Source organism: Pungitius pungitius, chromosome 2 (assembly GCF_949316345.1).
Source record: "Pungitius pungitius chromosome 2, fPunPun2.1, whole genome shotgun sequence".
Taxonomy (NCBI): Eukaryota; Metazoa; Chordata; class Actinopteri; order Perciformes; family Gasterosteidae; genus Pungitius; species Pungitius pungitius.
In genome coordinates, this window is record NC_084901.1 from 18,244,186 (window position 1) to 18,365,358 (window position 121,173).

The 121,173-nt window shown below is 43.6% G+C and overlaps 15 protein-coding genes and 1 long non-coding RNA gene across 28 annotated transcripts in view; 10 read left to right on the plus strand and 6 right to left on the minus strand.

Annotated features, from left to right (window-relative positions):
• The window catches only part of mbnl3 (muscleblind-like splicing regulator 3), a 21,484-nt gene extending 14,149 nt beyond the window's left edge, over nucleotides 1–7,335 (plus strand). For 2 of the 5 annotated variants that reach the window (XM_037460129.2, XM_037460130.2), the window contains exon 8: nucleotides 1,736–7,335. In XM_037460129.2, the coding sequence (XP_037316026.2) occupies nucleotides 1,736–1,878 (143 nt within the window). In that variant the 3' untranslated portion in view covers nucleotides 1,879–7,335. Of the gene's footprint in view, nucleotides 1–1,019; nucleotides 1,115–1,735 lie in introns of all 5 variants that reach the window. The other 3 variants (XM_062560543.1, XM_062560544.1, XM_062560542.1) reach the window with 3 other exon arrangements.
• Nucleotides 7,336–8,213: 878 nt separating this feature from the next.
• rap2c (RAP2C, member of RAS oncogene family) lies at nucleotides 8,214–12,082 on the plus strand. Its single transcript, XM_037461901.2, has 3 exons — nucleotides 8,214–9,218; nucleotides 10,022–10,307; nucleotides 10,847–12,082. The coding sequence occupies exons 1-2, from the start codon at nucleotides 8,946–8,948 to the stop codon at nucleotides 10,298–10,300; spliced, it is 552 nt and encodes a 183-aa protein (XP_037317798.1). The 5' UTR covers nucleotides 8,214–8,945; the 3' UTR covers nucleotides 10,301–10,307; nucleotides 10,847–12,082.
• A 2,129-nt stretch (nucleotides 12,083–14,211) lies between these two features.
• On the plus strand, nucleotides 14,212–18,128 carry zgc:92907 (uncharacterized protein LOC436733 homolog). Its single transcript, XM_037461903.2, has 4 exons — nucleotides 14,212–14,563; nucleotides 14,767–14,929; nucleotides 15,122–15,260; nucleotides 15,347–18,128. Exons 1-4 carry the CDS (start codon nucleotides 14,483–14,485, stop codon nucleotides 15,453–15,455), a joined length of 492 nt encoding a protein of 163 aa, XP_037317800.1. The 5' UTR covers nucleotides 14,212–14,482; the 3' UTR covers nucleotides 15,456–18,128.
• Nucleotides 18,129–18,336: 208 nt separating this feature from the next.
• Nucleotides 18,337–28,113, plus strand: sesn4 (sestrin 4). The gene is made up of 9 exons (XM_037461900.2): nucleotides 18,337–18,560; nucleotides 24,145–24,342; nucleotides 24,518–24,700; nucleotides 24,788–25,033; nucleotides 25,482–25,596; nucleotides 25,788–25,912; nucleotides 26,253–26,419; nucleotides 26,509–26,653; nucleotides 26,753–28,113. The coding sequence occupies exons 1-9, from the start codon at nucleotides 18,495–18,497 to the stop codon at nucleotides 26,840–26,842; spliced, it is 1,335 nt and encodes a 444-aa protein (XP_037317797.1). The 5' UTR covers nucleotides 18,337–18,494; the 3' UTR covers nucleotides 26,843–28,113.
• A 3,364-nt stretch (nucleotides 28,114–31,477) lies between these two features.
• foxo4 (forkhead box O4) lies at nucleotides 31,478–36,648 on the minus strand. The gene is made up of 3 exons (XM_037461899.2): nucleotides 34,535–36,648; nucleotides 32,306–33,918; nucleotides 31,478–32,108 (listed from the first exon to the last, which is right to left on the minus strand). The coding sequence occupies exons 1-2, from the start codon at nucleotides 34,997–34,999 to the stop codon at nucleotides 32,338–32,340; spliced, it is 2,046 nt and encodes a 681-aa protein (XP_037317796.2). The 5' UTR covers nucleotides 35,000–36,648; the 3' UTR covers nucleotides 31,478–32,108; nucleotides 32,306–32,337.
• A 1,186-nt stretch (nucleotides 36,649–37,834) lies between these two features.
• ubl3b (ubiquitin-like 3b) lies at nucleotides 37,835–44,226 on the plus strand. Its single transcript, XM_037461911.2, has 6 exons — nucleotides 37,835–38,016; nucleotides 38,597–38,712; nucleotides 41,163–41,271; nucleotides 41,736–41,822; nucleotides 42,166–42,243; nucleotides 42,812–44,226. The coding sequence occupies exons 2-6, from the start codon at nucleotides 38,686–38,688 to the stop codon at nucleotides 42,862–42,864; spliced, it is 354 nt and encodes a 117-aa protein (XP_037317808.1). The 5' UTR covers nucleotides 37,835–38,016; nucleotides 38,597–38,685; the 3' UTR covers nucleotides 42,865–44,226.
• An 8,657-nt stretch (nucleotides 44,227–52,883) lies between these two features.
• LOC134107169 (uncharacterized) lies at nucleotides 52,884–53,990 on the plus strand. The gene is made up of 2 exons (XR_009942657.1): nucleotides 52,884–53,014; nucleotides 53,200–53,990. It is a non-coding gene; the product is annotated as an uncharacterized LOC134107169 (long non-coding RNA).
• Nucleotides 53,991–58,620: 4,630 nt separating this feature from the next.
• On the plus strand, nucleotides 58,621–62,542 carry prss23 (serine protease 23). Its single transcript, XM_037461134.2, has 2 exons — nucleotides 58,621–58,892; nucleotides 59,907–62,542. Exon 2 carries the CDS (start codon nucleotides 59,921–59,923, stop codon nucleotides 61,064–61,066), a length of 1,146 nt encoding a protein of 381 aa, XP_037317031.2. The 5' UTR covers nucleotides 58,621–58,892; nucleotides 59,907–59,920; the 3' UTR covers nucleotides 61,067–62,542.
• cfl1 (cofilin 1) lies at nucleotides 61,881–66,784 on the minus strand. The gene is made up of 4 exons (XM_037461136.2): nucleotides 66,631–66,784; nucleotides 63,320–63,630; nucleotides 63,153–63,229; nucleotides 61,881–62,817 (listed from the first exon to the last, which is right to left on the minus strand). The coding sequence occupies exons 1-4, from the start codon at nucleotides 66,631–66,633 to the stop codon at nucleotides 62,705–62,707; spliced, it is 504 nt and encodes a 167-aa protein (XP_037317033.1). The 5' UTR covers nucleotides 66,634–66,784; the 3' UTR covers nucleotides 61,881–62,704.
• Nucleotides 66,785–68,780: 1,996 nt separating this feature from the next.
• atl3 (atlastin 3) lies at nucleotides 68,781–76,930 on the minus strand. Its single transcript, XM_037461522.2, has 14 exons — nucleotides 76,793–76,930; nucleotides 75,392–75,614; nucleotides 73,653–73,787; nucleotides 73,287–73,391; nucleotides 73,160–73,210; nucleotides 72,635–72,691; nucleotides 72,455–72,547; nucleotides 72,217–72,355; nucleotides 71,999–72,126; nucleotides 71,861–71,917; nucleotides 71,695–71,766; nucleotides 71,396–71,587; nucleotides 70,982–71,221; nucleotides 68,781–70,576 (listed from the first exon to the last, which is right to left on the minus strand). Exons 2-14 carry the CDS (start codon nucleotides 75,593–75,595, stop codon nucleotides 70,514–70,516), a joined length of 1,536 nt encoding a protein of 511 aa, XP_037317419.1. The 5' UTR covers nucleotides 75,596–75,614; nucleotides 76,793–76,930; the 3' UTR covers nucleotides 68,781–70,513.
• A 255-nt stretch (nucleotides 76,931–77,185) lies between these two features.
• On the minus strand, nucleotides 77,186–81,815 carry si:ch211-145o7.3 (forkhead box protein N2). 2 transcript variants are annotated; one of them, XM_037462230.2, is made up of 5 exons: nucleotides 81,114–81,815; nucleotides 79,621–80,247; nucleotides 79,238–79,359; nucleotides 78,884–78,939; nucleotides 77,186–78,472 (listed from the first exon to the last, which is right to left on the minus strand). In XM_037462230.2, exons 2-5 carry the CDS (start codon nucleotides 80,206–80,208, stop codon nucleotides 78,120–78,122), a joined length of 1,119 nt encoding a protein of 372 aa, XP_037318127.2. In that variant the 5' UTR covers nucleotides 80,209–80,247; nucleotides 81,114–81,815; the 3' UTR covers nucleotides 77,186–78,119. The 2 variants fall into 2 exon arrangements, with proteins under 2 accessions (XP_037318127.2, XP_037318126.2); XM_037462229.2 differs by having other exon boundaries at nucleotides 79,621–80,250.
• A 126-nt stretch (nucleotides 81,816–81,941) lies between these two features.
• On the minus strand, nucleotides 81,942–86,919 carry yif1a (Yip1 interacting factor homolog A (S. cerevisiae)). 4 transcript variants are annotated; one of them, XM_037462234.2, is made up of 10 exons: nucleotides 86,901–86,919; nucleotides 86,583–86,678; nucleotides 86,135–86,185; nucleotides 85,392–85,630; nucleotides 84,662–84,766; nucleotides 83,965–84,043; nucleotides 83,822–83,879; nucleotides 83,567–83,722; nucleotides 83,344–83,437; nucleotides 81,942–82,648 (listed from the first exon to the last, which is right to left on the minus strand). In XM_037462234.2, exons 3-10 carry the CDS (start codon nucleotides 86,163–86,165, stop codon nucleotides 82,490–82,492), a joined length of 921 nt encoding a protein of 306 aa, XP_037318131.1. In that variant the 5' UTR covers nucleotides 86,166–86,185; nucleotides 86,583–86,678; nucleotides 86,901–86,919; the 3' UTR covers nucleotides 81,942–82,489. The 4 variants fall into 4 exon arrangements, with proteins under 4 accessions (XP_037318131.1, XP_037318129.1, XP_037318128.1 ...); XM_037462232.2 differs by having other exon boundaries at nucleotides 86,896–86,914; XM_037462231.2 differs by lacking the exon at nucleotides 86,901–86,919 and having other exon boundaries at nucleotides 86,583–86,713.
• Nucleotides 86,920–88,879: 1,960 nt separating this feature from the next.
• fosl1a (FOS like 1, AP-1 transcription factor subunit a) lies at nucleotides 88,880–92,764 on the plus strand. 5 transcript variants are annotated; one of them, XM_037461937.2, is made up of 5 exons: nucleotides 88,881–89,055; nucleotides 89,170–89,285; nucleotides 89,556–89,831; nucleotides 90,791–90,898; nucleotides 91,005–92,764. In XM_037461937.2, the coding sequence occupies exons 2-5, from the start codon at nucleotides 89,175–89,177 to the stop codon at nucleotides 91,572–91,574; spliced, it is 1,065 nt and encodes a 354-aa protein (XP_037317834.2). In that variant the 5' UTR covers nucleotides 88,881–89,055; nucleotides 89,170–89,174; the 3' UTR covers nucleotides 91,575–92,764. The 5 variants fall into 5 exon arrangements, with proteins under 5 accessions (XP_037317835.2, XP_037317834.2, XP_037317833.2 ...); XM_037461938.2 differs by having other exon boundaries at nucleotides 88,880–89,285; nucleotides 89,559–89,831; XM_037461936.2 differs by having other exon boundaries at nucleotides 88,881–89,285.
• A 5,735-nt stretch (nucleotides 92,765–98,499) lies between these two features.
• Nucleotides 98,500–100,051, minus strand: ccdc85b (coiled-coil domain containing 85B). The gene has a single exon (XM_037461941.2). The coding sequence runs from the start codon at nucleotides 99,206–99,208 to the stop codon at nucleotides 98,606–98,608; it is 603 nt and encodes a 200-aa protein (XP_037317838.1). The 5' UTR covers nucleotides 99,209–100,051; the 3' UTR covers nucleotides 98,500–98,605.
• A 1,619-nt stretch (nucleotides 100,052–101,670) lies between these two features.
• fibpa (fibroblast growth factor (acidic) intracellular binding protein a) lies at nucleotides 101,671–106,465 on the plus strand. The gene is made up of 11 exons (XM_037460848.2): nucleotides 101,671–102,401; nucleotides 102,524–102,608; nucleotides 103,178–103,376; nucleotides 103,593–103,719; nucleotides 104,047–104,147; nucleotides 104,350–104,483; nucleotides 104,982–105,090; nucleotides 105,219–105,282; nucleotides 105,371–105,457; nucleotides 105,562–105,659; nucleotides 106,192–106,465. The coding sequence occupies exons 2-11, from the start codon at nucleotides 102,524–102,526 to the stop codon at nucleotides 106,259–106,261; spliced, it is 1,074 nt and encodes a 357-aa protein (XP_037316745.1). The 5' UTR covers nucleotides 101,671–102,401; the 3' UTR covers nucleotides 106,262–106,465.
• A 1,264-nt stretch (nucleotides 106,466–107,729) lies between these two features.
• On the plus strand, nucleotides 107,730–116,497 carry efemp2a (EGF containing fibulin extracellular matrix protein 2a). The gene is made up of 11 exons (XM_037460846.2): nucleotides 107,730–107,856; nucleotides 111,286–111,502; nucleotides 112,092–112,140; nucleotides 112,217–112,402; nucleotides 112,897–113,019; nucleotides 113,161–113,277; nucleotides 114,011–114,130; nucleotides 114,211–114,330; nucleotides 114,509–114,635; nucleotides 115,094–115,289; nucleotides 115,539–116,497. The coding sequence occupies exons 2-11, from the start codon at nucleotides 111,401–111,403 to the stop codon at nucleotides 115,710–115,712; spliced, it is 1,314 nt and encodes a 437-aa protein (XP_037316743.1). The 5' UTR covers nucleotides 107,730–107,856; nucleotides 111,286–111,400; the 3' UTR covers nucleotides 115,713–116,497.
• Nucleotides 116,498–121,173: the final 4,676 nt, after the last annotated feature.

The following is a 121,173-nucleotide window of genomic DNA, read 5'->3' on the forward strand; positions in this document are numbered from 1 at the left end:
GTCTGTCCTATTGAGTCTCATTGAATCTGTCACACATACAGCGCTGTCCCACTCGTATCTGTGGACGTGATGCCACAGCGTACTGACGTAACGTGTTGTGATTAAACGCTATTGCTAATAATACCAAACCTGGCAGGAGCAAACCCTTACGTTTTTACCAGAAGGCAGTTTTACGTCATTCTGTACTCCCACTTCTGGTTTCTGTTTGTTTGGAAGTACCAAATATATTTCTGGTTTTCCAAGTAGTTTGTGTATTGAAACACACAGGTCCTCTGCAGGCTGAAATGACCCCCGCTGACGTTGTCATGGGTTACCAATACTCCAGACACATATGACGCACAGCAAATATCTGTTTTCAGGATTATTGTAGTGATGAAATGTAAACTGAGTTTTCCTTTAACATGTCCAAATATTTGATCTAGTTAGTCTTACCAGCTTGTTTTGTAGTAGGGATTAAAGATGATGGTAAAAAAAACAGTGTGAAATAGGGGGGGTGAAGACATTCGTCCTCTGTAGAGCAGATGTAAAGACTCCTGACAGCGTCTCCATGTCTTGCATCATAAATGGCAAAATAGTGAAGCAGCACCTTCACTATGGCCGGGTGATGGTCTGGCTTTTTTGCAGCCACTACGGATCATTTACTCCCTCCATACACATGCTCTGTCCATTTGAATACAATACATCAGATACTCCAGTCTGATTAGATTGTATCAGTGTGTATTTCCTTTTCTTTAACTACCATTTGTTAGTGGGAACAGTACATTTTTATTTTATTTTTCATAAGTGGTTTTGCTGATTAAAAAAAAAAGTGATTTCCTTTCTCTTCTTCTGTTTGCATGTGTCTTGATATTTGTTCATCCCGGCGATGTCGCTCGACTTGTGCCGTGACTTTTGATCCGACACATTTTGCCATGGTAACCATATCATCCCTGTCCTCCCTCCCCCTTCCCTCCCTCCCTCCCTCCTCCCCCGCCCACATCCTCGCCCTCTGTCTTTCGTCTGACTCGCCCGAATAAAAGTTCCCATGATGCACGGTGCCACCACCACCTCTGTCTCGTCGGCTTCGACCCCAGTCACCAATGTTCCTTTCGCTGAGTCCGCCGCCTCGAATCAGGTTTGCTCTTTTGTTTCAGCTCTTTTTGTTTTTAGCCCAGTAGGTCTGAGTCCCTTTCGTGGATCTCCTTTTATCAGGTTTAAGTGACACCTGCCTGTAGAGTCACATTTTATTAGATTCACATTTCATCTGTCTTCACTTTGCAGTCTGGTATGGTCTGAGCGGAATGTAAATGTTAAACTAGGCCGCTGTTCTCATCTACACGTCGATGTTTATCGCGTCTGTCTCGTCCTTCTATGTCATTTATGACCTTACAGTATTTATAATTACCCTTTAAATACAGTGTTACTTTGCCCCTGTATCACAGAGGTTGGGTGCATTGTACGGTAAATCAATCTACAAGTAGCAGCTCCTTGTGGGATATAAAAAATGTTTGTGTTGTTCACCACTAATCTGATTTCACTTAAACAGGGTTTTGAAATTAGTATTTAAAAGGTAATTTCGTACCTGGTGTAAATAAGTAATTGTTTCTTTTTAAACTGAAATATAATTGCTTTATATATTGGCTTTGTTCCAACAACCATAATAATGATGATTCAATAAACGTAAACCCTGGCTAACCTGTTAAAAGAAAACACTGAGCTTACCTCTATTCACCGCTCCTCCCTCTCTCTCTTCCAGTAGACCCCTCCGAGCTTCTGACTCCTGACCCGGTGGAGCTCCAGTGCGTTCCCATGGAAACCCATTTCTGTCCTGTCCCCAAACTGCTGGTGGCCGCGCCGGTGAACCTTAACCCAGTAAGCCTTTCCCGAAACCCCAGTTAGAGCCCCCCAAAACCCGTGCGCACCCAGCAGGGCGGTCATCTTTTCGGAAAGCAGCAAAAAATGTGCCTCGCCTGCAGCGCACGTCCAACGAGTGTGAAAAGGTTCTGAAACGCAGGAAAGCTGCGATGGTTCGCGCAATGCAAGCTTTAAAGAAGCCCCCCCATGCCCCCCCCCCCTGAAGCATTATTGACGTGCTCTGTTCGTACAGCCATACATGCCCACACCTTAAGAGAGAAGAAGACATAGTGCGCACACACGTGGGAGAAAACATGCCCTTCATGGGATGGAGCCATCTCGTGACCCGACACTTTTGACTCTTCGACGGTCAGAAACTCTGCTGACAAACTTATTCTGGAGATTGAGACCATTCGAGCTGCAAAAAAAAAACAAAAAAAAACGGACCCTGCCGCTGGTCTCCAGCCAGTGAAAGAGGGTTTTCACACCGCGTCACGTTCACGTCTCGGGATGGCTATAAATGGGACATTTGTGTTGTACCATGTGATGCTGTTTGTCCTCACCGTCTCATCTGGCGCCAACGAGTTGTTCATTTGTTTGTGCCTTTTTGATTTGTCTGTTCGGCTGCAGAGGAGACTTACTTTCACCAATGATTTTAAAACAGTGAAAGCATACTTTTTCTTTTCTTTTTTTCAATTAAAGGCGATAGCCGTTGTTGTATACATTTATCAAATAAGAAAATGTAGGAATTCCATTTGCCACATAATTTGAATTCCCCGGTTTCACTGTCCGTATCTGGTACTGACGGAATGATACGTGGAAATTGTGAATCCAACAAAATGAAAGAAATACAAACCGGTGGATTGATATAAAACAATCACTTGTGCTCTAGATGGGCCGAGCAGAGAGATTTCTAAGAATCCGGCTTTTCATTTTGGATTCAAAGTGCCACAAAACCGTTTGAATTTGAGTGAGGCAGCATCCTTAGTGTCTAATGACCAACAAGGAAGGTTTTGTTTGTCTGGTTTCCTCCGTGATTTGATGTCAAAACGTGGCGTTAAAGGATGACAATCTACAAGTAGCCCTCACGTCCTCGGCATCCACCACTAACCGAGACACCGTGTGTTCGTTCAAGTCACCTGAAGTCATAGAACAGACGAAATGATGTTTCAGAGAATCGGCACAAGATGGGAGCTGGATTTGTGTCCTGAAGTTGTGCCTGAAGTTTGCGTGTGCCAGCTGCTGGTTGGTATCTGCTAGGAGCTACCCCATGTAATGCAATATTTTAAAAAAATTTTTAAAAAAGGATACGTGTTCCTCTCAAACTCAGAGATGTATTTTAAAAAGGCCATTTGTTTGTGTAGTTCTCTCCCTTCGTGCGGCTGGAGCAGGTGGCACAAGATTTTGATGCGTTTTTTGATGGCTCTTCAGGGAGTAAGCTTAGAACTTGAAAATGTCCCGTCTGACTTTATAACGTCTCGTCTTTTCTACTGATGTGTCCTTTATATCGAACGTAGTAGGACCGTGAATATTGCATCCGCAGCTGTTATAACCAGAATTTAGTTATGGCGATTTATAAATAAATCACCTGTTGGATGTCTAATGTATTATAAAAAAAAGAAGAAGAAAAGAAAAAGTAAGACAAACCGGTTGGACTTTGGTTCTCGAATGACTGCGAGGAATCACGTATATCCAAATTCAAATGTGCCTCTTTTAAGTCTCCTCAAAACCACCACTGTCAATACACTGTAAGGACAGACTGAAAGGAAGAAGTGTCGCTCGGTTCGTCCCGTCTCTCTCTCCTCGTTTCTTCTCTTGTGGAGAGCTGTGCCGTCTCATTGTTTGTGTAGAGAAGTAGATCCGTGACCTGGGTGTGTTGAAAAAGAAGATGAATCACATATTTGGTTAGTTGCAAATGATGCAGAAATTACAGCATTTCCCACTGAACATTATTCATTTCAAATGATGTTATCGTGTCGTGAATGTATCTATCGCAAAAACTCTTCACATGCTCTTTTAAAAAACAGGCATGTTGAATTGTAATTCACTATATATAGACTATTTCTGAGGTCACATACAGTAGGTACCGTGCTGATAAGTGTGTTAAGACATTATTCAAGTATGCGTATTGTTATATAGATTTATATTTAATGTCAATGGATGGTGTGAGTACTTTAAAAATATCTTTCACTCTCTGAAAAGGAAGAGCAGAACAGTACTTTTCAAAGGACAGATTTCCTGATAATCAGTTGTTGTACCACCCCCCCCACTTCCCCTCCTTTTGAAGTACCCAAAATGCATCTATAAATAACGGTATAATCACGGAGCAAAATTGAGAAAATCAGCATGCAACCCTTTTGTTTAAGATGTATTTTTTTCTTTGCACAATGACCATCCAGTAGAGTCTGCTAGTCAGCGAGTATTTAATCCCACTCCGGCTTCCCACCCGTTAACATTGACAACTGTGTTGATGAGGCAGGGGCTCGGGCCGGAGGGAGGGGGGGGGGGGGGGGGGGGGGGTGGTGAGTGTGATCGACCTTGGCTCGGTGTGGGCGAGTGACCTCTGGGAGCCTTCGTGTCCGTGTTTTAAACATGACGCTTTGTACTGGGAGCCATTTCGTTTACCGTAAAGATTAGGAACGAACAAACCAGATAACACTACAACATGTGACCGTGTACTAAATGAATCTGACTGTCTCCTGGTTCAAGGTCCACATTTACTGCAGAGATGTGAGATTGACATAAATCATCTAACCGTCTAAAAGAAAGGAACAACTTACTTTAAATCTACGTGACGGATCGAGCGCTTGGAGCGTACATCTGTAAAGAAATTTACGTTATTTGCACCAAAAATTACTTCTCCTTTTAAGTTGTCTCTTTGTTATTGATTGTTATTGAGTCTTTTCTCCTCCTCGATGAAGTTGATGATTTGAATGTTCAGACAATTTAATTTGTCTTAATCTTACAGCTTTTAAAGACAAGCTTTGTCCAGCCAAGAACACCCCTCCATGCAGCCTTTGTCTCCTCCCTCCTTCACTTCATCATGCCTTCACTAACTAATGTCCAGCTGGAAAAAAAACAAACAGATACTTGATTAATAAACTGTGCCTCTTGAGGGCATTTGAATATTTAAATACATTATGACGGATGTATTGATGTACAAGCGTGTGGCACGAAAAAAAAAATGTTTTAACCCCATTTCCCTTTCTTCTTCTCTTGTACTTGATTTCCTTTAGGCCTCACTGTATTTCTCCCATACAGCCATGAATCATAACACTGGAATATGCAAAACGCTCTGATCATTGTGGCCAGTGACCAGATCCTTTAGCATGTGGACAGTTTAAGTCCTGAGCAAACTTCTTTTTGCCAGGGCACAAACAAAGGGCCTTATTTCTAGATCACTGTATAAAGATGTGATACTTGTGTATGAAAGTGACATGTAATATTGGTAAGTTAAGCTTTTTTTTAACTGACATAAAAAACAGCATGGAATTTAAAAAGAAACATAGTTTTTACATAGTTAATAGTTTGTGTAGACCAACAAGGAAAATATATAATGTGAACATAATTTGTATACAATGATGGAGTCATTGTTAATGGTAATGGTCACTGTTGCTGTGGCAACAAAATGACAACATGGCTACCTTTCTATTACCGTAATTGTGATTTTCCTTTTTTTCACATTAATTAAAACAACATACATCACTAACTTATTTAAAAAGGGAATGTCTAATTAGTTTGTCTTGTTAATGCGACGTGATTCAACATTTTTTATGAAAAACTCAAATCCTTGTAATACCGAATGGTCCTTGGGGGAGATCAGGGGTTTATTTTGTTTTGTTTAGTCGACCCTCAGTGTTTTTTGTCCTTGTACATTGAGTTTTTGTGAAATAAGAATGAACTTTGGCTTTTAAGGCCAACACCTATCTGTCAGGAAGGAAAAGAGACTTGTGGACTAATTGAAAGATCTTTTTCTTTAAAAATCAAACGAGTCAGCAGCCCCCGCCGGTCGCCTCTTTCCGACCGGACGGCCCTCGCTCGGTTTTCTCCGAATGGAGGCTGTGGCTTCACTATCGAGGTTTCTAATTTTCAGTTTTGGTCGAGGATGTGGTTCAGAAGTCTCTTTGTGCCCAGCTGTGCTGGGTGATGTTGATCCTTGCTGAGGTGTATACGAATGTGTGATGTTCACCTTGTTTGCACTTATGTACATAACTATGTCAAAATACTCAAAATTTATTTTGAATAAAATATAGATAAAAGAGTTGATTAAAAATCAAATCAATTTATTGTTAATGATACAAGTGTCTATCATTTATTTACAGCTTAAAAAGATTGCTCTGAAGGCTCGGCCCTTCTGTTTGTTTGCCAGAGCCCTGTTCTTTGCCAAGCATGACATTGCCTTGCTGTAAACCACAGAGAGTTTGCTTTAATAACGCTTCTTTTCAGTTGACCAACTGTAATATCTGACCCTGACATTGAACAAGAGAAAAGTTGATTAGAATAAGTGGTCAGTTTGGTTTCGTCCACCAGTACTAACCTTGTCCTCTCTTTCCAGAAATGCACCAAATTAAAGCGCAGAGTGTCTCCATGTGCGCGCTGAATAGAAGCCGGTTAGAGAAGTGAAGCAGGTGATCCGTTTTGACTACAGAGGGACACGTGTGAGAGATGTATTCACGGGATTAACTTTGCTTTCATCATTTTGTAAAATGGGTTTATTTTCTCCCTCAATGTCATTATCCAAAACAACAATAAATCAGAATTCTCCTCAGGATATTTGTCAAAATTGCAAAAAAAACTGGTTTTCTAACGTTATTCTTGCTGCAGCAGCTACATCCGTACGCAACTGTGTTATTGCAGATTTGGACACCTGCTATTGAAGCCAGCGATTTTGTTGCCATGGCACTTGTCCTGGTGGGGGATTGACTGAGTCATCCCGGCAAGTCGGTTCCTCTGACCCCACATGTGGAGTGGACTTAACGTACTGTGTATTTTCGGACACAAACAAGTGAATAAGATTGTGATTTTGTTTTTGAAAATGATTTAATGTCATTATTTAAAACAAATTAAGTTGTAATTGTGCCTTTATCATGCAAAATGTAGTTTTTATTTTACATTCTACATTAGTATTGACTTAAAAGAACACATGTATTGTGTGTAAAACAGATCCCTTTATTTAAAATTCTTTGTCGGGTTGGTGATTCTTTATTAAATTGGATTAAAGTGCAGACTGAATGGCAACCCATGGAAGATGAAGAGGGCCAAAGACTGTTCAGGACTAAGCCATATGTAATACTCTCTCTTGTCCCTCGTGGACAGACTTGAAAGTGACTGCTGTTTCTTAGTTGTCTGTTGTTTCACTCTGTTTTATGCTTGTGGTGCTTGTATGTGCTGCTGGCTTCATGCCAATTTGTTTTGCAGTGTACGGCTATTAGGAGTAAGTTATTGTGCCTATGATGAGTTCTGCTATTTCTGTTTGACCTTTAATAAAACACATGATCGTGATCCTCTTGTGGTGTGTTTTGTTCATTCTCTGTTACCTTTCGAAAGACATTTTACATTTATATCTTGAATTGTGAGCTTTTTCCTGTTCGTAACTTGATGGTATTTAAGTTTATGTTACAGTTGAAGTCATGAATGTCTTGACTTACAGTATATTAAAACATTGTATGAGGAATTGTAATTCCCATGACTCAATGCTTGCATTCAAGTGTATTGATGATTTCTTGCGAAAATTATCAATACTTACTTCTTCTACGGAGCTCCTGTCGTCGATGTGTATTGGAGACCATTGACTTTTAAAGGTTGCATACAAGAACAATTTGATTTCTGTCAAAAATCCATCTGGAAACATATTAGGCATAATGTGTTGAAAAGAAAGCATCAATAATATCAGTTCTACACAAATACACTAGTTGTTGTTTTTTCAGAAGAATTATGTCTCAACCTATTTTTATGTCAAAGGCAAAAATACAAACACAAAGGGAGAGGGCTGATTAATGGCCTATGGCATGTACCCAACTAGCCAAATCCATTTAGGGACATTGCAGGTCCATTGTATGTGTCACTACCACTATAATCAATCCTCCAATTTGTTTTAGGAGTAAGTTACTGTGCCTATGATGAGTTCTGTTATTTCTGTTTGACCTTTAATAAAACACATAATCTTGATCCTCTGTTTTGTTCATTATCGGTTACCTTTTGAAATGCATTTTTCATGTATGTCTTGAATTGTAAACAAATATGTTTGGAAATAAATGTATTTTTCGCCTGAAATCATATTAAACTACGTGAAGGGAATCATGTTTTGCTGCTTCAGTAAATCGTATGAGGTATTTAGGGCTCACTGCTGTTGAGAAGAAGCTTTTATTCTGAAAACATTCACACCGGAAACTTAGTTGTCGTTAGCGGAAGCCAGATCGTTAGCTTCAGGAAATCGGTTGGGGGAAAAAAGGCTTTCCTTTCTGCTGTCGAACCTCCACAGCACCGAGTCAAACGCACATTGGAGCAGCAACAGACTGTTACCAATGGACCCTCGGACTACGATATTGCATCTGCGGTGTGTCCGTGGATAGTGCGCCCGGGTTCCTAGGTGCCGGGCCGGAACCAGAACTAGGCCCGGACGGACGGACATAACCCGTGCTGCGTTTTGCGACACCGGCGGACTGGTGTGTGTGCGTGTTTGTGCAGGAACTGGCATGTTGTTTCTAAGGAACGTTTAGAGTGTTTTGTCGGGACTTGCTGCCTGTAGCGAGACAGCGAGTCTTTGAGTGAGTCCCCGGCACTTGTGGTTTTATCAGATTTGGATGTAACGTCTCGGGGCTTGAGCATGGGACAGCGCGAGACGGAATTTAGCAAAACGCGAGCTAGCGTCAAGGCGAGCTAACGCCAGAGTTAACGTCCAGGAACATCAACTTTTACTCGTTAACGAGCGAGGCAACGAACGAAAAAGCAACGAGTATAAGCGATACTCCTGGGTTTCTGTGAATGAAGAGGACCTATTTTATATCGCTAAACATTCGCCAGTTGGCTTTTTGAAGGGCCTGGTAGATGTTTCTGGGGCGAGTATAGCAGCGTAGCTAAGTCGTTAGCTGCTAAGTTAGCTTGCCGCACCAATGAAAGAATACAAAGTGGTCGTGCTGGGCAGCGGCGGTGTGGGCAAATCCGCGCTGACCGTCCAGTTTGTCACCGGCACCTTCATCGAGAAATACGACCCGACCATCGAGGACTTTTACCGAAAGGAGATCGAGGTGGACTCCTCGCCCTCCGTGTTGGAAATCCTCGACACGGCGGGGACGGAGCAGTTCGCCTCCATGAGAGATCTGTACATAAAGAACGGACAGGGGTTCATCTTGGTCTACAGCCTGGTCAACCAGCAGTCATTCCAGGTACCCGATGTCACCTCACACACACTCGCACCTTTTAAACCACACGCACTAACATGTTGCGAGGTCGGTGGTTAATCGCAGCAATTTAAACCTGTAACGAGGTGTGACTCATAATTGTCTAATTGCAGAGCCATGCAGCATTCAAACGTCGCTTCATTATTAAAATGAATACTCCATATCAAGCTACTCCGTTTATAGGCAGCTTTATTAGACATCACAACAACATGCAATTAAGGAGCTATTGTGTTAATAATTCCAAGTATCAAACTGCCGTAAACAAGCAAGCATATTAAAATTGTTCCTGGTTAGAATCTGCGATTTGTGTGGTATTAACGCAACTTTACTATTCAGCCAAAATGGGGTCAACCGATAAGTCAAAAGATTGAACTGCTGCAAACCACATAGTATATATGTTTTGTAAAGACTAATACTTGTTATGTAGGAGAGTTACATGGGAACATTTCACCAGAAGTGTCCTAGTCTATACCAGATACACATTTTATGTAACTTAATGCTGTTCTAATTCTCATTTTATACTGTTTGCAGGTCAAATATAATAATACAGTACCTGTGTATTTTCTATTAAATGGAAAAGATGTAATGCCAAAGATTACACTAACTATGGAGAGGATCATGTGGAATATTTATTAGTTGACTAAAATATTACTTTTAATGTTTCTCAATCATACAAAATTTTAATTCAGTGTCTGCATTTTGTGGTTTTCTGTCTTGGTGTATTGACAATTTGTCTTTTTTTTCCCCAATAAGAAAACACTTGTATCTTCTCCCTTTGCATCTTTCAGGACATCAGACCAATGCGAGACCAAATAGTTCGAGTGAAGCGGTTCGAGAAGGTGCCGTTGATCCTGGTTGGGAACAAAGTCGACCTGGAATCTGAGCGCGAGGTGGCCGGGTCAGATGGACGAGCTCTGGCTCAGGAGTGGGGCTGCCCTTTCATCGAAACTTCAGCAAAGAGCAAGACGATGGTGGACGAGCTGTTTGCTGAGATCGTCCGACAGATGAATTATTCCACACTGCCAGAGAAGCAGGAACAGTGCTGCACAGCCTGTGTGGTACAGTGAGAAAGAGGTACAAGCACTTGCATGGACATCCTCTTTTGTATGCTTGCATTCACATACAGGCTGACCCAAAGAGCTCAGGAGCACAGCACAGTTGGCGGTTCACTCATTTTCAAAATGTGATAAAATGTCCCCGTAACGAAGAATGGTTCACACACTGGGGAGAAATGTGACGAACAGATGACTGAGGCGATTCGGTGAAGTGGGAGGGAGAAGAGAGGTCCCTTTGGAAGTGAGAAAGAGGAGTGGGCAGTGCCGCTTCATGCAAATGTGTTTTCTTTGCTTGTTATTATAAAAGTATGTGGCTTGAAGAACACAGCTAAGCGCCGTATAGACTAACAGACAGCGCTGCAAACCTAGCCGGGGACGGAAAGTGTGACATCCTGAAAAAGAAATGATGTTCCAAAACAGGAAGTAAATTTTAGATTCTGTGAGAGGTGTTGCCACTTTTACACACACAGCTGCACACTGACAATGCCAGTTTTAACCATTTCAACATGTTTTATTAATAAGCATTTTTTTTGGCTTTTCTCTCCTTTTTATTTTTAGATTCATGATTTGTCTGGATCACCGCAAGGATTTTGATGAAACGTGGGACAAACTAATCAAAACTTACCGCAGCAGGTAGAGTTCCTGTTCAGTCTGGTTTCTGACCCAGCATCTGACAGGAAAGACGTCTGACCTATTTTTGATATCATAACTGTTAGAAGACGTTTCTGCTGCAACCTCAACGGCCTTTTCGATGCTCCAGGATTGAGTCAGACTGACGGACTTATAATGAGCGAGAACGGCCATTGGTGAATTTCAGTCTTTTGTTTTGTCTCATTTTAGCCGGATTGTATACCGGAAATAATAAGCAGGAGTGTTTGAGGTCCCAGCTTCTTTTTAAAGCTGCTTTAATCACTATTATATACTTTTACTTGTATTGTGTCTCAAGTTTGGAATCAGACAGTATTTCATCATAATGAAACTTTTTAATTTTAAGCATGCACACTTTGACCAGTTTGCTGCTGGTTTTATTTTGAGGAGGTGTCTATTGAAATTACTCAACCTGACACAAACAACAACAACCGCAGCAGCAGCATATGCAATGAGTTTTTTTAGCTTTAGAAAAATTAGATGGGATCTAGGTGTGGATTAAACCTATAAAATCAAGAATTTTCCCTTTTTAAATTATCAGTAACCTGAAGCAGCTAAACTCGTCTGAAAACGTGCATGCTCAAAATTGAAATGTTTGACCAAGTCAACTTGAAGTGATAAGAAAGAGCCATATTTTTGTTTTTAGCCTGAATTCATTCAAAGTCTCTATACGGCATGAATCACGTGGACGCAGGTCTTCCATTTTTCCCGAGGAGTTTGTGGGAGATGATTTTGGAACGCCCAAAGGAAGCTCACAGTGCAGATTTGTGTTTTACTACATGACGTTTTTGGCTTTAAATTCTGGAGACGCCGATTTCTTGTCATCAATGAACTCGCAGCAATGTGGATTGGTAAAGGTTCTGGCACAGTTAATCAGATTTAACTTTGTAATTTTATTTTTCTTATAGTAACATATTTATTAAAAACTAACGACATGGGTAGCCAGTTTTAAACTTTTAAACTACTAGTTTTTGCTTTTTGTGTCTTTTCAGGATATCTGGTACATTGTTTTGTTTCTGAAGCTGAGCATTTAACAGAGCCTTAAATATTTTCTGTTGCACCCAGGTCTCCTGTTTTGTTTTTCTTTTTTTCTTCTCAAAGATATAAACATCTGTCGTCATTTGGTAATAAACCTGCTGGTCTTTCTGCTTTTGTTATTGTGCACAGATGGAGGATTAGCTTTTAAAAATAAGTTACATTAATATACAATATGGAACTAATATTCAGTCTTAAAACTTTATGCCTTCTGTGCAGAGCATCCAATCTAATTTTTAGGGGAAGAGAAGTGCACCAGCTTCCTCCTTTGAACTAAAGCATCACAAGCCCATATCTATATTTAACTTTAATTGTTCCTCCTGCCCATCCCAAAAAAATCAAAACCAGTCCTTTTCGCAAAAAACGTAGTTTAACGATGGTTTGTCCAAAGTTTATGATCAATTTACAGAGTGTATGAATGAGAGGAACAGCTACAGTGAGCAATAACGTAAAAAAAAATGTTCAATGTAACATATTCTAATCGTTACAAGTTAATATTTTTCTGTCTCGCCCACAGTTCACACCACTTGCTTTGTATGAAAGATCATATATAGTTATCTTGTTTTCTTTGCTGGTAGAAAATGAAATATAGTTTAATTCACAGCATTACTATGTAGAACACTCAGACTTTATTGTGCTCTTTGTGTGAAGCTGCTGGTGCATCCTCCACCGAGCTGGCAGTAGCAGCGGGGTCACCACAGCTCTCCCAAGCGCCTTAAGGGAAGGGGGTTTGGAGGGGGGTGGGGGGGGTCTGATGTTGACTGGCGTCTACTGATTCCTGCTGGGCTCTTTTCTGCCCACGCAACAAGCGTTTCCAGTTGAAAGCACCACAGTGCCACCACTAAGGGAACAAGTGCCCGTGTGTGTCTGAAGGCGAGCGGCTTGTTCCTTCACTCTGTCCTTGTTCGGATCACAGGAAGTATGGAAGGCCGCAGGTGTCATGGAGATTCTCAACTAAATGTAAATTAAATGTTTGATTGTCTCACCTTCAACAGTTTTCATCCGTGATGATTGCGGTCCCTCCGTGTGCAAGTTTAACACAAGTTATTGCGCAATTTGGGAAGTGTGTGAGTCACATTAGTTACTTTACTTAAAATGGCCATGCCCCTGCAGCAGAATGGCATTTTTATCGTCATTATTATTTGTAACGAATCGTTTATTTTTATGATTTTATATTTTTTAGTGATCATGTGTGAGCAGATTGTCATGTTGAAAGTGAACGAGGTCGAACTTGTTGAGTGGGTTAACAGTGGCAGCTTTTCTTTAATAAAGCACACAGGGAAAGGGTGAAGACATAAAGTGTGCTGATATGCAGCAATACAATGTAAAATGTGCGTGAGATTAAAGCAAATCAAAACCAACAAAAAGAAGTTAAATCTCCAAGGGGCTTTTTTCTAATACGCAGTTAATTGAACACCAGATAACAATAACTTGCAGCCCTTTGGTTTTCAAGTGAAAGGAAACTCACAACCAACCAAAGTCAGCCACTTCATATTTGAGTTAGCCTGAAAATCTTGTGAACAGGTTCATGCGAGGCCGCTTATCACCGCAGGCGCATGAGGGGAAGATGGCAGCAGTGATGATGATGATGCTCCCTTGAGCCCAGCTGTCAGTGGCAAGTACAAACTTAACGCCACATGCTGCTCGGATTTGTCCGCTGTATTTTGCGGCTGCGTTTGCTTGTCGTAAGTTGACTTTGAGCAGTTATTAGCCGGCACTTTGACGTGACATTCGCCGTCTCAACTGACGTCGAGGAAATTGATCTGTGAGTAATGTTGGTGGACTTAATCCTGGATCAGTGCAGATTAGTACGGTCACCAGATGTGATTTTCTTTTCCCATGTTGGTCATCTCAAGCACTATGTCTACCAGCAGCTTTGTCTTTGGTCCAGTCTTCTCCTTTCCAAACAGAAACTTTAACGGGGAGATGTTTGTAGATACAGCATTTCAAACTTTGTACCTCCTCTCTTAACTCAACGTGGACAGAGGGTTCGGAATCATTGGTAGAAATGCCGTGAATCAGAATAATAATCAGCTTCTGGTTGTTTCAAAGTGGTCAGATCAAGTGTGACATTATTCTTGCTACAGAGCAGCTCAATTGACAACATCATCAAAGATATATTCATATATTCATTTTAGGATCTGCTGGTTGCAGAAAGGAATACTTGAGTATTACCTCATCGACTTAATACGTGGGCATATCAGGGGACATTTTAACATGTTTTAACTGCAAATAAGTGCTATCTCTATTTCATGCAAAGCTGTGCAGCTCACAGAACTCAAACTAGTATTTTTCCACTGAAGCGGTTACAGCTCCGGGCCTCGAGGGGGCGGCGTCACAGCGAACGGCCGCGCGTGTGCTTACACGGGCATGGCTGTGACGTCACATGCCCGATGCGGAAGTAGCAGTCGGTTCCGCGGCTGTGGGACGAGGGATGAGACGTGAGGAAAAAGCGACGAAGTACACACACACACACACACTGCCTGCAAAACCGTTTTTATTTGAGAAGTCATGAGGACGGTGTTCGTAACCGTCGGCACCACGAGCTTCGATGAGCTCATCAGAAGCATCACGTGTCCGCAGAACGTGCAGGTGAGTAAAGTCTGTAGAGCAAGCAGAGCAAAATGCACAACAATTTGCTTCTGAAATGTATGTACAAGCATGAATTAGCATATGCATCATATGCTCAAGTTAAGTACAATGACCTATCATAACAGTTATTGACATAACGTGAATGCCTTATTTTGTGAACTTTTAAAAAGCTTTATAATAAGTTATTTGTATTCTACTGGCAGGCTTTAAAGGCTCGAGGATATGAGCGGCTGGTTCTTCAGACTGGAAGAGGATCTATTATTCCAGCGGCTGACAGCTGTCCAGATGTCAGACTGGAGGCCTATCAATTTAAAGACTCTATAGCAGAAGACATCAAGCAGGCTGACCTCGTCATCAGCCATGCAGGTTAGTAAAATATAACACAAAACCTTGTTCCATAAGCTGAACTACTGTCTGACAGGTTCAGTTTGTTTAAAAAAAGACAATGTGTGCCTAATAAAAGGATCGGTGAGGACCGGTAGTTTCTAAGTTAATTTCCTGCCGAGAGGTCAAGTACGTCAACGGTGTCCAAACATGAAACACCTTTTTTGTCCTCAGGAGCAGGAAGCTGTTTGGAGGCGCTTGAAGCAGGTAAACCTCTGCTGGTGGTCGTCAATGACAAGCTGATGAACAACCACCAGCTGGAGATGGCCAGACAGCTGCACATGGACTCCCACTTGTTGTACTGCACCTGCAGGTATGTGCCAGTTTGTACGTGTGAAGTTTTTAAGTGAAACAAAAATAATAAGCCTATTTTTCTTTTTTTTATGTTTAATATTTCAGCACCCTGACAGAAACCCTGAGGACGATGGATCTCTCTGTTCTCCAGCCCTTCTTGCCCGGACAGCCCAAGAATTTTGCGAATTTCCTCGACAAAGCCCTCGGTATTTAGAGATACTTTCAATTTCTTTGTTGTTTATCTGTTAAGCTGATGCTTGATGGTTTTTTAGAATATTATGTCTTAATAGATCATGATATTTCTTCATTGTAAAATGTACAGCACATCTGACACTATTTTCGTATGCAACAATAATAATCTATTATTTCAAATCATGTGTCCTGTGAATTACTTGTATATTCTAGATTTAGTTTATATATATATATATATTATTGTTTTCCACCTCATCACAGAGAGGATGTTTGTACCTGTTCTTGCCTCTAAGGTGACACTACCAGCACATAAACCCCAACTTCTTCCAGTCCAAACTGGAAAGAACACATGCAGAGAGTTGGTAGCTTTTTGTTTGCTTTGTTTTTAGCCATTTTTAAGGGTGGTTGTTGAAGTTCTAGGTAGAATCTAACTTTATGTGCCATGACTACCTTTTTTTCCCTCTCAAGTCTACTCCCAATCTGTTGAAAAGCAGGAGCACCAAGCTTTAGTAAGTAGGCTGAATAAGAGGGTATTCAACGTCACAGCCTGCAGAAAATGGGTAAATATTGTATATACGTGACCATGTACATGATCACTGCTGATTCATCCTTTCTTCAGTCACAATTTCTTCACATAGGGAGGTTTTGTTCAACAGGAAATGATGGGTTAAAGACAGCATGTCTTGTTTGGCTTCTCAAAGTCTGTGATGAGTCAGAGCTGGAAACGTCTTTTGATGCACGTTCTACTACTGAGGCAGAATGTTTTGGCATCAGCTTTACTGACTGGATTTGTTGACCAGATTAAAATACCTGTTAATGCGGCTGGTAGAACAGGTTAACAGCCCGGTTGCTCCAGCATTTAATAATGATACAGTATGGTGTTAATTTACAGATTCCCTGAGATGACGATTGGATGTCAGGCAGCTTGATAAAGACTTGATAATAATACAATAATGTATCACATCCCTGTTGTACAAGGAAAAACAAAGTAGTGTACTTCCTTCTTAGGAAAGTCCCTTCTGTTTTGTTTCTTGGAGAATTCCGTTGCACCAAGTGAGGCATGGGCGGCTCTCAGAGTCCGGATACACCAGCCAGCTGAAACTTTGTATTTCAAAAGAGGCATGGCAGAACCACCTCACTGAAACGCCATTATGCTTGGATGTTGATTCTGAAAGGTCAGCATTATAATTTAAGTCTGACCAGGGTTGTGAAAAATTATTAAATTGGCTCAGGCACAATAATAAGAATTTGTAATCTCTTGGCAGTTTCTAGGATTCACATGATGTCAATATCTCTTTTGAATATTGTAGATCTAAAACAATAATTAACGACTATTTTTCATAATCAATTACACGTTTTCAGTTTCTCAAATGTGACGATTTAATTTTTAAAACTAATCCCCCACTGAGAAACAGTATTGCAGTTCTGCTTTTGGTGTTTTCCCCTTAATCAATTAGAACAGTGGCTAAGTGGTTTAGACTGGTTCTGCCTGCCGCTCCATATGATTCACATGATGTTTGTGCAAACTGCATGTTGATCTAATAGAAATGGACAATCGAGACCAGTGTCACTTGTTTTCCCCACAGCTTCTCTGTCCGCTTTATTTTTACTGGTTTGTTCTGTTTGGAACATTAGGGAAGTCAATATGAAGCTTTACACATTAATCAGTATAAGACTAAATATTGATCTCAACACAAACTGATCGACTAGATATGTTTTCATTTCCACTTTCATTTCCACAGTACAGAGCGTAACCTCAAAATAAAAGGAAATTTCTTAAGATTGAGGAACTACATTAAAATAAAGAAAAAAATAATGTACGCTTTTCTTCAGCCGCAGTTGGTAAGAAAAGTAAAAAAAAACACAGAAGAGAGTTCTCAGAGAGAACTATTTGATTTTGAACCAATTGAATGCCGAAATGTCTGATAGAGAACAAACATCCCATTCATTAAGACGAGACAAGACTCAATAAGTCCACACAAAAAGTAACTAATCGTGTCAAAGCAAGCAGGGATGTAGTGGTCAGCTGTGGACATCTCAGTTAATCAATGCTTGTTGTGTTTACTTCAGGACGCAAACATGAATGATACTTGTTGTCTTTGCCTTTGTGACCTTGTAAAATCTTGATGTATGACAGCAGGATGGTTGAGATTAAACCTTCCTATGTTAAACTAGCATCAGTCATCTAAGATTTATCATCAGTCATCTAAGATATGCTTTATTTACAATCAAGCACCGTGTAAGTTGTTGTGAAATTCTTTCTTTAATGTAAGATGGGTAAAAGTAGACCATATGCCATAACATTGCTATAACATAGTACAGTGTTTATTATGTGATACTGAAGGATATTTATTAAACCTAAAGTATAGAATTCATTGTGTTGTAGAGTTCTTAAGTGAAAGTAGCAGGGCTCACCCCCACCCTAAAACACAAACCCCCCCGAAAAGACCAACACACGTGTGACTTATGTGGTGAAGTCATGCCTTCAGATACAAACTGTGTCTGACCCAGCCAGCAGGATTACACGGATGATTTTACACTCCGTGATGCAGATTTCATGGCCTTTCTGGGTTCGACCACTTGTATCCTAATAATCAAAATGAACACAACTCTGCTTCGTGAGACCACATTTCCCCAAATGTAAAGGACAAGTATATTGTAGCAAAGAAAACTGACATTAAAAGGAGTAAATCTATTCTCTGAAGTTGTCAGTGTGCCCATATGTGGGTGTGTGAGGGGGGGGGGGGGTTCTTCGGCTCTGTTCGTGGTTGTTTGCAGATGTTCATTAGCATTTTGGAATATCACCCTCCGCGAGGCTCCGCCCACCCCGTGCTCCGATTGGTCCGCGCTGTTACCGGAGCTCCTCGGCTGCGCTGCGGGAAGGTTTTCCTCCGCTCTCTCCCGGTCTCAGTCTCCCGGCGAGAGGCGGACTGACTGCGGCCAGAGGCAGCCCTGCTCGCCCACACCCCCCCCCCCCCTTTTTTTTAGCTTAGCTTGGAGGGCAACCGAGAGAAGACGAAGAGCCGCATCCATGCAATAACTCACTTTTGTTTTTTGTAAAATGATCATCTGTAGGAGTAAAATGGAGTACCCCCTGAGAAGCCAGCGCCAGCGAGTCCATAAACAGGTAACGTTAGTGGGGTTAAAGCCGAGGGAGGACAAAGCTGTTAGACAGTGGTGGTAGTTTTAACAGTTAAAGCTAGCGGCTAGCTTGAGAACCGTTCATTCATTTGCTGAACGGATTAACGTCATTTTATGTCACAGAGCATGTCTCATTTGTCAGGTTTGCTGGCTTATTTCAGTTTTTTTTGTTGTTGTTGCTTTGAACGACACGTTTGGGCAGCTAACATCAGATGATGTAAAGATGTCCGTTTTCAGTTTTTCTTTTAAATCTCAGAACTTTTCAACTTGTCCAGCAGTAACGTTTCGTTCACTAACGTTACAGTGGCTGTAAGTTAGCTTGCACGCGACGCCGTACCTCAAACTTCTGACCCCGCGAGCTAACTCGGCCTAACGGTCGATCGCGCGATCATAGCTGCAGTTAAATCCCTTCTGTTAAAAAAAATGCCGTACGACTAGTTTTCATTCATTTTAATTCAGATCTCTGACACACTTTGTAGTTTCACCCCCCCCCCCCCTCCCCCGGCCGTTGAAATGTCACGTTAAAGCTCGCAGCGTTTCCTCCACGGTTCTTTAAACCGACGTTGGGGAAAGTAAACGTAACGTTACATTTAACGTGCTAATATGAAGAAAAATGAGCCGTTGGCTGTCAGTCGCGTGAACGCGTTCACTGTGATTTAAAGCCTCCCAACGCAACGGAGTCTCTCCCTTTGTTGGTTCTCCATTGATGATCTTAATGTTTGCGCTAAGAATCTGCATTTTTTTTTACCGGTGGTTATGCTCGACGTTCACGTCGGTCGTGTCAAACATCAACGTCAAAGTGCAGAAACGGTCGAGGGCTTTGCAGAATGAGGAGAAATCTGTAGGTGACGATGACATCATCTAAGGATTTGGGACGAAAAGTGTCTTGTCAGTTAGGTGGCTGTGAAGTAATGCAGTGCCATTTATTATCCGTGAATCTAATACGAAAATGCTTTTCATCCCAAAACGACACCTGCGGATTGCTTGTTCTTTCTTGCTCCAGGTTGCTTCAAATGTTGGCGACTTTTATTGTGCTGTTTTTTTTTCTTGCTCGCTGAACCGGACTGCCAATCAAAGTTGTTTTTCTCCACTGTCGCTGTTTTTCCCTTTTGCAACAGAAGGGGGGCGCTGTCTCGAGTGCAGTACCAAAAGACGTGTTTGCTGCAGATTAGAGTCCAAAAATGGAGCAAAACAGGGAGGAATGTTTGAGGCATTGGATTCAAAACCCTCTACCCTAGTTTCAACATTTGGGTTTCTTATAACTGTCTCTGTTTTGCTGTTCACATTCACGTGCACACATCACATATAGATAATATTTGATAACGTAATCGCCTTTAATCGGGACAAACATTCCGTATTTGAATTGAGATCTGTTTGTGCAAAGCCAAATAGCCCCGTGAGCATACAGCCGCACTACTTAAAGCACTTCCAATCTTCTGTGGAAATAAACAAGAATTTGGCAGGCATGTCAGCACCGCCCCATTTGAGCACCTGCCTTTTTGTTACGATAACCTGCACGTTCCAGGACTGGTCCCGGAATGAGACGGGTAATAAATATCCTGCTTATCAGTGGAGGTCCCTTTGTGTATGCATTGCCCCCCCTACACACCCCTGTTCTCCCCACCTGCCGTGTTCTTTGACAGGTTCCGTCACTCTACTGTGTGTGTGTGTGTGTGCATGGCTTTCTTTTATTCTTTCTTTTATTTATTTATTTTTTTCATCCTGCAGGACAGGGTTTTGTTTGTCTTGGATATGTTTTATGTGCTGTCCTGCCCAGCAGCTCGTTTCCTCCCCTCATCTCCTCCCCTCTCCAAACATCTTTGTGCTGCAGCTGGTTTGTTTTGCACTGCTGGCTGAGTTCATGTTGCAGGGCCAAAACCGGCCCTGGCTGCTTGTGTTTCTGGTGATTTGGGCAGCAGGGGGGCGGGTTTAATGCCACCAATGACCCAGGCGCATGATAAGGACGGACCCCTTCCAGGCTCAAACGGAATGCAGATTGAATGTCCTTCTCCCCCGCCCCCCCCCAGCCCATGAGCACCACGTCTCCTCTCACGCTGACACATTCACCATTGCTAGGCAGACTGCTGGCATTAAAGTTCTTCTTCCTTATGTGCAGTCTCAGTCATTTATTTTCCCTCACTGTTGTTTTGTTTGGTAGCCTGCTGTCAGTGTCTTTGTCTCCGTTTACCTTTCCTCCCCTCACTTACGTCATCCCTGTTTTTCATTTCATCCCTGCCTCTCGCTCCTCTCTGATCAATAAACCAATGACCTGGTAGGAAGGGATGGTTGTTTTCATTTTATCTCAAATCTTCATTTTTGAATTTCTACCTGCAGAAGGCCCTAAGATTTTTTTTTTTTTCCTATTTCATGCAGCCAAACCAAAGTTTGACGTCATCTTGCCATTCGAATACAGGAGTGCTCAAATATCAACACTACCATCCCACCCTCAACCCTTTATCGATAGGTAATAAGGGTCTATGGTGCTGTACGCAGGACGAATACCTTTGTGTGCACAAATCCTGCATCTCTCATGCTGTTTGCATTTATTGCGTAGTTGCTCAAATGTTGATGTGTGGCTTTCGCTTCATACATCAACCCGCACACACTTGTTAACTTTTTTTCTTTTTCGTGTGGGTGGACAATAAGGAGCATATCGCCTTGCACTGCTGTGTGCAGAGTTTGTGGCCTGTTTTCAGACACTAAAGCAGTGTGGATGGGTGACTGGACACCGGTTCAACAAAAGCTGTCCGTCTCAACCCTCCTAGTGTGTAAAAATCAGGATTCGATTGATCTAGGAAATGCTTTTTTTAATCATGTAGGATGCATCACTTGTGAGGGGATATTTGAAAAGGCCTGATTCCAGATGGAGCCGACCTCTTTCACAATGAGGGAAGTTTTAAAAATGTTCGCTGAACACTGTCACAACCTTACCGTGTATTGTTTTTAACTGCATGACTGGCATCATTTTAATTTTGCTTTCAGGGTAGCAGATGTCAGCAGACTGTATTGCAGTCAGAACTGTGTGGTGCATTTCCTGCTGTGCGACTGCTTCCATCAGCTGTAGTTCCTGTTTCACTTTGACTTTTGTAGAATTTGTCCAGACATGTTGACTAAATTTCACAAAACAAAAATTTCCCCTTTTGATTGCTTGATGTCTCCTGCGTCTGTAAGTGCTGTCACTTGTTTTACTGTCCTTGTCTCCGCTGTGGATTCGATAGAGAAGAAAGACCAAATTGAATGGTCGTTGCTGTGTTCTCAGGTTGTGCATCTGGGGACATTTCAGTGTTGGTCATCAGGCCGCGCGGCCCACTGAGTCCCAGTGTGGACAATGCAGTCTCTCACTCGGTCCCGTGTGGAGTGCGGGATCGCTCAATGAAACGCAAGTCATTTCGGCTTAAGCTGTTGCCAACGGTAACCTTTCACCGGATTCATTTACATGAAGAAATCATGTTTTTTTTGACGTTCTGAGCAACAACTGGAGCAGGTCAAAGAGTTATTGCATCGCCAGGTCGCGATGTTCCACTGCGATAGGGTTGTGTGCGGCGGTCTCGGTGGGATCTTCTATGTCTGGTTTTTCCTCAGCACATTTTTCATACGATGTCTGTCTTTGGGACATCTGCTACAGGTCTTAATCCGAGAGATGTATTTAGTTTTTTAGTTTTGAATGTCTGCTGCGCAATTTTTGATTTCATTTTGCAAATTACAAAAATATCAAACTGATATTGAAGAGCCTACATAGGCTGGTTGATTTCATTGGCACAGTGTTCGCTTTTTGTCACAAATGTAAGTACATAAATAATAAATAAAAAGTATAATACAAATAAAATCATGTACCCGATTCATCTTGGTCCCCGTTGGCCTTTCCTAATTCATTGATGTTTCAATCGTAGCTTATCCAATGGACTGTAAAGAGAAAGCTAAATGGTCTCCCTTCATAACTGCTCAGCGATTTGAACTTGAAGCTCGCTGTCTGCATTGTTGAGTAATCCCTGAAATGCTCGTTACTCTCCGTGACCCCCAACGGTGATGGAGCAGTAACCTAGATTCTGCAGCTCGGCATGATGGTGGGTAGCTCTTGGGTTTGCTGGGAGATACTTCCATGAATGTGCTCTTGAGGTCTTTGATTGGCAGGCACTTGTGTGCTCCACGGATCCTGCGGCCTATTTCTCATGTCTGTTGACAGACAACAGCGTCTCCGTCTCGTAGCCCACTAACTTCACTTTTTCTGCAGTTTTGTCTTTCTCTCTGTAACATGTGGTTCCTATTTGTGTTGAATAAATTATTGGAATTTAAACTAAATTACTTCTTTATTTAACCCGTGGTATGCCAACACGTCTTTCCAGTCCTGAGCGTATATAGGTCAATAGGCGGAGCCTCGAGCAGGATCAGAAGTAAAGCCTCGTCCACTACAGACAGAAGTGAAATACCACAAGGAGCTATCGGCCACATAAACATGGGGATGAGTGTCAGAGGGCTGTACGCAGTCCTCGATCGCTCCATCCATCCCAAATAATCCTAGACGGCCTTTTGTTTTAAAAGTCCTTGCCAACTTAGGCGTCGTTCAAATTTGCCCTCGATGCGCTCTGAGCACAAAGGTTTCACGTGCGGGGGGGCGGGGGGGGGGACTCACACCTAGAGCCCATCGTGTACCGGTGAGAGGGGAAATCAATGGCTGTGTGTATGAGGGCAGCTTCTACTCTCCACATGGCTCTGTTGCTCTTGGCCTCCAGTTGCACCAATGTTTGTATCTTCGGTCTCAGCCAACTCTACGCTGCCTCAGGTTCCCTCTTCAGGGCCTCTTAAGCCCAACATTTAGCTGCTTCTTCATCATCCGCTTGGTCCTTCAGGGCCGTCCCACCACAGGATTCCGCTTGTTTTAAAGGCATAAAGAATAATGTAAGGAACTCGCTCACTCGCCACTGTCATCACAGCATGGAGGCTGCTTTAATGTGAGTAACATGACGCCAAAGCAGGAGTCTGAGCCCGTCCTCACGTGGTGTGGACACCCAAGTCCGACCTCTCTTCAGCCAACTGCTTTGACTACCAAATGAGTTCTCAAAATTCAAAGGACAGTCGGCCTTCGTTCCTCGTTTTTGTATTGACGCGTGTGCTGATTTTCCAATCTCAAGATTAAACACATCATCATTTTATAAGAACTACAAGAGATTTATCACTGTCACTTTTAAGTACTTTGTCACAATATAAGTCCGCGACCACTAGTTTAGTTTCCTTATCAATCGATGGATGGCTTATTTTCTTGATTAACTCTTCCAAACGCTTCATTTGTCCAAACAACTAAATATATTAAACAATACAAAGAAAAACATCAAATAATCACATTTTATTGACTGGAACCGGCCCATTTGGGGGAATTTTTGCTTGAATGGTTAATAAATACATTTTTTTTTTCTCCATAAAACTTTTTGTGCCTGGACAAATTTGGTTGACTTCAAGTTCTCCTTCCAGCTCTGATGGCTTCCGCCTCAGCGCCGTACGTGTAAAGCATCCTCCGGCTGCGCTGCCGCTCTGTTTCCCCCCCTCAGAAGCCGACCTCTCCTCTCTGTCCCCAGGTGATGGTGAACGGCGAGAACGAGCGCGTGTCGCGGCTGTTCATGAAGGCTGTGGTCAGCAGGGGCGGCGTGGACGCCGTGTCCCAGCAGATGGCCTCTCACCCGCGATACTTGGAGAGCTTCCTGCGCACCCAGCACTACATCCTGCACATGGACGGCCCCCTGCCGCTGCCGTACCGCCATTACATCGCCATCATGGTTAGTGAGCAGGCTTTGTTTGCTGTGCGTGGAGCTTAGGGAACACCATTCCTTGCCGGGGATCACACTTGTTTCATTCAAATTAAAGAATAACGACCACTAATTGAGTTAATGCTTTTCTCCCAAATGTTTATTTTTTCGGCTCAACGTTCTCCTCCCGTTTTTTCTTTTTCAGGCTGCGGCACGACATCACTGCAACTACCTGGTGTACCTGCACTCGGCCCAGTTTCTGAGGGTGGGCGGCGACCCTCAGTGGCTGCAGGGTTTGGAGGCGGCGCCGCCTCGTCTTCGTCTCCTCGATCACATCAACAAAGTGCTGGCCCACCAACCCTGGCTCACGACCCGCTCACACATCCAGGTACAGCGGCGCCAACGACACACTGGCGAGATAAGAGATGGCGGTAAAGGAAGCGTGACCCTGAGCTCTTGCCTCGGCTCCCTCCAGGCGCTGCTGAAGTCGGGCGAGCAGTGCTGGTCCCTGGCGGAGCTGGTGCAGGCTGTGGTGATCCTGGCCCACTGCCACTCCCTCTGCAGCTTTGTGTTCGGGTGTGACACGGACGCAGACTTCGTCCCGCTCTCCAAATCTCCCAACGGTGTCCCGCCGACCTTCTGCCCCTTCGATGCTGCCAACGGCAACGCCAACGTGCCTCAGTCGCTCGCCACTCCCTCCGAACACATAACTCGACGAAGGGTAACAAATCCGCCTGGTCTTGTCTTTTAGTGTATTTTGCTTGACTTGTTTTTATTTTTAAATGTAACTGGAAATAAAAATTTAAAAAATTTAAATGTTTTATGTGGCACTTTACAATGACTTTATTGCAAATTGAAGATACTCAAATTGCAAAGACAAAAGCAGCTAGTTTACAGAATATTTGGTGTTTTTGTAAGTTAATTTTAAGTCAGAAAGACTTTGGCATGTGGAACTATTTTATCTCGACGTTAATATACAGCACATATTATATTAAATATATAAAATATTTCATAGTTAGATGTAGGCATGTGTTGGCTAGCATTAAATGCAAACTGATACGGAGAAGCCCTTTGTACGTACACGACATGAAAGTCATTTTCTCACACCGATTATTTCTCTGTACAATACTTTGATGGTTTTTTTTTTCTTCCGGCTTTTGCATCGACAGTCTCTGGACTCCAGTTGTGACATGGTGTGTCTCAAAGAGAGGATCCAGAAGTCCCAGGAGGAGCGCGAGAAGAGAGAAGAACGCTTGCTACAGACACAGACACTCCAGCAAACGGGTAACTTTCCGTTAGCAGCTGAAGGCAGATTTTAACAAGATAACACCGCTGCCATCATCCCTCTCACCTCCCGGTTATTCTGCGTGTTACATTAGCGCCGCGTGGTTTCCAAACTGCGATTTCTGACGCTCTCTCTCTCTCTCTCTCTCCGCCTCCCCCGTCGCCGTTTATTTCGTTGCCTCTTTTTTTAGATACGGAGGACGAAGACGAGACGATGTGCTTCACGGACCCGACGCGATTTATCACAGACCCCGACTTGTGCTACCAGGAGTTCGCCCGCAGAGAGGAGGACCACTTCCAAGTGTTTAGAGTTCAGGTGAGACTGAGCAGGAGTATCAACATTTAAAACCATTAGTATGTCGCAGAGAGCAAACAGAGTGCATTATTACAAATGATGGTGAGGACGGAAGTTTCCATATTTACCGATTAGCGTGTGGTAAATACAGCCAGTTTGACTGGAGTTGCTTTTGACGTGTAGTTCTTTAATGTTACTGCATGCAGAGAACACATTGAGTTTAGATCCTGGCTCATGTTTTAAAAGATGTAGGATTATTTAGGGCAACTAAGGTGCTGCTAAACTTTGATATTTTGATTTTGATTTTTAACAGAAATCCAAATTTTGATGAATGTAAGGACGTGGTGTATTGTCTCGGCAGGACTATTCGTGGGAGGACCACGGCTTCTCATTGGTCAATAGGTTGTATTCGGACATCGGGCACCTCTTGGACGACCGGTTTCGGAGCGTGACCACCCTGCCCACGATGCACAGCCCCGACCTGAAGAGGGCCATCTGGAACTACATCCATTGTGTGTTGGGAATACGGTGAGAGCTTCAGCGTCCTCTGTGACTCACGGAAAGGCCTGCTCTTCTTTTGGGTTCAGGAGATGAAGCCCGATTGTTGGTGTTCGCAGGTACGACGATTACGATTACGGGGAAGTGAACCAGTTGCTGGAGCGGGATTTCAAGCTGTACATCAAGGCTGTCGCTTGTTTCCCCGATGCCACCAAAACTCCGGTGTGTCCGCTGAGTCTGGCTCCGCTTAAAGCCTCGGAGCGGGTAAGAAGTCCTTCGCCGATGACTCCCGTCATTCTAAACCCCTTCTTAGCGCTCCGTGTGAATCACGTTTCTTTCCTTCTCTCTCCTCCCCCCCCTCAGATACACGTTAATTTACTAATCATGGAGGCCCGTCTGCAGGCTGAGCTGCTGTACGCTCTGAGAGCCATCACCCAGTACATGATTGCCTAAGTGCTCGGAGAGGCCCGTGGTTCAAACTCTCCGCCGGTACAGAGAGACCCAGAGACGCCGAGGGCGAAGAAACCCGCAGCGCCGACGGCGCATTCGAGGCGCTCAGTGGCTTAGGAGCTGTGCCTCGCGAACGCGCCCGTCTTTTCCTCCGATTCGATGTATTTATACCATAGTGTGCCATGCCCCTCCCTCCTCCTCCTCCTCCTCCTCCTCCTCCTCCTGCAGAGTCCACTCTTCTCGGATCAAACATCTCGGCTCTTAAATGTCACGTGCAATTATTAGAGTTGTTTTGATTTGTACATGTTGTTTCGTGTTTTCAACTGGGCCTGTGAGAGGCAGCTTGGTTGTAGCGGCGTGTTAAGGTGGCCAACACTCAAAGTGTCATCGTCACCTTCGTATTAACTATGCTTTCCCTCCCCAAAGGATATCTTTTAGTACAAGGTGAATGTTCATGGGGGACCAGGTCCTCGGTTATATTTGGGACAATCCTTGTCAGTGTTGGAGGAGGACACAAAGTGGACCGTGAAGGACCACAGTTTTTCTCTCTAATATTTGGTATTAAAGCTGGTCAAGAACAAACACGTCAGTTACACTGCTGGAAGTTATCACATTATAGTTTCTTTTAATAAGCACTTTTTTCAACTTTATATATTTATAATGCAAGGTAGCTCATTAGTAGACATTTTGTGTGTGTGTGTGTGTGTGTGTGTGTGTGTGTGTCTGTCTGAAGCCTTTCTTTGATGTATGACTAAAGTTTTTAGACCGTGTCCTCAAACTTTCAGACTCTACTTTTGTTCTCAACCCCAAATTCCTAAAGTGAAGTAACTTGATCCAGCATATTCCAGTGAATTATTTTTCCAATTGAAGACGCACGCAAGGCTTTTCAAGGTGATGTTGTCCAAACACACAACTTGCATCCAATGACAGCATCTGTAAGTACACTTAAGAGGTAATTTGCCTACAGTGATGATTAAGCTGAGCCATTTGCTTAAGGATTTGTGTGCTTTTTGTATGGATGTGCTTTTAAAAGAGATCAAATCAGAGGCTGATTCTCAGTCTGAAGTCCATTAAAGAAACGCTACAGCAAAGTGATGAATTGGATCGACGAGAAGTGTTGATCTTCACTGCTCAAGAGGTTGAGTTCAGATTTTTGCTCCAAGCTGATTATCAAGTCAAAATCCACGGTACTTTTAGCAAAGCAGAACAATGTGTAAACTAGTTGTCAAAACACTTGTATCTTTTTTTTATTTTTGTAGTTATTGTCAACTATAGAGTACTTTTTTTGTTTTGTTTCCGGGTGTATCGGTAGGACCTGCTTGTTGTGCTGCATTCTGGGTAGACTTAGGTGCGGCAGACTGGTTAGTTAGTAACTACAGGACGTAGAAAAGAAACCAGTGCATATCGAGCATATAAAGCAAAAGCACTGTTAACAGAGGTGCCTTCAGTGCTGCTGAAGTGGAGGGATGTGATCACTGGGGGCTGAATGTGGGGTTTGATGGTTGCTGGGAAACACCCCACACAACAAGTTTAAAACTCGTGGCTTTCCCTGCATGAACGGGAGCGTTTTTTCTTGGTTTTGGTCAGTTATGTTTCTGATAAATATCACGCCTGTGAACACAAACCTTTTGACGCAGATGGATGTTAAAAAAATGTTCAACTTGAGCAGTTTTTATAAAAATGATCTATTAAAAAAAAAAAAAGTGAAAAGGCCAAAAAAATTGTTTTTGGAAAATGTGAAGAATTGTTTTCTATAAAGATGCTCTATGAAAATAACAGTGTTTGGTTTTAATTTCTTCAAAAGGGTACCGTCAACAAACATGCCAGTGCATCTGTTTATTTACTCATTACATAAACCTTTTGTTTCACTTTTAGATTTACCTCACAGGAAGCTGTTTTCAATTCCTGCTGATTTGACCAAAGAAGCAAATAAGTATCATCTTACATCTTTAACAATCTTAACTTAAAGCTCTTTCTGAAACTTTCCGGCCGTTACATTGTTCAGTCAGCTGATGAGATCACGAGATGCAGCTGAGAGAATACAGAAGAAGCTACCAGTGTGAAGTTTGTTAAACCACTTCTTTTTTTTCAACAATAATGATGTCATTACCATATGTGTTAACCAGCCTGTGGCTATTGTACACTTGTTTTTTTGCAATGTAGTTACAGTAGTTTATTACAGGACTCCAGCGGCCTCTAGTGGCAGATGTGCAGAACTGAAGTCTTGTGCAAAGTTAGTTTTATTTTTTTAAGTCAAAGACTGAGACAAAGTAGGTTAAACACTTTTATTGAATTTATTTCTGATTTTCAGAACTGTTGGTCATCTGTGGCTGACTTTACAATTTTTGAAGAAATTGATGGATTGGGGGGGGGATCAAAGACTATAAACATTAATTAAAAATCATGAACATAATTGGCTTATGCACAACTCATTATTCCCTGTCCACCCAATGGAAGAAAAACCCTGGCTTAAAACTAAAATACTGTCTCAAATGGGCCATTTTTAACTTTTAAAAACAAACATACGTGGTCTAACTGCTACTTAAAGAAAACAATTTGAAGATAAGTATTACTTAGAGGGGGAAATACAAGGGAAGTAATAAGACCACACCAACCCAGTAAACTAGAGACATCCAACCAGATGCCCCTCCTTTCACATGATGCAACTTCAAACGTCAATAACATTCCCAACATGTGCACATCAGTTGAGAGGAACCGGGGGAGTTGTTGGATGTACAACTTTCTAAAATAATTAAATGATCTGATTTAAAATAACAACAAAATCATGCAGCTGGTCTTCTGTTTCCAGATCTATTTAACGACCAGTTCAGAGGGGGATTTATATATTTATATAAAAACATGAAAACAAATGGGAGAGAGACTGTTGATCGTGTGCTAATTTCTAACATAACACCATATCAAGATCTGTGTGAGATACAGACAATTCAAAAGGCCTGATATGCAGCCACAGCGTCGCGCCGCACTGCAGGACACGTCAGAAATGACACCTAGCACCATAAGAAAAGTACAAAAAGAAAAGAGTGCTTTATAAAAATCAGACTACAATATTCAGGTAACTACAGTGAAATAATTGAGTTTAAACTGCTGGGATGTTATTTCTGGTCACAAACACGTTGACAGTTATGAACAAAAGTAATTAAATACAAGCACAAAACATACAAACTTAAGGGGGCGGATGACAGAATAAAGTCGATCTTGCTACAGAGTAAAGTCATGCTATAGTGTTTTAAATATTGGCAGTCAAAGTAAAACCCAAGGAGTAGTTTGGTAATGATACACATTGCTGGGGAACGAGGACACGTCTCTAAAAAGGGAGGTCAGATTGTAAGTCCACTCTTTTTAAGACAGAAAATCAAACACACAGACGTGGCGCGATGTTTTTTTTTGTCCATTGTAACAGAGAAAATGTGTACGATAAATGTTTGTTTCATTATCTCTCGGTTACATCTGTGCCGAGTTTCCTGATGTTTCCACCCGAGAGGTAACGGTTGTATTCGTCTCGTTTTGAGATGAGAATGCGTTGTTTTTTTTCTTTTCGTCGTGACACAGCGCAGATTTTTCTTTTTTTTTATATTTGTACTTCGATTTACTTGGATTCACACTTAATGCAGAAAATAATGAGGCAGATCATTGGGATTTTTGTTAAAATGGTCAAGTATCGACGCCTCACTCCACTCTTAAAGAAGGATATCCCGCTGCAGGCATCTTTTGCAAAGCTTATTGTACACCGAGATACTGTCAGGCCCAAACATCCCGAAATGTCATGCAAATATTAGTGTTCCTTTGGTTACGTAAAAAAATCTACATGCATCTCATCCTTTACAAAAATACAAGTATAGAAAATGACCGTTAAAAATGATCTGAGAATGCTTCCTCTCAATGTAAAAAACACTTGTCATTAGTAATATTAATGTTTTAATAGCTCATGTATTATCTTCATCTAAATTGTATATTAAAACTATAATCAAATATATTCATCTTTTGTACTTCTCGCACAGAGAATTAATTTCTTAAACTGAATAATTAAAGTGTAAGCGAATATTTTTGACATGAACCACCCACGTCCCCCCCAACAAAATATCAGGAAAACATTAAATAACAAAACCTTTCAAGAAGGTTCTTCTTTCTTTAAAAAAAAAAAAAATCCTTCAAGATTGCATTTAGTTCTCCTGATAAATCTGCATAGTGTGACATCATGTACATGTGCAACCGTGGCTTTTAAATTTTCTTTTTTTTTTATACAGGATTTCAACTCTTTTAATGAAATGATTTAACCTAATGTGTTTCCTCCGTTTGGGCTCCCTGTGTCACAGGAAACCTAAGTGCTTTGAAATCGCAAAGGCTCGAAATAAAATGAAAAGGGAAGAAGAAACGATCGGCTTCTGCTGTCTAAAACAATTCAACACCTGGCCGACCAATCGCTTGTTGGCAAATTAATTTACCCTCGAATGCCCCGTGTAAAGATTCACAAGTTACATTTCTTCATGCTGTTAGTTTCAACTGCACATCAGGGATTTAAAAGTTTAAAACACACACCCTCTAACTGACATCTACCATAACACGCTGGATTGAAGTCCAAAACGACTCTTGATCCCCCAAATCACAGGAGGAGCAAAAAAAAAAAAAAAAAAATCATCAATCTTCTCTTTATGTGACTTCAGAAATTTAAATCACACATGTAAATGGTAGTCCGCAATTGTGCGAGATGTGCAGCAAATGTTGAGCGGAGCCTGTGGTCTCTCCGGGCCTCAGCTGCTCTCGACCCTGCGGTGACACTCTCCCACGGCGGAGAACCCGCTCCGGAGGCGGCGCCCGGTACCCGGGCAGCTCGCGCCGTACCGTTTGCAACCCTGCAGCTGTCCTGGTGTGACGTGACAGAAATGCAAGCTCCCAGCAGAGGGGAGTCGATGATTTGTCTTTTCACTCTTTTAAAAATGTCACAAACGTCTCTTTTATAATTTTTGATTTTAAGAATCAGTTCTGATGAGAAGAAGAAGAAAAAAAAAATAGCAGCTAGCAGCCTAAATGTTTGAAAAAAAAAAAATTTGAAAAAAAAGGGAGCTGTATGTATTGTGCATAGAAGGCTGCAGCTCCTCCCTGGCCTCCGCATGTCTTGGCACGTGACACGAGTGAGGTCTGGACTTAAAGGTACGAGAGAAGCGCTTCGTTTGAACAATGGTATCTTCGTCCCGCAGGGAGGAGGAGCGCACCGTCGTTTTGTGAGGTTATCGTGATTGGAGCACAGTTCCTGCAAGACAAGAAGACGAAGCGGTCATTGGTGTTGATTCGCAGGTTCAAAGCAAATCTAGTTTTAGCATCTCAGTACTTATTCGTAGCTTTTCTTTGTTTTATTTTAATCAGTCACCAAAGACGTTTGAAAAAAATTTCTGGTATCATTTCCGGACACTTTATAGCATAACACGTATAACAACATCCAAAGTGTACCTGGCTGACTGCTGCGTGGTCAGCTGGGGGAACTAACTGGGCACCCAGCTGTGAGCAGAGCCCTGCGTGGTAGCCGGGCCGGCGCAGCCTTGGCCTCCGGGCAGGATGGGGTCAAAGTTGAAGTCGATGCCGTCCGCGTCCATGAGGTCACTGTTGATGATGTAATCCACGTCACAATCCAGGTTTTCGGTGAACATGTCAATGTCCAAGTCTGTGGGCAGTCGGTCGTGGCCGGACGCGAAGCAGGGCGGCGTTCCAAACGGGCTCATGCCCAGCAGGCCCAGGCCGGGATTGGCTGAGCCGGCGGGCCCGCCGAGGTGAGAGCCCACCGCCGGCGCCGCGGCGTGATGGGCTTTGAGCGCAGCGAGCTGTGACGGGTCCTGAGACATACCTGAGAGGATCATCCCCAACGCCATCGGAGAGTGGTGCTGGTGTTGTTGTGGCTGTTGTTGTTGTTGCTGTTGTTGTTGTTGCTGCTGCTGCTGTTGTTGTTGTTGTTGCTGTTGTTGTTGTTGTTGCTGCTGTTGTTGTTGTTGTTGCTGTTGCTGGTGGTGGTGCAGGTGGTGGTGACGCTGCTGCATCTGGGCCTGCAGCACCATCGGGGCCCCTGTGTTGGGCTCCAGCCCTTTGCCCAGCAGCAGCTGGTTGGGTTTGGACCTCACGCCCAGTCCCATCATGCCCTGCCCGCCGGGACTGGGCAGGATGGGGTCCACCTGACCCATCATGACATCACTGGGAGGAGGGGAGTCGGAGGTGAGCAGCGCCTCCAGGCTGGAAGGCACGTGGGCGCCGTAATGGCCGCCCCCACGCGAGCCGGGGCCGGCCCTTGGGTTGAAGAGGGAGTTGCTGAAGGCGGAGGACTCCTCGCCGCTCATTCCACACGGAGAGGCGGCGGCCTGGGCGCCACTGTGAGGCGGGGCCTGTGGGAGGCTCGACTGCTGCAGCTGGTGGAAGGAGGAGAAGCTGGAGCCACGGGGCAGCAGGGTGGAGGCCGAGGGCAGCGGAGTCGGGGGCGCCGGCGGCGCCGTGCTGGGACTGGCCCCTCCCTGCTGCCCGGTCATCAGGGTGAGGCCGTCGATCAGATCCAGCTCCTCCATCAGGGTCTCGGTGAGGGTGGGGGTCAAGCTGCTGGCGGTGTATCTCCCCAGCAGGCCGTCCTCGGGCAGGTTGTCGTCGTCCTCCTGTCCCGGGGCGATGGGGGACAGGCGTCCGCTCAGCGTGCTGGCGTTGGAGCTGGTGCGCGGGCGGAAGGTGGTCCACATGTCGGAGTCGTCCAGGCTGCCGCGGGACGACGGGCTGCTGCTGTTGACCCCCCACTTGGGGAACTGCTGGGACGAATTGGGGCTGTCTGCCCCGGCTGAGCCCGCGCCGCCGTCGCCCTGCAGCGCCCCGCCGGCGCCGGCCGCCCCCCCCGCCAGCTTCTTGGTCTGCTTGGCCCTCATGCGGCTCTTCAGCAGTTTGCTGCTGTTGTCCATGGAGGCGGCCCGGCGGCGCGGAGCTTTCCCCGTCTTCCCTCCTTCCGGGTTGAGCATCCACCAGGAGCTCTTGCCCGTCGATTCGTTGTGGACCCTCAAGAACTTGTTGTGGAGCGATAGATTGTGGCGAATCGAATTCTGAAAAAAACAAGACAAAGAAAAAAAGGAAAGAAGTCATGAAAAATACATCGCCAACATGGACCCTTTCGGGGTGGACCCGATCAGGAGCATTGGACAAGTGTCCTATGGTTGGCTAGAAGCTAGAAGCCCCCAGAGGTATTGACTAAGTCAGACTTATTCCAGAGTCACTTCAGTGAAGGTCTCTTTTGTACCATGTGTTCGCCCCACTGACAAATGATGTGCAGGAAGGAACCAAAACGTACCTAAACAAATTGTCTCGACAAATCGACAATAAGCCAGTTGAAGAAATGAAAAATGATTGTTGTGAGATTATATAAATAACAATGTGCTGATTAGGAACAGAAGGCCGCTGATCATCTGTGCAATATGAAGAAAAAAGAAAATGTTGGAATAAATAATGTAATATACTTTGATAATGGTATAATATGATAGTATGATATCCCATGATATGCTGCTCTGTTTGTTATAAATTCATATTGCCCAGCACAACAACCCAGATGTTCATCAGCAAAACCAGATGCTGCAATGATGTAACCGGAATTGTAAAGCTGTAAATCTGTGACTTGTGTCACTTCCACTTTGGAAAGTGACACAGGGTTAACATACACTTTACCTTCCAGCCCGCGGAGCTGTTGCTGTCCCCTTTGTCTCTGAAGTAAGGCACTGTCTTCACCATCCACTCATAGATCTGAGCCAGGGTCAACCTCTTCTCGGGCGAGTTCTCGATGGCCTGGCTGATCAGGTCCGCGTAGCTCTGGTTCCCCCACGCGTTGCGGCGGGACGACCCCTTGCGGGGCATCGCGCCGGCTCCGCCCGGGCCCGCCACGACCCCTCCGTCGACCCCTCCATCGCCACCTCCATCGCCCCCCGCCGCGGCCTTCTCAGGCTCCGAGATGATCTGCTGCGGCTCGGGCTTGTCCTCGTCCGCGGGCGGGGTCCCGGCGGCGGACTCGGAGCCGTCCCCCCCCTCCGGTTTGACGGCCGAGATGTCGGGCCTCGGCAGGGGCCAAGTGCAGGAGCGGGGTCGGCTCTGCGGCTCGAAATCTGGGTCAATGGGGGGCGCCAAGGACTCCTCCATGGTCAGTCCTCTGAACTTTTCCACTCAACCAAGAAGATGACACCACTTAAAACATCTACCTTCAAAAGCAAACTTTTAGTGGAAGAGACGTTTAAAAAAAAACCCACAAAAACACAAAAACAATATGCTTGAGTCGGAGTGGGGATGTAAAAAGAGGGGCCTGTTGAAGAGACGTAATCTGGACACACCAATAGCCTCGGTTAATCCTCAGATTGGAGATTAGGGAACCCAAATAATCTCCTTAATAGTAACTATCATAAACCTTCCGATTTATATAGAATGAAGAAAAGGCTGGGATGAGAGTCCCTTTGTTTGAATGAAACAAAAACAAAAGTGTCAAGAGTGTCAATGAGCACCAAAACATCTGGTTCTACAGAGGTTTTGAGTTCCCCTGAAGATGAATAGAGCTACCAAAAAGGTACACAAATACAAAATAATGCCATTCCTGCCAATAAACATTCAATTTAAACACCTGAAAATGGTAAATATTTAAAAAGTATTGTTTTGTAAAAATGGAGGAACAAATCAAAATTAAGGATAACTTCGTACCACATTTGTCAAACTGTGTATATATATATATTTAGCTTTGTTTTTTGTCTGTTTTACTGTAACGCAACGAGGACTACAAATAGGGATTAGCTGGCTACAGTTACAAAAGATCTCCTGAGCTCTTGTCCGTCTCCACTTGTAAACAACGTGATGTCTGGACGCTCCACGAGCCAACAATCCTGCGCACAAACCTTACGAATTACAAATAAAAAACTCCCACAAAAAAATGTAGAAGCAAATGACGACTGATTCAGAGGGTCGGTTAGCCAACTGCCCCCCTCCCCTCCCTCCAAAAAATAAAATGGTTTTAAAAACGCAACGGATGGAAAAAAAAGGTTAAAAAAACCCAGAAGAGGAAAAAAAACTGTTTTCTAAAAGCCCGGTGGAGAAAAAGATTGTTCTTAACAACGCAGTAGAAATGTGGCCGCCGTCTCTTCTTTGGACTTTATTTTAAAAACTAAAAACAACCGATCGTCGTCTGAAGAACTATTTTGAAAATGAATCAGCGGCGTTTCTCTATCATTAAAAGTGGGAATACGGGATAAACGTGCGCCGGAGAAGTCCTCGCTTCAGGTTTGCGCGATGCGCCACATTGGGGCCGCCGGGCGCGTGTCACCATCTGCCATGTTTCTACACTCCTGCCGCGGCGCACGATGCTCGAAGAATCGGTTACTTTAAAAAAAAGAAAGGAAGAAAACAACCCTCCACCGAGGCCCACGGCTCGGATCAAAAGTCCCGTACGAGGACCATCCGCGGAGAGGATTTACCGGGAGTTGAGGGGAAGTTGTGTCGCCTCGGAGGTCTGTCAGCTCGCACCCGCCGCACTTTGAAAGCAGCACGATAGCCTCCGTAACGTTAGCTGCTTAAGCTCCTGCTACTCCAGAGTTTACAATCCGTGGAAAAAGTCCGTGAAAAGACCCCGATAACCTCCTCCAAGTAGCCGATTTTAAGCGGCCACGAGTCGTGAAAAACTTCCCGCTGTTGTGTCCGTCCAAATACTTAATTCTTCAGCATCTTTTGGACTTGTTTTGTTTTGTTTTGTTTTGACTCGAGGCGAAGACTCCCTTCTGACGTCTGTTTACCACTGTCAGGCAGCGCGTTCCGCGCATGCGCCGAGGAGGTTTCTGGGTAATTGAGTCATTCACGTGACAGCGGAGGCGTAAACGGAGCACTCTGTACTTTTAATAGTACATTGTGTAACAGTGGGTGAATTTGTGCTAATCCCAGGTACACTGAGGGCAGTTAGGGTATTACTGGTAATTAGGTTACCCATGGACAACTAGTTATGCACAACAACCTGGATAAACTACAGAAAAACCTATTATAATTAAATAATAATAATAATATTACAATAATAAAGAAAAAACGCTGAAATTTTTTTTTGGTTAACTCATTTGTCTTCGATGCAACATATACCAAACACAGCTAACTTTCTATCATGTGTATACATCAAATACTTAAATTAAGATGCTTCACAGTTAACTTTATGACCTAGAAATTTACCATGTGGCCTTGGCTGGTCTATGACATGTTTTTGTATCTGTTGTATTTGATTAAGCATTCATTTTTAGGAATGAGCATCATGTGACCAAATATTTGAAAACAATTAAAAGGGCTTTTAAACCATTATGATTACTATGATACATTTTGACACAGCTCTAAAAGACTGACCCACGCAGATAATGCTGGTATTGTACCTTACATTTGTAAATTTTTGTCTTAAAAGCTCTAAATATTCAATCTATTTTTTATTTTTGTCTCTTCAAATATTAATGGTTATTAATCCAGCATCTATCAATGCATTGTTTTCCCTTTCATGTGAATGTACAAATCTAAACTCACTCTTAATATTAATTAAATGTTCAATTTGCTTTTGCAATTCACCATCAAGTAATATGTAAAATCAGTACGTTTGGGCGAATAGTTATATGAGGAGGTTACGTTTCTTTCTTTGCTTTATTACCCCGCCTGTCTTGACTTTCCTTGATCTATGCTGAATCAATAAAAAATAAAAAAAATACTTTTTAATTTTTTCCACCCAAATGTGTTATTTGGTGGCAACTGGTTCGTAATTCTGTGAACTAAAACCTTTAATACAGATTGAATTCCTCAAAATGTATAACCTCGCGGGAATAAGTAATACTCCGAAAGACAAATTAAACATGTTTCAATGTCAATTGTAACGTTGTATTGAATTTATTTGCTTTTCAATCAAATTACTAATACAGATTCTGAATTTACATCACGTAGCGAAATAACGGACTTCAGCTCCCAGGAGTGTCTGCGGTTATTTTCTATGTTTACAACCAGCTGACATCCGGCGTCTTCCCGTCCTTTAGCCACCGATCAACGACATCCTAAACCCCAGAGAAGAAGTCAACCACATAGATCCACACTCGACATTTCCTTACGAAAAGCGCTCCTCGCTGATTCCTCAACTCAACTGAATGCAAAATCGTCAGATGCAGGTGAGCCGGACAGGAGCAACGTACCCGTTGTACATTCAGTTAGCCAGCTAGCCAGCGATAGCACGAATGGCATAAGCTAACACCGCAGCTAATGCTAGCAGAAGCCCTCCGATTCGCAGCCATCACTTTTGACAGTCAGTCAGTCAGGACGGAACTCTGGTGCTGATTAAGTTGTTGTCCTCTGGTGAGAGCAATGCTCCTGCTGTTAAACATCGAACGTCGCACACATCCGGTCAGTAAGGATGCTGTACGCTGGTCAATGTTACCACTATTAGCCCGCTAGCTCACCTAGCTTAACGTCGGGTGTCAAGATTTAAGCCATCGTTACTAATCTTGCAGCAGCAGGCCGACGCGCTGTTTTTGTTATAATCATTTGCTAAAACGTGGCGAAGTGAGACTGTCTATGATCGGATACCCAACAGCCAGATGACCGAGCACTCGCGTGCTCTTGTACCCATTAATTGACACTGTTGTTGGCTGTAACGCCAGCTGCCGGCCGTACTGTAATGTGTGTGCACCGCAGTTCTGGTGCCAGGCGGTGTGGGAAGCGTCCTCACAGTGTTTGTGTTGTTCGTGTCAGGGCTCTGGCCCCGTCTCCAGCAGCTGAAGCACACCGGCCCCCGTCCCAACTGCGATCCACCGTCCCTCGGCCTTCCTCCTCGCTGAGCCATGACCACTGAGAGGGATCTCGATATGGTGAGTGAGGGTCTGACACCTTTTTCTTTTTTTAAGGATCTTCTGTTCCAGCACAAAGGTGGTGGTCGCCTATGGCTCGTGTGCTCTGCACTTAATGCTGCTCGGTGACACAAACACAATACGTTTCATTATTAAGATGGAGAAGATCGATACGTTGAAGTTCAAATTATTTTTGGGATTTTGGGGTTCGGGTAGGCGGAGGGGTGGGGGTGTCATGGATTAGCAAACGTCCCCACACACTTAGCTGGGACAGTGACGGCTGTTCCCGTGAACGCCATCTGTCTAATCTCGGTTAAAACGTTGGCCTACTTTCCTTTCAAGGTTTTTGATTGTACCCTCTTACTAAATCCCAGCAGCAGCCCCCCTCGATGTGAACGGGCAGCGGCTATTTAGAAATGAAGTTATATGTATAGTTTTATTTCGGTGTTTGGAATTAAAACACTTGTCCTTGTTACACCAACCATTTTATTGTTCAAAATGTATTCAGCAAAAATACGTATCTGATGGTTATGATTTCACAAATGGAAGATGGTGCTTTTCTGTTTTATTTAACTTTAAACTGAAGTGAAAATCGTTGAGATTCTGTCTGTTGGCGAGACAAAACAATGCCTACATTGTGACGCGTGTTTTAAATGACACGCTCTCTGAACAAATGTTTTGAAATATATTTAAAGAAGAAATGCATCACATCTATTAACTGGGATACCTACATTAGGTAAACATGTTCATAGCTTGACCAACTTCAACAATGGATACGCCTGTGATGGCTCTATTAACCCTTTAAACAGGTTTTAATGTCCGTCTTTGGATTGGAGAACCTTTGTGCTAGCGGATGTTGCCGTGGGTCATCAGGCAGATCTGCCTTTTGTTTTTATTTGTTTGGGTTGAAAGGGACGGGGACGGGAAAGGGAACAAAGCTTGTTAATGATGACATGGGTATGTAACTTCACATTGAGGTTATTCAGTTCAGAGGGGGGAGGGGAGGGCAGAGCACCGCAGAGGGAGGATTTTATTTGTAAACAGATCAGAGAGGGGGGCTGTCCCTCCCTGTCTCCCCCCCTGACGTCACACATCGTGGTTAAGTCTCTTTGTTCTCTTTTCTGATTTATTAAGTCAAAGGACCATCATGTCCCTCCTTTCTGAAGAAGGCCAAGTGTCGTGAAAATGTCTCCGCTCCTTAAACTCACTCTTTGGTCGAGACGTCTCAGTCGCAAGTAGTTGAGGGGATTTTTTTTTATTTTCTTCACTCATTTTTTGTAGTAGTGGCATAATTGATTAGAGATGATGGATTAATAAGGAAAATGGCTCATTGCAGCATAAAACAAACAACTTACGGTCCAAAAGGGATCAATAATTCAGGTCAGCGAGATTATATAATTCTGGCTATGAGCCGACCACAATAAAAACTAGAGTAAGTGGACAAAGTTATGAATAATTCTTCCCTGTCGCTGTCTGCTGACATCTATTAGGAGACTGAAGGAAAGCACTGTTTATTTAAGTCACAACATTTCCATATAACAGTTTAAATGAAAAGGGAAAGGCTATTTTACATGATGATCAGCAGTAATACTATTTAACAAGAATCCACATGTATGTAAACATATTTTTAGGATTAGCCACAGCTGCCATCACAGAGCCTATTTATACAGTGTATAGAAAATATTGGATGCCGTATCCAGTTTTTAGATATTTTGACCCAATGAGGATCCAACATGTTTATTTAAATGAATTTATGATTTATGAGCATTGTTCCCAACCAAAGTACCGGAAAAATGAGAGCCACCCGGTGATGCGCCACCATCCCCAGTGGAACCTGTTATTGCATCATTCGGGAGCTTCTACATCTCAATATATATAGACTTTGAATTTCCTGATTATCCAAATATTTAGGCCTTCGAGGCCTGTTAGTTGGGCATTAAGAGATTGCGTTTTGTAGTTGCCCAGAGGATAAAACGCAGAGGAAGCCCCACTGCTAAAGACCCCCCCCCCCCCCCCCATATGCACAGTCCCCCCCTCGGGGCTACGCACTGGCCATGTCAATTTAATAACATGGCCCGGAGCTGTCTGGGACACCTGGGGTTATCGCATTAGGGTCGACAGCCTGGAGTGGAGCTCGCAGCGCCCTCGAACTAAAGGGCCAGTGTTCCCCCCCCCCCGTCGCCCCCACCCTTTCCCGTTGTCGTCTCTGGCAACAGGGGCTCACTTCAGCGTAAGCCCTCGGTGGATGAAGTCGCCCAGTCAAAGGGTGGAGATCTGGTGTGGGCGGATCTAATTAGAGTGGAATGCCCGTCTCTTCGCAGCCTTCTGAAGGTCACCTCATGACTGACGAGGTTAGAGGACGTGGAGGGATTCCACCACCGACCGATTAGGAAGAACTCTGATGGAAGTTTGGTGGTTGTTTTTGTTGGCTTATTTCTATGGATGGATTTCTTTCCTTGGGGGGGTTTTAGGTGCACCTCCGCCTCATCCTGGTCAGCGGGAAAACGCAGGACTTCACTTTCTCCCCAAACGACTCGGCCACGGACATCGCCAAGCACGTGTTTGACAACTGGCCTGCAGGTACCTATGAAGGATTCGGTTTGCACTATTTCTGTTGTGGCTGTTTTTAGTTTTAGTGCAAATATTTTGACAATTTTTTTTTTTTTTAATATTCACTAAACAGCCCTTCAGTCACAGTTCTTACTGAAACGTATTTATTGTCAGTGTACAAATAACTAATAATTAATATAATCATCAACTGGTTCCATTTCCTTTGCTATGATAGTTTCTTTTAGGCCTTTTACTTCTGAATACCTGTCATTTAAACTTTGTTTACACTGTTCTTATTAAAGGTCCAAACAGGAGAAAGATGAGTAATAACGGTCTTATGGTGTCGATAGTGACAGTAAATCGATGTGTCGGCCGATTTCTGAAATGGGCCAATATGCTGTTTTCACATGTCATCAATGTCACAATCGGCCCCAAAGAGCCGGTATCGGCCGGTCTACCGTGAGGGAACCACTTGTTTCTCTGCTTACCAACAGGATGGGAGGAGGAGACGGTCAGCAGTCCCAGTATTCTGCGACTCATCTTTCAGGGACGCTTCCTTCACGGCAACGTTACCCTGGGAGGTAAGCGCCCCTCCCGACAAAAACACGCCATCCTTGGATGTTACTAAGATCGTCTCCACAGGTTTAAGCTCCATCGGGTCATTTGCTGGTGCTAAACAACCCACGGACTGCTGCACCAAGTTAACAGTGAGCCCTTATACATTATTGCAGATGCGGGATACTATTAAATTAACGCATTCGTTGTCATAGCAGCTGCAGATGCTTTTGGAGTCGCCACGGAAAACCAGGATCCAACACATGCTTTTTTTTCTAGTCATGTCACGGCCATATTCATATCAAATGGCTTTCACCCTATTTTTAAATGTAGAACAATGGACCACAAGGTGTATTTCTGTGTTTAAAGCTCTGAAGCTGCCGCCGGGCCGAACAACCGTCATGCACTTGGTTGCCAGGGAGACTCTTCCAGAGCCCAACTCTCATGGTGAGGATCTTACTCTTCCGTCTGCTGTTTTTTAGGTCACAGCAGTCAGGCTAACTTTGCACGCGGTCATGTGACTGAGGCTCATCTAAAACTGCAACGCGAGGCGCGGGAGGGCCCCACCTGTAACCCCACACTGTGCCGCTCCCTCGTAGATACCAGTGGCGTTAGCATTAGCATTCCTGGTAAGCTCTGGCGGAAAATGGACCATGCCAACAAAAACAAGATTAATTTCTCTTTAGCTCAACGGCAACATCTGTTTTCAGAGCTTAAAAAAGGATCATTAGGAGTGAGGAGCAGCGGCGGCAAACCGCTGCTCCTCACTCCCGTGTTGCATTTTGGTTGCTGGGAGAGAGGCTTCTAGAAAGATTTAAGGGTGCAGTTGCCCTTTAAGTGCGTCGCGTCGGGTCAGGCAGAGCGCCGAAGTAGAGAAGTTTGTCTTTCGGGGTCCATTTTGTTTTAGCGTCCACACACATTGCATGCAGTGGTGCGTTTGCTTCTACCGCTGTTAACCCCCCCCCCCCCCCCTCCTTTAATCTCACCTTTCCTCTCTGCTGTCCTGTCTTTGTAGGTCAACGGAACAGAGAAAAAACCACAGAGAGCAACTGCTGTCTCCTCTTGTAAAACATCGGAAAACGACCCTCTACCCCAACCTCACACACACACACGCATATACACACGTGCATAAACAGTGTCCCTTCATCCTGTCAGCTGTGGATTTGGAAGAATCACAGGAAGTCTGGTCGGGCCGTTTGGTTGAATCGGAGGCTTTTTTTTCCTTGTGCCAATATATTCAGATATTGTTTTGCCCTGAAAAACCTTTACTGAGCCGGAAGAATTTGCCGTTGTAGTTCCTCGTTATTTAAAGACCATGAAATTAAAGTTACCTGATTTGCTGCTGGACGAGTTTTAAAAAGCTGTGGTACGCAGTGGAGAAGACACGGAAGGTTCTCCGTGGACACGGATAAAGGATGGTTACCTTTCCCCATAAGTCACGTGGATGTTTCCCCAGGTCTTACTGAATGCTGTTAACCCGCTCATTGCACTTAACCAGTTTGTTGATTCAGAAATGTTTATTGTGTTTCATCACCTTTCCCCAACGGCATTTTATTTTATTTGTTTGTTTTTTTTAAAAACCTTTTTCTTCGGTCAGAGCAGTGGACCTTAAATCACCCCCAAACGTTCCACCCTCCTCCTGACACTCACTAACTGAACGGACCGGTCGCTCTGTATCGGCACCGGCGCCGTTTCCTCCGTCACGTCCACCTGTTTTTGTCCCTGGAAACGGACCAATGGCAAAAAGACTTGTATTGTGTGGAGTGCACACCCCGAGGGGGCGGCCGAGTGCCGCCAGGTGCCGTTTTTTTCGCACCTGTGAGCGTCAACGTCATCGATGCGGGGGGGGGCGCAGTCGGGGCTCCGGGACGGAAGATGGAAGGGACGAGTGTCTTTACCACCCTCCCCCCCCCACACTCCTACTGGACTCTGAGGGGACAGTTTCTGCCAATTAGATGAAGAAGAGCAAGGAAAACCCTTTTTTGTTTGGATGCCGTCTTTACTTCATGTTTGCCTTTTATCGTGGAATTCAGTAATATCATTAATATGGAAATTTAAATATATCAATTTTTATCTTGTGTATAGGTATTTGTTAAATTTTAATGTGGGTGAGTGTGTGTATGAGTGTCTGAGGGTGTGTGATGCATGTGGCATACTGTATGAGGACGGCTGAGGATATGTGGTCTTTAAAAAAGTTTTTAAAAAAGAAGTGCCGCAGTGTCGCCGGCCTGCGGTTTCCTCACAAACAGTCGGAAACCTTTTGATTCCTTCCATTGTCCTTTGGTTTGTGTTTTTTGTCAATGTCACTGCTATGAAGTCTAGCCCAGTATGATTAAATGTAAAAGAGAAAAAAAAAGAAAAAAAACTAAAATGCAATGTGGTCTACATAAAAGCTTGTATTATAAATTAATAAATCTTTAAATAAGGCAACGTCCCTTGATCCGTTTTTTCTATAAATCAGTCAATCATGAAATACTCGTTGTAATATACATGTAGTTTGATTTGCCTCCCTCTGGGTGGCGCTGTCTCTCTTCGAGCCTCCTGGTGGGGCTGATGGAGTAGATGGGAGGAGGATATATCGTTTCATTTGGGCTGAACCTGATGCACCGGGACAAGTTAAAGCGGGACACCGTGTAAATAATGTGTGCACTTCTGTTTAAAAACGCCCCACTTAGTATTTTAAAAGTTGGGGATTTGTGGAGCACGTGACAAAAGTACGCGGGAACAGGACTCAATTATCACCGTGGCTCCGTGCCGTGGAATCGGTGCACTTCTTTAATCCCGATTGGGTGGTGACTTTGTGTTTCCTCCCGCGTGCCTCAGGAATCCTGACGTGTAGCTGCAAGACGTCCATGTTTCCAGTTGACTTTGGCGCAGCGGCTTCAGGGGAAAAGCGTCAACACACGTCTGCGTCAACGTGCTGCACCTCCGCAACCTGCTGCTGAGCTCCGATGCGTTTTGTCGTGCGTGTTTATTGCAGCTTAAAACCGGAGCGTGACGAGGTGACGAGTGGTGCTTAAAGGGGAGTCCGGGGAGGCGGCTCTTGTTGATCTTTGCACCTTCATCCGACCACATTTCGAGCCTCTGCACGATGAATTGCTTTATGTGGTCGACGTGACGCACGTGCAGACACTTTTGGTGTGTGTCTGTGTGTGTGTGTGTGTGTGTGTGTGTGTGTGTGTGTGTGTGTGTGCTGCGATCCCTCCGGACCCCCTCAGCTGCCTCCTCGGAGTCCAGATGTGCAGGGGTTGATTTATCTATCCATTAATCCATAGCGTTAAAAGCGTTCCATGTACAATTCTTTCATTTGGGTAGCAGAAATTACACAAGGTGTTCGCTGAAAAACATCATTGGGTGTTGCATTAAACAGCATTAATACTGCAGATTTGTAATCCAACACAACCCTACTGACTTATTTATCAATACTTTAACACACAGAGTGGAATCAATCTTCTCGTCTTACTCTCAAAGAAGAAAAAAAGCTTATGACATGGAACTTTATAGATATCCTATTTTAACAACTTCACAGAAAACTGGGCTTCAGAATCAACAACATGTGAGTGAGTGGGGGGGGGGGGTCATTATTCATGTTTTATTTCTCTTGTGCTCTCAGCTCTGAATCTCTTCTCTCACTCACAACTTCTGTCCATTTTCATATTCGCCAGTTCATCCCATATTAAAACCAGCTGTGCACACACACACACGCACACACACACACACACACACACACACACACACACACACACACACGTTAAAGCACATTCACCACAAGTAGAAAAATGTACTGACTACAGTAATCTGACATTAAAACTATGAGCAGACTTCAGTTGGTAAAAGTAAGTAAAACTCAGTGTGTTTGTCCACACCATGAGATCGGAGCGAGTTCAGTGGGTCAGTGTGAAAACACACACACCCGAGCAGGGGTGGAATTAACACAGCAGGTTGTTAGCAAATGAGCAGCTTTCATGCTGACTCCAGAAGCTGCTGCTGTCTCTCCTCATCTCAGGACCTCCTTTCTGCTCCTAATTGGGCGAACGACACTTGTTTATGTGACTCTTTGCTTCCAGATGAAGGGATCATAACCAGGACGTGGACTTTTGACCAGGTGGGTGCAGAGCAGGAGGAGGAGGAGGAGGAGGAGGAGGAGGAGTTGCAGCTTCAGTGTTTCCATAACAAAGCTGTAACAGAAGGTCAGTTAACCTCCTTTTATTCACCTGTTTATTTAACCAGATGGCCTCTCGGTTCCTTTGTAAGGCGCCTCTGTGAAAATACACAGCTTTGACAACAGCATCAGCTCGGTTCTTAAGACAAAAGAGAAGAAATAAAAATTTTAAAAAACCTCCACAGCCCATATTTCTTATCTCTGAGGTGAACAAACTGATATCAGAGTTCTGTTCTCGCTGTGACGACATGACGGAAGCTCGTGGCTCATGGAGAATGAATGTATTACCTCACCGCTGCAGTGACGCATCACTTCCAGCAGCAGAACTCTGACCACCAGCAGGGAGTTTATTTTTTCAGGCGGTCCTGGTGGTGACCTCTGACCTCTGTATCCAAATCGTTTACGTTTTTTCTTTTTTGGATTCCAGTAGATGTGTTTTTTGTGTCATTAAACTGTCACCTTTGTGTACTTTGTCAGGCGGGACAGCGACCATCCAAAGTGCAGCCAACAACCAGAGTGCATTCTGCTTCTGAAGACGGGCGGGGTCCAAGCGAGAAGGGCTTGGACCCCGAGAAGGCGCCAGAAGGGAGGAACCCAAACCGATTAGCCGCAATGTGTGGGCTCTAATCTAAAAGGACACCAAAGTATATTAAGTCAAAGCTCAACATGAGCCCAAGAGGTAAAACAGCGACATTGACTATGTGATATATTGTACATTTATATACAGTATATTTAGATGTATATAAGAGTGAAGTTAATTTATAATGAATTGTTATCTATGTGCAAGCCTTCTTGTTAATAAACTGTTTTTTGTAAAACAGAAAGTAGCCTCTTGGTTCAGTCACAGAGCTCACAGATAACACATAGACAGTCACATATCTGGGCTCTTTGGCTCAGGGGACCGTGTCCTCGTTGCTTTGGTCCAGACTTTCTTTTAGTTTCACTCAAAAAATGAAGAGCACAGAAACAAACCTGGAAGGATTACGCTGAGGTTTCGGAGAAGAAGAAGTCAGACTCACTCCTTCCAAACAACTGATTACAGACCTGCTGTGTTTCATCAGCGATTATTATATTTCATGTGATCATTTTCTGCTGCTCGGCCCTGTGTTGATTAACGTAACTCTACCCTCACTCCAATTTTGGCAATCACGAAAAATTCCCCATTAACTCGTTTTTTTACTGCTCCGCATCAGGCCTTTTCTTTTCATCATTGTTTACCATCAGGACGGGGGGGGGGGGGGGGGTTGCACTTTACGTTCAGGTGTCTCTGGTTTCACGCACCGACGCCCTCTCTGATCGCTCCCCAGACATCATTAAAGTGAGTCCATTTCCTGATCTCATCCGCATGTGCACATTGTGTGTGATTATTGCTCAGTGACACCAGATGCCGACCCAGGGCTACGTGCAGCACCGTATGCCCGAGAAGAATGTAGACCAGTTTCTCCCCCCCCCCCCCCCCTTCGGATTCCTCCGTCTCAACGTGGGAGGTTTTATTTTTACATGCATTTTCTGAATTGTCATCATTTAGTGTCTTTGACTGTTTGGAACGCGTCTCCTCCCCAGAAACTGCGGGGGCCTCTGGCTCCTGCCTTCAAATGTGTACGTGAGTGTACGTCTTTTCATTAAGACATCAGAACGCTTTGCAGTTCATCGCTCTCTCACGCTGCCTGTTAGCGAGGGATCAGCTGGAGGTCACTGCTGGCCTCCCGGGGGGGGGGGGGGTGTTGCAGCTCACCGCAAGTCCACACCGAGTTTCTCCGGGACCACGTTACAGCTCTCATCCTTGGAATCCCAAGGGCGGTGGGGATTAAGACACCTGGCCGAGCCGTTTACCATGTGGGGCGCAGCCAATGTGTTGCGGCGACCTTTAGGTCTCTGGTTGCACGAGCACGGCGTGCAAATCAGCATTTACGGAGGGGGTTGGTTGATACATGTGTGTGTTTGCACCCAGATCCTGTCTCCCTCTGCACGCCCCGACCCAGCGAGAGGGTGTCAAATACTGGGGAGCTGGGAGACAGAGCTCTGGATACGTCGCTCGCCATGAGGCCGCTGGCTTGTGTGAGTCACCACCCGGCGGCACATCTGTTCGTCACGTGGCGTTAACGGGGGGGGGGGGGGGGGGTTCTTCGTGGCCCATGCTCGGACACTTGGTGCTGATTTGTTTTGTCCTTTCCTCGAGCCCCGCTGGGGGACTCTCACCACCTCCGGTGCTGAGAGCAGCCACAGGGAGAGGTCAGGTGGGGTCCGTTGTCGGGTGTCTGATTCATGGGCAGCAGGTTCTGTTTGTGGTGCTTAAACACAATCAGTGTTTCCATGGTTGCGTTTCATGTGCAGGAAGAGGAAGATGTGATTTCCATGGGAAGGAGCTCGCAGACGGTGTCCTGAAAAGTCTGCGGTGCTTTAGTTTCTGTACAAGTGTAATCTGGGGACACAAGGAAGAATACTAGTGAAGAATATAATGTCCTAAAGTCACCAAACGTCTTCATGGAACAATTCCAAAACATACATTAGATTTAAACAGATAAACGGAGCCAATCATGACATCCAGAATAAGTGTTGAAAATGTTCCATTGATCTTGTGCTGGATAACCTGCCCATCTACAGTACTTCCAAAGCACAGAAGCAGGTTAATGTTGCTGCTTTGTATCTTCATAATCACTGGTAGAAGTAACCTTGAGCTCTCATCCCACAAACCCCCCCCCCCTAACCCTAATGACGCCTCATGTTACACTCGGGAGAAGTTAACAGGCCGCTGTCATCTGTGAAGGGAAAAGAACACACATTCTGGGTCACGTTTTTTTTCTTCTCCCCGGCTGTTTGTTGTGGGCGACTAGAGGGCATCTGGGACTTGGCGGCCGAGTGGAGGCCCTTTGGTTCTGCGGTGGTGAACCGTTGCCGTGTACACTGACGGCCATTTCACACCCTGCCAAGTCACAGGCTCATAACTCACCCGGCCCTCCGTCAGGGGGAGAGAGTCATGGCAACACACTGTGGGAAACTACTATAAAACACACTTTGACTCAACTAAAAGGACGCATCCACTTTTGGTTGAACAGTTTTTATTATTTTATCGCTTTAAGCCAACAGTGATGTGGATGCCTTAAATAAGTGTCAATGTCATATGTCATGTTGTGAAATATTTAGGGCCGGGACTTTAGCGCGTTAATTACAATTAATTAATTACAATGTGAATTAAGATGAATTAATTACACAAAAAAATAACATTTTTTACGCATTTTTACACTTATTTTTTGCCCCGCGGAACGTTTCTCACTGCATGAGTTTCGGAGGACCGAGTATACTGGAGCACCAACTAGCGTTCATGACTTTAGACAACAACAAACCACAGTGAACATGAACGAAGAAGCTGACGAGACCGTGTCAGTTGGCCCCGTGAATGGGAAATCTTGTTATAATAAACACACGGATGGAAGCGTCGATAAGAGCGTGGTTGTGTGCAAGCTGTGCAACAAGGAATTCACATCGAGCCTCAAGTATCACCTCAACGCAAAACAATTAGCAGCTAGCGTGGACGTTAGCCCGACTCCGAGTACAAGGACCCACACCCAACCCACACTGCACCAGATGACTGGTTTAAGGACCAGGGTAACTAAGTCCACGTCTGAAAAAATAACCAATGTTCTGAATGTACTTGAAAGTATTGGGTCTACTTAAAAAAACATAGTTTACAGAAGGTCTACTTACCTATAGGCTACCTGAATTTCTGAAAGTACTATATTTCTACACTTGTCTGCTGGAATTGGTTGAAAAAAAAAAATCCATGTGAAAAAAATTACTTCTCACTGTTCTCAGGTCAAATATTTATGCAATTAAAATGCGATTAATTTTGATTAATTAATTACAAAGCCTCTAATTAATTAGATTAATATTTTTAATTGAGTCCCGGCCCTAATAATATATATATTATATTATATATATATTGACCTTACATATATTTTTTAATAATTATTTTTTACCTATTATTTAAAAAAAATCTTTTCTTTTTTGACCCTACATATTTTGACTTTTTTCACAATATTTTTTTCCCATGACATGACTGGAATGATCTTAAATGGAGCAACCTACACGTCCCTGTCACTATAGGCTATGTAGCATGGCTAATTGCCTAAGGCTAAGTGACAAACGCTTAATTAGCAATTAACATCAAATTCAGTCAATTCATCATAACCTTGAGATTGCTACTCAAACCTGAAGTAAAGCCAAAGGCTGAAACCCAAGACTGGGCTTGAACCCACAACCTACAGGGTAAGGACAGTAGCTCCTCAGCTCTTGTGCTGCACTACCTTATACCTTGTATTATATTATAATAATAATATACTACATGTTAAAAACACAACACAACCACTTCAAGTAGCAATTTGAATCAAATAATTCCAATAATTAATTGTATTGATTAGTCAATGTAAGAAGGCACGAGCAGAAGGAATGGAACAAACAGCTTGACCCTGCGTAGGTGTTCGTCCTCGGGCCAAAGGCAGCAGGCCTTGGCCGAGTGACGGCGTTGCTAATCTGGATCCGGATGGGAGTTGAGCGTGAGGACTCACAGCTGCAGCGTTGCCTCGTCTGCACTGAGATCCTCGCGCGCTCCCCCCTCCTCTCCCCCCCCCCCCCCCCGGGCGGACGCGTCGCCTGGCGCGGAAAGCTTGTTTGCGGTCAGATCGGTGTGTTTTGATGCTGATATTAACTGATTTCAACGTGTTGCCGTATTTAAACATCAACGGTGGAGACAACCGGGGGACCTCTTTCAGAGGAGCGGCTCCTTTGTGTCAGACGCCGTTGAGACTTTTGCCAAGTTTTCCTTGGCGTTGCACGGAGTGTTTTGGATTCTGATGCTTATTATAAACAGACATGCGTTCGAGAGGCTTTTGTGATCACCCCACGTTTCTCAGGCACCACGTGTTCACGTGGGCTGCGGAGAACCCTCAGGCACGTTCACAACACAACAGGGTAATGCCACTGGAACGTTCTGCCGTGGCCCTGGGGTCCCCTCTGAGCCGAAAAAGGCCCTCGGTGCCATGAATTTACAGACCCCAAATCAGCCGTGGCTCAGATAACGGTCAAAGACAATGAGCTCGATAGAGAAGAGCTGTGTCATGCCGGAACCCAATTACCAGCCGTCGTTGCTTCACCAATGGAGGACCGGTCGGGGGGGGGGAGCTCTCGGGGTTCTGTGTCGCTTTGTTTCTGTGTGATGTGCAGCGTTTAGAGGATTGAGCCGTGCGCTCCGACCGGCCTTGTTATTCCCAGGCGGGCGAGAAAAGATAAAAGTGCACGGCACAAACCTCAGTGAATTCCTGATGGGGGAAAGAATGCAGCAGGGGGGGGGGGGGGGGGGGGGGGCGGACAAGCCACGTTCTCTTCCTTCTTCTGCTTTATTTTCTTTCCACAACAGCGAAGAGGCTCTTTTGGCTCGCTCGGGTCCTCGTTCACTGGGTTGGAATCGTAAATAAAATGCTGTTGTAGGTATTCTGGGGAATGAGGTTAGCGGAGGGGAAAAAAAAACTTTAACTTTCCAGAGCGGCAAAACAGCTCCACACACACACACACACACACACACACACGGATTATTCAGCCCTTGTTAGGAACTTTAAATTGTTTGTTGGAGAGAGAGGCAGGATGGGTAAAAAAGAAGGCCTTGTTTCTCCTCGTTCATTTCTGCTTATCGGGCCTGACAGCGATTGCGTACACTGCTGCTGTTGTTTTTAACTCAGAGAGCAGCGTCAAACGTCCATCTAAACGTGCAATTAAAGAAACAAAATGACACACACGTAAAAAGGAAAAACTGAATTGGACTCGCTCATCATCTAGAAAGGTGATATGATATGTTTGGAGTAATAAGGACTAATCACACACACCGTCAGGGTGAGAAATGAGGAAGGTGAGAGTGTGTTTTCAGGAACAAACCAATCAATGATGCACAAAGACACTGAAGAGTGTCAACGGGATGTTTTGCTCAGCGGCTGTAAACATTCGGTTGGGTCTGTGTACGGAGTCCTGTGCAGCCCATTTGTTCTCCTCCTGATGTCTCCTGCACAGAATCGCTGCAGGACGTTTCATCCATCCCACCGTCTTGCTCAATAATTTCTCAATATTCCAACCATAAATCGGTATGATGAAGACTTTGGCCCGTTGCTCTACTTGAGGCTCCCACTTTTGCATTTTCCAGAATGTTTAACAGCTGCGAGTCCGTCTTTATTCCCCCTGCCTTTCACTTCAAGTGTCACTGTTGATCACAGCTGGAATTAACTCACAAGATTTATAGCATTGCTTGAATAATTCCTCCCAACTGGTATCAGTTAAAATGACCTAAATATTCAACCAGCACATAGTTTGATGATGATCTTGAGGTTGTGTGTGTGGGAAACACCATTTTTTTAAATTTCCCTGACAGCATTGTTTTTAGGGTTGTGATTTGTTCAGTCACGATTAACATAATAACATACTAATAACTAAAAACAGATCGCAGCATCTGTTTCAAATAACAAGATATTCAGCCTGTTGATGTCCAGATTCAGTTTTTTGGATAAAAAACAACATTGTTCTCTTATTAACAGAGCATTTCTGTGGCGACTATTCCCAGAGACCTGGCATTTAGGCTTAACTACCCACAATCTGTGATGAAGTAGGTTCATTCCTGCCTAATCATGTCTCATGACACATCCACATAGACCTTTTTCCTTTCTGTTTATCCAGAGCAAAGAGATTAGCGGGTTTTCATATAAGGCTGCAGCGACCGAACAGCTCTTATGACGACTTCTAAACTTCTAAACTTCACACTTTCTCTGCCCGGACATGAAGCGTGAGGAGACACTCTGTCCCTCTCTCCTGATGGATTTCATCGCAGTTTGCATTCCTCAGCTCTGTTTTTGCTAACTTTGTTTTTCCTTCTTTCTTTCTTTTGCAGCCAAACTGAAATGACATCATACCCGAGTCCAAGTGGCGCTGAGTGCGTACCCACAAGGCCCTGCAGGAGACCCGGGGAGCAGCGGCAGCAGGGGTGGATCTGCGTCATCAGCAGGACGTCATATTCATCAGGTAGGAAAATATAACGTCTGAAGAGGGGTCATTTCCTGGAACGGATGGAGCTCTTCGACTGAAAATGTGGAAAATGTCTGCACTGTTTTGACCTGATGATGAGGAGGGATAGAGGACAGACAGACGGGGATGGGAGGGCTTTGAGGAAAAATGAAGAAGCAATAAACATATCTCTGTGTTCACAGTGAGGAACCGCTTAAGCCTCAAGGGATCCCGTTTCTGACGGGACGGGGCGGTCCGGCAGGAGCTGCAGGACGGTTGTAAGAGGCTCCCTCCACCGTTTGAAGGCTCAGATGTCTCGTTTCAATCTGAAGCCAATTATCAGATTAAAAGTCCATAGAAAACCATGTGATCCGGTTAACAAATCCCCCGCTTGCTCTCAGAAGCTGTCGTGGGGCCCTCACAGCGTGCCAGCTGAACGGTCACACGAGTCTTGACCCCCGCCCACCGTGATCTTCATTCTTTGTTCACCACCTATACGAACAACTCAGTCCAACGTGCACACGAGGAGACACACACACGAGGGACGATGGGATACGTATTATTGGACCGGCGTCCGCTTGTGTTCGGCGCCACGGCGCAATTACCATGGAAATCCAAGGTATGCCCGCTCGCAAAAAAGGCCAGCGTGAACTCGCACATCTGGAATCCTGCGCGCCGCTTCGCTCCAGGCAGGAAAAAGCTCACCCCCCCGGCAGCGAACCAGCAACGACACGCGTTTAGGGAGCTGCGCACCAACACAGAAAGTCCAGACGAAACCGACGCAGACGGACCGGTGACCCGGCGGGGCACAATTTCAGTTTCTCAGTCACTCAGTCCAAGGACCCGCTTCCTTCTGAGTGGACCGAAGTTGTTTCCTTCACGGGGGGGAAACAAGTTTATCTCTGAGGAATAATTTAGTTTTCTTAGATGAATCATCTTGGAAAGTTTGAGACAACATTGTTGGCTTGTGACACATTAAAAATTCACACAATTAGTTCTACTTTTCTTTCAGGATATTTTTCCGAGACATTTTTTCAACATCCAAGCAAATCATATAAAAATGTTCAAAGAGATGTTTAGAAATGTTTTAGAGAACTGCTGTGAAATCACAGTGGGTTTTTGTGCGTTTACTGACAAGAAGACCAAGTCAGCTTTGCATTGCCCACCGGGGGGAACATCTCACCTGGTGTCCACATAGGAGTGAGCTCAGCGTGTGAGGTCTGCACTGCACAGCGTCGAAGGGTGACACCATGAAGCAGAGGTCCAGGAAGTTTTGTCCGGAGTTAACATGTTCTACCTGTGTTCCATTGTGCCCTCAAGCTAGTCTTGCTAATTTAAAGTCTAAAGTGTGACCTTTGAGCGTCCGGCGTGTTTGCAGACACACACAAGGCATCAGCGGGAAGAAGCAGGTGAAGCCTGAATGATTTGAACGAACATGACAGACAAAGCAAATGGTTTTGGGAAATGACAGATATACGACCGGCAGCTGTTTTTAACAGTAGAGGAAGGATTTTCCTTTTTGTTGTCAAATATACTGCAGGTGCCTCGTCTGAAGACGAAACCATGAATGAACCGTAAAACACATGTGAGACAAGGAGCCGCTAATCTACCGTTAGACGGACAGGAGACAGGATCTATACTGGATTATTTTTGATCTTCTTGGATACTTATTTGCTTTCCTGCTGGGAGAAATAAGACTCATGGGCTAAATATAAGGCTTCAGCCAGCAGCTGTTTATCTCAGCTCAGTACAAAGACATAAAGACTCAGGAAGAACAGCCAATCGTTGCACCTCTTAAGATAATCTTTATCAAGCATGGTAAACATTTTATATCCCAGACTTTCTTTCATTGCATTTAATTAGAGAAGGAGTGGATCTGCTGTGCATTGTCTTTGCCAAATGAACACAAAGTATTAACGTTTGCCGCCTTGGTTCTGCTGAGCCGTCGGGCTGATAAACCGCATACCGACCTTTTCTGTGTGCTGAGGGAAAAGGTCGGTATGCGTCGACTCCCCCAAAAATCGGCCTCATCTAAGACGAGTTGAGTTGCTCTTTCTGAGGGAAAGTATTCATGACAAAAAACAGCTAAAATAATATGCTTATTGTTTAAGAAAATGGAGTTCAGGCGTGCTTGTAGACAGATGTTACTTCTTAGAACAATCAGCTCTTTCCAGTCGTTATGTATTAAGTTAAGCTCACCAGCTGCTGCTCCAGCTACATATTGACCTATTAAACATAAAAATGGTATCAATCTTCTCCCTTTACTCTTGGCAAAATAGGACATCTCCCAAAATGTCTCACTATTCTTGAATAAAGATATTTTTCCGAGTATAATTTCGGTGACGGAAAAGTATGTGATCATAACTTCTTCGTGAGGAGGAGCAAGCGAAAAGAAAAGAATCCAGATAAACGGAAGCCTAGTCGCTGAATGCCAAACACACACACACACACACACACACTGTGCTGTATCTCTCTTTCTCTATAGCACACACAGCAGGCTTACAAAGTTACACATTCACACCTCTCGGGCCTTTTGATTCTCCTCCCTATTTCTGAGGGAATATACCTTACACTTAATCTGTCAGCGCTGCGCCATTCTCGCTGCAGAAACCCGCGGCGGCTGAGGATTGCGTAACAGGAGACGAGGAGCAGTTTCGGTAGCCTAGGTGTTTCCTCCCGGGTGACATTTGCTCCGGCGCACAACAGCGGCGGCATTGTGCTGAAAGTCTGACCTGAGTCCTCGTTCTCGGGACATTCCTCGGCATTCCTGAAAGCACTGTCGCCGTGACTGGGAGCTCTGTTTCTGCACCCCCTTCTCCCCCCCCCCCCCCGAAGCTCAGAAACAAAACCACACGGGAGCGTTGGTGCGCGGCTTCCCAAATTCGACATGTTCCCAGGGATCCCGAATGAGGCGCAGAAGGCCTCTTGGAGATCAAGGTCAGGTGGCATGAGGAGGTGAATGGCGCTGCCAGCGTGCCGCAGCAGTCCTCAGCCTGCCAGATGCGAAGGTCCTCACTTTATACGAATCACTTATTTGGCTCAGACGATAATAAGACTACCGGAATGCCAGAAACAAGATTGTTCTTGCTCGCGTGTAGCTGGAGGCTAAAATGATGTGATGAAAAACATGAACACTTGTGATCTGATTAACTACATTATATATAAACCTTCTATTTCTCAGTCGTAATGCCATAGAAGAGCTGACAATGTTGAACAATTTTGGTCGTTGCTTTGCGTTTCAGCTACAAGCTAAAAGAGGTTTAAAACTACAAATTATAAAAGCTAATACTTTAGTTTATTTACCTTGTGGATTAAAAACGCTTTACTGTCATGTTACCACCTGAGACAGTGTGTATTGTGACCTTGTTGAGCATTGGAGACGAGACGCCATTGTCTCACACGTCATTCAGAGACATCTGAGAGGTGCAGAAAGGGGACACCAGTGAATTGCACCAGAAGCAAGCATCGAGATGAAAGGAAGGTTCATCTGAGGGAAAAGCCCGTCTGCTTTGTGTCTTGTGCCTCTACAAAGCTCATGGCTAAAGACTGTAAGGCGGCTGTAGGGTTCAAGGAGTGTAATAATGATCCGAACATCTCTGCATTACCCAAAGGTCCACAGCCCCTTTTGTCACTAGAGGCTCTGGTAACGGGAAAAAAGGAGAGCATGTTGAGTGAGTGTGTGCAGTGTGAGACAACCAAAGCAACTCTGACAACGTACTCGTTGTGGAGACGGCAGGAAGGAACGACAGCAACTTCATTGTTGCATCACTCGATAGGAAAATCCAGGGAGCCCTTTTCCTTCTCCTGAAGTGCAAAAGCATGCATAGCATGACATGAAGAACGTTGCTGTTACTGACATCACGCAGTACTTCCCTCACCTGGAACCAGTTGCCCGACACAATTACCCCACCCGTGTAGCTATATCCTTTCGGTCTGTGTATCGGAATAAACTAAAAGAGAGAATTTCATTGCTCCCCAACAACATCGTCATTTGACTCCTGCCTGTCAGTCCTGAGGACGCGGCTCCTGTCACTGCCACAGACAAACTTGTCAAAGATGGAACCTTTCTGGACAACAATAATGGACGGACGAGTTGATGAATGGGCACTGGCGCTGAGGCACGGTGTCTTACTGCACGTTTGAAGGGAACAAGTAAGTAGCTGTTGTCAAGGATGTGGGACAGATGTTTCGCTGCTTTGAGGTCAAAGATCACCACATTGGCTTCAGGCTCCTCTGGTTGTGTTTGGAAACCCTTCACCAGCTGTGGCCGTCTGTTGGAGGGGGGCCAATCTGTTTGAGAAACGACGTGGCCATAATGCAAAGAAGTTAGTGCGTCATCTGCTGTGGATGACACACTAACTTCTGTATCCAGTGAAGATGAAGTCGTCCTCAAAGATCTCCATTTGGGGTTTGACCCTTTGCCTCCAACGAAGCATTAGGGGTGTGAGTTGGAACAGACGGACGGAAAGCTTCAAGTTCCACAAGTGGCATACTTTCTGATGGAAATAGACACATGTATAATGCATCATAAAAAGCAAATCATATAATACGAAAGAAAAATCATAAAAAGTCATGGGATAGTATGTCATTAAGATGTCATTGTATATTATGCCACAAGAACATAATGAAGTGCTTGTTCATATGGGAGAGTATGTAATTAAAAGGCTCATAATATAGTAGGTCATTAAAAGTCTCATAATATAGTAGGTCATTAAAAGGCTCATAATATAGTAGGTCTTTAAAAGGCTTGTCAGAAAAAGTAAAGCAGCTAAAACATGCATTCACATAATTGAATATGTCACGTTATTGAATATCATGAAAATGTCATTGAATAAGGCGGTGAAGGATGTCAAATAAAATTTCACAAAATGCCTAAATATAGTGTGTCTATAAAATAAATTATAGTTCACCATGTCTTGGTATAGTGCGACATAAATCAATGAATTGAATATATAACATTGGAACATTGTAAAAAGACTTGTTAGATTATGTTCAAGCAATTAAGAGATATAACAATATTATGTTTTTCAAAAGTCTCAGTATGCTTTGTCAAAAATAAAAGTATCTATAGCATTTAGGAAAGAAATCATGGAAGTCTTTGTTAGTATGTATTTTAAAAGAAGAAAAGTCCTGTTGTAGCATGTTGAAAAAAACGAACTCATATTACAATGTAAGTTACATTGTAGATCTTAAAAGCATTGCATGCAACATTGCTGCCATGAAGAGAATGGATTTGGGAAAAATGTCCCAGTATGTCACAAAAGGTATAAAATTATAGTATAGTTAGTCAAAAGAAATCATTAAAAAGCCATAGTATAGCAAGAAAAGGTTATAATGTCATAGTTCAGTTCAGTTGGCAGGACCCAGCTTCATAAATAAGATACATTAATTTAATATATAATATAAAATTGTCACGTTGTCTGAATGCATTTCGTGTTCCTACATTCTATGTCACGAAAAGTAATACAAAAGTATGAAGTATTTATGTAATCAAACAAGAAACGGTATAACATAGCATGATAATTGCACTTAAAAGTTTCACATGTAAAGTACAATTGAAGACCCCCCCCCCTCCCTCAGAAATCAGTGCGGCGGGGGGCGGGGCTCCGGCCCTGCGCAGCCGGACGCTCCGCAGCGAGCAACCACTTCTTTTCAGGGACTTTTATTTGTGTCTCCGAGCTGAGAGCAGCTTCCAGTCCGGCTGCGCACATTCAGACACACTGAGCAAAAAAAGAGCGAGAGGCGTTTGTCCTTTTCGAGGAGGACGAGCAGCGGACAGCAGCTACCTGACAGGATGAGGGGGAACCTGCGGGGAATGGACCTGGGGGAGTCGTCTGGTGGCGCGGAACATGCCACCGGGATGTAAACACGCGCCCATCGATCGCTAATCCGCAAGGTGAAGTTTTAGATTACTTTGATCTGATTTAGAATGATAGCTTCCTGCTGCTTTGTGAATACTGGGGGGGGGGGGGCTCGAAATGACCAGCACAGCATTCCTTTGCATGGATTAAAAGGGGGATTATTATATAGCCCTTATGTATCCAGATGTGCGGCGATTATTTAGGCCAAATAGATGGGGGGCGTGCGTGTGTTAAGGTGTACTGGGTCCTTGTTAAAGCTGAAAATGAGCTCCTTTGCTTCACTCTGCTGCGTTCGTTATGTCAGAAAGGGTCAGATCCCATTTAGGAGCTTCTAGGCTTGTGGACCTCTTAGGTGTAGCCTGATAAAGATAAAGATATTCATCAAAACTCCATGTTTAAGTCAGATTACAATTTCTTCAACCTCCAATTCACAACTGAAGGTCCACGTAGAGGTTTGTTCTTCCCTGCTGCTCTTTTTGTTTCTAGTGCTGCCTCCTTCGTGGTTTTAGAAGAAACTGCTCATAGGTGTGTGGCCCCACCCTTAGAAGCAGTGCTCTGTTTAGCTGCCAGGCCTCAACTTGTTGCTTTTCACTTCTTCTTTTTTGGACACACCTGCTGTCTTTATGCCAGGTGGGCGTCTGAGACCATGCACCTTCAGAGGGGATCAAGTATCTCCTCGTTGCTGGTGTAATCTGCTCTGAAAGCCCCTCTGACTCGGAGAACTGGTTAATGTTTGATGCAAAACGACGTCTTACCTCTGAGCTTGGACAAATATTTGATTTGAGGGGTTCTCTTTCACCCCCATCCAATCAGGTTGAGATCCGGTGTTCCTGCTAATCTATATTGTACAAGAGGCTCATTGTTGCCCCCGTTGCACCAGATGACGCAACATTCGATTTTGCAAGCTGACCTCACTGCTAAAATCTACTGTTAAAAGCACATCCAGATTTATGGGGATTAGGGCTTGTAAGAGCGTCCTTATCTTGAAAAACATGTAGGATTTCATGCAATCTCGGATGAAATTCAAGTATTGTTTTATGTCGTTGCAGTGTTTTCCGTCGCCATGGTGACGCCACGTGAGCGCTCCCTCTTGCTGACTCACCTGCTCCAGCTGCTCCTCGTCCCTGTCACCCGGTCCCTTCTTCTTCCGCCTCCTCACCCTGCGCCCGTTCACGTGCCCGCGCTCATCCCTCGTGCGCCGACGCCTCTCATCCGCTCCCGCTTCAGCGCTCGGACCCAGCTGGCCCTCACGACCCGTTGCAACTCCAGCTGCTTCCACCGGGGCGAGCGGGGGGACCAGACGCGGCAGCTCACGGAGAAGCTGGCCTTCGAGACGCTGTACGCCGACGGCTCACGCACCCTCACCGCCGTGCGCGTGGAGGGCGACGAGGAGCCGGACGGAGGTCCCCGGAGAGGAGGGCCGAGGACGAGGCCCGGGCGCAAACGCGTGAGAAGACAGATCTACGGAGCGGACGGACGCTTCAACATCCAAGGGGACCACTTCCTGCTGGATTACCCGTTTTCCACGGCCGTGCGCATCTCCACCGGCTGCACGGGTGTGCTCGTGTCCCGGCAACACGTGCTCACGGCCGCCCACTGCGTGCACGATGGGAAGGATTATGTCAAGGGCGCGCGTAAACTCAGGGTGGGCTTCCTGATCCCTCCGTCCATCAACGGCACGAATGGCGGCCACGCGTCTCCCAAGAGGCCTCTGGTCCGCTGGGTGCGCGTGAGACGTACGCGCGTGCCCAAGGGCTGGATCCAGGGCCCTCAGGAGGTCAGCATGGACTTCGATTACGCCCTGCTGGAGCTGCGTTGGCCTCACCGACGTCCCTTCATGCGCCTCGCCGTGACCCCGTCCCCTGACGACCTGGCCGGGAATCGCATCCACTTCTCCGGCTTTGACAGCGACAGATCCGGGGAGCTGGTGTACCGATTCTGTGCCGTGGAAGAGGAGTCCAGCGACCTGATATACCAGCATTGCGACGCACGACCCGGAGCCAGCGGCTCAGGGGTGTACGGGAGAGTGTGGGACAACAGTCTGGAGCGCTGGGAGAGAAAGGTCATCGGCATTTTCTCTGGACACCAGTGGCTGGAGATCGATGGAGAGAACCGGGATTACAATGTGGCCGTACGAATCACTCCTCTGAAGTTCGCTCAGATCTGTTACTGGGTGCATGGAAACCGACCAGACTGTGTCCACGATTAAGAGGGGACCTACCCACGCACGAAGTGTACAAAGAAGAGTGCAACAAGATCAAATAGAGGAAAAGCACCCTTCTGTGAAACACATCACCCTCTCTCTCTTAAACCCTCCTGTGAGATCATCACATCTATTCATGACGTATTAGCATATTAACTTAAGACAGTTTTCATAAGGGGGAAAAAACACTGTCAGTAGCAGCAGATTATTTTCCTTCAGTGGATGACAGCAGTCTAACGACTGAGTTTTGAGGAATTTAGTGTTATGCTTTTTAAGAATAATTTGGTCTGCATTCACACCTTCATAATACAAAGAACAATTAAACCACTGATGCTCCTTCTAACGTGGACTGGAGCGTTAACTTTATTTTTTTGAGAAATGTTTTATATTTTATTAAAGAGATTTATAACTTCGTGCCTGGGCTTTTCTTTGACATAAAGAGTGAGGTGGTGGCGTCCTCTTGTGGTTGGAACAGGTAATGCATTTGAATTTAAGAGCACTTTGCTTCAAATGATTCTGAATGATAAGAAAAATCAATCCAATTTCCCAAAAGGAAAACAAATTCACCCGTCCATAGATGTCAGATGTAAATATTTGAACGGGATCATTTAAATTGATTCAATTTGTGATTTACAACATAGTGATGTCTGACATTTTGGACATAACAATTGACACATTTTATAATGAATATAGAAGTTAGTCCTACGATAAAGGGACCAGCACGCTTAAGCTAATTATTTGTGCAGTAAAACAATGACAATCTAATTACATTTTGATGAATGCCATCCTGCATAACCATAAGTAAGAGCAGAACAAGTCAGTAGTTTAGTGCTTTTTATTAGAGATAAGGAGACGATACAAAACATCCACCATTCAATATTCAGTCTAAACTCTGCTCGCCGCTCTTTCATTTACACATCGCTCCCATCAGACCGTCATAACACCAACGATTTTAATTCAAGAAGATCCTGGTTTAACAAGTACAAGGAATGTTGACTGTTAACTACATAAGAAAAAAGGAATCACTCAAATTTGGAATTTGCCTGTTGAAGAGAAAATAAAACAAATACAAAAGAATATATATATTTAACCATGTTCCCTCCAGATACAGTTTTGATAGATCTTATGAATTAGTCAATACAACTAGTCTCAACTAACACTTACAAAACTTAAACTAGAAGTTTGGCAAAACAAAAAAATGTAGTTTGAGTGATTATTTGAGAAAACTAAAAAGCTGTTATTGTCTGTACTTTTATCTGCAACCATTCAAATGGAACAAAAATAAAACGAACAAAACCCTGTATTTAAAGATGAACAATATGTGTATTTAAGCTTTAACGTTGTCATCATCATCCTTCCTCTGTTTTATCTTAATGTTTTTCCTTTGTTTATGTTTTGTTCATATTCTTTATGTTGCGTGATGTGGATTGACAGTCTGCATTTGCGGATTTCTTTTTGTTGTGTTTTTTTTTTTTAAACTTTTACTTGACCCCAAAACCCACCCACAATATCCCACCCAGAGAGTCACGCAAATGGTGCAGGTTCTGCTTTTGCCCATCTCCAAACCACACTGGACTGAACAGCTAAACCCAACAGATGTGTCTGAAAGGCCTCGGTCGTAGCCAGAAGGGCGGGGGCGGGTATTTATATAGGGGATCCTTCCAGACTGACTACGGATGAGCCACCAAGCTTTTCTGCCAGGGTGTGCCGGTCTTTAAGGTCTTCCAAGCCATTCACCTGCCACTCATGCTTAATACCTGAAATTGGAATAAATGGTTAAATTAAAACATTGTACATGAAATCACACAAACACATCCTGGTAAAATAGGCTGGATTTTCATCATAAAGCAAGTTGTGTTAACACATCTGTCTGGACCTCACTCAGATTTAGTACAGAACATTGGAAACCGGTTAGCTTCCATGTATCAAACTCAGTGCATTGGACATTTTGCAGTTGCACTTAAAATTGTGCACTGAATTACTTTTCTTGAAATTGTATCCAATATGTGCTTTATAATCAACATCCTTGATAATGAGCGCTTAATCCCAATGATTTTAAAAAGCCAAACCTGGTCTAGTTGCTAATATTTACCTTCAAACTTTCTCTTGATTGCGTCTTTTGAGCTGGCATAGATCATCTTGCTCTTCAGGGGGGCGTTGTCTGGAGCCCTGCAAGTGACGGAGAAACATCATTTGAACCAACCGTTTTTTTAAATTAATCGTTATGAGCATCTAACGTCTGCTAGTGTCAGCCCTCACCAGAAGATGAAGACCAAGTCCTCCTTCTTTGTTTCTTTGGTCTCATAGGTGGCGTCATACAGAGCGTAGCGACAGTCGTTGGGGGGCAGCATCTTGACAAAGTGCTGGTATGGGTCCTGGACGGTGGTTCCCAAGTCGCCCAGAAGGATCTCTTTGCCTTCATCCAGAACAATGTTCTTGAGGTCCTTGCTCATGCAGAACAGAATGGCCTTCTTTCTCTTCCTCTTCTCATCCTCGTTCGCCTGAGCCTTACGAACCTTCATGTCGTTAAAGACAGCAATGACTTCATCTGTGACTTTCACACCGGAGGCCTGTGGAGAGAACAATGTTAACATGACTTTAAAACGTATTTACAGTTTAACATAGCCGTTTTTGTAAATTCATAATGATGCCACAGCAAAAAGGGTATTCCTTTCAAGTGGCACATTAAAAATGACCCTACTACACAGTCAGCATGAAAAAGTGTCAAACAAAGCTGAATATGAACCCAGGTTTCACATAAAATATAATTATGTAATGTCAAAGCAGTTTCAATCATACATCGAGTGTTTTGCCTGAATGAGGCAAAAGACGACATTGTGCTCAACAGGCCAGAAGCGATTACTTCAGCACAATAAATAGAGACATCATAAGACTGAAGGGGCAGAGAGGGAAGCATATGCCACTTACACAGCAGGAATGCTCTTTACAAGGACTGAATTGCAAAAGGTGTGGTCGTGACAAGCTGTTGGTTATGGTAGTCGAATTAAAATGTCTAATTCATTCCGAAAGATATAAACACTGTCAGCAAAGGTGGTACAAATGAAATCACTGATGATTCACTCCGTATAGTCTTCTTGATTAACATGTATATAGTTCCACTGACAGAATAATGAACAGAAGTAAAATATGTGACAAGTACCAAAGTCCAGTTTGAACACTACTGAAACTTAGCTAACAGGTGTTTCCAGGTTCCTGTGACCATTAGGTGTTAGTGTTTTTATTGTTAGTTTTCAGAGTGGAAAAAGCCATACGCATCTCCACCATGAAGATCACCACATGGGTGTGGTCCGGCATTAAGCATTAAAAGCAGAGTTCATACTCCAACAATGGGGCTTTTGAAGAAACTGCCTATAGCAACAAGTCACATTGCTGAGTCACGGCCCCTCCTTAACTCAATTAGGTCTTCTGACTACTGTTGAAGGCCCTCAAAAACAGGAAAATGCAGTCTCAGGAGGAGAAAATGGCTGTCTACGAGCAACGTGTCAATGGAAAGACACAAAAGAAAAGGAAACAGGAAAGACGAAAAAGCAGCACAGAGAGTGTGGGTTTGCTCAGGGCGTAAAAGCCTTATATGAGATAACAAGGAATTTTAGACTAATAATTAACCAGCAGACAACTATGCTCACTTCCTTAATCCCTGTGCATCAACGGATGCAGATTGTACCTTGCTATAAGACTAATAATTAACCAGCAGACAACTATGCTCACTTCCTTAATCCCTGTGCATCAACGGATGCAGATTGTACCTTGCTATAACCCAATGAACATTACAATTCCATCGTTCAAATCAGTCCAAAATATTTTTTGAGGTTTACAAATATCCACACACTCTTTGCATACAGCACGTGACACATTGTTCCTCCATGGTGATGTCCAGACATTATGATCTGCATCTCTAATGTCTCTGTACACAAACATCATCTGTATAGTTTTTAATTATATAGATTCAATTAAGTTCACAATCATGGTTTACATTCTGTATACATTTGTCTTTGCAGCAGCAAACTAATATCACAACAGTGATGACTAAACACCAACCGAACCTAATTGGTATCTAATCTCAATCGGGGTTACTTTTTTCCAGAAGTCAAGGTTCAAGTGACTGCAATAATGTAATCACAAAGTCTTGAATTCCTTTACACAGAGCAACAGTTAAGTTAAAGGCCTTAAGAGCCCATTTCCCTAGCAAACATAGGCATGATGGACAGAAATAAGAACAGGATTCTTCTTAAAAAGGTTAAATGTGGCAGATTTAGGTGATTATCCGTTTTGAAAACTGTGTCAGTTAACGTTATACAATTTAGAGCTACGCAATAGTGACTTATTTTTCGCATTGCAGTGATGCACACAAATAACTAATGTCGAATGGGTATGAAGGAAATGAGTAATCCGTGTATTATCGTCCGAGTTGTACAGTTTAATGGCGTGACGTGCGTCCAAATGAGATGCGCAACAAAAGAAAAAAAGATGCGCATTACCGGCTGTGAAAATCCAGAGCCTGTTAGCTTCTGCTAACTATAGTCAAGGCTCAACATAATCTGGAAAAAGAAATTAAATATGTGCTGCTACAACATGGGAAGATGCTTACATGGGAAATGTCAGGATAGTGGATGTCATTCCAGAGCGGTTAGGCCAAAAAAAATGTCTTTGCACCAAATTCAGGGTGGGGCCATGAATGCAGCACAGGCACGTGTGTGCGCTAACGTGCTATATAAGGCAAAGCTCGACCCAAAAAGGACCGTTCTGTTGTCTATTCACACATCTAGTGCCAGGAGATCAACCCTGTACGCACAAAATGTCGAAGTGAGACGGCGGCACTGTTGTCTCACAGCGACTCGGCCCAAAAGCACGTAGCCCACTAGCGGCTAGAGCGCAGTCAGTGAGCAGCGAATAGACAAAGAACCAGAGAACCACAGCTAGCTTAGCACCAACGGGCGTCATTTTATTTCTTGGCTAACGCAGCTAGCGTTAGCCAACAATAACGTTAGCCGGTTAGCCCCCGGGGCGCTGCTGCACCTGCCAGCGCTGTTATTGTGTCGAAGCGTCGACGAGCAGAGGAGAAATAGCAGAGACGTGATTCAGCGAAAAAAAAAAAAAAAAAGACTGGATAGCGCCATGACAACGGTGTCACTATAGAATGAGACTCTTAAGGGGTGTTTTTTTTGTCAGCGGAACTGAAGAGATCAACGAAATGGCGCCAGTTGTTTGATACAGCAGCCTTTTCCCCCCAACTGGTCAGTTGTCACAACATTGTAAATCACCGTTAATACTTGAGAAAAATAATATATATAATTTTATATAAAAAGCGGACGCATCGCCGTACTAACGCTTTGTTAGCCCGTGGGTTCGTTTCCTAGCCGCGGCGCTAGCAGTAGCTCCGGCGGAACGAAACCAGCTAACGTTAGCTAACCTACGTGGGACGTTAAGTATACGACACCGTCACCTATAAAATACACACAAGTTGACAATAAAAGGTCCCAGACTTTCAGATAAAGTCGACGTCGGTCAGCAGAAACCAGCAAGAGGATAAAGACGACGGTTAAACCTACCATGGCTGCTGCTCTGGATTGGTCAGCGTCTGGGTAGAAATTGAATGAACTGTGGTGATGAATAGTCGGTCTCGCTCACACACTTGATTCTCCACGTGAACGCGCTTATATGCCAGGTGCACGAGCGGGCGCTTGTCTGCTACCCCTTGTCGTCCGGCGGCTGTATCTGCTGCCTCGGTTTTAGTATTGATTTTTAGTATTTTGTCACTTGTGATAACACAAGGGGCAACATAACACAAGTTTACAACAAAAAAGTGTATTAGCTTCGGTTCAATGTTTTTTAAAACACACACTAAATAGAAAATACAACATTTATTACAGTCTTCCCAGTGACTTTTTAACATTTGGATTGTTATTAACCATTACACTAATTGGAGACCATTTGAGGAAGATAATATCATACGTCTTAGCAGAATTCCTTGCATTTTATGCTTCCTTTTACATATTACTTTCATATATCGTATTTTCTTTGTCGATCGCGGACGGCCCTGATGTACAAATCAAGCACCCCAGATAGGTGGCGAAAAGCATTATGGGAGTACGTGTTTGTGTGGCGTATGAATAAAATCCCTAATAATATCTAATGTACATTATGGCACCTTATGCTGCTAATTAAATGCCTTATGTAAAATTGAACGACTAAAATAAAATAGTCACGTTCAAATCTTTTATATGTGTTTTTGAATTTTACTGTAACCATTGGTAATAATTAAACTACCCTACGAAAAAAGGGAAAACATTATTGGGAATGACAATATATGTGACGTTGATACGTGCTACTAATTCATTCTCAAATGGGTCGAGGAGAGATGAATAAATAATGCTATTGTGCCGCTGCTGTTTTAACCGAAATTCATCTGTCAGACAGGCGCAAAGCGGTTTTCAGGATGTAAGGAATTTCTCCGCCACCCACCCTCCGGTTTTTTTTTTGTTGGACTCGCTTCCAAATATGGAAGCGAACGGGGAGCGGCGGCGGCCGCGACGCCGATCACCATATATGGAAACAAGGGACACGAAAACCCTCCGTGGCAGATCTCTGCCTACGTCATCACGTCGGAGGGGCGGGAGGAGACGCACAGACAGCGTCGGTGTGTGAGGAGGAGAGACGGATGAAAGTGCGTCAAGCGAAGAGATGAGCACACATATTGCCCTATTAATAACAAAAAAAGATTTAATATCACAAAAGCTGTATCGGTTCATACTGAGGCTGTGCTGTTGTTTTGTTGCTTTTTTGTGGGTTATGGCTTAACGCTCAAAGTCCGTAGATTGTGACCCACATTCAGTATGCGGCCAATCAAGTGACACTAGCGCAATAAAAGACCGTGATATATATATATATATATATATATATATATATATATATATATATATATATATATATATATATATAATATGAGCAGCAGCTGCAGCAGTAAGTGCATTGCTTATATTAATTTCTGTACTTTGGTTTGTAATAGATTATATGCTGTGTATTATTAAAATTGTAGACATATTTCTTATTGGTTTATTGTAACTGCATTTTATTGTACTCTATGTAATGACAATTAAGTTTAATCTAATCCAAGTCAAATATTCAAATGCAAATCAGATACAGAACATTTTGTGGCAATTCAAACACACAAAAAGGAAAGTTTAACTTGCTTGACATAAGTCGGAATTTTTGTAATAAAGTAAGTGAATATGTGTTAAATAATCACTGCTTTGCCACAAAGCAAGTGTTTATAATAATATCCCTTTTTGTAAAGCCTTTATGGCTGCGTTTCATTGACACTTTTTAAAAAACAACGAAAAAACACTGGAACAAGGCACATTAACAGTTTCAGGCTTTGTTTATTCTTTAGAAAACAGCTTTTATCAAGGCCACAATATCCCTGCAACAGTTTATTACATCAGCTTTTACTACAATATTGCATGCTTTTACCTTTGGGAGAAGCACAGTGCAAAAAGCACCAAAGAGGAGGAGGGGGGGGGTGAAAAAGAAAGTGCCTGTTCCCTTTTTCTTGTGCAAAAGAGGCAAACATGCATTGTGCAAATAGATGGTTAAAAAAATAATTGTATGGCTTGAGCTAAGTCTCCCATCATCTACAATTCCACATATCTTTTTTGACCATATATTCTTATAATTTATACTTACAGTATCAAAGTCACTATGAGATGAATGCAATGTTTATTAGTGCTTTGTGTGTCAAATCTGTATTTAAAAGCAGGACATATTTGGTTATTTGTTGAAGTACACAATGCAAAATAATTAGACTATATTGCCCTACTTTTGCTCTCACGCCTTAGAACGTTGGGTCATTTATAAGACTTATTATATAATACTGAAGGCATGGCCCCCCACTTCTCCAGTTAAATCTTTCCAAAAGAATCTGCCTCTGTGTTCAGAGATTTTGGGCATAGTTTCAAATAATCAGAATCCTTTAATCCAATACCGTGCTCATCCCGAGTTGGCCTTAAAGGTATGCTCAAAAGGAAAACACAATAATTACACTGTGTACACTGGCTTTTAAATTCCATGTATGACTAATGTTGGAAAAGAACAGCTGACTGGTTAAACGGCTGCAGGTAAACGAGGACCAAAGGAACAAGTCCAAATGTATTATTTTTCCTTTTCTGCCAAATGGTTTCATTGTATGTTATGCAAACAATTTACTCGAAGGGAAGCTTTGACCCACACACGCAACCTTTTTAACCGGATTGGTTGCCAATAGCAGTGATCATTTTACCAGACAAAGTTGGTCACGTTGAAAATAAAGTTTTACATGGACACAGTTCTCTCGTGGAGTTTAGTAATTACCACAGAACCTCTGATGGAGGATGTGAAAATGTCTCACAGCTGATAGCACAGGCCACAAATGGTCACTAAAATAATCACGTCAACAAGTGATAAGAGGTGCAAACAGGTTTACTTACATGTTAAGGAGCTTTGACAACGGGCCATAATCGCCGTCACTTTTTTTACTTTGTATTCTTATTACGGATTGATACATCCTGCTTGTTATTTTCTAGATGTGTTTAAGTGAACATTTTTTACTGTGTTTAAATCACATTTCAAAAGCTAACTCTTTGGCTGACTGGTCTCTAGTTTTATTACATTGTGCATGGACCATATTTAAGTATTCCAGTAATGTCTTTGGAATGGAAAAATGTCTCAAATACAAGTTCCTATATATAACTTTGCTAAACAAGTCTAGTATAAAGTGTCAAAATCTATAAAGTGTAACATGTTCCATCAAGGAGTAAACGGCAAAGCACTTGAAACAAATGAGATTCAACTGAACTCCCATTAAATGCTACCTTCAAAATCATCTGTGCTATATAGAAAGTGCGCATCCTCTCCTCCTTTCAAAGTAGAAATGTTGGTTGATATCAAATATAAAGCAAATCTACAAACCGAATGGAACGTTTCAAGGCCGCAAAGTAAAGACATAAAGCCACAAAGTGATATGTATAAATGTATAAGCTTTAAAGTCAGCACTTTAAGGTCATAAGACAAACGGCAGAAGCTTTCTTTGATGATCACCCTGACTACCCCTGTTTGAGAAGTAAAAAGCCATGTTCATGGTTTGAAAGTTAAGTGTAAACATCTACATGTATTTTAAGACCAGTTGTTAACTTGTAAAATGATGGCAGGGTCGATTTAAGACATGAAGTATCGGTAGGAAGTATTGGGATGACTCCCTGCCTCGGTGAGTTCTAGACACCATTACGTAAGCCGGCAGAGTAACGGGCATAATTAAGATGCTGATGGATTGACGGTGTGTTTGTAACTTGTGCTGATGTGGTTGACCTGCATCTTTGTTTCAATGGGAGGAGCAGAATTTAGAGCTGAATGTGTGCTGGTTGCATTGCATCGAGGTTACAAAAAAGGCCTGCAGGTCTTTTATCTGGTTTTCTTCAGGTCAACGAGGCCGGTACCCCTCGACTTGTTCAACACCACGGTGGCCTGGAGACAGAGGAGAAACAAAAAGACAAAAAACATTAACATGTGATTGTGTGGGGGCATCAGACCTCAACCCCATTCGGTTTTCACAGCGTCACCAGATGAAGCACAGGTTAAAGGTTAAACTGTGCTCATGTGCAGCTTGTGATACAGTACATGACTCTATAAACTAAAATCAAACTTCATTTCCAATCAATATGTTTTTTATCCCTAACCGTTGCTTTTGGCAGGTGAATCATAATCTTGTAAATGTTTATCACCCTCAGATTGCCGGAGACCAGTTTGGTTTTTTCCAAAACCAATGGCTCCCTCTGGTGGCTTCAATTATTGCTACACGCAGACACGAAAATCAAAGAAATCTCTTAACCACATAACTAAAAGCTCTGAGAGCAGCTCCATCAGCCTCACCTGGTCCAGGACGACCCCTGCGGCCTGGTCGATGGCTCCTCCCACAGTCCGGTACCGACCGGAGTAGCGGATGAAGGCCCACGTCAGCATGGACATCATGACCACGCCCAGAGAGCAGTCACACACCAGGGCGAAGGTAGACAGGCCCACGAAGAGCAACACACCTGACAGCACATAGAGGAGGCACACCAGGACAAACAGCACCGCAGGGGTCCGGAAGGCACTGAAGAGGTTTTTAGCCTTTTAGGGGAAACAGAGGATTACCAAAATAATATCACTGCCTTAGCAATAAATGCAATGATAATAATAATAATAATAATACATATAAATAAGATTAAGTGGCACAACAGGCACAAACACGTCTTTTACTGATATTTATTTCAGGTTTTTGTGTTTTGTGGAGCAGTCTCTTACCCCGTTGTGCTTGCTGAGCGACTGCCACATTATCTCCAGCTCTTTTTCCAGCTCTGCTTGGTAACGGTTGCAAAACTCTTGTCCGCCCATCTTCTTGGTCTTGGAGAAGTTATGAAGGGCCTCTCGGAAGTAAAAGTGATGCTTCTCCTCCAGAGAGTCGGGAGCCACGTAGGGCAAGTCCCCTCCGCACACCTTAGAGTGAAAAGATGGAATGTTGGTACTCCGCATAATGAGACAACACCCTGCTCAATGTCCCTTACGGGTGAATAGAGTAGATGCCTTGTTTAGGTGAAACCCACCCTCTCCATATTCTTGGTATACTGATCTTTGGCTGCTGCCACGGCTGCCAGATTATTGGCCTCCGCTGTAGCCTGTTGAAACAAAATTGTAATTGTGTTGGGAGTAAAAAAAATAAATAAACAAAAGTTTATGTTAAGAAGGTATATATGTTAATCCTGCACATACCATGAGCATAGTCTTTGGCTGTGGCAAATCTTCTCCCTGGTAAATCTTGATGTAAGCCTGGCAGGACATAAATTAGAATGTTAGAAATGTAAAATATATATATTTTTAGCAAGAAAGCTAAGATGGAGAAGCTGCTACCTTGAAGAACTCCAGCAGGCCCCTGCAGGTGACCTTGTTACCATTTGTTTCTTTCTCAGACAGGCGATCGGGATGCAGCAGTTTAGGGATCAGGCTGTTCAGTTGCTCTTTAAACTCCGGTGCGACAGCTGAGGTGATACATATATTTCAAAAGTTAAGACAGCACATGGTACATACTGCTAAAGATGAACCTTAAAGTGTGGAAACAGGTCTCTCACAATTAAGCTGTCCCTTAAAAACAGGGCTGGTGGCAACCTTCAACCCAGGGTGAGGTAACAAGAAGCAGGAGATGTTGCTGAAGCAGGAATGGATGTGATCCCTCACTGTTTGCAGCTCCTTGTGCTGGGTCTCATTAACCTTTAGACATCAATAGTGAGGCAAAATCCCAAACTCAGAATCCAAGATCTGCCAAGTGTAGTCTTTCATTCTTCCAAAGCAATAAGACAGATTAAGTACCTGCAACCGTTTATCCAGGAAGTCCTGGCCTCCTCTAAACCCGTAGGTGTATTCGTAGGGAAAGCTCCAGTCCCTGATTAGGAACATTAGAGACTGTAAGAGAAATGAAACACACGTTAATGAACTGAATAATTGTTTAACATCAGCAATGACTGAATCACCTATCGGGGTTTCTCTTACCTGGAAGGGCTTCTGATAGATCTCGTCCATAGCAAGACGGCCATACTCCGTGAACAGCTGTAATCATACAAAGTTATTACAGGGATGCAAAAAATCTGAAGAGGAGATTGATCCTCAGCTCGTCCAGCCCACGTGTTGAAGTCTCCTTGGGCGACATACTGAGCACAAATGCAGGCATGTGGACTACAGCAAAAGGCGCAATATGAACATAAACTGTCAGAGTCCCATCAAGACCAAGACCTCCGGCAAAAAACCAGCTTCTTCCCAACAGCCACCCCCCCTCTGCTCTTTATTTAATACCTAACACACTGGGCACTTGATTTCATATTTGAACATTATTCTTGTCTTTTGCACTTGTTATGTTTATCTATTTGTGTTTATTAATGTTTATTAGTTGCACCAACCCAAAAAGAGACATTTCTTGTATGAACAACATGCGTGGAAATAAATGGTTCTGACCAAAATACCTGCTGCCACACTCAGACTGACTGGCTAGTCCGATCTCAAGAAAAGAAAAAAACAGACCTGAAGCTGCTGCAGATCGTCCTCTTGGATGTTCTGTGACAGATTGTAGAGCTAGAAAAAGAGAAACTATATAAGTATACGCTACACAAATAAAGGACGACATCTGTGACAGTCTGAGACGGGTCACCTGTATGGAGCTGGTCATGGTGCTCAGGGCGAAGATGGTGGCACAGTCCTTCACGGTGGACTGGTTATCAAAAGCTCCCTGAGTGTCCATCAGCACTACTGCCACCTGACACAAGACACATCATGACATAACAACCAGAGTTACTAAAAAAGCCTCCAATTGCTTTCAAAGGTGGAATGGTTGGAAGGCTGAAATAACAACAAACGGGTGAAAAGATCAACAAGAGAAAAATACGGGATACATTTTAGAAAATCAGATAATAACCAAAGTAGAAGACCTTTAATCTGAGTCCCTTTATCTTAGTTCTGAATACTATGAGTTGTTACAAACATATAGTACACAGATAAACAAATATATTTAAAGTACCTCTGTTCCATCACTCTTTTGGATAGGGAATACTTCACTCCACAACTGGATGCCTGTTGTCTCTGGTTCAGATCCCCCTCTCCAAGAAAATCCAGTCAGCGGCTCGTCGTCCCCACCCAGCCAGTTTTCATCATCCTGCAGATGACAAAATACACTTTCTAGAACAGGTGGTGGCAAGCTGGGGCATCTACAAAAAACTCCATAAAACCCGTCTGGCTTACATAACAAAATGAAACGTGCCTTTCCATGTAATTAAAGAATGTAGCAGCAGCTGTACAGATGTTACACTGAGAGTTAAACCCCAGTTGTTCAAAACAAATAAAGTACGAGGACTTGCAGATCTTAGCCAAGTCAGTTTTCCATGATTAACTGGCTAGCTATACTTTGATGGCACTTGCTATATGACAAACGTAGAAAAAGATCAACTAGCACAGCAAATGTAATGCTAGACATCAGTTGTGTTTACAAGAGACAACCAAGAGCATCTACACAGCCTCCACTCCTTATGGTATTGTCCAGAGGTGGGATCAAGTCACTGTTAGGCAAGTCACAAGCAAGTCTCAAGTCATTGCCCTCAAGTCCCGAGTCAAGTCGAGTCAAAGATGAGGCAAGTCCCAAGTCGAGTCACAAGTCACAGCCAACAAGTCTCAAGTCGAGTCACAAGTCGTACCATTTTAGTTTCGAGTCATTTCGAGTCATCTTATTATAGTGGGGACGGGGGAACCCTGGGTGATGGTGCGCTGCCTCACAGACCTAGACTACGAAGGGAAGGGTAATGGTGGATCGACTGTGACTGTGTTATAGTACTGTAACGCTCACCCCAATGCTGCAGCGTAAATAAGGAGGCGATGACTGGCTTGCAACTCCGCTGCATTTATTTATATAAAACAACTCAACTTCGGTCACTGTTGGCCGTCACCACGCCGAACGAACACTTCCGCATACACGGCCCCCCAAAACTCGGGTTGTCTCGCGTAACTACAGCTGGTAACAGAGCATAACGTGAACACATGCAACATCTGCATAACTGATTAACTAATAACTTTAACTCAGCTCATTACACTACTTTAAAACGGACGTTGACATAATGTTGGCGAGGATTTCCATCGGAGTCTGAATCCGGGTTCAAAAATCCCGATTTTTGTAACCATGAACGAGCTGTCTCGTTGATACGGTCAAATGGACTGCAGTGATTGGATGTTGTTCAGGCAGCGCGCTCTCTACATACAGGTGGCGCACATTTTTTTGACAGATGCAGATAAACAGAGCGGCGCGGTGGTGTGAAAATGTTTTCCCCCAGTTTTCATGGGAAGTAGCAAGTCTTCTCGAGTCAAAAGGCTCGAGTCCAAGTCAAGTCACGAGTCATCGGTATTCAAGTCCAAGTCGAGTTGCAAGTCTTTGTACGTTTTGTCGAGTCGAGTCTCAAGTCATCAAATTCATGACTCGAGTCCACACCTCTGGTATTGTCCATAACCACGTTGTCACACATTCCTGTTAACTAGTCAGTTCACATAGTGCTGCGGGGATGGGCATTAATTCACCATTCAAAATCAAGCTAGAAGTGATTTGCCAAGTTATCAGACCTTCAACATTAGAGGAGGAACAAGTCTGTATCTGATGAGTTGACATGACATTATTTCACCATCAATCAAGTCAGGCGATACGTCCATAAACCAATAAAAGGGAGTAAGACACGGCGTCTTCCCGTCTTAACCGTCTGGTTAGAGAGTGCGACTCACCTTTCTGTACATGTAGCGCAGCATGAAATCCAGCAGGAAGCTCTTCCCCTTTCTGAAGGCTCCAGCCACCGACACCACCACCACATTTTTGTCTCTGACCTCGGGGGCCAACAGAACCCGGGCCAAAGCCTCCGTGTCCAGAGCAAAGGAGTGGTTCTCCTTACTCACGGTGACGATCTGAACTGGGCCTGGTTTGCTCCCCATGCTGAAGAGGATCTGGTCACTGTGAACGTCACAGACAAAAACATCAACTGGGAGTATTTCAGAAGAAATGTGTCTAGTGACAAGAAATATAAATATCAATCTACAATTAAATATGGTATAGAAAAGCAGCAAATAGCTATGTCAGGAAAGTGTGATTTTTTTAAGATTAAAAAATAAATCCACGTAACTTGATGCTAGTTGATGGAAGTTATTGCTCTAAAAAACGTATTAGTTTTCAACGTAGCATAGTTAGATTCAAATTTAGATAATATATTAAGAATTTTGGTTACTAGTGTTTAACAAACAGACTGATAATACGTTTGCTGGTTGCATGCTTACTTTACTGTATTTCAGTTGTGACAAAAACAGAGCGTTTTTAGTTTTCTCGTCAGCTGTTCACAAACAAGTCTAAGAAATGTTTGTGTCTCGTGTTACTTTTAATGGACATTCACAAGAGGGTTTTTGTCCTCCCATAGCCAAAGCAGAAATTAGTCTTAGTCACAAGATAATGACTAATGATGGCGTCACTCCATTAATGTATCATTAATGTATTAGCTGCAAAGTGTATTCCTTCCCTGAGCACGCAACTGACTTTCTTTTTTCTGACTTCCTCACTAAAAGATGAGATTTGCATGCTAGTCCCACAAACTGTTTGTTTGTGTGTGTGTGTGTGTGTGTGAAGCCTTGTGTTCTGGGTGTCATGTTGCTCTGCCTCCAGCTACTGCCTTCACCCCGCGCTCCATCACACTGCTCATTTTAGCTGCTCCATTGCTGTAGCTCTCCCCACGACCAGTTGACCCACCTAAAGCAGAGCACGAAGCCTCCCTGTTGCATGTGCTCACAGCACGAGAGCATCTGAGCCCTGCGTCGCTTTCTCCACGGTTCACGTTGCTCAATCCTCGCAAACTGCCACGCGCCGTTGACAGCCGAGTTAGCTCGCGTGACTAACGTTAACTAACAGATCTCTAACGGTGATCGTGATCAAATCGATCAACAGCTAGCCGTCAAGCTAAAGCTCATAAGTATTGATTAGCTAATAACGATTGTAGCCGAAATCCCCCCCCCCCACAAAAAAGCTAACGAGTCTCTGTTGTTTGCCGTTAGAGGGGAACAAACGTCAAGAAACAATGCAGCAAGCCCTTCAAAGGCGAAGCCATAGTTAAAATAACATTCCCCTTTAGTTGCTTTGAGTTTTACCTTTGGCGTCTTCAAATGACTTTACCACAACCGCGGAGGAACGAGTGAGGTGTGACTTTTTTCTTTTTACACTGGTATGTAAATAACTATGAGAACTTTTTTCCACGACCAAACTCACACACTTCCGTCTTCTTCCCGCGCAGCGTGGTTTGGGAGCTGTAGTTTCTACTCCAACCACCTGTCTGCGCTTCGGTTCGTTTAAGAACTACAATACCCAGCTTGCACGCTCGCTTTCAGGGAAATGTAGTTCTGTAATGCTAAGCTACATCGTTGTACGAATACGGAACTACGGGATAGATGTAAAACACAAGTTTGGTGTTAAATAAAACTGACGTGCATTTCAAAATAGACAAACATTAAAAATAAGCAAATTTTATTAACAAGAACGGCATAACATTCTATTTATGTGACAAAAGGGTCTAAACTATTTGAAAACACATGCAATTAACATAGACATTTAACATAAAGTCATTTTAATGGCAGTAAGTTCATTTGTATTATTACTTTTTCCAATCAAACTAGGCCTGATTGAAGACAGTTTAGTCTACTTTTTTATATCTAAGTTTTCACTGAAAATTAAAAAACTTGAGTGATATTAAATCACATAGCCTACATGAAGTCAACTCTAGGATACATTATTAAAAGACTAACAAAAAATAAATACAATTGTAAGTACTAATTGAGAAGGTTGTTCCCATTTTTTGAGAGCAATCTTTAATTGCAAGTTAAAATACTTTTACTTAACTACTTTTAGAAAGGCAGGTTTTTCAGAACTGGTGGCAGTAACAGTGTTAAGAACAAGATATACAACTTAAGAGTGTTTATAAGATTTCTTTCCTCATAAATAACCTCTGAAAAGCTTTCTTATAAAGAACATTTGGTCACCTTCTTTAACTTGAGAATTAAAACTTCTACTTGAGTTGGAAGCAATTCCACCACCCTGAGAAAGAAGTTAATGAGTATAAAACCACCTACAAACGTTCTCAATAATACTTACTCCTTCCCGTTTCCAAGTTACATTACACTCACAAGTCTTTGTTCATGTTGTCATTGTATGGTGGTAAATTCTTCATTTGCATTAAAAGAGCCTGAACATACAGTATATTATGTTATGATCCATATTCGTTTTAGTCCATTAAGGAGCTGATCAATGGTAATTACCTTACTCGAAAAAAACAGCCTCACAGCAGCATCAACGTCTCAGCATGATGCAGCCAACTTGTATTGTGGTCCTACAATTTCACTGAAGACTTTAACACATGAACCCCTAATTATGTTTCTTTGTATTTGCTTACGATGTGTTTGATTTTTTAAATGGGATGTTACATTAATATACGCCGCCGGCCAGGTCCAGCAGTGACCCGGCAGCCTCCTGGGCCTCGGCATCGAGCTGAAAGATCTCCACAGTCTCTAGGTCCAACTCTGTGTCGCCCGGCAGCACCAGGTACTGATACTGGTGAGACTCGTAATAGTGCAGCTCAATGTACCCGCTGTCTGACAGGGGGTCCTTCTCCATCTCCTCAATGACCTCCCCCGGCTGGTAGTCGACCGACTCCATGGGGACAAGCTCCTCGTGATCTGGGGTCAAAGGGCACGGTGGGTTTTCACAGAAAGTTGGGTTGTTGTCTGTCAGTATTTGGGATGAGGGTGTGGAGAGGAGGAGGGCGTGCGAGAGAGGATCTGCATGAGAGAAAAGCAACACATCCAGTTAAATAGGAGTCAGAAAGTAAGACATTAATATCAATAACTTGTTTTTATGGAAGCTAGTTGAACATCAGACTGTCCAACACATGGGCCCATATAGCCCCATAAGGCTGGAAATGCAATGAGGCGACATAAAGGAGACTAAGTGTGACTATTGCTTGGTTGCCAAGGTAATAGAAGGTTGTTTCCAAGACAGCTGAACACAAACACAGGAACAATGTTGCATGCTGAGAAAGCTGTAGAGAAAGGAAAAAGTACCAGGTAATAAAAGTGTCACGGAGCGAGATCAGTCCATTGATAAAATATTGCGGACTAAAGGCAACTCATAAAGGGTCAATATGTAAGCTCATGTGTTAATTTACTGCTGTGGGTCAACTTGTTACTAACCTGACATTTCAATAGAGTCGCACACTGCAGGCACCACAAACTCAGCTCCCTCCAATCTGCACACAAAATAGTAAGAAAAGTACAGAGAATAAACCTCAGTGAGAGCATCATTTAAATATTATATTATTCAAAAATCCCGTCCGCTGCAGGCAAAGCCGCTCAAACGGCTCTGATCAGAAAACAATCCATACAATGTATTGTTTTAACAGAAAAAACCCAAGAAGCATTTGGTAGAACTGACAAGAAGTATTACCTTTCTTTTTAGTTTTTACACTTATAGCTAACAATTATTGGAGATCAATATAAAAAGGATGAATTCTTTGGTCATATACTTCAGACTATGTGCTTACTCACAGCGCAGGCTTGTTTAATAGATTGATGTTGGTGCTGTGATAACTGTGGGTCTTCCTCAGCACCTCGAGGAGCGCCGGTCGATACTCTGAGCACACGCACCACAGCGATCCCTTACCCACCGACTGAGAAACAACCATGTGAAACACATTTAAAACACGCAAAGAAAAAACAATAGCACCCTCAACACAAAGTACATGATTCCAATCCTCCCTGGAGGGAAGTTTAGTTTAGTATTTTGAACATCCATTCTATAATTTAGGCGCACACACACACACACACACACACACACACACACACACACACACACACACACACACACACACACACACACACACACACTATCAAATGGCTCTTAATGTGGTAAACATAAGATGTGTCCCCACCTGGCTTTTGTCCCTTTGAATACGACGAAAGCTCTTGCTCAGGGACAGGTTGTGTCTCACAGAGTTCCTCCAGCCTCCGGAGGCCGTCCGGTAGAAGGGGAAGTTATTCACGATCCAATCGTAGATGTCCTTCACCGGAAGCCTCCTGTCTGGCGAGTCTTCTATCGCCATGAAAATCAGACTGCTGAATGAGTACGGCGGTTTGGAAGAGGCGCCAGGAAGGGGACGGGTGTAGGACTCTGGCTGAGGCAGTGGTGGCATTTTGTGAAGGGACTGCAGAGGCAGCAGGTTGCACCTCTGATGCAGCCAGTTGAGGCAGGTCAGGTCATCCTGCTCAGGTGCGTTCTCCCAGCTGAGGCCCTGCACGCTTCGCCCCTCCGGGCAGTGGGAGAGGGGGGAGGACGACTGAATTGACTCTGCTGTCGCTGGAGAAAGCGAGGCGGGGGACGAGGGGAACGAAACAGGAGAAAGCGGGAGGGAGACGCGGCCGTCTGAGGCGGTCTGCTGCGGCGGCGAGGGGGAGAAAGGAAGGGACCCTCCAGAGGCGCTAGGAGACGAGGGGGGCAGTGCATGGCAGCTATTCTCCATCTCTCCCCCAGGTGGTGACTTCCCGCAGCATTCAGCAAACTGCTGCAAGAAGTGACAGAAATCAATCAAATCAAGCAAAATTGGAAGGTATTATTCCTGTGAATCTGGATTAAAAATGTTAACTATACACACATTTATATGTAATATGTCTGTAATATATCGATTAGTATATCATACCAATTATTCTGTCACTCTATACATTACTGTACATCACTTTTGGTTAAATGCAAAAATGCTTTTATGGTACATTTAATGGGTGCAATTACAATCTAATCAAATTCAATCCAATTAAACAATATAGAGAGTCACTTTGTAAAATGGGCAGAAGTCAGTTTTATCCTGCAATTGAGCCGAATATCACAAAGACCATCTGATCAGCATACAGCAGACAGAAATAACAATAGGGAAATCACCCTGTAAGTATTTGCATAGCTTTCCCCTTTGTAAAGGCGCAGTCAATCCAACTTTAAGAAGCTGCTTTTAATGACTGATTAAACTAAACTAAACCAGCTGATGGAAAAAGCTGCAGTAGAGAAACAATTCCGTTAAATGTTAGCTTTCCGTTCCTCTCCAGTGAGCATCCCCTAAACGTACAAAGTCCACTGTGTGAGAACACGCATGAACCATAAAAAACCACTGGACAGGTGCAGGTCTATTACAAAGCCGTAAATGCTCATTAAAACATACCGAAGCTACGCTGAAACAGAAACGTGCTTAAAAAACTCCCAATGAGAGGGACATGCAATTAATAAATCCTTTTATGTGATGCCACATGGCTCTGCAAGGCAGTTCAGGGGGCAAATGGCGGAAGAATATAAAGTTACATTCAGTGAAGAAAGCAGCTTTCCCCCCACAGGTGTTGTTACCTCGCGCTTCAAAATGCCTCATATTGCCTTGTTACTCACCAAAAAACCCGAAACGCTGATTCTGCACGACCTCAGAGCTCCATGGATGTTCACACCACGTCGTTCAAGAGTTCAGGTGAGACTTGTGGGGTTCAAAACTAGCCTCGGAATCGGACACCTATCCGTCCGCGTTGTGTTGCCGTCCGAGGTCTCCATGGAAACGAAAAGGACGCTTTGCAGTGTGCGCGTTCACAAGCGCGCTCCCGCACAAATTAGAATCACAATGACCATTTTGTCGCACGTTCTTCCGGTGTGCGCTTAACGTTCTACCAGAGGTTCACGTCTCCTCAGCTGCTTTAATACGTCAGCAGGAACTTTAAGCCAAAAGACTACAAAATGTCCAAAATCATTGACACCACATTTGATCACACGGGCATTAAAGCATGCAGTCAAGCATCCAAATATATCATTCTACATCTAAAACGCCAGCCTCAAAATGAGTTTTTACTTTGTTACCAGTTTAAAATGTTTCCCACTATGATGTTCCTGGTTTCGACTAGGGGCGTTGCTGCTGCATGTGTTAGATGGAATGCATCAAAATAAATGTGTTTACTAGTCACAAAAATAACATTTAGTATAACAAGGTTATCCAATATGTTTGGAATGGAACAACATTGGCTTAAGTAAAGAACTTGGGGTTAGAATTCTAAAAAGGTAGTAATAATCAAGGACAGAGTTGTTAGACTGTTGTAAAATTGCCTATGATCATTTTTAACCAAGACAAAAAAGCGTTTTAAAGTATGCAAAATGCAAAAGGGTTAGACAAGAAGGAAATGGTGGGGAGTAAAAAATGGCAAAAGAAGAAATAAACATTCGGTCCACGAACGGTTAAAATTGAGTACACAAAGCTAAATAGATTTATTTTTTTCTACTAAAAAAATCCAAACATTATCATGCTTTTTTCAAATGTAGATAAATACGATCAAAGACTCGCAAGAGAAAGGGAAATAATGCAGCAACATACCCGCCATACCAAAACAATGTTAATTAAATCATTCGTTAAATGTGCGTTTGATGTCTGTTATGTGTGTGTGTGCGTGTGTGTGTGTGTGCTGTAAAATGGGTGCAAGACATTCTATAAAAAGGTAACCAACTGAATAAAATGATCTCATAAAGAAAGCCCTTGTCTTCCGTCAGGTGGCCAAAAACAAGTATTTCTCAGAATGGATTTACATGAGACATTTTCTGTCATACTTAATGGTTAAATCAGGGAAACACTTCATTAATAAGCCCAACACACTTTGCTGTTCGACATCGTCTACGTACGTTTTGAGTTTACTGACAAATTAGCATATAAAGGCAGGTGTACAAACACTCAACAACAAAATGTTTTGGCTCCATTTAAATTGGACTTCAAGTCATTGAATGCATCACGGTCACCTGACCAAATGAGAGGTTAACCAGTATATTACGATGGGCTGAAACAATGCAGTTGCCACGGTGATATAAAGGCGGAATTGGTGTTTTGCACTTGGTCCAGTTCCAATGGAGTCCGAGGAGAGCGAGGGAAGGATCTTCATTTTCAGAGATCGAACCTGCGAAACAAAGAAAAACCTTTAAACTGCATATAAGGCCACAAAAAAAAATGATTTCTTGTAAAATACTATAGAATATAATGATTGTAAATAAAACACCTCAACGACGACCAAAATGTAATACTGTGAAATAAAGCAAGATGGCATACTTTTTGTTGCACTACAGCGTAATTAACACAGTTAACACAGGTGCACTAAACACGCTGGGAAAAAAACAACGTTTAAATATGTAAAAATCTAATCTATTGATAGAATATAAATGATTATAATTAAATAGGAAATGATCATCTTTTTGAACAACAAATACTGCTTCACTGAAGAAAAACAATACTGCAATAACTGCAAAACTGCATTCTTAATTATTCAACGTGCTTTTTTGTCGGATAATGAAAACATTAAACCGTATGCAAAATAAATCTGACAAAATTAATCGTTGTGGCTTAACTGGATCGACAGAAATGCTCAATCTTATTTCATGAATGAGAGGACACAGCCATTGAAATACTTGAATACTAGAATTAAGAGGCAAAACATTCTAGAAAAAGAATTGACTAAAACATTTTGAGCTGTCGTCGACCAAAAGTGGATGAAATGTTTGGAGGAAAAAAATTTGGATCAAACTAATACAAATTTACAGGTTAAAACTAAGGACTAAAAATGTAAATGAACTTCCAAAAACGGCATAAGATACTTACAATGAAGAACATGAGGGCGCAAGAGGACCAGGCAAGTGCCACATAATAACCATCACTGCCAAACAGTAAGCCACACAAGACTGTGAAGATCATCCTGGAGGAGAAGCATGAAAGAATATTCATAACGTCCTTCAATATACATTCATTACATAGTTTAATTTAAAAATGCCTTATTTACAAGGGTAATTTGCACATACTTATTGGAGTTTAACATGATATTTACCCAACGTATTTGTATCCACTGTAGGCAATGAGATCAAAGGTCGAGAGGTCGCTGTGTACGGTCAGCAGGTACAAACTCAACAACATCAACAAGACCTCGATGATGACCCACACGAGGGCGGTGCTGGCACACAGTCCAAGTACCTCTGGACTGAACCTTCACACAGAGACAATCCACACTCCTTATTTCACTTGTTGATAGAAAACAAATTGACTTCAAGTCATAAAGTAAATTAGATAAGCCAGAGTCCCTCACCGTTTTTGAATGCCGAGGGCCATCCCAGCAAGTAAAATGTAGGTAATGAATGCCATCGCTGAAATACAAAAAGTGTTGCATGAAATATATCAGCATTGTAGATGCTCTGCCATTAATCATTTTGTTCTTAATAGACAACTTACTTGGAATGTAAAGATCTGGTGCATTCACATCCTGTCTTGGAGTCAGTGGAGCGTCTCGATGGTAACGAACCTCCCAATCCTACCATCAACACACAAGTACAGTACGAATCAACCTGCAGAACGGACTAGAATAATACATTCTAATGGTGTTATGTAACCTTTATTTCACCTGAAGGGTCAATAAGCTGCTTAAAAAAAATCAATAAAATGAATAAAAATCGATTTTAAACTTGAGGTTAAAGCCCATTAATAAATCAGGCAAAAGCATTAGTATAAATACAGAGAAAAATACTGCACTTAAAGCACAATCTCAGAAAAGTAAATCGAGAAGTTCCTTCTTCAGTATGGCTTGTTGTGACCCCGGTCTTGGAAGTCAAGTTTGCACTGTGTTCGTACATTATCAGGGCACAAATTGTTTAGAGAGGGGACTTAGTTTACAATCTCAGTGAGTCAAAGTGTGTGGGAAATGATCTTGGTGTGCTTTTTTTAATCCACTCACAATCACAGCATTCTCATGTCCATAAATAAAGCTGGAGTGGTGATTAAGAGGCTGATTATATGGTTTGCAATCGATAAGTGGGTGAAAATTGAGATACATGGGGAAATTATCAAGCAGTTATGCATGCTGTTTAATGTTTTGTTTCATCCAGTACATTGAAGTAGGACAAAGTTGGATGGATGAAATGGCACTGATTACCTGATGCGTGTAGGGGAACATGAGGATCATAAGTTTCTTCAATACATATCTGGTGTCCACTGCAAAGAAGTATTTCAACTTGTTCACAGACATGAATCTGCTGATCTAAAAGAAAAAAAGAAGTGCAAACATTAACTCTACTATATCGGCATATTTTGAAAACAAAAAGGCCGTGAATGCCCTCAGGCATGTCCATTGCATTAACTCCGGTCTTTGTAACTTGACCTGTGTTTGAATCCAACAGTCCAGTAAAAAAAACAATGTTTTCACTCTAGCAACTATTGTGCAAAGAAGCATTTCAGAGTAGCTGTATTTGATGTTATCTTTCCATATCAAGAGGCTTGATTGGTACGTTCTGTCATTCAGCTATAGCGGGTTACTTACTGTGCAATGTTTCATCAACCGTACATAAAGTATAATTGAGAGCATACATTTTGGACAAAAAGTTACACAAATGTACGCTGTCAATTATACTTCTTTGAAAATACAAAAAATTGGAATGGACAAAAATCGGAATCAGCATGACAGACTTATGAAACTTAATCGGCAAAAAAAAAAAAAAAGTCAACTGGTGCAGCGTCAGCATTACGACTGCCCACTTGAGATTGTGTACCCAAGACACATTTTTGTGGCCGGTGAAAAGCTGTTGTTAAGGTTAACTGTATTTTTTTACTTGAATAACTCGCCCATTTGAAAGCATTTAGCAGATCAAAAGCAAACCTCTTCTCACCTCTTTGTTCACCATATCTTTTCCTTGATTGGCTAACGAGGAGCCGTACATCATTGCGGCGTTGGCCATCGGGTCAGTAAAGACGTTGTTCGGCACTGCCCCTCCTTGCATGTCGTTTGAGGGTCCTGCCATGTTGTACACAGGAGTGTAGTAACCTTGGTTGTTCAGAGCTGCGGAGCTGGTGTCATCAAACAGGATAGAATCAGCTGTTGGAGGAGCTGCACGAGCCCTCGGTTTATCTGTGAATAGATGGAGTAAAAGAAATACAAATTACATTTCATAGTTACTATCCTACTTTCAACACAATCAAATATAAACAGACATTAAAACCACTAAGTGAATATAAGAGAGAGCAGAGGTTTACACTCTGTTGATAGTTTATTAGGTACAGTACCACAGTTCAAACGAATGCAGTATAAAGCAAACTAATGTTAGTTCTTCAATAAATCCTACGTTCAAAAAGGTTAAACCTTAATGTTTTGTTCAAAATGTTCAAACAGATGGCGGAGGTTCTAGTTTGTGTTTGTAACATATTCTCCACAACATGATAACAAAGTGAATTAAGTGAGACTGCTTCATTTTAGATGTTAGGTTGGTTAACAAACTGGGATAATGGTTTTGTATTGTGACTACGGGGTCAAGCTCGAGTCTGAAAATAGGAAGTAACCATGGACGGATATTTTGCAAAATGTTTTAGAAAAACGATGAATGATGTTAACGTGATGACTCATATTTCTACTTACTTGCTCGGTACCCCTGATGTGGCAAGTCCATCGTGACGTTCGCTGTGGCTTCTTAAAAAAAAAAAACAATGACACGTTAGCTACAGTTCCGCTTATTTAACGCCCAGCTAGTTAGCTTAACGTTACTTTAACATACGTAGCTTATATTTGATCTGCAAGCTAAATTAAGCACTGTTAACATTAACATTCATTAGTTACCGGTACAAGAGATCAGTCCCTAAGAGGCCAGCTTGGAACATAGCCACATATGCTAATACCTGCCAGCTAGCCTAACGTCACCATACAAGTTAGTTGATGCTAGCTAGCTAGCCGGCTAAGGTAATATATCATCATACCTTCAAGTAACGCTCGGTGGGAAAACATATATCAAACAGTCACATTTTCAAATGCCCTCAGGGTGTTTACGAGGGGTAATGTCATGTCTATGAGGTAGATAACGAGCACTTACCTGCAGCTAACGCTAATGTTGTTAGCTAGCTACGTGGCTACCAGACTGTTCGTGATGATCCCACCCATGCACTGCGGTTGGTTGACTTCGGTGTGCCTGCGTGGCAGTAAAAACCATGAAAGTATAGAGTTACTGCCTCCACTTCCATGATGTGACTCTTCCTTTATTTTAACTTTGCGTTTTAATGACATTTGTGGCATTATTTGTTTTAACTTAACGTTAATCTACACATTTCTCCCACCTGGTCCACTACATACTTTACAAACGAAATGATAAGCATATGTTAAATTCATGAAACTTAACATAACATTACCTTACATTAGTCTATACTGCACACTCTTTAACATGCAGTTAGAACAAGACCCATTTGGACCAGATGAAAGCTGCGACTTTCACTTTTGCTTCTAAAGAATATTTGGTTGCAGTTTTACTAAGGATGTGTACGTTTACCACCCCTACAATACTTGGGTACTCAAGTTATCCACATTGAACTGCTAATCTATATATCCTTTTACACTTCATGTCAAAATAAATCATATTTCCCAAACAATTTGGATTGAAGTAATATGATATTATTCAATTGAATAACTGCAGTTCTTGCCTCACCAAACCATGACTCGGGTTTTTTGTACGTGTAAAACTGCACTGTACAATCTTGGAATGATGATTAAGGTTCACAAGCATGAATTGACAAGACAACACCCACCAAACCAAACAATCTTAAGTAGGTGTCATAAGGATGCTTTTATGTGTATGTGTGTGTGTGTGTGTGGGGGTGGGTGGGTAGAGGGGGGTTTGTGGGGAAAATCTAAAAATGTAAAAAAAAAAAGGTCTGCTCGCATGTTTGATGAACAGACCTTTTCTCATCAAATAAAACATAAATGAAACAGCTGGTGGATGAATAGATGTAATGGGGTGGTAGGGGTGGTGGTGGTGGTGGTGGTGTATGTGTGTGTGGGGGGGGTGCTCCACATGTCGGGACATGTTCCAATAAGAGACATAGCAAGTGTCGCATCATGCATTCCAGAAACTTTACTCATCTGACACTCACCTTTGCCCCATATTCACTTTGTATACCACCATCAAACCCTTTGAAAAAAAACCCAATCCTGCTTGTGTGTTGTCCTTATGACAGGCGGTAATTCTGTTGAAATGTGAGACAGCAGTGAGAAGGGCCCGTGAGCATCAGGTAGGCTTTGTTAAATATCGTGCTCCTGGCAGTTTCACTGTTTGGTCATCGTCTGTATTCTCATTCATAAGTTATGAGGAGACAGAAGGCCACTACTCACATGAGGATGATTAATCTCCACCATTTTTTTCATTCTTCCTTCCTGTGAAAAAAATAATACGTCCTGTCTTTGCTATTAACTTTAGCAAATCTTTAAAAAAATGTAAAAGTGAAGAATTAGCTGTAATGTGAGACACTGGTTCATGAACAGTTATAAGAAATCAACCCTTGCTGGGAACTCTGTCTTTGTGACTGCAAGGTCAGCAGCTGTTGTGACAGACTAAGCTTACAAAATCTACAGCATGCAGTTTTTAAATCTTTGCTATGAATAATATTGTGCTTGCAAGTAAAAAATACTTTGTTGAAAAGTATGAAGATATAAATGAGTAACTGTGGTAATGCACTGACTCATCCCCACAGGCATGTGTACACATTCATTTGGTTAGTGAAGAGAGAGTGACTGCTAAAAACCTCAAAACAATTAGGCACAGCATGCACCCAGCTTCATCCACACTTTCGAATTTATTTCATAACCACTACTGCAAACTTGATATTCATATTTAAAATGTAAGCGTATCAGAGTACAATTTATTTATTTTTAGAAAAGTATTAACTATTAGGAGTAAAAAGTGAATACTTTTGATGTTATATGATTTGATATCAACATAAAGTATTAGTGCAATTGTGTTAATGTATTTATTTATATTTAAATTAAAAAAAAACTTATGTTAAAACTTATGTTATGAACTAGTAATGAAAAGTAAAAAATAGTGAAAAAATGATAAAACATAAGCATTTAGTAATACATTATGACCTTGACGTACATAAAGTGTATTACATAAGTGAAAGCACTTCCACTGGAGTAGGAAATTATAGTAGTATTTCAACCTTTGCATCAGAAGGGGTTTCAGTTTGAGGAATCCCGACACTGACTCTTAGGAGGAAACTCTCACCATATATGGTCAGTGACGTCACGGCACGTGGTTTGATTCGTGTGAGGTTCCAGACAACATTATTTCCCGTAAGTGCAAAGGGGCGTGGCGAACCTATGTTACCGCTTTAAGAGTTTACAACCTCCCAATTAATCCCAGACCTTGGCGTTTAGATGCATGACTAAGGACAGGAGGCTCTACAGCAGTTTTCTTCGGGGAGCTTTTAGGTGATTTGGAAAAACAACGAGTCGATATTTCCTTGTCCCCCCTTGAAGACGCTCCCGTTTGGACTCTACCGATTTACCGCAATAAAGTGGGTTTAACCAGAGTTTGAATTTACACACGAGATTATTCTCAAAAGTACTTTTCTTGGGACCTGAAGTCTTTATTACCGCCGCTGGATATAGTTTTCATTTCATTCAAACAGAAAGGATGTATCGAAACTTTGGGAGTCAAGGGAGAGGCCACCCGGCGTACACAGGCAGCGTCTCTGCGTCAGACTCCCAGGGAACCTCCAGCCCTTCTACTACACAGCAGGAGCAGGTTGGTGTGCTTCATGCTAAAGCTTACCTCAATCTGAACTTTACTGTAAGAGTAAAATACAACGCGGATGATGTCAAGCTTCTATGAAGTAGTACTGTTTATTTTACATAATGTGTCATTTGTGTGTAGTTATACAACTTATCATTCTGTGTATGTAACCGTGATAAGCTTCATCATCAGATTTTTTCTTTCTCTTCACACCTCAAGTGTTTGTTTGTTTTACTTCCACTAACTTTATCTATCAAATGTTTTCAATCAATTTTCTGCCAGAAGTTTACAATGGCTAGCAGCGGTCAGTTTGTACCAAGCCTGAATACCATCACAAGCAACCAGGACCTCCAGTGGTTGGTCCAGCCCACTCTCATGCATCCGCCGGGCCCTTCCCGATCTCCAGTGCCTCCCTACCCAACTCTCTCGGGGTCACGGCCTCTGGGTCCACCGCCTTCCCATCTTTTCAGACCAGGGATCATAAGGCCAGCCGCACACCCTACTGCTTCGACAAGGCGCAGGAGCGATGAACATGTAAGAAATGAAGCAACAGATCGGGTAAACTTTACAAAAATACATACATTCATTTACGCACTGATAATTGTGGAGTTGTCGACCAGGAGGAAGCTATCTAGGGAGGCATTTTTCCCCTGGAGGGAATACAGATAGTGAGGTGTGGACGGTACATTATTTCGTAACTAGTGTTCATTATATTGTAATAGTCACTGTGTCATTTCCTCTCTGACCTACAAATCAGGTGAATCAATTAGAAATAGGATTACGACAATAAAAGGTTAAGAAAATGTTTTATTTGATACATTTTTAAAAGAAGTTTCTATTTTCTCTTACGGTTACTGTTCAGTGATGACGTTCGCTCTGTTTCTTTGTTGACTCAATTTGAAGGATCAACGTTGACACACTGTTAACAAAGATCTGCTTTTTGTTTGCAGAGTAAAGTTAGTTTGTGTCGAAACCCAATCTCATAGATGTTAAAGTGACCCAGTTCAACGTCACTTTGACCATAGGAACCGATAGCATTTGTGGCCCCGCTACTATTCTCTGGGTTTGATCAGACACATGTTGGCACATATCCGTCACAGCTTTGTTCTTTGTATTCTACTCTCATTGGACAGGAAGTGGACTGTCATGTGACTCACAGGGGCAAGTCATGTTGTGTGACTCACACCTGAGTCACCACCTGGGCTTGAGCGTGACTCATCGCCCCAAAAGGGCGGGAAATATTTCATCATCAATTATTCAGCCGCGTGCTGGATGGAGTCAGTGTTACATTGGCACAAAAGATCAGACGTTTCAATGCCATTCAGCCGCCATGACTGTGATGACTCGTGGCACACACATGGTGGTAGTATTTCACATGTGTCACGTAGTCTATGATGGCACCCCGAACTGTCTCAGTCCAACTGCAGACAGACAATGGAGTTTAGAGTTTGACTCACTGCGCCAGGTTAATTTATTTGATGGATTTTAACCTTCAACCTTCCCCTTTCTCTTGCTAGTTATCCCAAGAAGAGATGCAGAGACGCAGAATACGAAGGGAGAGGAATAAGCTGGCAGCAGCCAAATGTCGCAATCGCCGCCGGGAGCTGACAGAAACGCTGCAAAATGTGAGTGAACATTGTTCAAATGCCCAAACACTGATTAATACTAAATACATTGGTCTCAAGGGACTTTACTCATACGCCTGTCTCTCTCTGCTTTCCCCTGGTGCAGGAGACCGACCAACTGGAGGATGTGAAGTCCAAGTTGCAGAAGGAAATAACTGAACTACAAAAGGAGAAAGACAAGCTTGAGCTGGTCCTGGAGGCTCACCGTCCCATTTGTAAAATTGAGGACTCGGATTCGGATTCTGACCCGATTCCATCAACCTCCTCTGTGGGAGGCATCAAACTGGAGCCACAGGAGTTCAGCAGACCCCGGTCCTCGATCAAGCTGCCGCCGAAGACGGAGAGGCCAAAACCGAAGATCACCATCCCCACCAAGCCCGTGACATCGGCGGCCTCCGCCACTGAATCCGAGTCTCTCCACACCCCGGTTCTGACGCCGTCTCTCCTGGCCTTCACGGCTGGTATGGTGTTCACCTATCCCTCTGCCTCTTCAGACACCGCCGCCTCCGCCACGCCCCACGCCACGCCCCACGCCACGCCCCACGCCACGTCACACCAGGGAGGCACCCACCAGTCTCAAGCCCCGCAGCCATGCGGAATAGCTCATCGCCGCAGCAGCAGCAGCGGAGACCAATCGGATCACTCCCTGCACTCGCCGACCGTAATCAGTCTGTGATGCAATGCCGCAGAACACTACTGTTGATTTCATCACGTGTGACCAAGAGTGTCTCCGGTGAACCGGAGGGAAGTGAGAATGAGAAGAGATCCGGATAACCATTTCAAAATGAGTGCATCTGCGTCATTTCTTCTCTTTAGAAAGTGGGTTCTTTGAGATGAAATGCTAATTAGTAGCAGGAAGTGACACTCCTTTAAGTATTGAGTCTTTATGATACTAAAGCTATCATTATAGCTAATAGCTGGAATGAGTTGGTTTGAGGTTAAAAACTAAGCATTGCATGCAGAATTCTAGAATAGTACAACTCAGATAACTACATCTGATAATATATTATAATAGCGATAACTCTATAAAATAATGCATTTAATACTTTTTTACATTGTTACGTTATGTTGTGTAACATTTGATGAACTTCCCCTCAAAGGGAAATAGAGTACTTATTCATGTGAATGGTCCTTATTTTTCTATCAATCTTTTATGAATTCTAATATTGTCGATGCAAAGATTTGACCACTAAGGCTGGGCCATAGGAGTTAATATAGATCATGTTAAACCATATTTATTCTTGAGAGCGTAATATATATTTTTCAATGTTTTTATTGTCTGACGGATGAACTATTTTGGTGGGCAGTGCCTTACTTTAATCTCTTCTTAAAGATCTACTACTTCACAGGCAATAAAAAGCAAAAGTTAATAACCATGTGATATTTGTGATGGTGTGATATTATTATTATAAAAACAACAAAAGAATATGATTAAACTTAACCGCATCTACAAGTGAACACATGTCAGATTAAATTATTTCGAATTGTAATTGAACACAGACACCACAGAGACCGTGAATATTGAGAGGAGTTTTTGATTCAGCTGATGGAATATTGATCTGCAGCTTTTTTTAAATTAAGCAATAAAAAATAAATATTTTCAGGTTGCAGCTTACCCATCGTGCCGCATTTAATACCATTGTAAACCAAATATCTGCGTGTGTTGGTCAACTAAAAAAAGGACACTTATTTGACCCCAGTTATAACCATATTATCTCTCCTTTCCTAAATTTCAGATGAAATAACAAATTTTTAAAATGACATGACTATGTTCTGTTTTTCTGTGTTTAAACAAATGGAGCGAATCTCCAACTAATACATACATGGCTCAGGGGGGAATTGAGAAATTGAATTGGTTGAAGAGAGAAATTGCAACCCAGTCTCCAAAAAAAGCGTGAAATGGCTACGTTGGTCCACCGTGATAAACGTAGTCATGTTACGTTTTCCCCCAAAATAACGTTACTATGTTACGTTTCTTTTGGCCCATTCATTTACATTGCTTTGCAAATAGGTCACGTGACTATCAAGTTTCCCGTTAGTGAAAAGAAAAACATGGCGGACGGTCAGCATAATCTCCGTGAAAAACACAATATTTTAAGAAAGCATCAGCATTTGTATGCATTTCGATGGCATTTCTAGCGAGAAGTATGCGTTATTCTTTCATAATCTTCTATCAGAGACTGTAGAAGACCTTCCGTTTATTCGTTTCTGCGAAGATTTGAGTGTCCCTTTGGGAAAGCGTGATTACGCAACGCCTTTAACGGCGCATTATTAAAAAAACACTTCCAGTGGGGGCGTTACCGTAAAGAAGCGTTCAGCCTTAAAGCCACTAATCGCCAAACAAAACAAACTCAAAGAACTCGAATCACATTATGACTTTTTAAACATAAATTCCGTTATTTTTATGAGTTTTCAATGAAAGAATGCATCATTTCCGGGGGTAGGCATGCCCGGGACATCCCGAATTATGGGCAATTTTGATTTGTCCAGCTTTTTGACAGCTCCAGTCCCGACTTCCAATCACAGCCTCCTAAGTCAATGACGCGCCTAAAACTCTCGGTTCGAACATTACGTCTTGTTTACATGGGAAAGGGGGGCGGGGCTTCGCCCTCAGAGCGGAGCGTCATTTCTCGCTCCACACGTCTCCTCTTTTTACTGGCCAGGAAAACGGGCGATCTATCCCACGTGGGTCTGGCTCCATTCCATTGGCTCTGACGAATCCATAGAGAGGCGGGACTTATAATTTGCCCGGCAAACGGAGAGATTTGAGCTGCATTGCTTCCACTGTGCGTGAAGTGGCCGTGAGGCCTCCACTAAAGTCTCTCTCTATTTGTTCTGCTTTACTCAATAAAAGTAAAACCTTTACAGATATACTGTCCACACACTAGGCTAACATAATGGAGACTTCCAGGCTTCGTCCTTTATGTTTTATGGGGATAAAGCCCCTGTAAGTAGTTTTTTCCCAAGCAAATCTGAGTTTCTTCTTTTTTTGTGTGTCCCATACAAATATCAAAATATATATACTGATTTTCACATCCAAACACACTCACTTATGTTCCCTTTTATCATGACAACAAGAAATTTCAAGATAAACCTTTTGCTTTCATAAATCATACAGTTTTAGTGTGTAAATGCCCAGCAGTGTACGGTCCGAGGGCCCCTATCGGGCCACTTGTTAGATGGGTTTGATGGGTTACCGACTAAAATATATGCCCCCACCCCCTAACTTGATTTAGGTCTGTTGCCTCAGGGTAACTTGTAAATATAATAAGTCAAACAAGCAATGTAAGCATTAAGAAAGTAGTGCATTTTGAGCACATTAACCACAAATGGATTCAAACATAAATTCAAAAATATTAAACAAAGAAATTAAATGACCAACACTGTATGTACAAAATCCACATACAAAACATGTAAACTTAAAGGGCTTGTTTGTGTCAAATTTTATGGCATACACATTCAACTGGCCTACAATAACCTGAAGAATGTCTTAAAATACTGAAGGGGGGGACATGATATCATTAGAAATGTTATGCCAGAGGGAGCACAGAATGTATTGTGGGGTGTTCAACAAGGAGGATTTTCAACCTCTACTATGTCTCCATCCTCATCTTGATCGACAGACTCACTGTCACTATCATCAGACATGCGTTATCCTAGTTTTAGTGTGTAAATGCAATTTCCAGCATGAGACCTAAAAAACGCCTACAGGAATAAAAGGGTTAAACCAGATACAACTTGCTTGTTTGACTTATTTGACTTATTATATTTACAAGTTTCCCTGAGGCAGTTAGGGGGTGGGGGCATAAATTTTAGTCAGTAACCCATCCAACCCATCTTAAAACTCAGTCGAAGGAGTCTAACGCCGGAGTCACAGGGTGCAACAAAACTCTGTAGTGAAAAAAGTGAAGGCCGAGGCATGCTGGGTGAGGTGCGATCCCGGCCCTTTTGGGACAGTGTTGTGCCTGAACGCGTTCATTGAACGATAGTTCATAAACTTGTTGATATTTTGGGCGAACGTGAACTGAACGTACTGTATTAATGCCCGATGAACGTCACTGTTCTCGTTCATTCTGGTGTCTATGAACGGCGCGTTCGTTCAGCTTAACATCGTTCAATGGGGTACCAGATTTCTATAGAAAACACACCATAAACGCGCATTAATAAGTGTAGCAAAGAGGCGGCGTATAATAATTTTAAAGAGTTTATGAAGTTACTGACAAGGTCGGTGAGGATGGGAGGAATCTGACCTTTCTTTGCAAACATTTGCACCTTAATGATTACTGTCCTGTTTTTCTTTTAATAATTCCTTATTTAAAAAAGACCATTTAAGCAGCATGTGTTTGAGAATGTAGTGTAGGGGTAAACTCTGCAACTGCTGCTAGTGTGGAGTGAATAGACAGCAACATAGCATCAAAGAATCATTAGGGAAATGCTGTCCCCTCAATGCTAATGTAAACCCTGGTTGGATAAGGATTCAAATTGGATAAGAAAATTAAATCTGATGCATCGCTTCAGTGTTAAAACTGATAAAATAATTGCTGTCTGTGGTTCTGGGCTGTGGCAATAATTTAAAAAAAAAATAGCTCGCAGCAACGTATGGAAAAAAAGAACTGAACTAGTTCATTTTTAAAATTTGTAAACTAAACTTTGAACTAGTTAATGTAGAAAGTAAACTTTCCCAACACTGGCTATAGGACCCCGGAAGATGATGAACTATGCCTGGGAAGGGCGAAGCCATGCCGGTACGAGCATGATGTGCAAATTAGTCGTCAGATCAAAGTATAGTAGTGATAGACTAATCGAACCATCTAACAAGTGGCCCGATAGGGGCCCCCGGACCGTACACTGCTGGGCATTTACACACTAAAACTGTATGATTTATGAAAGCAAAAGGTTTATCTTGAAATTTCTTGTTGTCATGATAAAAGGGAACATAAGTGAGTGTGTTTGGATGTGAAAATCAGTATATATATTTTGATATTTGTATGGGACACACAAAAAAAGAAGAAACTCAGATTTGCTTGGGAAAAAACTACTTACAGGGGCTTTATCCCCATAAAACATAAAGGACGAAGCCTGGAAGTCTCCATTATGTTAGCCTAGTGTGTGGACAGTATATCTGTAAAGGTTTTACTTTTATTGAGTAAAGCAGAACAAATAGAGAGAGACTTTAGTGGAGGCCTCACGGCCACTTCACGCACAGTGGAAGCAATGCAGCTCAAATCTCTCCGTTTGCCGGGCAAATTATAAGTCCCGCCTCTCTATGGATTCGTCAGAGCCAATGGAATGGAGCCAGACCCACGTGGGATAGATCGCCCGTTTTCCTGGCCAGTAAAAAGAGGAGACGTGTGGAGCGAGAAATGACGCTCCGCTCTGAGGGCGAAGCCCCGCCCCCCTTTCCCATGTAAACAAGACGTAATGTTCGAACCGAGAGTTTTAGGCGCGTCATTGATTTAGGAGGCTGTGATTGGAAGTCGGGACTGGAGCTGTCAAAAAGCTGGACAAATCAAAATTGCCCATAATTCGGGATGTCCCGGGCATGCCTACCCCCGGAAATGATGCATTCTTTCATTGAAAACTCATAAAAATAACGGAATTTATGTTTAAAAAGTCATAATGTGATTCGAGTTCTTTGAGTTTGTTTTGTTTGGCGATTAGTGGCTTTAAGGCTGAACGCTTCTTTACGGTAACGCCCCCACTGGAAGTGTTTTTTTAATAATGCGCCGTTAAAGGCGTTGCGTAATCACGCTTTCCCAAAGGGACACTCAAATCTTCGCAGAAACGAATAAACGGAAGGTCTTCTACAGTCTCTGATAGAAGATTATGAAAGAATAACGCATACTTCTCGCTAGAAATGCCATCGAAATGCATACAAATGCTGATGCTTTCTTAAAATATTGTGTTTTTCACGGAGATTATGCTGACCGTCCGCCATGTTTTTCTTTTCACTAACGGGAAACTTGATAGTCACGTGACCTATTTGCAAAGCAATGTAAATGAATGGGCCAAAAGAAACGTAACATAGTAACGTTATTTTGGGGGAAAACGTAACATGACTACGTTTATCACGGTGGACCAACGTAGCCATTTCACGCTTTTTTTGGAGACTGGGTTGGAAATTGAGATGGGACAAGAGTCTGATTGAGAGCATAATGGAGGAAAGAATGTGTGTGTTTGCTGCTGTCACAGGACGTCTGTGCACCGCTAAGTGGTTAAAAGCATTACTGCGCTCTTCAGCTCTCCAGACCAGGATCCAAAAATAAAACTGATGAACATCCATAAAGTCGGCCCCGCGTGACGTGACGGGCGCATCAGTCAAGTGCAGTCGGTTCAGACACGAAAGGTCAAAACAACAAATCAATCCTTCATTCTGTGTCATGTAAATGTGTAAATGCTTGTTTCTGCAAAGTCACAAACGCAAAGAAAGGTCAGAACAGCACAAAGTGTCATACCCACTGTATTTAAAGCTCTTCAATGCACTACGAGCAGCCAACCAATAAACAGCTAACGACAAAATAAATCTGTTCTAATCCATGTGTATTTTCTATGATTTAAACTGAAATCGGTTAGTAGCCTAATGCTAGTTAATACAGATAAATCAAGATAAAGAAGGGTCAGAGTTAATGTTACAGGGTAAGTACAAAGCATGAGTTACAGAAGATGGAGCCAACCGTTGTCAACTCAAACCAACTCCGTGAAAAGCTAATTGAACATCAACAACAAAGTAAGAAATGTGACACAAGTGAATTCAAACTGCTTGGATTGAATAGAATAAAAATCATTAAAACTTGTAGACCTTCCAGTTTGATACAAAGAGTTTCCGGTTGGATTTTTTCAAAAAAAGTTACAGAACTTGTTCCGTTCAGCTCTGAGTGAGGTCCAAAGGACATCTACCATGTCTGATGCCTACGTGTGCTGGCTCGTCACTGCGGCTCTAGCACGCGCACAGTAAACCTGAAGGGCCCTCACATCAGACTGGTTAACAGGCCTGTACAAATTGTGACAATCGTCATGCACATATGGCACTCCAATCCTGTCCTGAGGAAGAGAGTGCATAAAATAGTACACAGTATTGGGCATCTATAGCAAAAGCAAATATCAAATATTTTTTTTTCTTCTTTTATTACAACTCATCTATTTCAGTGCTATTGGAATTCAGTGGACTAATTATGGCTCAAAACTGGATTGAAATGAATCATCAGATCTGGGATTTAAAGATCCACGATAGCGCTTGTCAAGTGCAATAGAATAAAGGCTTCTACCAGTGTAGGCTAGTCCAGTGCATGAGACAAATTTATATATGTGACCAGGTCTTTTGGTCCCATTTCATTTTTTTTTAACAACAGACCACTGAAAAAGGAGAGTCTCCCCAAAACAGAAGAGTCATTAGAAAACAAATACTGTAAAATTTTGGAACATTATCATCTGGCAAACATCTATTAAATGTCTTTGTAAAGTCCTGAAAATGTCTTTTAGTGGTAGATTCTCTGTCAAGTCAAAGACCTAGTGGCACAGATCTTTGCAGCATTCAGAAGGCCCTGATGCTTTTTTTGCACCAAATTGGTTCGCATCGTCCAAAGGATGCTCCCCCCCCCCCCCCCCCCCTTGTCTCCATTCTGTCAATCACGTCGCCCCTAGTCCACAGAGACCGTAGGCCCGGAATCGGAGAAGCCCCACACGGCTGCTGCTGCCGTCCGCCCGCCGTCAGTCATCAGGTGAGCACACCAGGTGGAGCTGATCGGGGCTTCCCACGCTGCCTGTGCTCGAGCTCCCGTCCCCGAGGTCCCGGGCCACCATGCAGGGCAGGTTGAGCTCGGAGGATCCTCCGGGGCTGGAGTCACTCCTGCTGACGCACTCCTCCTCCAGGACCAGACACAGCTCCTTCAGGTCCAGGTTCTCCTTCACCAGGCCGTCCTGCATGCGCTCCAGGTCGGCGAGTTTTTTCAAGTAGCCGCCCAGGTCCTCCCGCATCACTTTGGCGGCGTGGTGGCCGAACAGCTGCCATTCCCGGGCCAGCTTCTTCACTTTGAGCCGGTCGTCGTCGAGGAAGCAGCACAGGTCCCGCAGCTCCACGTTTTCCTCCTGCAGCCGCTGGTTGATGACTTTCAGTTCCCTGATTTCAAGGAGGTGTCCCTGCAGCTGTTTATTTACCTCTTTTATCAACCGCCCTCGCTGGATGAGAGCCGCTATTTTCTCCGACTCCTCTTTACGCAGCCGGCTCACCAGCTCCTCTTTGGAGCACGCCAGCAAATCCTCGTCAGACATCTTTGACAGCTCCCGATTTATTATCTCACCGTCGCTGCCCATTTTCGATTTAAACAATAAATAAAAAAACCTTTCAAGTAGATGGTGCCTGAGAATGTATTAAAAGCGCCGAGGTGTAGCTGGGTGCTTCTGCGCTTAACACAGAGCCATCACATCCTCTTCCTCCGCACGCCGTGTGTTTCCCAGATGTCAGCCTGTGCGATCACTACGGACCCGAAGGCCGAATCATGGCACCACAAAATGTGATTTTTTGCTCTTTAGATGGCTCTCTTCGAGGCGCTCGGACTCAAGCCCTCGTCTGTGCTGGACCCAGTTCTGCGCGGATGACGTCTCGACGAGGCCGTGTTGCGCCGCGAACCTCCCGTTTTTAATGTCAATCTGTCATCTTCTCCACGGCAGAATGGGTTCTCCAAAGGCCTCCAGGAATACCGCTGTCCTCGTTTTACCTCCCCGCGCAGCGTACTCGAAGGCGACGGGCCGCCCCGCGGGCTTCGGTGGCCTATATGTACAGGGGGGAAAAAGACCCGTCGATCCACGGAGGCTTAATCCAGCAGCCTGGGATGCACACCCTGCAGATGTTGTGTGTGTGTGTGTTTTTTTTTTTTTTTTACGTCGCTGGCATCGTCTCACCGGGCTGAATGAACTCCGAGTCCGTATTCGCTGCAGCGGCCGCAGCGGCTTTTTCTTTCTTTCCTTTTTATTTTTCTTTCACAAACGACTCATCTTCAAAAAAAATGCAAAACAAACAACACAAATTAAAATCCAATTTTGCCGTTCATCCGCTTAGAATAAGTGCATCGCCGCTGTGCATCCTCTGGGGCTGGACTGTTACCACAACAATGTCCGCCTCCGCCACTTCTCACGGCTGAGACTCCACCGAGCAGCGAGCTGAAGCACAGCCGGAAACGCGATGTTTGGAGAGCCTTCAAAGTAAAAGCATTCGCGCATTACATTTCAATGAAAATACCGAAAATGCATTTGTTTTGACTGCACTGTATATTCCGTACACATCAAAATAATGAAATTTTCTCCTTTTATCTCAGGGAAACTTTGTTGGGTTTCAATCAAAACATGTTCTTCAACGACAATAGTTTTATTTTGATTATTTTCTCGGAAGTTTCCCTTTTTGCAATGACTGCTGTTTTGACACGTCGGTTAGACCGTAATCGGACATGTTGGTGGTTTCCTCTGAGGTTTACAGTGCCACTTCGCATACCATAGGCCTATGGCATGGTAGTAAATGGAAACACAGAATCAGCTCTGAAAATAATCCAGATGTGAGGGTGAAGATCTGCTCCATGCGCTCTCTTAGAAATTAACTTGCGGCCCCATTTGAATATTAAAATTACCATCATTGTATCAGGCCTTACGTTACATCTAAAACAACGTGGACATGCACACTTCTTGAAGGGAATTAGTAGAAAATGCTTTCACCCTTCTGACCAGCTGGGTCACATCATTTTCAAAAAAGGCTATGACCGGATCCCAAACTATTGTATAGGAAAACCTCTTATAGGCCCTTCATATGCCTTTACTGTTCACTACAAAAAAGATGTACAGTACAGTTGTATCATGACGGGCTCCTGGTTGAACTCGCTTCATTTAAAAAAACATTGGCGGAAAGTGTGACTGCATGCTTTTTTCCACGGGTTTATGCTGAGGCATTCAGCCACATCCTTCCGCCCTCTGTCCCACCTCCATTGTTTAGCTGAGGCCAATACAATGTAGGGTGTTAACAGTGCAAGAGGGAGCTGTGGATGGAATCAGGGTGTCATGTGGGGTTAGAAGTGAGAGTGTTGATGTGCCGCGAAAGATCCAACAAAAAAGACATGTTGACTGAGTCGTTTTCCCGTATGTTGTGATTTTTGAAGGACACATGCAGAAACACCAAAAGGGAGGGCAGCGAGAGGGATTTGCAGGGATTTATTTAGATTAATCCACAGTGGAAAAGAGAGCAGATTGTGAACACGCAGCTAGCGGGGCACATAGGCCTTGTGATCACACAGATCTCAGATCAGACACATTTTAAACAATGGATGGACAGCAATAGACTACTCCCTATCTGACATATGTGTTCCAGTAATTTTATCATTTACACAATTGTCCATCGTAGTTGAATTGTCTTCATTGATGGTTTTCTTTCTTGAAATGAATGGTTGCCAATAGGATTGAACACGGGCCAGCTCTGCGGCTTATAGGCGGGTCACTATGGGTCCTGGGTAGGACCCATGTCGGTACGCTGATAGGAAAAGCAAGACACCCTTAGCTTTTGGTCTGGGTTTAGGACAGGGACGGTACTCTCAGGGTGGCCTTATGAAACAAAACAACCCAGTCAACCTGACCCCAACCTGAAACAGATTTGCAAGCTATACAGACTACCAAATGTGTTATGATAATTATTGCTTATAATATTCTTCACTCAAATCCATTTCAAAGAAACCTACAAAATTGTATTTGTGATTAATGTGTAATAACAAAATTGCATACACCAGAATCACAAAGCTGTGGCAGGAAAAGAACAATAAACTGACAATAAAAGCCGAAATGACTGCGAGAGTTTAGAATAAAATCCTTATTTCAATGGGTTTCATGACACAAAAACAAAAATTGAAAAGACGGAATTATACAAAATCATTATGCATTTTGAGCTTCAGGTATGTGCTAAGGTTCCTTTTAAAATGTGTGCTCGGGTTTGGATTTTGGTGGGATACTGTAAAAAATATATAATACCATGCGAGAACTCTTCCTTAATCTGCACAATATAGTATAAATTAAAATATAACATACGTTGCCCCTCAACCATAACATTACAGCAGAAAAAAAGGTTAGTCAGTTGATTTTAAGAAGATGGATAGTGTCTTTCACAGTAATGCAACACATGAATGGAACCTTTCCTGTGACGTCACCAAACCGGAAGTCCCTTTTGCTGCCGTTGTTGACAACGAGCGCCCATAGCGATGCAGTACGCTGCCATTTGGTAGAGGATCGTGTTTTAAACCACGCACACTAACCTTAATTGTACCTAAATATACCGTTTCGTTGTCTTGCTGTCAACTTGAAGCTGCTAACATCGCGGACGTTAGGACAAGAAGCTCGTCTCTGATGGAGGAAGTTAGCTAGGCGGCCATGGAAAGAGGGTTTAAATTCAGCCGATATAATTTAACCAATTACTTTGCATTTCAGCTTTTATCAGAGTTTGGTGCTTAAAACTGGTCAAGACAAGACACGTAGCAAGGTACACCGTGTCTTTGGTACTTAAAGAAGCGTCCAGCTAGTCCGATGGCTGATTGGTGATGGCTAACTCGGGCTAAAGGACTAACCTGATCCACTGTATTTTACTTCCCTGCCGCCACGCAGATGACAATGGAGCTGGACGTGTTCGTGGGTAACACCACCATCATGGACGAGGAGGTGTACCAGCTCTGGTTGGATGGATACACAGGTACGAGTCAGATTTCACAATGTACCCCAACCGACTGACATATAGGTTCACACAATGTAGATGTTATTGTATTATCCTTAAACAAATAATTCAATGCAAATGCAGATGTTTCAAAACTGGTGCTCAGGACCAACATATGATCACAACAATGATCTGAGGGATCGTAAATTGAATTCATTTGTATATACTTTCTAATTGTAGACTTTTATTTTGTTACATTCAGGATATTGACTACTTAAAACGATCCAACAACCACTCCTTATGAGTAATGTATGCTACCTAAGTCAAGGGATTCTGAATGTACATTGTGTTCCTGGGTTACAAGGTAAAAAAGATTAGAACTCAGTAATGTGCTCAGTGTGTGACAAGATTGGAAAACACAAACACTGAAACCTACAATTTACAACATTTATGGAACCTACAATTTACAACGTTTATGGATTATTGGAAGGCTCCCAGGTATATTGGCAGTGCTGCTGTATACCACACTAGCAGCTGTGCTAGGGCAGGTTCTTACACATAACTACAGCCACGGTTGGATCAGCCAGGTTGTGTGATTTATCCAACAGTGAACGATGCAGTGAAGGTACGGATGGATGGAGGGGTGATGGAGGAGTGCGAGGCGAGTGCGGACGTTCTGCTGAGTGACACCATGGACCAGTACAGGACCTTCCAGATGTGTGAGCGTCTGCTGCACAGTCCGTCCAAACTAGGCAACCAGCTACTGTTCCAGATCCCACCCCATCGACAAGCCATGCTCATAGAGAGGTGCACATACGATCCTCTAATTCTTTCACCGTCAGTAAGATGACGTGTTTGTAGTATCTGAGGATGGGGGACGAATCTCGTTGTCAACGTTCAATCAAAAGTTATGTCATTTTGTATCTTTTGTTATTTCCCTCTCAAGACAGATGTTAACCACTACAGATATTTATTTCATAACTGCTTTATTTTGGTTTTCTGCCTATGTATTTCCATGTTTAGATATTACAATTTCGATGATGGATTTGTCCGTGAGGTCCTGGGAAAGAAACTGTCCAAAGGAACCAAAAAAGACTTGGACGATATTGGAGCCAAGACAGGAGTGACTCTGAAGAGCTGCAGACGACAGGTGAGACAAAGCCCACAACGGCTGTCTGTTTTATCAGGTTTTATCTGCTCATTGCTCATCAGAGGAGACACAAGCACTTTGAAAAGAAATTTCTAATTTCCGTTGTTAAACCACCATAAATTCTTCCTGGTCCTAATCTGACTTTGGGTTATTTTTCGGTTATATCTTCAAATATTTGTTTATAAAATATGTTTTGACCTTGAGTGAGAAGCTGAATTCTCAACACATATTTTAGATTAACCTCTTTTATTGTCTGACGTATACATTTTTTAGCGGATTTCATACATGTTGTAATGATGTTCTCATGAGCCACATGTTTGATTTCAGTTTGACAACTTCAAACGTGTTTTTAAAGTTGTGGAGGAGCTGAAGGGCCCCCTGGTGGAGAACATACAGCACCACTTTCTCCTTTCTGATAAACTCGCAAGGTAATCCATGTGAAGAGCGTAGAGAACCCTCCCCTCCTGCTCCTGTGTTGTTAGAAATTAGTTTTATATTTATATTAAATCCTCACCTGAGAAGACTAGCATTCAACGTAAAAAAACATCAGTTGTAGTTATTTTCTTTCTTAAACGTTTGATCCATCTATCTATTTGTTGGTTTCGATAATGCCTCCTTTGTTTCTTTCAGGGATTACGCTGCAATAGTTTTCTTTGCTAACAATCGCTTCGAGACAGGGAAAAGAAAGCTGCAGTATCTCACATTCCAGGACTTTGCCTTCTGCGCTGGGCAGCTTATCAGCAACTGGACCGTCGGTGCTGTCGGTGAGCCATTCGTCTGGTTTCCCTCAGCCGCTTTTTTTATCTGAGATATAAAAGAGATATGTAACATTTTAAGACGTATTAATCATCTCTTACCCTCTAAATGGGTCTCAGTTTGAGGCTTAAAGAGTGATACAACATTAGAGGTAAATCCAAGAGCAACAAAAGTAGAACAACGTTGAAGCTATGTGACTAAATATAAAGAGGATTTTAAACAAACGTCTCACATAAGAACAAGAGGTATTCTGTTGATGTTAGACATTAAGAATACGGAACATTTGGAGCTGTGCCGTAGTCAGTGTGGCCAGCTGACCACCAGAGGTCCTCCAGGATTTACAGATCCTCATTACTGTAAAGATGAATTTAAATTGTGTAAAGCAAATAATGTTAACCGGTTAAGCCAGAGTGTGATGACAATTGACAGAAAAAAAGAACAAACCGTGCTAGTAGTTAAAAAAAAGTAAAACTCTTGAACAGATCTGACACTGTCTAACTTTGTAGATAACATGGTGGAGGACATGGACGTGGATCTCGATAAAGAGTTTTTACAAGACCTGAAAGAACTGAAGGTTTTAATCACTGACAAAGATCTGCTGGATCAACACAAAAGGTAACAGAAAAATAACAGAAAACAAACATGTTCTTGCTATTTCTGAAGTTTTAACTCGCTTTTGATTTCAATTCTATAAACACATGTGTTGGCAATTTCCCTCTTTCCGTTCTCTCCACTCTGTTCAGCCTGGTCTGTTCAGCTCTCAGAGGAAAGACCAACAATTTTAATGAGATGGAGACTAACTTTAAGGTGAGCGAAATAACCTCAGAATTTGGGAAATTAGTTAACGATTTGGAAATAATATTTCTTTAATACAATTATTTCCGTCTCTTTGTAGAATCTATCCAGAGGTCTTGTCAACATTGCTGCAAAGCTAACCAACGCAAAGGACGTCAGGGACTTTTTCATTGATCTGGTGGAGAAGGTTTGTTCCTCTACAAGACGTAGTTTCTATCTTTATTTCTTTTATGCAAATCTGAGTCCGGTTTTGAAGATGTGCCTGTGTGACATAACCCCCCCCCCCCGCAGTTTATTGAGCCGTGTCGTTCAGACCGATGGAGCGCTGCGGACCTTCGGCTGTACCTGACTCACTACAACAGCTCTGCGCTCCAACTCGACACATTCAAGTGAGTTAATACGCTTCCACTCTGTAAAGCTCAGGTACAGCGCAACTGTTTTCTCCTACGGGGGGGGCGAAAACTACAGTCAGCAATTTGCACAGGTATTTGAGCGAAAACACACAATAATCAAATACTATGCGAAGCTTTGGCCATCGGCTCCAGCATAACGCTGTGTTTTCAGTCCTTTCTCGTATTGACGCCTCGGCTCTACCGCTGGGTGTCAACCGCTCTCGCCCCACGATTCCTCAAACTGTAGTCACCTTGTTTCTCATGCAAACACTCTGGAATGTAGTTAAGGGTTTACACAGCCCGGCACCACTACATTTTTAACAAAGAGATATTCATAAAGAGAAACAGACAACCCCCCCCCCCCGACCCCCCGCGCTCATATATTACGCCGAGCGGACAAAGATTGCCTCATTTACTCTCTTCACACAGATTTCACAATTACAGATGGCCATGAATCTTGCGTTACCTCTTGGCTCCATTTACTTACAGTTTGCTCTGTTTCTGCCCCCCCCCCGTCTCTGACCCTCAGACATCAGGTTGTGTGGAACAGATACATGGACGTCGTCAAAAGCTGTATTTTCAAAATGTACCACGACTGAAGCGGCGCCCCCCCCGCTGCTGCTGTGCTGTCCGGCGGCTCGCCCCTCTCCACAGTCGCCATCGCCGCCCTTTGGCCTCGCGGTGCAACTGTTTCGTTTTGCCCGTGGCGATCCATCTTTTTGTCTCCCCGGTTTGCGTCCATACAGTCGCTACAGTGACTGTACATTTGGTTTGTAAATAAAAAGGAAGGTATTTACATCAAAACGCGGATTCACGTTGTCATTTCATCAGTGGTGTTCTATGGAGGAGTTGTTATCAATAACCCATTTCACTGGTCTTACCAAGTGTTGGATGGAGAACAAAGAGGGAGAACTTCAAATCGTAGCACAGAAAGCGAAGAGGGCCGACTCTTCTTCATCGATCTGAGCGGTATTAGTGTTTCAGATTTGGATATGGCCAGCTGGCTGTATGCGTCATGGACTGAGACATCTTCCAGATCCTGTGTGTGGTCATGGGAATAAGGGACCTGCCTGTGGGGCCACAGTTGGTCCGGCCAGGGGGTCGTCAGTGTGACTTTTAACAGCATCTCCCCTAATGACAGCTGCCATCTCGGCCACCCCCCAGAAGGACAGGGCAGATAAACAGAGCAAAGGTCATTTCAAACAAAAGGGTTAAAAACTGAAAACAGGTGGACGAATACAATTATTGCTTCCACAATGATAAAAGTAACACTGTTGTACTCTATAAATACAAAGACTGGTATATCTGTTAAAGAATATTCACTTTAATGCATGCGGTCATCCCAACCTGTTAGCGAGACACATGTTCTAGCGGAGCAGCAGCGTGGGTCCAGATAATGATAGTGTTTTATTTTCTCTATTTAGACCATAAAGGGACTAAAGTTTATTCCGAAAAAATACGCTGACAAATTTTCCGAATAAGTCTCCACTTTCTTTCTCTTCCACTCTCTAATTTTTGTCCACATTCCATTAACTTCTCTCCCCACAGCTATAAATATCCTGCATGTCAGATTGGACGAGAGCGAGGGCTTTAGCTGCTTTATGGAAAAGAAAAAAAAGTCACAGATGGGGGAGGTAAGTATAGATAGATGGGGGGTAAAAGGGGGGGAGGAAAGGGGTGGGAGGGCTTGGGGCTTTTGCGGGGGTTTAGTTTAAATGAAACCAGGTGTGTTGTGGGACCAGTAAGTGGGGGCACTGGGTATGGCGGGGGGGGGGTGTATCTGTGAGTTGTTGTTCGGCCTACGATTTGAACAGATTTTGAATTTTGGTTCTTTGGGCCGCAGACCAGGAATTTGCATCCTGGGGGGTCAGCGGAGAGAGGGGGTTTGGAGGGTGGATGACGGCAGTGCAGGGGGCCAGATGGGGGAGGGAGGGGTGTCGAATGGGCTGTCCTTCTCTCCTCCCTCTCTCTCTCTCTCTCTCTCTCTCCTCTCGCTCTCTCTCTCCCTTTGCATGTGTTCAGCTGCTCCAGCTGTCGGTCTCCCCACTCACTCGCTCAGGGTCAGACAGGCAGGGGGTTTAAGGGACCTCTTCTGGGCGCCAACTCAGCCGGGACGACAGCAGCCAGCGGAAGGACACACCGGTCGGGGAGAAGAAGATCCATCCGGGGGAACAAAAAAAAAAAGGATTCACTCGTGAGTTTCTTTTATGTCTTGACACCCGTGTTGGAAGCTTTTTTTTATGAAAAAGAGAACTTTTGGATGACCGTTTGGATGTTTGTGATAGTTTGTCCTTTTTTGGTACAGGCCATACACGTCACAGTCGCACCACTGCTCTGCTCTTCCGGCTTCATATTGCCTCTTACAAAAGCCAGGATAGTGTAGCTCCCTGTCTGAGGAGTTTGCTTCTTGGCGCTGTGTTTCTGTAATAGGAGGATAGACAGGAAGAGAGGTAATGAGTCACAGGGCATGTATTATCCCACAGTGTGTTACCAAAGTTCTTCCACCTCGTCCCTCTCGTACAACGTCTCATGTCGGTGTCACAATCTCGGCTCAGTCACTCCGGTTTTATCTTTCCTGGGACAAGGCAGCGGTGCCTTTTGAAAAAAAAGAAGAAGAAGAAGAAACAGGTGGCGGCTGAAGGTACAAATGCACACGAAAGGCTCTGGCTGACATCACAGGCTGAGTAGGATGCTGCTTCGCTTCTTTTTGACACAGCATTAAATCCTATTCCATAAACTCCTAAAAGACAGTCTCTGTAATGACTCAGTGGGATTATAAAGGCAACAGGAAGCAGGCACAAACTCCCACGCGAGCAGCACATCATCTCGTGCCGCATTGTTTTCATACACTAATGCATCACAGCTCTTTAACCCCCCCCCCCCCCCCCCCTTAAAACCGGGCAGCAGAGCAGTATCACCAGTGGGAGAACAGAGCCGTACCACAGGGATTTATTACAGTTACACTGAGTGTCTGCAGGCCACTGCATCACTGTGTGTGTGTGTGTGTGTGTGTGTGTGTGTGTGTGTGTGTGTGTGTGTGATCCCTTGGTTGTGGATTCACATGTACACGGCCACAGCAGTTTTTATCCCGCTGGGCCACCGTGTTCGCAGGCAGCTCAATGCACAACTGAGCAGAACAACACAAAGTTTCCAATGTATACACTGCAACACATGACCATCCTGCAGTTTACACTACACAGTGTGCATGTGCGTGCGTGTGTGTGTGTGTGTGGTCTGTCTGTGTTTTTCTTGGTCCGCCTATGGTCACGTTTCTTAGCCTCCTGAAATCTTGCATAAATTGTGCTGACTCAGTGAATTTAGAAATGGGTCATCCTGCTGTCACTGAGGGCAGGGTTAGCATGAAGTTCTGCTGCTGCTGAACAGAATAGGTGCTAGACTTTTTAAACCGTCGGGTAAACGTAAAAATATTATAAATGCCCATCACGAGCTCCCAGAGTCCGAGGCGACGTCTAGTTGTGCCTGACCGGCAGTCCGAAGCAACACGAAGGCTTGAAACAGGTTTCATAGGGATGTCGTTTCACAATCAACCTGTTTCCTCCCCACGTCCAAAAACCGAGACCATGAATTTCACCTTCTGTGACATCCACCCACGAGACGAGGGGAGATGAGCAGTCGGGGCAGCAGTGGCTGGAGGTTTGGCACCATCCGCTTGTGGGGGTTTCCCAGAAACCGATACTTTGGGAACCACTGGCGTGGCAGGGCGACCCGGCTGGGAACGGGCGCCCACATCCTCGCCACAGGGCATTCCAGAGGTCCACCGCCACTCGGGCCTGCAGCGGCATCAGGGATACACCCAATGCGTCCCCGCTGCCCGTCTAGGCCCGCGGGCCGACGGTTCCGTTCTGTTTTCCTGGTGGCTACGGGCCACATTCTTGCTGGTTGTAGGCGTCCGGACGGGCCAACGCGAGAGAGGTCACGCACTGCGGCCTTCTGATTGCACAGTGGCGTGCGTCACCGTCTGTGCTTCAAGCGGGGTCATGGCATGTTTTGTTGTTTTTAAGCACGCAGAAGTCCCCGAATGGCCTCTGATGTCATCCGCCGAATATCTGAGTGTGTCCACGTCCCCCTGGCGGCCTTCTGTTTGTCTCGACATGAAATACAACAATAAGCCACGCGCGCAGATGTGGCCTCCGGAGTTCACATCAGCGCATGTGTCTGTGCACGTAGACAGGCAGTGATTATAACGTTCCCCCGTCACGTGTTTTAACTGGAGCTCACTGACTCTGCAAAGAGAACGCTCTCAGAAGATATCTTTTTTCAACTTTTTTTTTTCGGTCCGCGTGAGGCTGGAATAGGTGATTTGTTTATGTTTAAAGTCAGCCACTTATAGCTTCTCTCCAAGAACATTAACAGAAGGCTGCTTGTGTCTCTGCTGGGAGAAAAGCCCAGTCCATCAGAAATACTCTCGAATACTCAGCAAACATAACACACTCTGCCTCACAATACTCGTGTAGTGAAGTACATGCGTTGCTCCACTCAAAGAAGCAGCATCGCAGTGTAAGAATACTAAAATGCAAGTGAGGCCTGCATTCAAAAAATCCCCAATTTCGGCTACCAGCAAAACACTTATCCAAAGTGAAAGTGTCAATCATGTACGCTCACAAGATGACATTTTTGTGATTGTAAAGTTATTATCTTGTAAAACAAGGTAAAACATTCTGAACCGCAGGGGATCTGTTTTTGCCTAACAGGGAACAACGTTATCCTTATTGGTGACGTAAATCCCAACAGAACTTTGGGTGATTCAGAGCAGCCACACGAATAAACCCTTTGTGTTGGTGCAAAGGGCTTTTTGTAAATGAAATCAAAGTAACAACGGACATCTTCCAGCAGCTGAATCAGGTTCCTCTTGGCTCAAGGACAGAGGGGACTGGAGCCTGCTTATTTGCAGCCTGTAATTGTGCAAACACACTCAAAGCCCATTTCCACCATTGTGATGGAAGATTCATTCCAAAAAGACTATATAATAATAATGACTTATTTGATCAAAATAATGGTTTTATTTGCAATACTAAATCAAAAATATTGAGCGTTTCATATTATAGTATAGTATTTTATTTTGAAATAAAACATCAAAATATATTAGACAGATATTAGTTTGAAAAAGGCCAACTAATCAAATTTTGATATGCTCACCCATTATTTTTATGTTTCATAATAAGGACTAAGGAAAATTCTTTTTTTTGTCAGAATCTCAGTATCTCCATGACGACATGTAGCCTGATACCCATCGCGGGGCCGAATGGTCGCTCATTGAAATGGAAACACGATCAGAAGGCTCCTCCAACGCTTTGCACGTTACTGTGTATCGATTACTCTGCGTTGTTGTAGACCCGGTACCTCAAAATAAGTTCTGTACTTGAGTGCTCAGTTACTTTGCACAACACAGCAGCCCTATTCGGCCAGTCCGGAGACACAGAGAGTCTTCTGTGAGCAGCTCAGGTGAAAGCCATCTCTCTCGTGTTGACTCGTGTTATTTTTTTTAGTAAGTCACCGTGTTTATGGTTTAACCCGTCAGAGGGATTCATTCTATATATTTTTTTTTTAATGAGTTCGTAATGTTTCTCTTCCATGTCGCTGTGTGTCTCCCTCTGAAATGCAGATACCAACCCTGTGGCGGCCTCGCTCATCTTTAAAGCGACCTGTGACACGGCGTGTTTGTGTGCATGTTGTACGTGTGTTCCCGTCCCATCTCCCCCCCACATTAGTGCATTAGTATGCAGGGTGCTTGTGTGTCAGTGGTGTGCGTGTGCATATGTGTGTCTGTGCTCCTCCGCAGTGCTATTTCACAGCCGCCTACAGAAAGTGACACCTACACGGTAAGGATGGACAAATCTCTCCTCCTCTCTCTCCTTTTCCTTTCTTCCATATGATCTTCCAACTCCCCCCTCCTCCCCCCCTCCAAAAAAAGTAGTTAAAATGTTTACCTCATACTCTTTCTTCTCTCCTAATTCAATTTTTTTATTTCTTCCCACTCGTCTTGTTTAATATTCCACAGCAGTTTTCCCTTTCCAACATCTAATAGTGGTCGTAGTTGGGGGTAATTTTAGCTTTAATCCCGTGTTTTATTTTCATGCCAAATGTCTTCTTTCCATGCTGCTCATATATTTTTTTTTCCAGAATTATAATGACCCTTTTTCCAAACAGTGGCTATAAATTCTTCATTTTCAAAGTGACATTCGGCTTAAGGAAAGTATTTAAAAATGTCACAAAGCCTTTAAAGGCAGCTGCCTTCTTGTCCTTTTGGCCCAGCGCTCCTGTACTCCTACACAGGACGTTTCTCTATCCTCTGCCTCTTTTTTAAAAGTTCCACTACTGGGGATTTATAATGTTTCATGAATATATTATGCAACGACTTGGCTCAGAGTGCCTGTTTCTTACTCACACTCTGACTCTCTCTCTCCGCAGGAATGCACAGATGGGTATCACTGGGACCATCAGACCGAGCACTGCAAAGGTAAAACACTTTCTGCATCTATTCACACTTTTTGTCCTCGGTCCCTAACGGGTTGCTTTGTCTCCTCCCCCGTCAGACATAAACGAGTGCGAGATCATCCCCGATGCGTGCAAAGGGGAAATGAAATGCTTCAACCACTACGGGGGTTACCTGTGCCTCCCCCGCTCCGCGTCCGTCATCCCGGCCTCGGAGCCCCCCATCACGCCCGCCGAGACCAGCCGCTGCCCTCCGGGCTACGAGGCGCAGGGGGACAGCTGTGTCGGTAGGTGTCTGGGGGTGGTGTGGGGGGTGGTGGGGGTGGACAGGTGGCCACAGGATGGTTGATCATTGTGTGTGTGAGTGATTGTTTAGGGTTATTGTCGGCAGGCCACAGATGTGTTAGGGACAGGTGGCCGCAGCAGGTGTTGGGACTGTGGGCTGCGTGTTGGTGTGGAAGTGAGTGTTATTCCAAGCGGGGCAGGCGGACACCGGAGGAATTTGGGAGATTTCACACGAGGCCAGCTGCTCTGCGAGGAACCCGCTAACGTGGGGAGGACAACGAGGTGTTCTCCCGGGACAACAAACACGACTCAACACGATGGGATACTCTCAGCTGTCGGGGTGCAAATGAGGGGGAGCGGAGTCACCATCTTCTGCCCTCCAACAGTCTCACTGTGCCTTTCAGTCAGGATGAATGACGCCGTGTGTGCTCACAATAACCCCCCCCCCCCCGCCTCTTATGTGTGTCATTTTTACCCCTCACTCACACACCAACAGATGTCAATGAGTGCGAGCGAGACGAGGATGACTGCCAGCCCAGCCAGCAGTGCATCAACACCCTGGGTGCCTTCACCTGCCAGTGCCCCGATGGTTACCGCAAGGTCGGCACAGAGTGCATCGGTGAGGCAACCTGAATTCTCCCGTTAGCTTGTGTAGCCGGCCGGGTGGGGGGTGGCAAAGGAGTCATTGCCGCGAGAGTGACCTTGATAACCTGTGGGACTGCAAAGGGCCCCTTTTCTGACTCCCTTTCCTCTCTCCCAGACATCGACGAGTGCAGGTACAGATACTGCCAACATCGCTGCGTCAACGTGCCCGGCTCCTTCTCCTGTCAGTGTGAACCCGGCTTCCAGCTGGCAGGAAACAATCGATCCTGCATCGGTGAGCGACGCCCCACGCAAACCAAGTCATAAGCGACCGCCAACCTCTCTGAAGTCAGGCCGAAGGTCTGCAAAGTGGTCTCAGCGAGTTCATCCTACTCAATGATACTCTGCAGAGTTACCGCTTTTCTGCTTGAAGCTAAGGGCTCGCAGCTTTATTACCCGACCTATGTGTTACCTGTCAGCAGTCAAGCTGTTTAAAGAGGAACGGAGGCCTTATGTTTTGGCAAGCAAAAGGAAGGCGGTGCAATGCTGAATTAATGTACACTTTTAAGCTTTGCTCTGTAATATTTCAAGTCCATAACCACAGTAAACTAAATGTATTGTAACGCTCACCCCAATGCTGTAGCGTAAAATAAGGAGGCGATGACTGGCTTGCAACTCCGGGGCATTTATTTAAGAAAACACAACTTCGGTCACTGATTGCCGTTTTCACTCCGAACGAACACTTCCGCATTCCCGGCACCCCCCAAAACTCGGGTTGTCTCGCGTAACTACCGCTGGTCAGTACATAACATGAACACATGCAACTTCTGATAACTGATAACATGAGCTCAGCTCATTACAGTATTCATGGTTTGACATTCATATTGGTTCAATATTGACTAACTGCAATTAGTGCGCAGACAAGTGCTTTGCCTTTTTCTCACGTTACGCTTTTCTGTGTCTGCTATGTGACTCATTTAAGTCCACATTTGAGTTCATCAGTGGAATCTACCTCCCCCTCCCTTCAGATGTGAACGAATGTGAGATGGGTGCCCCCTGCTCCCAGAGGTGTTCCAACACGTACGGCACCTTCCTGTGCCGCTGCGACCAGGGCTACGAGCTGGGGCCCGACGGCTTCGCCTGCAACGGTAAGAGAACGAGGAGGAATGCGAGAGGCAGACACACACGTCCCTCACTTTGTGTTTCCTCTCCCGCCTCGTTTGCGCAGACATCGACGAGTGCAGCTACTCCAGCTACCTGTGCCAGTACCAGTGTGTCAACGAGCCCGGGAGGTTCTCCTGCATGTGCCCAGAGGGGTACCAGCTGCAAGGCACCAGGCTGTGCCAGGGTAAGCACACTCGCCCTCCTCCTGCCCCCCCCCTCAAGGCCCGACACCTTCCTCCCGGTGCTTTTCGAGAGCCACAGAGGCCACACCGAGTCAACGCTTCATTCATTCTTTGACAGTGGCTCTATTCTCGCCGCCTTCTTGTTTGAGTCAAAATCTTTTTCTTTTTTTTCTTCTGCAGACATAAATGAATGTGAAACAGGCGAGCATCAGTGCGGCGAGGCTCAGACGTGCGTGAACATCCACGGACGATACCAGTGTGTGGACACGAACCGGTGCCAGGAGCCTTACGTGCAGGTGTCTGAGAAGTGAGTGACACCTCGTGGAAGCTTGTGTACTCTTGTCGCACACCTTTTCCCAATTACTCAAGTATGTGCACGCATTCAGCTCAGAATATAATCAGCCCCCTGTTTGGAGTGTGGCTGCAAGATTACCCACTTACTTTTTCCACATATGAGTCCAACCTTTTCTTCTGATCGTGGTCCAGTGCAATAAGAAAAACCATTACAGTTACACGTGTTGGATTGGTAGCAGGTGTGGGTCACTATTAACATATCCCGGATAATTCGGTATTATAAAATGTGTTTAAGAAAAACATGAAGAGAAAAAATGGCTCCTGTTGAATATTTGTTTAGGTTTTCACCAGCGCTTCTCCCTCTCAGCCACGTCACGCCCTCTGCTGGACGATGCATGAACCACGTCTTCTCCCCATCAAACACAACTCAAGTTGACGTTGTCCTCCCTCTGTGTGTGTGTGTGTGTCCAGCCGCTGCGTTTGTCCCGTCAACAAGCCCGTCTGTCGGGATCTGCCCTTCTCCATCGTCCACCGCTACATGAGCATCACCTCGGAGCGTTCCGTCCCCTCCGACATCTTCCAGATCCAGGCCACCAGCGTCTCTCCGGGGGCGTACAACACGTTCCGCATCCGGTCGGGAGACGAGAACGCAGACTTCTACATCAGGGTGAGGGAGGAGGGCAAAGACCCTTTAGAGCCTCACACGTCAGCGTTTGATGGATGCATTGGTCTGACTTTTTAATGCAACACGCTGTGTAGTGCATTTGTCATGACACAATGTCATATATAATCCACCTTATTTCAGCTTTCAACTGTCTGCACGAACGAGTTTTAACATATTTTCAGAACTTTTGCCTTAAAGGGAAATGAATGTAAAATTTGCTAATTTATGTTTTCTTTTTTTTGTCTTCCTCAGCAAATCAATAATATCAGCGCCATGCTGGTGTTGGCGCGCGCCGTGTCGGGCCCCAGGGAGTACACGTTGGACCTGGAGATGGTGTCAGTAAATCCTCTGCTCAGCTACCAGGGCAACTACCAGACCAGCTCCGCCCTCAGACTCTCCATCTACGTCGGGCCATACAGCTTTTAGAGAAGAAGAAGAAGATGAAGAAGAAGAAGACGAAGAGTGGAGGGACACAGAGAAAGATGGATAGAAAGAGCTGGGGAGAAACACACGGGGGGAAAAAAGAGATTGAGTTGGAAAACCAAAGTGGTCGATGCAGTTCAACCAGTCGCTGTAATGTTACACTCTAAAGCTGCGATTTGTTCTTCCAAAGCCACATATACAGAGTATACAAATACAGTGAAGCAGTTATTCTTACAGGAAACAGCCTTAAAATAGGACACCATCACCTCATCAACACCTTCTGTGTTCAATGTGTGTAAAACGGGTTTATTATACTCACATCTGTTCTGATAACAAATCTGTGTCACACATTTTCTGTCTGCCTGCATGTGGAGTGATTCACTCCCTGCGTCACCGGATCATTATCTCTTTTCACCAGTTTACATCTTACGTGGTTCCGCTCTGTCTTGTCGGCCCTTTGTTTCCTGTTGACAGACGTGATTCAGTAACCACTCAGATCGGACCTCCGCCCTCCGCTGTTCATTCCTAAGCTCTCCATCGCTGCCTTTTGTAGGTTTATCACATTGCTGATTGTGTTTTTGTCTAAGATTTAAAACCTAATAAAGCCATATACCTTTTCTTCTGTCTCACAGCGAAAGTGATTCAAATGTCCTTCTTGTAGCAAACTTTATTCTCATTCTCCAGGGTGATGATTGGCTGCTTTTTAGATGTTTTTTTTAAATTATTACAACCCAAACAGAACAACACAGGAAATTAAATTTAGTTGCGATTATCTAATTAATTAAATTTTATTCAGTGCGGTTCTGTGCGTCAAAGCTACCGGTCTCAGTTAAGGTGACCAATCTAAAAACATCAACACAATACAACAGCAGAAGGGGAACAAATAGAGTCGTTACCACAGAGTCTGGGAAACGTTCGTTAAACAACACGGTAAAGATGAACAAAACAAGGATATACAAAGCATGTGCTGAGATAACTCTGGCCTCTGGCCTTACTGGGAGTAGCACAGCGTTGTGGCCGTGTGTCAGTCAGGAGATGTGGTTACAGGGTTTGGCGTCAACTGCTGGCCAAACTTGCATGGTGCAGATCCCCACAAAGGTACATAAGCATGTCCTTGTCTGGATTTTCAAATACAGATATTTTTTGGTTGATGTTTATTTATTGTACGACCCACCCGGGTCGGGTCTTCTTGGAAGGACATTTACGGTGGTCGCTCTTGTTGTGCTGTTAAAGGGAGCGTCGGAGACTCGCCCTGACGAGAGCACAGCGTAAAGCGTGTCAGCGTCTCATTGTATTTTAGGACGTTAAAATTATAATGACACTCATTAATTTATCAGTGATTGGCTAACTGCTGCTGAGACATGCAGACAAGCGGAGAGGAGGACTATATATATCTAGATATAGATATATATATCTATACTTTATCTAAAAAACGCCAATCACTCAGACACAAACCACACTGATGGCATAAAGAAGAGTTAAAGCCCCGTTAACAGATACATCATTTCAATGCATAAATATTCAGTGCTAGAAATTCAATCACCTTTTTCCTTCAAAGTCCGATGACACAGATTTACTTCCATACAGTTCTCCGCTGTATGTCGCTCCTTCTGTTTGTTTTACTTCCAATGCAAAAAGCTCTCTCCATCTTGAGCTACCGTCTTGCTTTCTCCGATGTACCTGACTGCAGCTAGTGGCCATTCCCCCCGGCCATCTTCCGGTTTACGGGTTTGTTAACTACGTTAAAATATGTTTTCGCATTAATCTTGGCCACATTAATCGCATGGATTAATGCGTTTCTGTTGACAGCCCTAATACCAACACACCGTCCCCTAGCCCTGACCTTAAGTGACTTTAAAAAAAACTTCATTTTAATCATCCTTCCCAATCAAAGAGAGAGCTTCATGTCACCATTGTACCTGCTTTACTACAATAGCCTGTCCAACTGGCTTCGTTTGAACGCCACGGCTCTCCCACATTATCATTACATTTTATACGTCTAAGTGTTTCAAACTGCTCGATGGTGCGTTCCAGCTGATCAGATCCAAACTCCCTCTTTGTATGCAACAACACACGCAACACAACCCTCTGTGGCAAGATGCATCATCCAGCTCCAGACGGGTGGATTTCTGTCCCTTTAAACGTTTCCATCCAATCCTAAAATGCCGCATGATATCTGTCAACCAGCAAAAATCAGACACAGACAGAAAGATCACAGCCCTATTAGATGTATTTCTTCTCCAGTAAGAGACAGATGTAATCCTGTGTAAACCTCCATATCATCCTCAAACTAAAGCAGAAAGGCAAAGTGGCTGCAGATTCAGACAGAAACTCTGCAGCCCTTTGTTCTATTTTTATGTTCATAGCATGTCACTTTTTCACTGATCCTACCCTCAAAAAAAAAAAAAGGAAAGAGAGAGAATGAGAAAAGGAGAGAGAGGGGAAAGCCCTTATTTCACAGTCGGCTGAGGTTTGCTCCGCCCAGTCCCCCCCCCCCACCCCTCCCCCCCCCCACACACACACACACACACACCTCCCATCTGTCCTCACTGGGGGATGATGACTCACACTCGAGGCCTGTTTTATGTAATCAAAGCAGACAGCAGCCGGCCACCAGGGGGCAGCAGACACACGGGTCTGCTCGCGCATGCAGGTCCAGGAATAGAAACAAGCTGGGGAGAAAGTGTTGGTTTTATAACCCAATTGTCTAGTGAGAAAACATTTTCTACAGTTTTCCATGAACCCGTACAAAATTGTACGAATTGAATTGACAACTTTTTCTACTTTTCACAAATGATGCACAATACACTGCGGCCTAAGAAATATGTTCCATTTTCACAAAATGTCTAACACATTTCAGAAAATGCAATATATCTTTTTTTCTTGTGTAATTTGATTCATCGGGGCAATGGAGAACAAAGTTGACGGAGCCTGGTGATGATGTTTAAAGAGAGAGAAAGCACATAATGGGAGAGTAGTGGCACCAGTCCCGTTGGCATTTTACCTGTTGGCATTAAGACAAGTACTGAGACTGAAACAGGATGACAGGGACATGGATGGGTTCACATGAAAAGACAACGAAAAGCTGCAACAATGACCACGAAGTGACTGATAACAACCTCAGAGACTCAAAATGATAACACAGATGCACAAGAAAAACCAAAAGCAGACCAAAAAACGATCACATCAACACTAAAATAACAGGGGTTGTACTACAAAGAGATAGCAAAACAACTAAAAGAGACACAAAATGACTACAAGGCAGCCAAAACAACCGAGAGGAGACACCTCCACGACTAAAAATAGTCACAAAACAAATAACCAGATAGAGACAAAAAAACAACATTTTGTGTGTGTATTTCAGTACAGGTGTCTACTATCCTGGAAGGATGATATTATTATCATCTATCCTTATTATTATCGTTATGTTATAATGTAAGGCCTCATGTCCGTCCTCAGGTGACCGTTTTCTGGTAATCCGTTCATGTACGTTATGTAAGACGCACAATCCTAAAGTTTGCTTTTGCGTTAGAGGTCTGCGTTTGTACTTTTGTCTGTGAGTGTGTGTGTGTGTGTGTCTGTGTGCAGGGTGTGGGTGTTTACATAGGAGAGCATGTGTTAGAGAGTGGCATCGCCCACGCAGACCAGTGGGAGGAGTGTTTGGGGCGGCAGAGGGGAGTGCTCAAGCTCCTGGGCCAAATATTATTTTCTTTTTTAAACTTACGTATTAGAGGGTATGATGTCACCTCTGGGCAAGCCGTGCCGCCGTAGGGGATGGCGTGAGACCGGAAGCGGAACTTGAACGCCCGTGGACAGGAAAAGACACCTTTCCATGTTGCATGACTCTTGTCCTGTCCCTCAGTTGGGGACATGGAGCGGTGTTAACAGTCTGCTGCTCGGATCTAACGCTTTGATCTTCTCCTGCTGCGTTTCAAAAAGCTCTCCACGCCTCGGACCTCCACTACAACACAATGCGGGTATTATATTTATGAATGAAAGAGCGAGGTGGAGTGTCATTTCCCCTCCACCCACAGCCCCCCGGGACTAGTTCATTAATGAAAAGAGCAGCCAGTGGAATCTGTAGGACGTGACAAACAAACGGCTGCACACAAAGAGCGCCGCTCTATAAGTGAGTGTAGATTAGTGAGGACATGAGGCGGGAAAGGTCTCTCTCTCTCTTATCTGCATACGGTTTATATATAAATGAAAAACAAGGTTCATTCAAAATGTGTTACACAGCTATGGCTTCCGTTAAGAAACAAAGAAATCACTAAAGAAACGAGTGTATTTCAATCGGGTTTCCTAATAACATTTGTTTTATTGAGCTTTTTTCCATGTTTGCTCTCCTGTCGATGCTCCAATACACCAATGCAAATTCACCCCTCCACCGACCTAATGGATACAACTTATAATATAGTAAGAATAATAGCTTGAAAGGAAGTCAGCCAAGTATGAGGCTCATAGATGTGTTATTATTAGTTTTGCAGGCTTTTGTTCACAAGCCGTATTGGACTTTTAAAACTTTGACAGGATGATGGTCCCCAGAGTCGCGAGGCTTCCTCCTCTGGGGACCACGAGCGTGGGGACCGGTCTTCATGGCGTTTTCATATACGGTCGACAACTGCAAGAGACAAATATGTTTGATCCTGTTTGAACTGCTGCATTAAATACACACATGATGTTTGTCAATTATGTTTTTTTTTCTTCATTTAAACTGTGATAATAACATTTAAACTTACTCAAACCCAAATGTTTGACTTCATAACTGGATGAGTATTGTTTCCGGGCACAATGTCTCTCAATTATCTATTATTTAGAATGAAATCCTTTGGGATTCTCTTATTTTCTAATGTGAACGTTTATCGGGCCAGAAATGACCTCCACTCATCACACAGGAGCTTACACCTGATATGCCCCATAAATCTAAAACAGGAGTCATTTCTTGTTAGCTCTGGAAATAATTATCTTACAAGTCTGGTCCAATTACAGGTTCAATAGCCGGGCAGATTCATTACGTCGGGTCGGTCTAATCTCCCGTGAGCACGCTGGGAATGTGCAGTGAGCGGGTCATTTTTAACAACGATGCAATTAAAGATACCACGACTGTACGAGTGAGTGAGAGGATGAGAGCGTGGACAAATCATCCGAGTCCAACTTGAAACCAACCAAAACTGAACTGCTGGATCACATTACTGTCAGATTTATATAAGGCTCTAAGCCTGCTCTGCCTTCAATTTCTTTACTTGTTGCGTAAATGTGGTTACCAAGAAACAGCCATGCGTTGCTATGGCTGCGTGGGTGTGTAGCGGCAGAAGGGACCTGAAAAGACATTCAGCCCTGAGAAGAAAAGTTCAAATGAACTGAAACTGAAAAGGTGTGTGAAGGGCAGGTGGCAGAAGACAAATTTAAGACGAAGAGATATTTAATCTGTGGCTCTTTAGATGAAGTGAAGAAGTCTTCGAAG

Bases quoted from the DNA above. Each gene is read 5' to 3' on its own strand.
- prss23 (XM_037461134.2), top strand. From the start codon at position 59,921: ATGGTGACGCCACGTGAGCGCTCCCTCTTGCTGACTCACCTGCTCCAG.
- atl3 (XM_037461522.2), bottom strand. From the start codon at position 75,595: ATGGGGAGCAAACCAGGCCCAGTTCAGATCGTCACCGTGAGTAAGGAG. The intron at 73,788-75,391 runs GTGAGTCGCACT...TGTCATCTGCAG, and splicing joins TGCGCTACATGTACAGAAAG to GATGATGAAAACTGGCTGGG. The intron at 71,767-71,860 runs GTATGTGCAGGA...TTGTTTCAACAG, and splicing joins AGCCAAAGACTATGCTCATG to GCTACAGCGGAGGCCAATAA.
- sesn4 (XM_037461900.2), top strand. From the start codon at position 18,495: ATGATCATCTGTAGGAGTAAAATGGAGTACCCCCTGAGAAGCCAGCGC. The intron at 25,597-25,787 runs GTAACTTTCCGT...CTCTTTTTTTAG, and splicing joins ACAGACACTCCAGCAAACGG to ATACGGAGGACGAAGACGAG. The intron at 26,654-26,752 runs GTAAGAAGTCCT...CCCCCCCCTCAG, and splicing joins CGCTTAAAGCCTCGGAGCGG to ATACACGTTAATTTACTAAT.
- ubl3b (XM_037461911.2), top strand. From the start codon at position 38,686: ATGACCACTGAGAGGGATCTCGATATG. The intron at 38,713-41,162 runs GTGAGTGAGGGT...GGGGGGTTTTAG, and splicing joins CTGAGAGGGATCTCGATATG to GTGCACCTCCGCCTCATCCT. The intron at 41,272-41,735 runs GTACCTATGAAG...GCTTACCAACAG, and splicing joins GTTTGACAACTGGCCTGCAG to GATGGGAGGAGGAGACGGTC.
- efemp2a (XM_037460846.2), top strand. From the start codon at position 111,401: ATGCAGGGTGCTTGTGTGTCAGTGGTGTGCGTGTGCATATGTGTGTCT. The intron at 111,503-112,091 runs GTAAGGATGGAC...CTCTCTCCGCAG, and splicing joins CAGAAAGTGACACCTACACG to GAATGCACAGATGGGTATCA. The intron at 113,278-114,010 runs GTGAGCGACGCC...CCCTCCCTTCAG, and splicing joins AAACAATCGATCCTGCATCG to ATGTGAACGAATGTGAGATG.
- fibpa (XM_037460848.2), top strand. From the start codon at position 102,524: ATGACAATGGAGCTGGACGTGTTCGTGGGTAACACCACCATCATGGAC. The intron at 103,720-104,046 runs GTGAGACAAAGC...GTTTGATTTCAG, and splicing joins TGAAGAGCTGCAGACGACAG to TTTGACAACTTCAAACGTGT. The intron at 105,283-105,370 runs GTGAGCGAAATA...GTCTCTTTGTAG, and splicing joins AGATGGAGACTAACTTTAAG to AATCTATCCAGAGGTCTTGT.
- foxo4 (XM_037461899.2), bottom strand. From the start codon at position 34,999: ATGGAGGAGTCCTTGGCGCCCCCCATTGACCCAGATTTCGAGCCGCAG. The intron at 33,919-34,534 runs GTAAAGTGTATG...TGTTTTTTTCAG, and splicing joins ACAGCTCCGCGGGCTGGAAG to AATTCGATTCGCCACAATCT.
- ccdc85b (XM_037461941.2), bottom strand. From the start codon at position 99,208: ATGGGCAGCGACGGTGAGATAATAAATCGGGAGCTGTCAAAGATGTCT.
- si:ch211-145o7.3 (XM_037462230.2), bottom strand. From the start codon at position 80,208: ATGGAGAATAGCTGCCATGCACTGCCCCCCTCGTCTCCTAGCGCCTCT. The intron at 79,360-79,620 runs GTGGGGACACAT...GTTGTTTCTCAG, and splicing joins TTCAAAGGGACAAAAGCCAG to TCGGTGGGTAAGGGATCGCT. The intron at 78,473-78,883 runs GTTAGTAACAAG...TCTCTCATGCAG, and splicing joins CGACTCTATTGAAATGTCAG to ATCCTCTCTCGCACGCCCTC.
- cfl1 (XM_037461136.2), bottom strand. The intron at 63,230-63,319 runs GTGAGGGCTGAC...CGTCACTTGCAG, and splicing joins GACTTGGTCTTCATCTTCTG to GGCTCCAGACAACGCCCCCC. The intron at 62,818-63,152 runs GTAAATATTAGC...TTCCAATTTCAG, and splicing joins AATCAAGAGAAAGTTTGAAG to GTATTAAGCATGAGTGGCAG.
- zgc:92907 (XM_037461903.2), top strand. From the start codon at position 14,483: ATGAGGACGGTGTTCGTAACCGTCGGCACCACGAGCTTCGATGAGCTC. The intron at 14,564-14,766 runs GTGAGTAAAGTC...TTCTACTGGCAG, and splicing joins CGTGTCCGCAGAACGTGCAG to GCTTTAAAGGCTCGAGGATA. The intron at 14,930-15,121 runs GTTAGTAAAATA...TTTTGTCCTCAG, and splicing joins CCTCGTCATCAGCCATGCAG to GAGCAGGAAGCTGTTTGGAG.
- yif1a (XM_037462234.2), bottom strand. From the start codon at position 86,165: ATGGACTTGCCACATCAGGGGTACCGAGCAA. The intron at 83,723-83,821 runs GTGAGGGACTCT...CTCTGTGTGAAG, and splicing joins GCCCTCGGCATTCAAAAACG to GTTCAGTCCAGAGGTACTTG. The intron at 83,438-83,566 runs GTAAATATCATG...CTTCTCCTCCAG, and splicing joins AGTGGATACAAATACGTTGG to GATGATCTTCACAGTCTTGT.
- fosl1a (XM_037461936.2), top strand. From the start codon at position 89,175: ATGTATCGAAACTTTGGGAGTCAAGGGAGAGGCCACCCGGCGTACACA. The intron at 89,286-89,555 runs GTTGGTGTGCTT...ATTTTCTGCCAG, and splicing joins CTACTACACAGCAGGAGCAG to AAGTTTACAATGGCTAGCAG. The intron at 90,899-91,004 runs GTGAGTGAACAT...CCCCTGGTGCAG, and splicing joins TGACAGAAACGCTGCAAAAT to GAGACCGACCAACTGGAGGA.
- rap2c (XM_037461901.2), top strand. From the start codon at position 8,946: ATGAAAGAATACAAAGTGGTCGTGCTGGGCAGCGGCGGTGTGGGCAAA. The intron at 9,219-10,021 runs GTACCCGATGTC...TGCATCTTTCAG, and splicing joins TCAACCAGCAGTCATTCCAG to GACATCAGACCAATGCGAGA.